Source organism: Tasmannia lanceolata, unplaced genomic scaffold (genome assembly GCF_043159265.1).
Source record: "Tasmannia lanceolata isolate RefF3 unplaced genomic scaffold, GAP_Taslan_0.1 ptg000008l, whole genome shotgun sequence".
NCBI lineage: Eukaryota > Viridiplantae > Streptophyta > Magnoliopsida > Canellales > Winteraceae > Tasmannia > Tasmannia lanceolata.
Genome location: NW_027518685.1, coordinates 27,878,212 through 27,979,851, shown reverse-complemented (window position 1 = coordinate 27,979,851; position 101,640 = coordinate 27,878,212). Strand labels below are relative to the sequence as shown.

The 101,640-nt window shown below is 39.2% G+C and overlaps 4 protein-coding genes and 1 long non-coding RNA gene across 9 annotated transcripts; 1 reads left to right on the top strand and 4 right to left on the bottom strand.

The window, feature by feature from the left end:
• Positions 1-10,614: 10,614 nt before the first annotated feature.
• Positions 10,615-13,350, bottom strand: LOC143883531 (geraniol 8-hydroxylase-like). The gene is made up of 2 exons (XM_077386871.1): positions 12,299-13,350; positions 10,615-11,519 (listed from the first exon to the last, which is right to left on the bottom strand). Exons 1-2 carry the CDS (start codon positions 13,283-13,285, stop codon positions 10,890-10,892), a joined length of 1,617 nt encoding a protein of 538 aa, XP_077242986.1. The 5' UTR covers positions 13,286-13,350; the 3' UTR covers positions 10,615-10,889.
• Positions 13,351-22,203: 8,853 nt separating this feature from the next.
• LOC143883530 (uncharacterized) lies at positions 22,204-25,241 on the bottom strand. The gene is made up of 3 exons (XR_013252417.1): positions 25,024-25,241; positions 22,539-23,434; positions 22,204-22,431 (listed from the first exon to the last, which is right to left on the bottom strand). It is a non-coding gene; the product is annotated as an uncharacterized LOC143883530 (long non-coding RNA).
• Positions 25,242-30,797: 5,556 nt separating this feature from the next.
• On the bottom strand, positions 30,798-43,196 carry LOC143885046 (flavonoid 3'-monooxygenase CYP75B137-like). Its single transcript, XM_077389004.1, has 2 exons — positions 42,163-43,196; positions 30,798-31,647 (listed from the first exon to the last, which is right to left on the bottom strand). Exons 1-2 carry the CDS (start codon positions 43,114-43,116, stop codon positions 31,018-31,020), a joined length of 1,584 nt encoding a protein of 527 aa, XP_077245119.1. The 5' UTR covers positions 43,117-43,196; the 3' UTR covers positions 30,798-31,017.
• Positions 43,197-48,869: 5,673 nt separating this feature from the next.
• On the top strand, positions 48,870-56,471 carry LOC143885045 (uncharacterized). 4 transcript variants are annotated; one of them, XM_077389000.1, is made up of 6 exons: positions 48,870-49,018; positions 49,629-49,656; positions 54,910-55,141; positions 55,402-55,660; positions 55,756-55,974; positions 56,197-56,471. In XM_077389000.1, the coding sequence occupies exons 3-6, from the start codon at positions 54,973-54,975 to the stop codon at positions 56,339-56,341; spliced, it is 792 nt and encodes a 263-aa protein (XP_077245115.1). In that variant the 5' UTR covers positions 48,870-49,018; positions 49,629-49,656; positions 54,910-54,972; the 3' UTR covers positions 56,342-56,471. The 4 variants fall into 4 exon arrangements, with proteins under 4 accessions (XP_077245115.1, XP_077245117.1, XP_077245118.1 ...); XM_077389001.1 differs by having other exon boundaries at positions 48,882-49,018; positions 49,617-49,656; XM_077389002.1 differs by lacking the exon at positions 49,629-49,656.
• Positions 56,472-57,979: 1,508 nt separating this feature from the next.
• On the bottom strand, positions 57,980-78,338 carry LOC143885044 (arginase 1, mitochondrial). Of its 2 annotated transcripts, XM_077388997.1 has the most exons (8): positions 78,071-78,338; positions 77,771-77,949; positions 76,670-76,829; positions 73,619-73,752; positions 68,888-69,097; positions 67,746-67,841; positions 59,416-59,526; positions 57,980-58,383 (listed from the first exon to the last, which is right to left on the bottom strand). In XM_077388997.1, exons 2-8 carry the CDS (start codon positions 77,909-77,911, stop codon positions 58,123-58,125), a joined length of 1,113 nt encoding a protein of 370 aa, XP_077245112.1. In that variant the 5' UTR covers positions 77,912-77,949; positions 78,071-78,338; the 3' UTR covers positions 57,980-58,122. The 2 variants fall into 2 exon arrangements, with proteins under 2 accessions (XP_077245112.1, XP_077245113.1); XM_077388998.1 differs by lacking the exon at positions 67,746-67,841 and having other exon boundaries at positions 78,071-78,332.
• Between the last annotated feature and the right edge of the window lie 23,302 nt (positions 78,339-101,640).

Below are 101,640 nucleotides of genomic sequence, written 5' to 3'. Positions count from 1 at the left end.
CCGCGATGGACGTTAGCAAATCCCTTGTGACCATTATTAGATTACAAATTTACCCTTGTTAAACCTAACTCGTCACCTACCCCCAAGAATGAAAGATGCATTGAAACTACATTCTTCGGTGTGATTTATAAATGCTTCTAGAATTAAGAGCATGTACCGAGAGAATGAAAGATGCTCGGCAACTGAATTCCTGGGTGTGAATTTTACAATGCTTCTAGAATTAAGAGCATATAATCATGAGAAACCGAACTTATGGAATGACTTTATGAAGTCTAGATATTTAAAGTAGTTGACTTTAAGAAGTCTATCTAGATATTTAGAGGACAAAAGTTTCTTTTCAACGAAAAATAAGGTCGGAGACTTTAAACATTTAAAAAATATGGTCAGCCGTAAGATGAATGGATGAAAAGTAATAAAAGGATAACCGAACAGGGTAAGATTGCTTTCTGCACAGATATGTGGATTGATAATGACCTCATTATTAACTATGCCTCCAACTAGAATGAGTTGGAGGCATGGTTTTAAATTTCGACCGAAATTCGAAATTTCAGCATTATTAACTATGCCTCCAACTAGAATGAGTTGGAGGCATGGTTTTAAATTTCGACCGAAATTCGAAATTTCAGCATTATTAACTATGCCTCCAACTAGAATGAGTTGGAGGCATGGTTTTAAATTTTGACCGAAATTCGAAATTTCAGCATTATTAACTATGCCTCCAACTAGACTGAGTAGAAATTTCAGAAATTTAAGTTCTAAATTTCGAGAAAAGGGTGTCTTTTTAAAAAAAAAAAAAATGTAACAAAATTTCGGAATTTCGGTCCGAAATTTCAGTACCAAATTTCGGATTTCTCCTAAATTCCGGATTTCGGTGGGGTCCGAAATACGTACTGAAACCGAAATTTAAAACCTTGGTTGAAGGTCCGAAATAGGTACCTAAAACTGTTTCCACTACATACAGTTACATAGGAGAAAAACAGAACACCAACCAGTATCTTATCTTCTAAACAACACTACTTACGTTACATCTGAGATACACAAAGACACCAATATGCTGCCATGGTTCCACTACTTGCAGTTATACTAGAGAAAAACAGAAAAACGTCAATATGCTGTAATGTTTCCACTCCATGGTAAGTTGGAAAAACTTTTCCCCTAATTTGTTGCAATAAGTTGGCAATGCTTGTCAACATTTAGAACGGTAAATACTCAAATAAATCATTTAGACTGGTTAGGAAACCGTTTGATATAAATATACACTTAATGGTGTTTCTTCTCATTTTCTAATATGGGACAAACCTTTTTACTTTGAGTTTCAAGACACTTACATGGAGCACAGACATGGTCTTGGGTTCAGGTCACATGGAAGTCGATTGCCATTTGCTAAAAGGCAAGAGGAAAAATTCTTTATTTTCAATCTTCCCTTTAAATTTTTAACACAAAATTTCTAACATTTCATAAACAAGGGGCTTTTTTGGCGGAAGTTCGCCTATGAGCAATGTGAAAGGAGATATGCATCAAGGATGAGACCTCTAGGATTGTGACCTCCTGTTAACGTAATCCACATTTTTTTTGTCAATATTGTTAGTTGAGCATTTAAGAATGTAAAGGTGCACCCAAAAAACTCTTCTCCATAAGAAAGAGTTAACCTTCATATTTAAAATGGATGACCATGTATAGAAACCTCCACATGAGATGATTAGGCTAACCTTATGGAGAACATTTCTAAACACTACCTATTCTAGGTTACAGCTAGCCGAAGAAATCAATGGTTTAATAGTTTTTGCATGGTGTCCATTCATACTTGGAGAGAGTTTTTTAAAAACAGGGTAATACGGCCCACATGGTTGGATGATCCAAATCATTCATTTATTTAGATTCAACGCCCACAGGGTTGGATGATCCAAATCATACATTTATTCGGATTCAACTTAAATATGTCGTGCCTGGAAAATCATCCCATAAAATGATCCTAAACCTCCGATCTGTTGAGGGATGAAACATTAAAAAAGCATCTTCAGGTATAGATCTGTCAGTCCTCTATTGTGCTTAAATTCTGCTTTTCCAATGCCATTGCCAAAATTTGGAGAGAAAGAAACTCTCGTATCTTTGAAGGTATAAGAAAGAGCCCACTCCAGATGTGTGTGTTACGTGCTTGTTTGGGTCCCACCTTGGCTGAAATAAAGTTGAGATATTTGCTATTGGGAAATGATATCAGTGCCAGAGTGTTTTTTTATAAATAAGCGCTCCACTTGTCTGTTGTGTAGTATTTAAAGAGATGTCAAAGGATATTACGGTTCTCAAAAAAGCTCTTAACTCTTTAAATACTACACGAGACAAGTGGAGCGCATGTTATCAGAACACTCTGGCGCAGATATCATTTCCCTTGTTATTTTGAGATTTGCTTTGTAGTTATTTAGTTAATTAGGAGTCTTAGAGATAATAAGGCTTATCTAGATTAGGGATTTTTAATAAATAACTTGTACGTGTAAATTTCCTCAAAGTATGTGTAAATTCAGGATCCCAAGCACAATTAAATGATGCTTAACAAGTGGCCTAAGGGCACTAGTTAGCAAAACCCAAAAAAAAATTCCCCTTGCCTTTCTCTGCTATTTTCTACCTAAATAATTTGGACCCTTCTGGCAGTTGATCTGGTCGAACATGGGTCTAGCTCAGTTCATTGGGACCAATCCTTCTTCTCGTGGGATAAGATAATCAAACATATGTGACCTTTACAATAATCACATGGCATCTATTCCGTTAGGTAAACTCATAAATAATTGCTAACTAACATTTTTTAAATTTTAGCCCCACGTATACGTGGGGAAAGGTGCATGACAGAAGGTATTTTATTTGATTACTGCCCAAAAGCATCAAATCTTTTGCCCAGTTTATATGCTCAAAGTCCACTGAGCACGCCCCATTTGACCAAGAAACCTTTGATAGGAATGCACAACATAAACACAACACAAACAAGGTTGGTGAGTAGGTGACCGTGATGCTAAAAGCCCCCACTTTACTGAGGCATCGATTAATGTAACAACAGTTTACCTACTCAATGTGTGGACGGAGCACACCATATTTGATCACAAAAGCAATGCTAAGAAAACACCACACATAAAAACACACGGCTACTTTACACTAACAAGGGCTTTACTAATATACTCATGACTTGTATTGATTATCTTTGTAGGTTTGGTTTCTCACTCATATTATATTATTATCTTTAATTTTATCGTAATCGCCAATCCTCGGTGCTCATGATCTCCTTGGTTAAAGAGTCAAATTCCCCGAACGGTTTCAATTATTATGTTAACTAGTGGACAACCCGTGTGATGCACACGGCAAAAAATAAATAATTCGCCAAATTTTGCCAATATAAGTAGGATATTGAGAGATAGAAACAATTTTGCTACAATCATGGGAAATAGTGGAGATTTTTTCTCCAAAAAATAGAAACATTTTTGCTAATATACGTTAATATTGAGTAATAGAAACAATGTTGCTAAAACCGTGGGATATGGTGAGATTTTTTCTACAATCCAAATATATCAACTTATAGAGAGAGTTTTACGTTTTGAGGAGGTGTGCCACGTGGCGCACTCACGTTGGCCAGGATTCCGTTTTACATATATATTATTATGTTAACATCATTGGTGGTTTACGTAAGAAACAATATGGTTACCTTAACGTTTCTATAGAGTACCCTTTTTTCTCTACCATATGGTTACCTTAACGTGCGGTCGACTCAAAACCCAAATACAAACCCTAAAATTTATAACTTAAACTAAAATTTGAACTAAAACCTAAAAATAGTTACCATTCCAAGAAATACTCTTTCCAACATGATGCAAAACTCATGGCCAAGACACTCTTTACTCTTTAGGGAAGGGTATTGCGATCGCTCACATACAATAAAGAGTAACAATTTATGGTTGTAGCCAAATCCAAATTAACTTCCATTTATGTGCTCATCAATCCCTATGGGCCAAGGCATCACCTTAGTGTTAATTGTACCATGGTGATAGAACCAACCCTGGACCCTCTACCATAAGAAAGTATTATGTATTTTCAAATAAATTCCTAATTTCCTACTAAACATGATGGCCAAACGTGAACTACAACAAACAGACAGATAGCGAGAAGCAGGTCCCAAACAAACGGATTGCGAGAAACGAAAAGCTAAATGTGAACTACAACAAACAGATCCCAAATGAATAAAGAATATGCAAGAAGCAGCTTGATAAACAACATATATCTATGCAACTGATTAGAGACACTTTATGATATTTTCATACACAAATCCAATTGATTAATTACAATAACTTTGTAATTTTTAATTTTCAGTTTTCTCTCTAAAAAATTCCTTATCTATGGTAGAATATGATTCTAAACAAAGTGTAACTTTCAGAACAAGTTCCTCCTTCAAAATCTGATTACATTTTCTTTGGCAGGAATTGCCAAACATCAGTGGAGAGGAAAAATATCATGAAAAAAAAACCACAATAAACAAATTGAACAACAATCAATGAAGAAGAAAGATTTCAATTCAACCCAAAAATTACTAAAAAAATATAATTATTTGAGAAAACCCCAAACAATAAAAATCCTAGAACCAAAAAAATAATAGAGTATTTACAATGCAACTATAATAGAAAATCCCTGACCACCTTTCTCATCTACCAACACAAAAAGTAAAATTACAGGAAACCAATCCAATGACAGTTAACTGATTGCAAGAAGAGGCCCGATCGAACGCATGCTAAATGAAAAAATGCTGAATAGCAGTAAAGCCCTAAAACTACTGAATTCAAAAGCAATAAAACTTTAAAAAGAAAAAAGAAAACTATATCTAAAACATAAGGGAGTAAGAACACCACAAATCTCAAATACACAGTCCAAGAAAGCTAAACGTGATCTATGACAAGCATGTTGAGGTTCCACGCAAAAGCAAAATTGTCCCACATCAGTAAAGTGGATTGGATGGGGATGGGTTATAAGGGAATGGGCACCCTCGCTCTAACAGCTAGCTTTTAGGAGTGAGTTCTACCGGTTAGATTCCCAACAAATGGTATCAGAGCCGGGGTGAGTTCTACCCGGTTAGATTCCCAACAAATGGTATCAGAACCAGGACGTGGTAACCCCGGTTTGCCTTCGAGGGCGGGAATGTCCCTCGGGGAAGATCTCGGAAACCTAGGTGTAGTATCTCGTGGTTCCCACGTTGCCGCCGCGTGGAGGGGCAAGATTGTCCACATTGCTTCCACGTGGAGGGGGAGATTGTTGGGGTTCCATGCAAAAGCAAAATTGTCCCACATCGGTAAAGTGGATTGGATGGGGATGGGTTATAAGGGAATGTGCACCCTCCCTCTAAGAACTAGCTTTTAGGGGTGAGTTCTACCCGGTTAGATTCCCAACAAAACAGATCCCAAACAAATAAAAAATATGCAAGAAGTTGGTCGATAAACAACATCTACGCAACTGATAGCGAGATCTCTGTATACTTAAAACAACTACAACCCCAAAACAACAAATTGAGAGGACTTTCAAAACACTAAAATCCCACCCAAAATAAAAAAATAACCACAAACCTCTCATAGTAAGTGCCTCTTTAAGAACTACCTCAACTTTCTGGAAAATGAATCCATATCAATTGCAACTCCCTCATGTTTATAAGGTTTAAGGCCTCTAGAATAATCTCATAAGTATATTTAAGGTTTTTGGTGGACATGAAAAAGAGGAAAAAAAAAAGATATTAAAGATTCAAGATAAATCTGAAAAATGGAGATTCAAAACTCTAATTTGACAAGACAAAAAAAAAAAAAAAAAAACAAGAATCAAAACCCTATGGCAATGTGAATAAAACTAGGGGTGGACATGGTTCGGGTCCAACCCGAGAAACCGAACCGAACTGGCCACTTTGGTTCGGTTCAGTTCGGTTCCAAATTTAAGTGGTTTGGTTTTTGTTCCATGTTTGGGAACCGTGGGAATTCTGTTCACTTCTGGGTTTGGGATCCTGGAACCGAGAACCGAACAGAACGGGATGATATCCCCCCCTCCCCCCCCCCCCCCCCCAGTTTAGAATGGTTCACTGCATGAGGATAAATTCACCCCCTTTAACGTTTTTCTTTGCCTTTTAAACTTAACCGTTTTTTTTTTGCCTTTTAAAACTTAACGAATAACGTTAACTCATTAAGGGGGCATTTTATCCGTCATCCAAAAATGGAAAAAAACAATAAAGAAAAGGTTGGGTAAACCCAGAACCGAACCGGTTCTTGTTCGGTTCGGTTCCAATTGTCAGTGGTTCGGTTCTGGTTCCCAATTCTGGGAATCGATAGGGATTGGTTCGATTCTGGGTATAGCTCATAAGCGAACCTATCCGAACCATGTCCACTCCTAATAAAAATCAAACCCTTTCTTCTTCGCCTTCTTTATTGAGGAGATGGGTGGGGAAACCCTTTCTCTTGAAGAAACCAAAACCCTAGAAAAAATAAATTGAAAATGGAATATCAAAACTCTTAAAAGATAAATCAAAACCCTAGAAACGAAATCACAAAACCCTACCTTGTGAAGAAGATGCCAAAGAGATACTCGCAGGACAAAGAGCTCCTAGAGCGATAGTCGCCGGAGGGGGGAAATAGAGGGGGGAGGGTGAAAACAGCATGTGTCACGCCCCCAGATCAAATTTCAGGTCTAGGTACATAACAAATCCACATATTCATCAAACCACGAATATGTAAGGCATTCTCACTGGAACCATGCAATAAACAGAGCTACTAAAATAATAACCAATTAATTAACTATCAAAGTAATCAATGCGGAAACTAAAATTTCTTATTCAAAGGACTACATCAATTAAACCAAATGAAATAACTAGATATTCTTTCCTACTAATATTATTGTTTCAATTAACTGAATAACTGTGAATAATAAACTCCTAAACTGGCGCCCTTGCTCACACCCAAAGCCCACGCGCAAGCATCCTACTGTTCTCCACCTGTAACGTAGAATGCGTGGAATGAGCTAACGCCCAGTAAAATAGATATGTCTACACTAATAACATAATATCAATCAATAGAAACAGAGTAACTGACAATATGTGTAAAAATTGTAACTGGCGTAGAAATCTAGCTAGCAAACAGTATAATTGGCATAAACATGCATTAACTATAACTGTGCCTGATGCCTAGTGTAATTAGACTATTACTTCTAGACTACGTAGTCAACGGAACCTACCAACTAACTCATAGGAAGCCGAATCCCAACGATCTCGTACGGGATTACACACTCAAAAATACTGTGTAGGGTGAAGCTCTCGAAAATACTACGAAGAGCCACAACTGCAGGTTGATCCGTGACCTTCCTTCGACCGCCTAAAAAAAGTCTCATACACTAGTGATTATGCAAAATACTTCGTCTCAAGGACATTAACTGTTGCATCCTTACTCGGACAACTCTATATCTTGATGCAAAACAGTGACTATAAAGTCTAACTGGCACATACGTGCATGTGGTAGATCCAAACTAGAAGTCATACCATACTATGAATATTGGCCCTTGTGTACACCAACACAGTCATTATTATTCAAGAACATGCATAACTTTGCATAATAAATCATATTCAATATGTAGAATAGCTGTGGTAGAACAAGTCTACTCACCTGTGGTATTGGTTTGAATCGTTTCCCACGAACAAGATCTTTAAATCACTGTGTAGTATCACCTACAATTCATATTAACCCTTGATTAACACTTTGGACTAAAATCTAGGTCTTACGGAACAAATCTATGTCCCCAAAACTTATTGGAAAAACCTCTCAAAATCGGCCCCTCTTAGTGTGTTCAAGCGTCCGAGACTCGCGATTTGGGTTTTCCCAATTCGCGCAAGAACACTATTCTTCTTCGGTTTTCTACCTGAAAACCCTTCTTTCTTCTTCCTTTAAGCATATTAAAATATCTTAACAAATTATCTCTTAATTTCCTTGATTGATTAGGGTATCAACGCGAAACGAAAACGAAGATCTTCGGGGAAATCAATTCCCACATCCACAATCTTTGGTTTGCTAGACTCGAGAAACACAAAAGTTGATTCGATAACTATAAGTACGTTATAATCTTTATTCCAAAGAGATCTGAATCTCTGTAGAGAGTAGAATAAGCCATAATTGCATTTTAATTATATTTACATACCTCTTTAGGAGATGGATTCCCAAGCTTTTCTCCGTTCTCTTCTCCCAAAACTCCACACGTTTCTCTTTAGGTTTAAAGTTTTAATATCTGTAACTTAAGTGTGTTTTTATAGATTCTTGGTTTTAAGAGTCCTAATTTAGTAGTCTTTTAGAAACCCTAATCTATTCCAACTAGGAAACTAATCATCCCCCTTTTATTTATTTTATTAAATAAACTAATTTTTTATTATAAACAGGACCAAAATACCCCTCCGAAAACGTGTAACATTTTGGGGTATTTCAGCATGCGCAGGAGGGAGAAAAAGAAAATAGAGAATTTTGCGCACGGAATCGATTCTGTTTTGGATTTTTATTAAGACATTCACCGACGATCAATTAAAACTGCGGGCGTACTTACATTTATCACGCTAAAAAGAAAGCCACAAATTGGTTGGGTCATGGAATTAACACATGTTTTCCGACGTTTTGATTACAAACGATGCTACGTTGAAACATGTACATACGTTTCATGACTGACTGTGATTAATCCTAGCAAAAGTAATGGCGGGACCGGTGTGAAATTTATATGCACCGGCGTTAATCAAATGAACGCCGGAAATTATTTTATTTAGAGTCGTTTTTTTTACCGTCGGTAAAAGAACACCGCTGAAGGTCAACTTTCTTGTAGTGAGTGATCAACCGCCTTAATTAACAATGGTTCAGTTAGTAGGTATAATGGTTCGAGTGTGGAAAATGCTGGTGGTATATTTAATAACGTTGTTGTTTCTGATTGAGGCGATCAATTAATCAGCGATGGTTCGATCAGTAGATATAACGAATGGAGTGGGAAAAACACTAACGGTATATTTAATAGAAATGTTGTTTCTAATCTACCGACTGACTATCTATCTTAATCAACTAGGATTAAGTGGAACGGACGATGCCGGTATACTTAATAACGTTGCCGTTATTAGTTTTAGGGTTTCCGTTGGTTGGCAACGATAGCGAGGAACGTTGCCGGTATAATTAATAACGTAGCCGTTCTTAATGGTAGGGTTTTCATTGGAGGGGCAGGACGTGAAGGGAATCGATAAGTATTAAATGCTAGCCGAAAGAGGTAGTAAGAAATAATCAAATAATCAAATGAGACTGCAGAGAAAATGATTGAGGGTGGGCTCTCATAGTGTCGAGAACGGCAAAAGGGTCTTTGTTCCTCCACTTTTTCAAGATTTATGCATATTTTGAACTGAAGTCTAAAGCTACCTGGTAATTTACAATATTTATCCGCATTCCGTACTTTTCTCTAGAAAAGAAAAAGAAAAAAAAAGAATCAAATTTCGAGCTATACAGTTCAAACCTCAAATAACATGCTTGGTTACCTTAGTGAACATTGAAGTCAGAAATCGTGGAAAAACTCACACCCCATTGGACATTCACTAGGACTGTTTGGTTACAGTTCTTCTCTCTGTTTGATTGATATAAATAATATTCATGGATTCGATCACCACAAAAGGTCTAGCATTGGATCTATGTCATACAGCACTTTTCTTTCTGAGCTAAAATAATCATCATTCACAAAGTTTTTCTCTTTTAATCATCATTGAATTTTACCAGCTGTAATGACACCATTAAAATTCAAAATAAGTAGGAAACCGTTAACAACTTGACAAATCCCTGTTTTAGATCCATGGATTTATTAAGAACTTTGACCACATTATGAAAATTGAATTTATCTGATTATCATTGATACTATCTAGAATCGTCCTATTATGAAATTTGAGACACACTAGAAGACTTTGCACGCATATGGGAATGAGCCCTATCTGCTTGTGGTCCCTGCCACGGCTTGACAATAGTTAAACTAAAAAACCGTACAAACACGACAAATACCAGCAGATACTCTGTGCATTTTCTACCATTCTTATTGATATATATTAGCACTCTTTGTTTCCGTTATAAGACAAAAATTTGCCTTTTAGATTTCTTAATTTTCAAACTTTGAGGGGCCGTTTGGATACTCAGATTTTAGGATCTAGGTTTTTAGTTTGAAAGCAGTGTAAAAGTGGCTTCTTGATCAAGCTGTTGTTTGATGTGCTACTGCTGACAGCGTTTCTTGGATTTAAAGTGAGAAATTCAGCTTTTAAAAATCTCTCCTGCATCCTAAGATTTCAAAAACCTGGAAATATCGGAGGATCTGCTACTCTCTTGCTGACGGAAAAAATGGCGAGAAGTAAAAAAACGACAGCTGGTCCGCTTCTTCTCTTGTCTCTTAGCTACAATTTCGAAGAAATCCCAGATTCTAAAATCCGCGTATCCAAAAGGCCCCTTAGTGTAATGAAATCAGTTATTCAATCAAACTATAGAAACCACTCAAGACTTCAAAGATTTACTTACCCAGACATTATCTTGCACGGATAAATTACAGGAGTAAAATTAAAATAGCCCCAAATGGTAATACATTGTAGCTTGATTTATTTTTCACAATAAATTGGTCGAGGGATGGTGACCGAAACCGGTTACAGACACTATTTGGTGCTCAAAAGCACACAAGAAAAGAAGAAACAGATAATGGGAATTGAAGCCAACCTTAGAGAAACCAACAGGGAAAGATACAACTTCACATAAGATAGCCAAATTAAGATTTGCTAAACACCGCAACCCATGTAACCCATATGGATAGCAACATTCACCTACGCAGTTTCACATATCAAATTGATCTCATTGTTAAGCATACAGATCTGGGTTGGATAATCTTGGCGAGGGAATGGCGACCAGTGGCACCGCTTGTTTGGTAACAATCCCAAACTTCTCTGCAAATTCGTAATTAGTCCCCTCCGGCCACCTCCACTCGAACGAATGAACAAGTGAAGCTACTACATAGGGGAGCATCCTCTCTGCCAAGGGGAGCCCTACACATATCCTTCTCCCCGATCCGAAGGGCACATACCGATAATCGGTGCCCCTAATTTCACATTTGTTGTATTCTTCAGTCAAGAACCTCTCTGGTTTGAACTCTAAGGGGTCGTCCCATGTCTTGGGGTCACGTTGTATGGCCCACGCGTTAACCATTACTTGGCACCCCTTAGGAACAGTATATCCACCCACCACGCATGTTTCACTTGGGCTTCGAGAGACTAAGAGAGGGAGTGCAGGGTGCAAGCGGTGGGTTTCCTTTAAAACTGCGTCCAAATACCGGAGTTTAGGCAAATCGGGCTCTTCTACTACATTATTAATCCCAACCACTTGTTCTAATTCTTCCTGGACTTTTTTCATGACATGAGGATGTCTCAACAACTCGCCCATGGCCCAGGCCACCATTGTAGACGTCGTGTCCGTTCCCGCCACCATCATGTCCTGTTAACAAAGTTCAATGTTGATATGAATTCAGTAAATTTATGTACCATTGTTTAGTAAATCTAATAACTGAAAAATTCTTGCGAATGTAATAATTTCACAAAGTTCAATATTACTTTGAAAGCTACTGAATAATGTAAATAATCTTACGAATTTTCCAAATTAAGCGCGAATTTGATGCACAATTAGAAAATTTCTTAAAAAGGGTGGCATTTATCATTTCCCTGAATAGATTTATGTGTTGTAGGTAGAAAATTACATACTTTTTTTCAAAAATTTCCGAAATATTTTAAGGCTACTGATACTGGCACTACAATGTTTTATTAATTGCAAAAACTCAGCTTGTCTTTTTTTAACTGAATTCTAAGAGCTTTTTGCAATTGTAATGACTTTAGAGAGCTGTTTAAATAATAAAAGACAAGAGAGTTTATGCATTTATCAAAACATGGCAATGCAAATATCAGTAGCCCATTATTATTTTTTGGTGGTAGAAGCTTTGACCTCATGGTTGACGAACTGTCTTTAACGATTAGGCTAGAAGCTGAACCCTAGCCTATTAATTTTTATTTCCAAATTTGTCGTATGTGATGGCCTGCATGATATAAAAGTGTATATTCCTAATCCCAAGTTGCCATTTTGGTGTGCGTGGTCTTTTGGTTTTCACTGAATTTAGTAACGGAATGATGCAAGCAATTGATATTATATGGGCCTTTTCCTTTTCAATAGTATATCAACTCCTTTTCAATCTTTTTCTAAAAGAAGAGAGAGAAAGATTATACCAGCAACAAGGCCTTGAGATCTGTTACGGTGAAAGGCGTTTTCCGGTCACCTTCACCTTCCTCAGTCAATTGCAAAAGCAAGTGTAGAAAATCCTTGTTGCTTTCTTCTTTCTTGTTTTTCTCCTCTCCTTCTGCACTATCCATTTTCCTCCGTTGGCCGATAACGGATTCGAAGACCTTATCCATCCAAACTGCTAACTTATTCATCTCGCGAACCACCCCTTGAAGGTCAAACCGGGCCACAACCGGAAAAAGATCCGAAATATTGGGTTTGGCACACAGAGCCATGGCCTCCTGAGTCCATTGTCGAAACTCGGCCGCGATAGTACGCCTCCCCTCCCCGTCGAGGGTCCCACCCCAGACCGTGCTCGTTAACACATTGAGCACGGTAAGAAAGGTCAGCTCTGAGAGGTCAATTGATGAATTGATATTGGAAGAAACATCTCTCACCATTTGTCGGACCTCCCGACGGCGGAGGTGGTAAACGGAGTCTAAGCTTTTGTTGCTCATCAACTCCCTGCTACAAACCCTTCGAAGAAGTCGCAAATGGGGTCCATTGGGGGCCCACCCGATGTCCTTACCATCGTAATTCATAGCTAGGGCAGCCACGGGCACGTCACGGTTAGCGAACGTGGGGTCCTGGTCTCTCATAACCTCTTTGGCGAACTCCGGGGAACTCACTACGATGCACAGCTTGCTTCCTAGTCTTAGCTTCATGATTGGGCCATAAGTCTTGGCCAATTTTCCGAAGTCATGGTGGAGGTCACTGGTGAGGAAGGGGAGGTACCCAACTAAGGGCAGCCCTCGTGGGCCGGGGGGTAGTGGGAACTTCCCCTTGCTTGATTTCTTGGCCGTCCATGTGTACCATAGGATCGCGAATAAGGCAAGGGAAACAATGAGTATTGTTTCTGTTTTCTGATTGATGGCCACTGATAACCATGAAGAGGCAGTTGATCTAAGATTGATAGCTAGGTCTAATGAAGCCATAATCTCTCCTAAAGCAAGGAGGAAAGCTACTGAGAAGTGTTGACTGTTGAGTGTAAGATGAGATGAGAGGTGCATGTTTATATAAGGAGGGATAGAAGGCCTGTGGGACTGAGCACATGAGAGGAAACTGCTGAAAAGAAGGAAGATTCAAAGATGGTGAGCGAGTTTAGTTTATTTGACCTTATTTGACCTGTACCACGCTGGCTGGCCTTAGTTTGCCTGCATATTCCTTGCCTCCCTATGAAGATATGGCAAGCTGATTAAAAACGGGCCCATTTGACGGAACTTGACGGTCGGCCACCATCTAAAAACTCTGTATAACGAACCTATCTTAGCGTATGTATCCTTTTGTTTGCATTAAAAAGGACAAGGAGTGAGCACAACACACAAAAAACAAAAGGCCCACGACCTACATTAAAATTGAATAAATCTGCCTTGTTTGACCACAATTATTTTTATTGGTAACATGGTCCTAACTCCTTTATCCATTGACTCTCATTGGGACTCTATTACGTAAAGCTGAGTCGTTGATATGTCTTTTTGAGATAAGGCAAGGATCATGTGAGTCGAGTACACTTGTATTGACCACACATATATTATATATATGCCCCTAGTGCGATCATGTGAGTCGAGCACACTCGTCTTGACCATACATATATGCCCCTTGTGAGATTCAAATTTTTGTTTTACCATTGATTGTAAAAGTGATTTTGTGATTTCATTTAGGCGAACGAGTCTTATAAAAAATTTAAAACAAGAAAGATTTTGCCTAAGCCACTTTTACTATCAATTATCAAAGGCAATATTTGGGCCGGCATGTAAAATCAAGACCATTTATCTTGTAGAGTATCATGAGAGGCAGCCCCAACAGGAACTTTTTCAGTACCAAATGGGCATCCCGTGCCCATTTGGTAATGCTACCTCGGGTCGGGCTAGGATTGGCCTCAACCCAAAATAATTCTGTCCAAGTTCCAACCAAGGGTTAGTGTATTGCAAGTAACACATGAAATAGGGGTATTTTATTAGAAAAATTTCCGGCCGGGCGTTTTTTGTCATTTTATGCACATTTTATAAGGCCAAAAAAATGATTCACACCAACTCCCACATAACTCCAAAATGTCTTGGCTGTGTCAAGGGGGTGGCGGTGTTTAAAAATTTAAAACTCCACATGGGTGGGGGAAATAAAGAAATGTCATTCAAACAAGGTTTATTTTAAGGAAATTGACATTGCTAGAATGCCTAATAACACAATGCACAGAACCTTGCAAAGAGACTTTGTAGGCTGTACCACGAAAATCGAAAATCATTAGAGATTTTGTGCATATGCCCTCTGAAGCCCTCATAATACTGTAGGGTGAATTGCCTGCCAAAGTATCTAATACGACTGAAAATTCTATTGTTTTCTTTTTTAATATCTATTTCACAATTCTTGATATGTTTTTTTCAAAATAATTTTCGTAAGTTCCACACTTGTTTCTACCATTAAAAAAGAATGTTCCACACATTTTACCTATATGTTTCACATGCATTTTCTTCAAGTGTTGCATACGTTTATCACTCGTTTCACATGATTTACGTAAGTTTCTCATATACTTCCCATGTGTTTCGGAAACATTTCCCCAACTTTTTTTTATCATGTTTCGGAAATGTTTTCAAAACGCAGGAAACACGTTTTAGGGGAAACGGGTTTCCCACCCGCCCAAGGAGTTTCCAGCAACTATGGTGTAGAGTTACATCCACAACAAGGGAAACCAAAATTGATGAATTTAGATAATTTGGAATCCATTGTTTCCCCATTTACTAGTTGTTGTTTCTAAGGACAATTAGAAGAATTCTGATAATCTAGGATCTTCTGTAGTCCCCTATCTTTTAGGATTTTTTTTTTAAAATTTTCTCATTTTTAAATGTTTCCTATTTACTAGATGTGTATTTTGGTCATTTTCTACGAGATATTACTATTTTGATTATTTTTTAAAAGGTAGGAATATTTTGATTATTTTTTATTTATTGTGGGTATTTTGGTTATTTTCTATGAAATAAGGGTATACTGGTCATTTCCTATGATATAATAGGGGTATTTTGGTAATTTCATATGAAAATATTGGTGTTCTTGGACTCTTTTTTTTTTTACCTTTTTTATGTTTTTAAATTTCTGTAACTTTTAATTTTTTATATTTTTACCTGGGTAAGGAAAATCCCTCATTTTGCAGGTTAAGTCATAAGTTTAGGATTCTTTCAGTACGACAATTGTTCAACAAATGCTGAATAAATACTTGTTCTAGAATAATTTTTGGCCCTTCATTTGCTTGGGCTCAGTTTAGGAGGTAGTCTTCTCTTCAGTAGTTACACTCGGGCAAGGCCAACTTCGGTCTTCTAAAGGTCTTACTCCCCTTTTAATAGTTTGTATTTTCATAATTGTACATTAGAACGTTTTTATGTCATGTGCTTTTGACAATCCCTTCCTTGTGTCCTTTTCAACAAAAAGAAAAATGCTAAAAACAGAGGAAGGGAGAATAGACATGTACATTGCAATATGTTGTAATCTTCAACGCTAAACGTACATGTATGTTACATTTTTCAATGCTTCTCATTCTCTGACTTCTTGAGTCATTTTTTTTTTTCATTCTCCGTACCAAAAAAATAAAATACAAAAGTGCCTCCAAGAAAATATCCTGGGTTTTGTAGGGTTTTGTGTGGTTTTTGGTTGCCACACATGCAAAATACTCTATTTGGTCACCGCATGTGGAGTTTCAAAGTACCAAGAGACTATTTGGCGTGTCTCCTTGTCTGCCTACGTAGCATACTAGCAACATACAAGCAAAAAACCACCAAAAGATTGTTTGTTTCTAATAGAATCTTGGGATTGATGTTTTTTCCTCTATTTCTCTCTTTTCTCTCTGTATATTGGTAATGACACCCCCTACCAACACAAGGTTGACAACCAAACACTACTCACCACAACTCTACGAGGAGGCTACCTAGCATGTCTCTTCCCAATTGACAGCTTAGGTTGATTTTAATTTATCATTAGTCAAGGAGGTAACAACCACCAACCACCATACAGGATTGAAAATTTATTCGTGGCCGGACGGGCATAGCCCTAACACCTTGACTATGATGATGCTAAAATGAGAGAAATTAAGTAAAAGGAGAAAGGCACGAGAGGAAGGGAAACCATATATATAATTTAGGGGAAAATACAGATATACCCCCTCAACTTTTGGACATTTTCAATGATAACCCTGACTTTTCAAAGTCATCAAAGACACCCGATGACTTTTCACCGTCTATGAAGTAGACCCCCTGACTTTTCACCCTATAGTTTAAAATTCACCAAAGACCCCCTCTGACAATTTCTTCATTCTCATCCACCCCGTCACATAACAAGCATTATTAAAAATTAAGGAGATGTCGTCGATGACTTCGAAAAGTCAGAGTTATCGTTGAAAATGTCATGGAGAAAAAAAGACCATATTGCCCTTTCTGACATCATCAGAGCCCAAGAGCTTCCTTGGATTTGTTGCACTAGACTACACCTAAACTATAGCACACTTCTATAAGAGAGAAGTTGCCGTTCATAGAGTGGGAAAAAATGTTGGTTCAACTACCATAATAAATATAGCACACTTCTATAAGAGAGAAGTTGCCGTTCATAGAGTGGGAAAAAACGTTGGTTCAACTACCATAATAAATGATTGTTCAATTGGTGGATATATGTAAAGGTTCGAGTGGGAAAAACGCTAGCAGTATATTGAATAACGTTGCCATTTCTTATTAGAGCGATCGACCAGCTTAATCAACGATGGTTCGATTAGTGTATATAACGGTTTGAGTGGTAAAAACACTGGCGGTGTATGTAATAACATTGTCATTCTGATTGGGGGCGATCGACCACCTCAATCAACAGTGGTTCGATCAATGGATGTAACAGTTCGAGTAGGAAAAACGTTGGCGGTATATTTAATAACGTCGACGTTTCTTATTAAGGCGATCAACCACCTCAACCAACGAGGTTCGATCAGTGGATATAACGGTTCCAGTGGGAAAAACATTGGCGGTATATTTAAGAATGTCGTCGTTTCTTATTAGGACGATCAATTAATCAACGATGATTCGATCAACGGATATAACGGTCTGAGTGGGAAAAACGCTAGCAATAAATTTAATAGCGTTGTTGTTTCTCATCCACCGACGGACTATCTATCTTAATCAACTCGGATCAAGTGGAAGAGACAGTGCCGATATACTTAATATATAACGTTGCCGTCCTTAGCTTAGGATTTTCGTTGGTTGGAAACGACTAGCCAAGAAACGTTGCCGGTATAACTAATAACGTAGCCGTTCTTAATAGTAGGATTTCCATTGGAGGGCCAGATTTTGAAAAGAATCGAGTGTGTATTAAATGCTAGCAGAAAGAGACGATAAGAAATAATAAAATATTCAAAATCCGACTGCACAGAGAATTATTGAAGTTTGGCAAATGAGGCAACATCATTCCTTTTTCCTAAAGTCCAAAGGTACCTAAAATCGTAGTTGTTTGCAATCGTTATCCGCATGCAGTGTTTTTCTCCCAAGGGCGGATAGACCGTCCACCCAGTACCGCTGCCCGCTTCTTACGAAAGCTGCGCCATCAAGCCTTGCAAGTGGGAAATTGATAAGAGTCAGAGGAAAGCTGTGCATGCCGTATTAACGCGCACAGGTTTGAGTCAACTAGTCAGAGAAGACAAAGGAAGTTCGAAATTTTGGAAACCCCCAACCCAACCACATTTGTCTCATTAAGTCAGGGAAGACAAGGATCGTGGAATAGCGGCACCCCTTTTGACTCAATTACTGGGGAAGACAAAGGGAGGTCCAAAACCGTGGAAAATCCACATTTGGCTCAACCAGTTGCGGGAGACTTGTCATATTCTCTATTTTTAAAGCTACGTCCAGCACTCACTAGGCCTACTAGGCTGGGGTAAAAGAGAGGACAGGTTGTTGGTTTGGAAAGATTTTAAATTCTAATCTTGTTATACACCAGTATCTGTATATTTAAATCGCTCATCTTAATTGTACATTTATTACCTCATTTTGCAACACCAGTAGGTTGGTACGTACTAGAATCACCTAACAAATAATATCACACTGTTGCACGACTGTGACTTACCTATTGGTTGATTTCTTCCGTTGGCTTCTGATTCCTTATATTGGTGCCATGAAGTGCCCATGTTGCCCTTAACTCTATGTGATTGGTGTCATGCAGAGCCCATCTTGCCCTTAATTCTCTTTGTGATTGGTGTAATGCAGCGCCCATCTTGCCTTTAATTCTCTTTGTGATTGATGTAACGCAGCGCGCCATCCTCTCTCTCTCTTGTAAATCTTAACATTACTTTAATGATCCCAATGGATCTTTGGCAATGAAATTAAAGAGAAACTAAAAACTAAGTTAGATGGGTTTGTAGTACCTTGTGCCATAGATTATTCTTGAAGGCGTGAAAACCAGCGATCCTCGTACCTTTTCCGAGCACTGAGATGGCCCAGAAACGCCCCTTTGATGCTTCTCCTTCTTAGCACACTAGTTGGTCTATGGAAAACCTTCCTTTGAGCGAATTCTCTACCTTACGAATTGCTCTCAAGTTTTTGTCGTGTGTAGAAGGAGGGACCAAGGGTCTATAAATAGGCAAAGTTCCCATAGAACTTCTATTCTTAGGTCCAATTCGTTTTGGCTCCTTACCCATGAATTAGAAAGAGTATATTGAGTTACTTTCTTCTTCAAACATTGCCAAATATAAAGGATTGCCAAAATATATTGAAAGGTTGCTTGAATGCAAAGCCACAAGCTATCTTTAGCAACTATGGAACATTCTACAATGCTCCACGATTCCATTACAAAGAAAAAGATTTCCTTAAGGAAACATTCTAAAGAGGTAAAATGTCTAACAGTCTCCACTTGGCTTGCATGGGCTTTTCACCTTTCATATTAGTAGCTTTATATTCTGTTCAATAAGTTATACTAACAACGGATCATGTATTCATTAGAAGTTTTAATTATCCAATGACCTCCCCATGGTCACAAAGCCAGCAAACTTATCAACATGAATATGGTCCACTTTATGTCATTTACGACATTCTGCTTTTTAAAACATCCATGTAATGTGCACTATACAAATAATGGAAAAGCAGATAACTTTATTTATCTGGATCAAAATATCAAAAGTGATCACAATACAATGTATATAACTTAATGCAGACTCCCACTAGACAACATATTCGTGCTTACTCACCAACCCCATGCGCGCTACATGGTCATTAAAGACCTTAAGTGGTAAGCCTTTTGTCATTGGATCTGCCAACATAAGTGCGGTATTTATGTCTGCAATAGACACTAATTGACCCCTAATCCTTTCCCTAACAACAAGATACTTCAATCTAATATGCTTCGAACCATCTGATAACTTGTTGTTCTTAGAAAAGAAAACCACAGCAGAACTATCACAATACATCTTCAAAGGCTTCTCAATGGTATCAACTACCTGAAGCCCATAGATAAAGTTCCGCAACCATAATGCATATGCCGAAGCTTCCCAACATGCTATAAACTCCGCTTCCATTGTAGATGAAGCTCTCATTTCTTGCTTTACGCTTCTCCAGGATATTGGTCCTCCTGAAAGCATAAAGATGTAACCTGATGTGGATCGCATGGTGTCCCGACAACCAACAAAGTCGGAGTCAAAATAGCCAATCACTTCAAGGCTATTTGTCTTTCTAAATGTGAGCATATAGTCCTTTGTTCTTTGTAGATAAAGCATAACCTTCTTAACAGCTTTCCAATGATCCATTCCTGGATCATTTTGGTACCTTCCAAGCATGCCCACCACGTAGGCCAAATCTGGACGGGTACAAACTTGAGCATACATGAAACTTCCTACTGCCGATGCATAAGGAATTCTCTTCATTTCTTCCCGTTCCAAATCATTCCTGGGACCCTGTGAACCAGTAAATATATCTCCCTTAACCACAGGAGCAATACCAACTGCGCATTTATCCATGTTAAACCTTTTCAGGACTTTCTCAGCATAGGCCTTCTGAGATAATCCCAGCAATCCTTGAGTCCTATCTCGGTAAATCTCTATTCCTATAACATAGGAAGCTTCACCGAGATCTTTCATGTCAAAATTCCTAGAAAGGAATTTCTTGGTTTCCATCAACATGCCCAAATTGCTACTGGCAAGTAAGATGTCATCAACATACAACACTAGAATGATGTACTTGCTCCCATTGATCTTGAGATATATACATTGGTCCACAACATTTTCCTTGAATCCGAATTTTGTGATAATTGTGTGAAACTTTAAGTACCACTGCCGAGAGGCTTGTTTCAAACCATAGATGGATCCGGTCAAGCTTGCACACTAAATGTTCGTTGCCTTCAACCTGAAAACCTTCAGGTTGTGTCATATAGACAATCTCATGCAAATCTCCATTTAGAAAAGCAATCTTGACATCCATCTGATGTAACTCTAAATCATAATGGGCTACTAAAGCCATGACTATCCTCAAAGAATCTTTCTTGGAAACAGGAGAGAAAGTCTCTTTGTAGTCTATTCCTTCCTTTTGAGTGTAACCTTTTGCAACCTGTCTTGCTTTATGTCTCTCAATGCCACCCTTGGAGTCACGTTTGGTCTTAAAGACCCATTTGCAGCCAATTGGCTTGACTCCATTCGGTAACTCAGTGAGTTTCCAAACTTGATTCTTCCATTTTGAGTAGCTCTTCCTTCATGGATTGAAGCCATTTAGCCGACTGATCACTTTCCATAGCTTGATGGAAAGAGATGGGATCATCATCCATCTCTCCTTCATATTCACACTCATTAAGATAGACCTCATAGTCATTTGGAATGGTCGATATCTTTTCTCTCTGCGACCTGCGCAAAGGCTGATCAGGTTGATCAATAGGAACTTCTACTGTGCCCTCATCCGTAGGGGGTGTTATGTCTGGAATGCCTTCAGGTTCAACTATGTCCTCATGAATGGGGATTGTAAATTTTAGCCTCGGCCAAGCATCCCCATATGTGCAAGTATCCTAAACTCGGTTTCCTACCAACCCATAGTTCATAAGGAGCTTTCGAAACTGCGTTTGTAGGAATCCGATGTAGTATGTGCACCGCCGTCTTTATGGCTTCTCCCCAAACAAACTCATGCAAGGAAGAATTACACAACATGCTTCTTACCATATCCATAAGAGTACGGTTTCGCCTCTCAGCCACGCCATTCTGCTCAGGTGTTCCTGGCATTGTGTATTGAGCAACGATACCATTCTCTTGTAGATACACAGCAAAAGCTCCTGGATTGCGGCCCGTTTCGGAGTATTTACCATAGTATTCTCCGCCTCTATCGGACCTCACAACTTTTATTTTTAAATCAAGTTGATTTTAAACTTCGATTTTTTAAATCTTAAACATATCCAGGGCTTCTGATTTTTCGTTGGTAAGATACATATAGCCATAGCGAGAAAAATCATCAATAAAGGTAATAAAGTATCTTTGTCCACCAACTGTCGGAGTTGGAAAAGGTCCACAGATATCAGTGTGAATGATTTCTAGTAGACTCGTACTCCTGGTGGCCCCTTTCTTACTAGTTTTAGTGTATTTTTCTTTTATGCAATCCGTACATACACCAAAATCGGAAAAGTCAAGTGGTTCAAGAACTCCTTCCTTCACAAGTCGTTTTATTCTATCTTTCGATATATGACCCAACCGTTTATGCCATAGAAGTGAGGAGTTGTTGTCCATTCGACTTCGTTTATTACCAACATTTCCAATTTTATCATTCATATGCAAAGAAAATAAATTTTGAGCATGAGAGGAATCTAATTTAATCTAATATAGATTCTCCATCAAAACACCAGATCCAACCATATGGGATTCACATAATAGAGTAAATTGTCCATTACTAAACTTAAATTCAAAACCATAGGAATCAAGTCTTGCAACAGAAATTAAATTCCTAGTAATACTCGGAACATAAAGAGTATCTACTGAATCTAAGCAGAAGCCCGTATCCAAAATGAGACGAAATGTCCCTACAGCTTCCGCATCAATCTCTATTCCGTTCCCTACTTTAATGGTCCGTTGTCCTTTGCTCAGTTTCTGACTTTGCACGTAACCCTGCATAGAATTTGTAATGTGAACAGATGCACCAGTATCAACCCACCAAGTATCTTTAGGTGCATCAATCAAATTGGATTCAAAATACATAAAAACTAAATTATTACCTTTCTTTTCAAGCCATGACTTGTACTTGGCACATTCAATCTTTATGTGTTATCTTTTCCTGCAAAAGTGGCATTTGATACCCAATTTGCCCTGAGGGGTAGTGCCATCTGCAGGTTTACCTTTCTTGCCTTTGTTTCCACCCTTCTTGTCCTTCTTCTCAAAATTGGTCTTTGTGGGGACCCAATGCGATATAGTGAGCACTATCTTGCCTTTCTACTTTCAACATTTCCTCTTCTTGGACACACATGGCAATTAACTCGCACATGGTCTACTTCTCTTTCTGTGCATTATAGTTAATTTTAGAAGATCCAAATTGTAGAGGAAGAGAAGTCATTATGAAGTGGACAAGGAAACATTCAGAAATTTCCATTTCCATCTTTTTAAGCTGAGAGGCCATGTCGCTCATTTTCATTATGTGTTCACGCACACCACTCTGTCCGTCATACCTAAGAGTCAGCATCCGCATCATAAGGGTGCTAGCAAGTACTTTGGAAGTCCCCTTGAATTGCTCCTCAATTGATGCTAAGTATTCCTTGGCGGTCAATTCCCTTTTGTCTTTAGTGTCAGGAATTGCACCCCTGACCACTAAATATTCTCCCACATAATTCTAGGAAAAAAAAAACCCAGCAACCAAACGGAGCATAATGGATGTACTTATGGTACTTTTCATTATCATAAGACTCATGCGATTTGATCGCTCCCACTTGGCACGAAGTGCCTTAGCCTCAGGTGTACTTGTAGTTGAGTCCTTAGGTGGTTCATCAATCAAAAAACGCACAATCAAATTCCATGCAACCGAGGGCAATATATAAGTGTTCCTTCCACTTTCCATAGTTTGTCCCAATTAAGTGTTCAATACAAGACAATTATCCAGCAACAGCTCCAGGTGAAATAACTATAATCATAACATCGTTATCAATTTGCTCACTAAATACAACACCTTGTTCCACAATTGAGTTTAATTAGCATTTAATCTATCGTTTTAGATTTTGTAGCATCAGTAGCAATTTCTTTAATGTGATACTTCAAGACACCCTCCGTGTCATCGTGGCCCTTCCATTGGGCCGAGCCACAACACACAGTGGGCTCTCAACATGAGACAAGCCAAAATTGAACAACTTAGCACTAGGGATTCCATCACCGTTGGGTAGAAAAGAATCCGAAGCCCGGTCATTCAATTCCAACTTTCTCACTTCGCCCAATCAAACGAGACAATGATTTTCCATTGGGCTAATCACTTCCATGTTCAAGTGGGCGCCATTCAATTGTAATCTTATTTTTAAACAATCCATATTATTATGAGAGAGATTACAATCAATACAGATCATTCTCACTTGGTTACATAAGAGAAGATACCATCCAAACCATAACAATTGAGTCCCATACTAGAAACTCACAAACCTGCAATCAAACCATATATTCACATAGGGAAGAATTAGAAGACCTTCCGTTGGGCCGATCATCTTCCTCATGTAATTATTTTCTAAAACTTTGGAAACCTTGTTGCAAGAATCCAAAGGTCCTTGTGAAGATTGCACAAACATTCTGAATTCAAACATAAAACATTCATATGTAAGAGCAGTTAAAGCCTTTTTGAAGGAATTAATAGCATACCTTCAAAGGTAAACTAGTCCGAATAATCGAATATGGGCAAAAACTGAATTCGGGTATGTAACACAAGAGGGAAGAACTCAAATGGGCTTAAAAGATATGAAGGAAAGGGGGCCCACATAGCACTTTAGGGCTCAGATTTCATTCAAACATAGTGATGGGTCTCTGATATTCTTATCATAAATAGAGGTATTCGGAACTGGTCCAAACCAGTCGGGAAACGGCCGGAAAATGGCTGAACCAGCTTGTGCAAAATCCGGCCGGTTCTGCCACTCCAGGATGTATTAACCCCCATTTGGTACTGCCATTCCAGGATAGAATCACCCCCCTTCTGCTTTGTGACGCCAAAAGCGAGAAAACAAAAGAAAAAGGAATCTTTTTCTGTTTCTTTTCTGACATAAAAGTTTGGAAATTAGGAACAGGGGGCGTCTTTTATGAGAAACTACGAATTCATTAGTAGTTTTAAAGCTTTTGAAATTAAATACCAAAAGGATTAAAACTACGGTTGGGGGTCATCTGCCTTATTTTAAACCTGCAACTTTCAAATTTAATAATGAAACTGCCACTGAAACTTTGAGATTGTATATCTCATGATCCAACTGTTAAAAACTTATGAAACTTTAAGGGTGGGGTCTGACCATCAAAGGCAACTCGCCGGTGTAATTGGATTGCCGGAAAATTAGCTGGTTACCGACGGCATTAAATTTTCCCGCGGCCAATAATACCCAAATAACGAATTTCCTGTTGATTTCAAAGCCTACAACCATGGCTCTGATACCAAATGTAAATCTTAACATTACTTTAATGATCCCAATAGATCTTTGGCAATGAAATCAAAGAGAAACTAAAAACTAAGTTAGATGTTTGTAGTACCTTGTGCCATAGATTATTCTTGAAGGCGTGAAAACCAGCGATCCTCGTACCTTTTCCGAGCACTGAGATGGCCCAGAAACGCCCCTTTGATGCTTCTCCTTCTTAGCACACTAGTTGGTCTATGGGAAACCTTCCTTTGAGCGAATTCTCTACCTTACGAATTGCTCTCAAGTTTTTGTCGTGTGTAGAGGGAGGGACCAAGATTCTATAGATAGGCAAAGTTCTATTCTTAGGCCCAATTCGTTTTGGCTCCTTACCCATGAATTAGAAAGAGTATATTGAGTTACTTTCTTCTTCAAACATTGCCAAATATAAAGGATTGCCAAAATATATTGAAAGGTTGCTTGAATGCAAAGCCATAAGCTATCTTTAGCAACTATGGAACATTCTACAATGCTCCACGATTCCATTCCAAAGAAAAAGATTTCCTTAAGGAAACATGCTAAAGAGGTAAAATGTGTAACATCTCTCTCATTAAATGTTCAGACCAGCAAAATGCGTCACTGACCCCATAAGAAGTCTGAAGTTAAGCGGGTTTGGGTGAGAGTAGTACTAAGATGGGTGACCCTTTGGAAGTCCTCGTGTTCTACGCGGGTCTCTTTTAAAAAGGGCTTCGGCCTGTAGTAAGTTGATTGAGCGCTTTGTATCTCAACCTTGAGGCCGCACGTTCAATCCCAACTTACCTACCAAAAAAAGATCGGGTGCGAACAAATCCCACTTAAGCATTTGTGGGCTTGGACAAAATATTAAGTGAGAGTAGGCAATCTCATTTGTTAAAATTATAGGATAAAATGCCCCTATTCTTTGTTATTTCATTTTTTCACGTAGTAATGTCAGATTTGGCAATCTAATCTTTGTTGTTAAAAGTAAAATGGACGTAATTGTCATCATTTTTTCTAAAATAATCAAATCGTAACTAAATAGTAGCCCATCCAAAGAAATCTATTTGAATTAATTATTCACCTTTTGAATGAATATTTTCAAGTACAATTTATTTGAAATGATTAGAAATATGAGTGGGGTCACCTGTTCGATAGGGGTGCAACTTGGGCCGGTCTCAACACGAACCCAACCCAATTTCGGATAGGGTTGTGTTGGCATTTCCTCAGGCTGGGTTGGGTTAGTGATAGGAAAAGCCAACCCAATTTAATTTTGGGTTCGTTTAAGGTTGAAGGCGTGGGCAACCTCACCCGCCTCAAACCAGACCCCACCCACATAATTTTATTGTGATTTTATCGTGGTTTCATAATCTTAGGGTTTTTTTTTTTTTTTTTTTTTTTTTTTTGTATTTCTTATGTTCTTACCTTGGACCAACCCCAAGCCAATTCTTTACAAGCCAACCCAATTTGATTATTTTAATTACATTTGGTATTAGAGCACTATGTTGCGTACGCCCTATGTCATTTGGTATCATACCATTCTATTACTACGCTCTATGTCATTTGCTATCAGAGCCCAGGGAACAGAGGATTCATTCTCCTTTGTAATCTTGGGTCAGAAAAATAATAGTCGTCGCCATGTCTCCATCACGAGCTATAGAGAAGGATCAAATTGCCAAGTTGTTGAAGATCATAAGTCAAATGCAAGAACAGCTATGTGCTCACAATGAAAAATTCCAAACCCAGATCAACACCCTTATCGAGCAAGTCAAGGTAGGAATTGATGAATTAGATCGGCACGTTGAGGAACTTAGTTTGAGCCAAGCACCATCTCCATCCGTTACTAAATATTCGAAGATGCCGAACGAAGACCTTGAGGATTCGTTTTAGGAAAACGACAAAATTGATGAAGATACTGACGACAAGTCAATTAGAAGCGAGGTCACGCCTGAAGATTTTACCACGAAGATGTACGAAGATCTGCCCTGCCTCAACGATTCTAAAGCCCCTGGTTCCGATTAAAGCGAAAGCTACTTTCTACCTTCGCCACCTAAGTTAGAAGACTACATCAAGGGTGTGCTTTTCAACCAAATCAAATTCCATCGCCCGAACACACATGCTCTCGTAATTGCCCAGTGGAATGAAGGGGTATGATGCATGTGTATCTCGCCCAATCACGAAGAACAATGGTCAAGAGCGTCATATAATTAATCAAACTGCCCGACTCTCAGATCACCAATCCGACGATCCAGATCGTCGATCAAGTCCATGCTATTGCGGAGGAATGTTTTTCGAAGACAGATCATCAAAGGACCAATGGATCACAACGGCCCACATTGATCTCTATGCTTCAAGACCTTTAAATTTAATAGGATCTTTTTAAAAAATTTGTTTTCTTAAGTTTGACAAATTTCTCTAGGATAGATTTTAGGAATTTAGAGACATTTTAGGAATTTGAGAGTTTTAGGAGATTTGCGTTGGAATGAGCTTTCTTTTGTTTTGTTTTCTAGTTTTAATAGGATTAGGAATTTCAGATAGAGTAGAAATCGTTCAAAGCAAACTCTATTAATAGAAACTACGCCTATTCTGCCGACCTTACCTTTTTTTTAACCTTCCTTCCATCTTATTTATAGCCCTTTGCCTACCCAAGAACACCGTACCTGTTGGCCAATTAACAGCCCTAGAAAACCCAAGAACATTATTTTTCTTGGGAAATGATTTCAGCGCTCCATTGTTTTGATAAACATGCGCTCCACTTGTTTGTCGTGTAGTATTTAAAGGTCTTTAAGAGCTTTTTGAAAACCGTAATATTCCTCTGACAGCCCTTTAAATACTACACGATAAAAATTGGAGCGCCTGTTTATCAAAACATTGGAGTGTAGAAATCATTTCCCTTTTTCTTTAACCGAGACCTCCCTTCTTATTCTTACTCGTACCAACCTTCTAGGGATACAAACCAGCCAATCAACCATCCCTTTTCCCTATTAGCCATCCATCTTCTTAAGCCCATACTAACAGTCCCAACAGCAACTGAACAGCCCACTTTCTATCTCAGCATTACATCTATCTTTATTCCTAATTTTCTGTCAACTTACCTCCTAACCCAAGCCACCACATCCTTGCTTCCTTACCTTTAGTTTCACCCTAACAGCTAGGGCTGCAAACGAGCCGAGCCGAGCCAAACATTGGGGTGTTCGTGCTCGCTCGCTAAGCTTGAGGCTCGGCTCGTGACGAGCTTGTTTTTTTTTGGGCCCGTGCTCGGCTTGACTCGTTTAGTAAACGAACGAGCCCGAGCCAAGCTTTTAATGAGCCGAGCCAAAAAATCAAATAAATACCATTAAGTAATATATATGTGAGGAAAATGATTGTGAGCTTGAAGCTCATATAGCTTATATGAGCTTGAGGGCCCAAACACATGTGGGCTCACATTGTTAGGCTGATCCAAAGCATTCATTTGAAAGGCCCTTACATAGATAGGGTGTGTACAAAAAATCAGCTCCATAGGATTATCCTAACCATCCAGAAGTGGAGAGCAAAATGGACAGACACCATTTGCCACAAATCTGCCCATTTTTGCCCTCCGCTTTTGGAGGGGTTAGAATGATCCAATGGAGCTGATTTTTGGTACACACCCTATCTATGATGGAGCATTGCAAATGAATGGTTTGGATCACCACAAAAAATGTAGGACCCATGTGTTTTGGCTCACAATCATTTTCCTATATATATATATATTTATATATATATATATATATATATATATATATATATATATATATGAGAAAACGGTTCCTACACATATGTGTAGATAAGTTATCTACACACTAGCTTAAAATACAGTGGGGGCCACATTATTTGGGTGATCCAAACCATTCATTTTTAAGGCCCTCACATAGATAGGGTGTCCACAAAAAATCAGATCCATAGGATCATCCTAACCATTCGAACTGTGGAGGCAAAAAATGGACTAATTTGTGAAGGTTTAAAGACATCCATTTTACCTCCACAAATCGTAGGGTTGGGATGATCCTATGGATCTGATTTTTTGTAGACACCCTATCTATGTGAGGGCCTTTAAAATGGATGGCTTGGATCACCCAAACAATGTGGGCCCCCACTGTATTTCAAGCTAGTGTGTAGAGAACTCTCTACACATATGTGTAGGAACCGTTTTCTATATATATATATATATGAGAAAACGGTTCCTACACACATGTGTAGATAAGTTATCTACACACTAGCTTAAAATACAGTAGGGGCCATATTATTTGGGTGATCCAAACCATTCAGTTTTAAGGCCCTTACATAGATAGGGTGTCCACAAAAAATCAGATCCGTAGGATCATCCTAACCATTCGAACTGTGGAGGCAAAAAATGGACTAATTTGTAAAGGTTTAAAGACATCCATTTTACCTCCACAAATCGTAGGGTTGGGATAATCCTATGGATCTGATTTTTTGTAGACACCCTATCTATGTGAGGGCCCTTAAAATTGATGGCTTGGATCACCCAAACAATGTGGGCCCCCACTGTATTTTAAGCTAGTGTGTAGAGATCTCTCTACACATATGTGTAGGAACCGTTCTCTCTCTCTCTCTCTCTCTCTCTCTCTCTCTCTCTCTCTCTCTCTCTCTCTCTCTCTATATATATATATATATATATATATATATAGAGAGAGAGAGAGAGAGGGAAGAAACTGTTGGTGAGCTTAAGCTCACCAAACTTATGGTGAGCTAGCTTGCCCAATCACATGGGGGCCCACTTTGTTAGGATGATCCAAAGCATTCATTTGAAAGTCCCTTACATAGATGGGGGTGTACCAAAAATCACCTCCATAGGATCATTCTAACCCCTCCATTTGTGGAGGACAAAAATGGACAGACACAAATCTGCCCCATTTTTGTCCTCCACAAATCGAGGGGTTAGGATGATCCTATGGAGCTGATTTTTGGTACACACCCTATCTATGATAAGGCCTTGAAAATGAATGATTTGGATCACTCCCCAAAATGTGGGACCCATGTGATTGGGCAAGCTAGCTCACCAACAGTTTCCTCATATATATATATATATATATATATATAATCCGAGCTTTAAAGCTCGGCTAGGCTTTATGAACCGAGCCTGAAAAGTTCACGAGCTTGTCCGAGCCGAACTATACAAAGCTCAAGTTCAGCTCGTTTATTTGACGAGCCTAATTTTTGGTCTCGGATTCGGCTCATTTAGTAAACAAACAAACCCGAGCCGAGCTTTTAAACATGTTCGTGATCCAGCTCGGTTCATTTGCAGCCCTACTAACAGCCCCCTAAAACCCTCCATTCTCAGCCCTACTAACAGCTTCTTGAACCCATCTTTTCCCTTAATAATAGCAGCCTGAAACTCCCTTCATAAGCCTGCCTTGAAACCATATCTTTCCCTCTCTGAGAGACATGCCCACTTCTTGAAATCCAATCTTAACCGAATCCCAACTCATTGATCATTTTAACACCTATAACTACCATGAACCCATCTTCACTCTTGTTAACGATCAAGAATCCTACACTTTCATAACCTATTAACCTTGAGTCCCGTCCCTTTTCAACGCCCTTTTCACATGCCTTTTCAAAATTTCCACAAACTTTCGTCGATAACGTAGCCTCCGCTATCCAACCCTGCTTCAGGAACCCAACCTAATCATGCCCTATTTGCACCCCTACTATCAATGACCCAATCCATTCATCCATTGGACCACAGTATATGGTTCTGCCAATGACCTAATAATCCTACAAAATTATGTTAAACCTGTAATTTCTTCCATTTAAATCGACAAAAGAGAAATTAAAAGACAAATATTGCCCATTCATTAGAAGAAAAAAATATAGAAATCATACTGTTAGATATTTTAACGACAGAGATTGTTGAAACATAGGCCCATCCAGTGGGTTTTATTATCAAATAGACTTTGGCCATTGAAATACAGTATGCCCAGTTAAAAATTACAATATAACAGCCCTTACTTGAATCTCTGTCTTTAAAGATTGCATACAAAGGCCACTTAAATACATGTCATAAGCTCTTAAGCCATGATAATAGGTAAAGAAGAACAGATCTATGACTATAGAAACAAGAGATCTGCTACTGCATGTAGAGCTGCGGGTTGGATAATCTTGGCATCGGGACTGCCACGAGCGGTGTTGCCTTCTTTAATACAATCCCAAACTTCTCCGAGAGGTCAAGCTTCGCCCCTTGTGGCAAACTCCAATTAAACGAGTGCAACAGCGAAGCCAGAGAGTACTTCACCATCCTCTCTGCCATGGGAGTCCCTGCACATATCCTCCTTCCTGACCCAAACGGAAAATAATTGAAATCATTACCACTATAATCCCATTTGCTTGCCGCACCTAAGAACCTCTCTGGATCGAATTCTGATGGGTTTTCCCAAATGGATGGGTCCCTGTGTATAGCCCATACATTTATGAAGACCCTGGCGCCCTCTGGGATGGTGTAGCCGCCCACTGTGCAGGAGAGACTCGGGCAGTGGGGAACCAAGAGTGGGAGAGCTGGGTGCAAACGGAGGATTTCTTTCACCACTGCGTCTAGATAATGCAATCCTGGGATATGGGTCTCTTCAACTATGTTATCCTTCCCCACCACTGCTTCTAATTCCTCTTGTGCTTTCCTCATTGTCTCCGGCTTTTGCATCATCTCAGCTATCGCGTATTCTACTGTGTTTGACGTCGTATCAGTACCACCCACAACCATATCCTGGTAACAAAGTTCACTTCATCACATTATAATACTCTAAGAGGAAATTAATTATTAGTTTAGAATGCTTTTAAGCTTTCCTTTCATCTAGATTCTTGAGATGATTTTTGAATATCGCATTGTTTCATGCCCTAAAATTGGGCTAATTAACTTGTGCAATCTAGCTAACATCACGGGAGTGGACAACCCAAGTATGCAAGCAAATTGCTCTGATACCAAATAATGTGCATGTAAGTGTAGCGGAAGTGACCTATGGATGATTATTCAATTATCACCAATTCTATATTCAAAAACAAGACTTTCAATGGGGTTGAGAATTAATTTTAATCCATGGAAGTAAAATTCTTGCATGATACAAGAAGAAATAAACAAATCCAAATTGTTTTACTAGAAAGCCAATTCAAAAGACAAACTTACTATTTTTTAGTAAGCACAAACTTACTATTTTAGTAAATAATGTATTGCTATTTTTAGTAACTACAAACTTACTGTTTTTCAGTAAATATGAATTTCGGTAAAAGAAATGAGAACACAAGCTCCCAAAATTTTTTCAACCTCAAACCCCATTTCTAAATTTTCATCTCATTCAAAAGGTAGTCAAAAGGTACACCTTCTAGGGTGGTTAGAAGCATATGTAGAAATTATATATATTCCTAATCCTAAACAAACTATAAGTCCAAATCTTAAATAAATTAGAATTCTTAATCTTGATCAAACTATAATTCCTAACTAAATTACGAATCATAAACAAACTAGGATTTCTAGTTGTTGTAGAATATCCAACCAAACAACTTGCATGCCCATATCATTATTACATCATGCTGATATCATTGCTCCATGACATATTGCATCGGTCTCCCTTTCTTAAAAAGAACTCAACCTCGAATTTAGATTTTATAAGCATTCTCGTTCGACACCTCAAGGATCTTGCAAGGACCATCATATTCTCCAGCTTGAAAAGATTCGACTTTGTCAAATATAATTATTGGTATAATGGACAGGAGTTTTTCAGCTTTGATCCTCACACAATATGCAAACAGCTAGCACTTCCTACGGACTGCGTATTTTAAATGCACAAGAAGCTTTGAGCAATTGTGTTGTCGGTTTGAAATGATGTGACCACAAGGCCCGCCTTCCATGTTATCCTTGTAACATGTCAGCTTAGGCGAAAAGAAACTTGCGTAGTTTGCTTCCTTAGGTCCGTAAACTTCTGCTCGCATATCCTTGAGTAAGTAGTAAAAAGTCGATAGATGCCTAAATGTTCTGATTTGTGACTTTGTTGTCGTAGCAGGGGTCTAAACACTACGATTGGTGAATTTGTTGTCGTCATCTAAAGTTTGACTATGTAGAACCATTCACCTCTTCCAGACATGTCGAACCATTCACCTTTGTTGTCGAGGGGATCTCACCACTCAGTTGTCTCTTCTTCTCTCAGCTGAAGAAGATCCGGTTGTATGGGAGGAGCAATCGGATTCATAATCAGTTGAGGCTGAGTATGCATCCTCGTTGTCTGCTGATGAGCTCATTAATCTGCTCTTACTGTCGGACCTGGGCAACTATCTGATATAGCTATAATTTCATGAGGACAGCAATCGTGAGCTCTTGGGCAAAAGAGTTTTCAACATCTTCTCATCCATTTGCACTCTAATTCTACTTAGGGGCCATTATCATGTCAAAACAAAAACCATTCATGTTGTGATCGGTTGCCAAAATTAGGAGTTGATAATCCAAGGTCTGAACCTTGTCTCCAATGCCAAATAATGTGAGACGAATCACTTTGATACCAAATAATGCACGTCCAAGTGTTGCAGAAGTGAACTTGGATGATTTTTTATTATCACCAATTCCAAAATTCAAAATCAAGAGACTCTCAAGGGGTTGATAGTCAATTTTAATCTATAAGAATAAAATTCTTTCATACCATTAAAAAAACAATAAAATTCTTTCATGAAACAAAAAAGAATATAAAGAAAATCTAAATTGCTTTACTAGAAAGTCAATAAAAAATTCGAACTTACTATGTTGAGTTAGCATGAACTTACTACTTTTAGTAAATATGGACTTACAATTTTAGTAAGTACTACACGGACTAAATATTTTTAGTAAATACAAACCTTAGTAAAAAGAAATGAGAAGACTCGTCCAAGTTCAACCTCTATTTACAAATTTTCATCTCATTCAAAAGGTAGTCAAAAAGTACAAGTATATATTAAAAAAATAATCTCCTGTTCCTCAACCAAGAGGCCAGGGGTTCGATCCCATCTTACCTATCCAAAAAAATACTCTCCTAATCCTAACCAAACTAAAAGCCCTAATCTTAAGCAAACTTAAATTTCTAATATTAATTAAACTAGAATTCCTAATCTTAATAAACTAGAATTTCTAAATCTTAAAGAAACTAGAATTCGTGGTTTTTGTAGAATATCTAACCTATGTCATCATTACATCATGTTGAGTCATCATCACCATGATATACTGCATCCCCAGGGACGTTGTCCAACTTGGCATCTTGGTTGAACTCTTCATTAAGATATAGATGCATATATAATACATGAGGAATGCTTAGTATGGCATGATCCAATAATAGTACACTGAGTCGCCCACATTACGGCTTAGTAGCTCCCATCTAAACCATCCATTTGGTAGGCCTTCATTAATTTTGGATATCTTATGGTTCAAAAACCACACCAATATCCTAATCCTTACATCAATAAGATAATTTTTTTTGTTGAACAGGACGGTCAACAAAAAATGTTTGATTAATTAGCTTGATTTTCTTGCTATTAGAAATCCAAAGATGGGCTATGAAATGGATGTTAGAACCGGTCAAACGTGGACTCACTATGCTGTAGTGGGGATGCCACCGAGGTCTAACCCTAATTATACTATTGGAAAAGTACCATCTTGCTAACTAAATTTGGCAAAACTACCTAGCTGCTAAGATTTTAAAGGGACTCCCAACACCCCATGTTTTGAGGGTAAGAAGATTGAAATATTCTTTCGTCTTCGTCTAGCCCGATTTTTTAGATTTTTTCAGTAAAGAACAAGAAGGAAAGAAGACGAAGAAGAAGAAAAAACTATGAAGACTAAAAAAGGGCGCTAAAATTCAAGCGAGACGAAGAAAGAGATGGAGACAAAAGAACCATAAAATATCAGGAAAGAAGTAGAAGGAGAAGATGATGATGATGATGATGTCGAAGATAAAGTGTTGGACTCAAAATTTTATAAAAAATAGGATAATACTAAAATCTCTTCCTAAAATAAGAAGAGAGAAAAAAGGGGGGTGGTTACGCTACGCATCACATTATTCCCTAGAGTAAAAAAAAGGATAAATATGAAGTTAAAGTGCTTCAATAAAATGGAAACAAAAAAAAGGAGCCTACGACTAAGGGAAGAGAAAATCCCTAAATTTTAAGGAATAAAGTAACCCTCGCAAAGGAAGAAGCAAGTCACCCACGTTTCAAAAAGAGATGTTATGTAACTCCCCACGAAAGGGGAAGTTGTGATCGTGGAATGCCGTGTAAGGGATGAGGTGGCACCCATAATGGCTTCAAAGTGGAGATCGTGAAATTAAAGATAAGGGGTGAGGTCGCAGTTGCCAAACACTCCAAGGAACCTCTATAAATAACAGGAAAAATCCTTTGGAAAGGGATCTGGATCCGATCGCATCTTTTAGAGGAAAGAAGTTACGCAAAGGAAGAGCAAAAAGAATGAAGCATAGAAAGAAAGGAAAGGTAAAGAATTCCCAAAAACTAAAAGTTCTCTTTCCATTTCAGTTCTTTTTCCATTTCTTTGCAGACTACTTGTAAAAAAGGAGAGAACTCCTTTTGAGTCTCTTCCAAGAGACTCAAAAGATGCCAGAAGATCTCTCTCTACCGGTTTACGGGAGAAAGATGAAAAGATAGAAGACCTTTCTCTACCGGTGTACGGGAGAAAGATGAAAAGAAGACATCTCTCTACCGATTTACGGGAGAAAGATGAAAAGCTAGAAGACCTTTCTCTATCGGTGTACGGGAGAAAGATGCCAGAAGACCTTTCTCTACCGGTTTATGAAAGAAAGATGAAAAGATAGAAGACCTTTCTCTATCGGTGTACAGGAGAAAGATGAAAAGAAGACCTTTCTCTACCGGTGTACGGGAGAAAAATGCCAGAAGACATTTCTCTTCCGGTGTATGGGAGAAAGATGAAAAGATAGAAGACCTTTCTCAACCGGTGTATGAGAGAAAGATAAAAAGATAGAAGACCTTACTCTACCGGTGTACGGGAGAAAGATGAAAAGATAGAAGACCCTTCTCTACCGGTGAACGGGAAAAAAGATGAAAAGAAGACATTTTCTCTTCCGGTGTACGAGAGAAAGATGCCAGAAGACCTTTCTCTTCCGGGATCCGGGAGAAAGATGAAAAGACTTTTTTCTCTGCCGGGATCCAGGAGAAAGATGAAATGACTCGAAGAACTCTCTTACAAAAAGAGTCTAAATAAAATCATACTCAAAGGTTTCTCTCTTCCGGGAGAAACTTTTACAAAAGAGTCTAAAACCAAAAATCATCAGAGAGTCAAATTCTCTCTCTAGAACCTTCTTTTTGGGATGATAATCAAAAGTTGTATTTAGATAGGGGACCTCTTGATAGATAATCAGAGGTGTTTTCTTATTCAAGAAATGTAATTAACGGCCAATAGAGCCGGAAGTGTACGATCCCTACCAATATTAATAAAACATCTTCCCACAAGAGGGAAATTTGATCCCAATTTATTTTATGTGTGTGATTCTCTTTTTCATGCATGTGAAATTTGTTGCGAACATAAAGAAGAAAGAAAATTGAAACAAAAAAATAACTCCCTAAATCAGGGAAAAGGAAGCGCAACAAAAAATAAAGAAAATTAAATCTTAAAAAATGAGAATAATCATGCATTTGCTTGAGAATAAATATGCATTGCCCTAAGAGTGAACATTCCGTATTTTGAGAGTATACATGCAATATCCTATCATACACCACTTGCTCCCACGGTACCGCATGTTTACTCTTACAATACTGTGTATTTATACTTAGTGTAGTGCATGTTTACACTAAATGCAGAGCATGTTCAATCTCGTTTTTTAAGGTTTATTTTTTATTTTTTCTTATTCTTCTAACTTAATTTTTAGGGTTTTTTGTCATTTCTTTTTCTTCTCCTTCTTTCTCGATTTTTAGGTTTTTTCCTTTGAGAAAGGAGAAGAAAATAATATTAAAAAAATACATAAAAGACTGTAAAATTGGGAAAGAAGGTGGAGAAGGGAAAATAAAAATAAATAAAAAGATTGGATTAAGAAGAAGGAGAAGAAATTCCTTCTTCTTCAAAGCTTAGTGTGTTAGAAAAAATAATACTTAGTGTGTTAGAATTTCTTCGAAAGCTTGGCAACTAGGTAGTTTTGTCAAACCGTCTTCACAAGTTTGGTACTTTATCTATATTATACAAGGATTTCCACACACTTGTTTCAATGAAAGCACTTCGCCATTGAGTTCCTTATTTTATTTTATTTTATTTTTATAGGTACGTTGGGGTTAGGCAGGACCCCTACAAGTGTATTAATATAAAAAAAAAAGATATTACAATCAACAGCACAAAGCACTACGCCTAACCCTTGAGACCAAATTTAAAAGAAAGGGGGGAAAGAAAGGATCTCAGGCGATCCAAACCTTCGAACTAACCCTAGAGACAATAACAAGGGTAAAGGGGGGAAAACAATGGATTCCCAATGATCCAATATATGTTGGGGATGTAGCTCAACACTCAATGGATGAGTGTTGAGTTACATAATGGGCTAGGTGGATGGTTGCATATTGGGGTATTTGGGAGCATCTTCGGTAGGGAATACGGGTATATTTCCTCTTTGGAACATCCTGTCATGGCTCCCCTTCGGAGCTGTTGTGGTCCACCAAAATTCGCCAGCTGAATCTTTCCTTCCATCAGTTTCTTCTAAGACCATTTCCAAATCTTGATAGAATTCTTCTAAGACCATTGGGTTACCGATGCAGGTGAAGCGGCGTAGAGTGAGCTCTAATACCACGTGATGCAATACAAGTCAGTACAAGGTGAACTTTGATACCACGTGATATAGTTAGCCCTAGCGGAAGCAAAGTAAAACCTCTTCTAAATTAAACCATTGGTGCAATGACTGATGGTTCTAGTGAACTGAATTGCATAGCCTTAGGGATTCTTTAAAAGAAAGAACTCAAATAGTGTAGCATGGATTGGATTATGTATAAATGCTGAGAGTTGTAAATCAAAGAGAACAACAACAAATCTACTTTGTTTCCTTTCACAATTAGTCCAGTAGGCTGCAATATCCAGACACAAGGACCTCAAAGTTGATCTAATAGCGACTAATGTTCAGTCTAGAAAACAACACCAATGAGTTCACTTAAGTGACTAAATTCCAGCATCAAATGAAAACAGGATCTAGATTTTATGTGCTCTATGATAATACAAATTAAGAATTCACAAACAGAGGGTTTGTCATCATAGAAACCAACAGGTGCCTTGTATGCATAGCATGTCAGTCAATAACGGTTAATTGCAACTCTGGAAACCTGTGAATATGTGGAATCAGGTCCTGAGGATACAATTCATTCAGATCAGATCCTACTTCAACAAGGGATGCTCAGAGAGATCAATTGATTCATGTGATAGAACTATCTGTCAACAACGGATGAAGTATGGTAGAATATGGGTTGATAGTATTCAGATATGGGTTAAAGCATCAAGTTCAGATCTAAACCTGTCGCAGATCTAAAGCTATTCAGATATGATGAAAAACTTCCAGATCTAGTTTGTTATACTTAGCGGATTGAATTGACCATACCGAGAACAACATGTTCAGATCTATGCACAAGTGTAACTGATAATCTCTGAAAACACACACGCAATTCTATAGAAATTTTCTCCTTTAGTTAACTCATTTAGTATAATAGTATAAAGTTCAGAACGTACCAGTCTTCAAGACTGAAAACAATTGGAAAAATGAAAGTGGCTGTAAGTAGAGGTAAACACATTAGAAGTGTAGCAGAATTCTGGTACTAAATGTGCTCAGATCACAGTTTTTTTTAATCTTAACATCAAGTCCATCAAAGATTACTCTCATATCTGAATTTTCATCTTGCATATAGTTCAGATTCAAAAACGATATGCATCCATTTCCAAGATATTCGACAGTCAATAAAAGTTAACACCTCATGACAGAATTCTGGCAATTTCAGTCATTAGTCCATAGCTACAGCAGCATATTCACTTCCATTTTGAAATCAACACACAAAGCTTTGAATCTAGACCCACAACAAGAAACTTAGAAGAAGAAATCTTCAGATCTTTGTTCAAAACTTTCTGAGAGTAAAAAATAAGTTCTGGATTTCTTGAACCAGAACATGAGATTTAACGGACTTTAGATGCCAAATTTCAAGCAGAACTCAACTATTTCTTGTTGGATCTAGCAGCTCTCTAACTAAGTAATATCCATAAGGGAATTTGAAAAGAAATTAAGATGCACAGTGAGCTCGAACAGAGAGAAAAGACAACAATTGAATGTGTGTGGCAACAGGTGACAGTCAATGAACTGCTGCTTCCAATGCATTCAAATCTTGCAAATTTCAAACCAGATCTGATTTTTGAACTCAAATCTAAAGGAGGGGGGTTAACCCGAGGTGAAAGCACTTACAAATCTGACAAAATTGAGTGGAAACTTCACCAAAAATCGTGGAGTATTCACTGATTGCAGCATAAAAACATTCAGCGACAGATCTTTCATTTTCCTTGATCTTACATGCATTTTTGGGGATTTTTTGCGAGTAGACGAAAAATGATCAAATCTTAGATACAATCTTGCATTATAATAAGGATAAGTAACTGAATGGTAGAGAACGGTATATTAATCTACTCCAACTCTCCTCTTCAAAAGTTTGTTAAAGAAGAATTTTTTGCACAAGGAAGAAATTTCCACCTACAAGAAAGGGCTCTCAGGCCTCCTATCCAAATTCAAAATCTAAAAAAAAAGGATAACCCATTATATGGTAAAATGACTACTAATGCAGCTAGAATCTGGCCGGGTGATCGAACGGTCCTGATTGCACTGGGAGTCTGGGACCCACCTTTCGCCTGGTTCTAACGGGGCGAGAGAGAGATAGAGCCTCAACCTAGAACGTGCGCTCACATAAATAAGGATAAGGACCACCCGGAGTTGGAACTCCAGGGGAACCCTTCAACACTCAAGTCAAAGGAGGGCACCAGAATGAGAGCTGAACACCAATGAGAGAGAGAGAGAGAGAGGGCCACGGCTGCTAAGAGGGGCGGGTGAATACGCGCGCACCTGGGGGGTGGTGTTTTGTGTGTGTTATGCTCTTATCATAATGGAATTGAGGGAGTAGGCCGCCAAGAGCCTTAGAGCCCAAAAGGCCCGGACGTGGAGTGGAGGGTTCAATTTTATAGGCGGAGTTATGTATTCCTGGGCGCAATATGACAGTGATGTGACGTTGTGATAATTGCTGGAATGGCCATCCAGGTTTTGCGAAGTACGGCGGATTAATGATTGCACGTCGGTGACGTAGCGAGATATGGGACATGTACTGCCTTTGATGGAGATAATCCTGGAGTTGGTAAGTGATAGGACTTTGTACTGTTCTGGAATGGGGCAGGAGAGGACAGTTCGTGAGCACGTGGCATCGTACAGCTATGAGGTGATTGGGTTCAGCCGAGGGCCACAAAAGTTTTGGCCGGGGCCGGCCTTTGACTTGTCGAGTAGGGGCAGAGAGAGCCCCTCGACCTACGACCTACGCTCACATAAAAAAGGATAAGGACCACTCGGAGTTGGAACTCCAGGGGAACCCTTCGACAAAAGTCAGAAGAGGGCACCAGAATGAGAGTTGAACACCACTGAGAGAGAGAGAGAGAGAGAGAGAGAGAGACACGGCCGCTAAGAGGGCCGGGTGGATACGCGAACCTGGGGGGTGGTGTTTTGTGTGTGTTATGCTCGTATCACAATGGTATTGAGGGAGTAGGCCGCCAAGAGCCTTAAAGGCCAAATGCCCCGAACGTGGAGTGGAGGGTTCAATTTTATAGGCAGAGTTACGTGTTCCTGGGCGCAATACAACAGTGATGTGACGTGATAATTGCTGGAATGGCCATCCAGGTTTGGTAGAGTACTGCGGATTAATGACGGCACGTCGGTGACGTAGTGAGATATGGGACATGTACTGTCATTTATGGTGATAATCCTAGAGTTGGTAAGTGATAAGACTTTGTACTGTTCTGGAATGGGGTAGGGGAGGACGGTTAGTGAGCACGTGGCATCGTACGGCTATAAGGTGATTGGGTTCAGACGAGGGCCAAAGAAGGTTTGGCTGTAGCCGGCCTTTGACTTGTCGAGTAGGGGCAGTCGGCCGCAGGCAAAGTTTTAAATTTCGGTTTCGGAATGCATTTCATTCCTCACCGAAACCGAAATTTTGGATGAAATCTAACGAAATCAAATAAAAAAATATTTTATCTCGTACAAAATTTCGAACGAGATTTCAGTCAAAATTTCAGTTGAAATTTCGGGAAAATATTAAATAAATAATAATATCAAGATTTTTTTTGAGATTCTCCTTAAATTTCGGACCAAAATTTCAGGGAAAACGAAATTTCGACCGAAATTTCAGTCAAAATTTTGTAACGTTTTGAGTTTACCCAATTTCGGTTTCAGGGTTGACTGAAACCCGAAATTTCATTTCAAAATTCAGATTTCGATCGAAATTTAAAACCTTGGCCGCAGGTAGGGATGTCAATGGATCCAGACAGTCAGGTCGACTATTTGAATCCGAAGTTATATGGACAGGACCTACACACACCACTAGGATCCTTCGGGTTCCGATCAGATCCAGACAACTAATAAAAACCCGCAGCCGGGACAGTCCTAAATCTGATATTATTATATTCTTTTACGAAAAAACCCTTCAATTTTTATAACATAAAATTATTATTTTAAGGGTATTTTAGAAAATATAAGCCATATCTATTTTTCGAGCGATTTCTATTTTCAGTGTTTTGCCATTCATCTGTCTCTAGTTTTGAGTCAGCCTTCGCTAATCTGATGAGTCATCGTCGCTGCTGCAACTTGCCCTCGCCCTCTTTTGAGAATTTTAACTGTGTACAACATAAGTAGGACCTACTAGTGCACTCCAATGGATGGTCCGATTTAAAATGGATTGTGACCGAGACATGGGAAGTAGGACCTTGAAGAACACTCCGATCCGACTGATAAGGGATTTGAATGGATCGTGACTCAGACATTGGTGCATCCGAACCGAAATGGATCCGATCAGACTGAAATTTTTATCATAATTTTTTTAATTAAACTTTTAATTTTAATTTTTTTTCCATTCCCAACCAGAAAATCAGATTAAAAACCAGAATAGGATGCCGATTCCGATTCCGATTCCTGATTCCAACAATCCAAATGTTGGCTATGCAGCCTGTTGTATATGTAAAATAAAAGAAAAGGACTATTACCATTAGCAAGGCCTTGAGGTGGGTCATGGTGAAAGGCATTTTGGAGTCTCCCTCTTCCTTGAGCTTCAACAAAATCTGCAAAAAATCCGTCCCCTCACTTTCCCCCTCTCCTTCCTCTCTATCCAATCTCACCCGTTGATCCACAATCGAATCAAAAATCCGATCAAACCTTAAAAACAACCCATCCATCTGCCTTTTCACCCCTTGTAAATCAAACCTTGCCAACCCCGGAAAAAAATCAGAAACATTAGGCTTCCCTAAAAGCTCCGTAATCTCCCCCACAACTTGCCTAAATTCAGCCCCAATACTACTCCTTCCCTCCCCTCTCAAACTCCCACCCCACAACATACTCGTTATCACATTCAAAACCGTCAAAAACATCTCCTCACCTACATTAACCGGTTTCCCGGTATTCCCATACAGCCGGCTCACCGTCCGGCGAATCTCCCGCCGGCGGAGTCCGTACACCGCGTTCAAACTCGTATTACTTAACATCTCCCGCACGCACACTCGCCGGAGCATGCGCCACTCCGGCCCGTGCGGGGTCCACACGATGTCTGACCCTCCGTACGCTATCACACGTGCGGCTACCGGCACGTCCCGGTTGGCGAAGATCGTGTCGTGGTCTTTGAGTACCTCTTTTGCCATAGATGGAGAGCTCACCACGATGCCGAGTTTGTTGCCGAGTTTTAGTTTGAGAATCGGGCCGTAGGTCCGAGTTAACTCGGAGAAGTACACGTGGAGGTCTGGATCGAGAGAGAGGAGGTTTCCGACTACTGGCAAGCCACGTGGTCCCGGCGGTAGCCGGAAATTTGAATTTGCTGCGTATTTTTTCAATTTCTTGATTAATAATGCGGACAAGACTGTTATGAGAACGGTAACGGTGACCGTGAGAATTGGCCTGCCCTCGCAGCACCATGACCATAGCTCGGAAATTGTGGATTTAATTACCATCTTGCCACTGGGCCTTGATAATGAGAATTGAGAAGAGTTGGCGAGCCACTCAGGGGTTTATGGTTGCCTTGAGAAAGTGCTGCGTTATTTATTAATCGGATTGTGTGTTGGACTTTTTCGATGTTGCCAGAATCGTTTTTCAATTGGGAATGTGATTATTTTACTTTTGGAAGCGATTAGGAATGTATCGCATAAACTTCTGATTATAGTAATTCGATTTGTGGCTTTTTTGTAAAAGACCACCTCAGGTTTGAGATATTTACCCCATATTTTTCTTGAGACAACCCTACTTATAAGCTGGACTGGGCTGTCCCAAGTAAAAAAGTTTGGTTAAAAGATCTAACGTGTTCTTTTGCACAAATCCTAATTATATTTAATTTGAAAATCATGTGCACCTAATAGTATATACAAATTACTAGTGGGACCATCCGTGCGATGCACGGGGTGCTGCACACGACGCCTCCATTTTATTAAGTAAAAAAATCCATTTTGTTCTCCACTGATCTGCTAACTACGATATGGGTTTTTTGTTATATTGAATTTAGAATAAATAAACCCTCTTAAATTAACATAAGAGATTCTAGAAAAAGAATTAATTAAAATGATCTAGAATGCCCGGGTAGTTAAAAAATGTCTAAAAATCAATATAAAAGTGGCTATAAAGAACTAAAAACCAATATATATATATATATATATATATATATATATATATATATATATGAGGAAATTTTTACTAGTCGGCCGACAAGAGAATCTTCTCTAGTCCGCCGACTAAAAAACACAGTGTGCCCACATTATTTGGATAATCCAAAACATTCATTTGATAGGTCCTGGCATAAATAGGGTGTGCCCAAAAAATCAGCTGCATAGGATCATCCTGACCCTTTGATTTGTGGAGGTTAAAAATGGACAGATTTGTGGAGTTTATACGCGTCCATTTTAACCGTCATAAATCGAAGGGTTTGATGATCCTATGGAGATGATTTGTTAGGCACATCCTATCTATGTCAGGGCCCATCAAATGAATGCTTTGGATCATCAAAATAACGTGGGCTCACTGTGTTTTTAACCTCCACTGTCCATTTTTAACCTCCACGAATCAAAGGGCTAGAATGATCCTATAAAGCAGATTTTTTGTGCACACCCTACCTATGCCAGGGCCCATCAAATGAATGATTTGGATCATCCAAACAACATGGGCCCACTGTGTTTTTGGTCGGCGGACTAGAGAAGATTCTCTAGTTGGCCGACTAGAAAAACTTTCTTTTTTATATATAGCGCGATGATAAATTCACACTCTCTGTAGGATAATTCACTCCCCTTTAAAAGCAAGGTATGTGGCATTTTTTAACCTTTTTTAATGTTAATTCACATTAGAGGGGTGTGAATTATCCTTCAGGAGGGTGCGAATTTATCAATTACCTATATATAAAAGAGGCTTTAAAGATTATTACATCCATGCTAGCGGAATTGGATCAATTGATTTGATGTGCCCCCCACTCTGCGAGCAAACAAAATAAACAAAAAGATTAAAAACCCAACACAATCGTTAGCAAAATGAGAGGAAGTGGAAGAATAGATCTTCGATGAGAGGAAGTGGAAGAATAGATTATTAGATGGGGGGACAGCCCACGTGTGTGTGAAAAGTGAAACCCCCATCCAGCAATATTATAATAGATTATTAGATGTATCCAAAGAAACTTTTAGGAAGAGATAGAAAACGAGATGCTTCCAGCTTCCGTGTCGTTTGATTAATTTTATATTGGAAGACACTTTCAAAATTGAATTCCATTCTGAAAATAAAGACAGAAGTGAAAATGACCCACGATTCGGTCATTTTCACAATGTTTTTGGCGTTCGGTGGGCGATTGATTTCCATCCTGATATCACTCCTCTTTTATGTAGATTCCAAGGCCGGCCATAGCAACGGAAAACGCTCCAGATTAGGTACCACTTGAGGCTTATATTCAATGATATGGATTCACGTGGGACTCACCTGGAAGGTCGTGGTGCAATAAATATGGGTATGAAAGCCGGCGGGGTATTGAAATCTCAACTGAAAATGGGGATATAGAAAGCCAAGGGTTGAGCTGAGATTTATAAGAAAAAAAACTTCAAACTCTTTTGAAGTAAGGACCTGTTTGGATTAAGTAAAAAATTATTTTTTCTTGGGAAAATTTTTCTTTCCATGATTTTGAGGAAAATGATATGATTATAGTTAATTTAAAGGGATGCTAACATGAAGCGAAGGTTCCTCTAAGTAAAAATTGAATGAGGTTAGCTCTGGTCATCTTTGTCATGTGTAAAAAAAAAAAAGATCTTTTAGAAATATTTTTCATTTCCAATCTTTTCCAGAAAATTCCTGAAATCCAAAGTGAATCCTTTTTCCTCATTTAAGAATCTCCCTACGCTACGTCAGCTACAATAAGATTAGGCGGGCCGGGATATAAAGATGAAATCCCACGTTGTGACACATGGGCAAAAGACATGGAAGTGAGATAGTATCCCCATCAGAATGCAGAAAAAGCTGTGGCATTCACCAAATGGTCTGTCCGTTCCATTTTGTTCTTTATTTTCCAAACGAAATCCCCTTTTGGAAGTGTTTTCCTAAGATTATTGTATATGAATGGACCATTTGTCGAACTAAACAAGGGAGTAAGACTTATTTCCCTGTTACCTAAGGGCTATTACATAAGGGCGTTTGCTTTTGGGATTGGAACTGCTATTTCAGCCTACTCAAGAAAAAAAAAAAAAAAAAACCATTGATTGCCCGTACATATAGGACATGTGATAAACTCACCACTTCCCAAACAATATTAGTATCTTCCTAAAGTTCAAAAATATAAGAAAAATGTTCGATCAACAAAATTAACCCACGACAAACAATTAAGTTTTACCTATTTGTGTTATTTTACTCGGGCAATGCCGAATTTAGGGGTAGGATTGAAAATATGTGGGTTGAATGCTTTTTAACAAAAGCAACCATTCAACCCACATAGTTAATTTAAAGAGATGCTAACATGAAGCGAAGGTTCCTCTAAGTAAAAATTGAATGAGGTTAGCTCTGGTCATCTTTGTCATGTGTTTAAAAAAAAAAAAAAGATCTTGTATAAATATTTTTCATTTCCAATCTTTTCCAGAAAATTCCTGAAATCCAAAGTGAATCCTTTTTCCTCATTTAAGAATCTCCTTACGCTACGTCAGCTACAATAAGATTAGGCGGGCTGCTAGCAAAACGGGATATAAAGATGAAATCCCACGTTGTGACACATGGGCAAAAGACATGGGAGTGAGATAGTATCCCCATCAGAATGCAGAAAAAGCTGTGACATTCACCAAATGGTCTGTCCGTTCCATTTTGTTCTTTATTTTCCAAACGAAATCCCCTTTTGGAAGTGTTTTCCTAAGATTATTGTATATGAATGGACCATTTGTCGAACTAAACAAGGGAGTAAGACTTATTTCCCTGTTACCTAAGGGCTATTACATAAGGGCGTTTGCTTTTGGGATTGGAACTGCTATTTCAGCCTACTCAAGAAAAAAAAAGCATTGATTGCCCATACATATAGGACATGTGATAAAGTCACCACTTCCCGAACAATATTAGTATCTTCCTAAAGTTCAAAAATATTAGAAAAATGTTCGATCAACAAAATTAACCCACGACAAACAATTAAGTTTTACCTATTTGTGTTATTTTACTCGGGCAATGCCAAATTTAAGGGTGCCAACTCCATACCCATAGCTAAAAGATGTGTGGTTGGTTGCACAAAAGCCAGGATGGCTTAGGGGTTTTGCTTAGCATTTGGGTGCCACATCAACAAAATCCCTTGTTTGGTTGCCAATATAGCATTGACATCCAATGAGAATCTTAGGGATGTCGCATGGCTAATAATTGTATGTCTGGTGATGTGTCACGCTTGCCCGTAACCTAAGATATCCAAGCCAAAATCCATAAAAAGGTAGAATTTTGCTTGATTCTCTCTCTCTCTAAATTGGTAATGATATCTCTACCACTACACGAAGTCGACAACCAAACACTACTTAGTCTCGTTTGGTTTCTTGTAATCCTTTTTCTTAAGACCATGTGAGTAGCCTTTTTCTCTCTATAGAGACTTGTATTTTGAATAATATGTAATTGATATTTGACTTCGTGAAACATTTCGTTCGTAAATAAAGGAGTAATTAAATGACAGCACTCCTCCATTTCTTTGAAGAATTAGTAAGTAAATAGTCCCATGCTTCTCGTGACAAAGCATTCCACACCAAATAACGAAACCGGAAACTAATGTGGATGTTTGCTTGTTTGGCATGGGGATAGATTTTAGGCGTAGCTATTCCAAAACCGCTGGCATTTGGATATATATATATATATATATATATATATATATATATATATATATATATATATATATATATATATATATATATATGAGGAAACTGTTGGTGAGCTTAAGCTCACCAAACTTATGGTGAGCTTAAGCTCACCAAACTTATGGTGAGCTAGCTTGCCCAATCACATGGGTCCCACATTTTGGGGAGTGATCCAAACCATTCATTTGCAAGGCCTTATCATAGATAGGGTGTGTACCAAAAATCAGCTCCATAAGATCATCCTAACCCCTCCATTTGTGGAGGACAAAAATGGACAGACTCGTGTCTGTCCATTTTTGTCCTCCACAAATGGAGGGGTTAGGATGATCCTATGGAGCTGATTTTTGGTACACCCCCCATCTATGTAAGGGACTTTCAAATGAATGGTTTGGATCATCCTAACAAAGTGGGCCCCCATGTGATTGGGCAAGCTAGCTCACCATAAGTTTGGTGAGCTTAAGCTCACCAACAGTTTCCTCTATATATATATATATATATATATATATATATATATATATATATATATATATATATGAGAAAAGTGTTGGCGCACCATTTTTTTGGTGCACTTAAGTTGTTATAACGCCTCCCATTGGTGCGCTTGAGCGAGACCCAAACATTTAAACGAATGGGAGGCGTTATAACAACTTAAGCGCACCAAAAAAATGGTGCGCCCAACAGTTCTCTCTCTCTATCTTTCTCTCTCTCTCTCTCTCTCTCTATATATATATATATATATATATATATATATATGAGGAAAAGGATTGTGAGCTTGAGCGTTGGATCCTTATGGTGCACTTGAGCTCTCAAACTAATGAGGCCCACATTGTTAGGATGATCCAAAGCATTCACTAGAAAGGGCCTTACATAGATAGGGTGTGTACAAAAAATCAGCTCCATAGGATCATCCTAACCCATCCATTTGTGGAGGTCAAAATGGACAGACCACAAATCTGCCCATTTTTGCCCTCCACTTTTGGAGGGGTTAGGATGATTCAATGGAGCTGATTTTTAGTACACACCCTATCTATGATAGGGCCTTGCAAATGAATGGTTTGGATCCTCACAGAAATTGTGGGACCCATGTGATTGGTGCACTCAAGCGCACCATTTGATGTTAGAGCTCAAGCGCACTAACATATTCCTCATATATATATATAATGGTGTTTGGTACATGTTGGGGAGTTAAATGGAACTTCAATGCAATATTGGCAACCAAACAAGGAATCAAATCAACATTCACAAACATTTGAATTTCCAACGAATGCACAAGCACAACCAAACATAAGTTTTTATGGAATGGGCCCACCACAACTGGCCAAACCCACGCATTAGGGTGGGGCACATATGCATAGCATATTAATTAGCATGCATAAATAAAAATAGAAACGGAAACACACTTTCCCAAAGCAGAGCATTCCTTTTTTGTTCTTCTTCAGCACCCACCGCGTCGAATCCTCAAAGACTGGAAGGAGGAAGCAAAACATTCCCTGAAGCTTTATTTTTTCTTCAGCAGCGTCTCAGCCAGGTAATCTTCTTGCTTTCCTAGCAATCAATTTCTAAAATATCTATGTTTTTTTTAATGTATTTTCTCGCTTTTTATTTCCTGTAATCAAAACCCCCTTTGTTTGATTTTGTATCTTCTCTCTTTGCCGCTTTTCTTCCATAAAAAGCAAGATCCTTTCCAAGGATTTGTTACCTGAAAAAACCCTCTTCTTCTTTTACATGGGTTACCTGAAAACCCAACAATATACAAACAATCAAAAATGTTTCTTGAAGTGAGAAAAGGAATACTGATTCTATAAAACTAAATTAGATTTCTTCAAGAAATGAATTTTTGAATATAAAACAGAGCAATTAGATTTCTAAAAGCATTCTCTGTATATATGTAAGTTGAATTGATGTATTCCTTCTTGAACATTTAAATTTTTGCTTTTTGTTGTGAAAGTTAATTGGTTGATTTGCTTTCAGAATCCTAGTTTGATGCACCCTTGTATCAATCATCAGTGTTGTGGTGATTCTTCCATATAATTACTGTTTCTGTTGGGTTTTGTAAAATAATTTGTCTTCCTTTTTTTGCTCTATCTTTAAATTTAATGTTCTTATTCTGATTTGGGGAATTTTAGTCAATTTGACAGGTTTTCTCTGCGCTTCTCGAGATTCTTGGTAAGTGAGATTGGAAAAAGATTTTATTGTGCCGTTGTCTATTTGTTATGCTTTGAATCTTTGTTTTCTTTTTTTTTGTGCTTATTCTCCTCTGTTTAATGAGAATTTAATGGCTATAAAGATAGTACGAAGAGATTTTGGCTATGATTTGTGGACATGGACACAAGTGTTGCGTGCCGACACGGATACGGAGTGTCGGACATGGTAAACCCCCAAAATTTAAAAACGGGGACGGCTAAAACATGAAGTATATATAATCATGACTTGTGGGCATGGATTCGTGTGTCGAGTTTCGACACGGATACGATCATACGAGGTGTCCGACATGACAACCCATAAAAATCTAAAAATAGGGTGACACACCCATACTCGTACATAGGGCGGCCCAGTGCATGAGGCTCCCACCATTGCAGGGTCTGGGGAGGGCTAGATGTACCCATACACGTACATACCTATAATTATTGACTACTATCATAATTTGTAACAATATAAATACATTTTATTGATTACTATCATAATTTACAACAATATAAATATGACATTCACTTAACAAGCAACTAAATCTTAGAATTAATCAACTATAATCTAAAACAAACATGACATAATTGAATAACCATGCATTCATCAATTCAATCTAGTTCCATTCAGAATTCAATATGCAGCGAGAAAGTTTGTTAATGCATTTGTTAATTACTAAGTTATTTATGAGTTTGTACTTTGTAAGTCTCTAAACTAGTTAGTGGGCCTGGTTGAAAGTTTTCTCTCTTGTATTCCTCTATTAAAAGTGCACCAAACATATGTAATGGGAGTTTTGTTGAAGAAGAAAAGTTTTTCTAATATTTTGGCAAGAATTCTACTTCTTGTTCTTCCTCCACAACCCTAAGGATTGCGTTCGTCGATCCAAACGGTATCAAAGTGGTATCAGAGCATCTAGATGTAACCTTGCGACAAATTTTTAGAATTCGTAACAGAGAATGAGAGATAGGGAAGGAGTGATAGGGCCAAGAAGAAGGAAAGGAGGAGGAGAAGAGAAAGAGAAGAAAAATGAAAGTACTTGAACAGTACCAGTGAGAGGTGGAGGAGGAGAGCATGATCTGAACACCACAGATCCAGCCGCCATCTCTCAGATCAGAGCACCCGTCCTTGTTACTCCGGCCACCACCTCTCAGATCCAAGCACCGCAAGCACCACCTCCCAAATCCGGCCATCTCCACCTCCGCTTCACCTCCGTCATCTTCACCATCTGCAGCACAACCCACCTCCATCATCTCCATCCGAGCACCACAACCACCACTATTCTCCTCCCAAATCCTTTCATCACCATCTCTGCAATTCGAAGGAACCAGAAACTTTCTCTTGGACCCTTACTCTCACTCTGTGTCTGCAATTTGAAGAAAGGGGAAGAGCTCGAGCCGTCACATTCCTCGACTTCTCTCTGTTCGAAAGCCAGAAAGAGGATGAGAGAGTTCGGCCAAAGGAATCTCTCTCTATCACTCACGGATTTATGAAGGGATCAGTGACCTCGAATTGGAGGAGCTCTCTGCTCTTTTGTGGGCTGCAGAAAAGTAGAAATGAGATCTCACTCTTCCTTTCTAATTTCAGAATAAGAATAAAAAGAAAGAAGGACTTGATCTCTCTAACCTCTACTCCTACAGGATTTTCGCCCTAGTCATTAACTTTTCAGGGAGGCAATCAGAGAGAATGAGAGATCGTCGTGGAGAATCAAAGGGCGGCTATCCTCGCCTTTTTCACGGAGGCAATCAGGGTGTTTCCCGTGAGAAAAGTTGGAGTCAGGTGAAGAACAAGCGTGATCGAAGAATCGAAAGAGCTTTGGAAAGAAGATCTGCTGGAGGTTTGAGCGATTGGAGATAGGGGTGGACATGGTTCGGTTCGGTTCGGTTTTGGGCTAAACCCAGAACCGAACCATATATAATCGGTTCCCTGAAATTGGAACCAGAACCGAACCATATATGTATGGAACCGAACCGAACCATATATGTATGGAACCGAACCGAACCAGAACCATATATAATCGGTTCGGTTCGGTTCGGTTCTGGGTTTACCCAACCTTCACCAATGGCCCTGTAACCCCTGTTTAGTGTTTAGTAGATGTCCATTCTGCTAAACATTTACATGTGTCATGCGACAAGGCGCAAACCATAGTAACAGTAATAGTAGTGGGCTAGTAACAGCCTGGGTGATATTTATTGTTTTTGGTCGTCATTTTACATTTGATTAAGGCATGAAAAAGCAGAAAATGAACGGTTTGGATATTCCTATGAAGTGGGCCGTACATTACTTTTTTGAAAATACTAGATTTTAGGGCCACACCCCACAGTCCCACACCCTATAAAATCTCGTGGAAATGATATTTCCATCCCCTGCATGAATTAAAACTTATAAGGGGGTGAATTAAAATGGGCGTGGGGTGATTTTATCAAATGAGGAGGTATGGAACTTAAGGACTTAAGGTGAGGGTCGGTTCTCGGTTCCGGAATCCCAAACCCAGAACCGAACCGAATTTGCACCGGTTCCCGGATTTCGGAACCGGAACCGAACCATATAGAAATGGAACCGAACCGAACCGAACCATATGTGCCGGTTCGGTTCGGTTCCTCGGTTCGAACCGGAACCATGTCCACCTATGATTGGAGATGTATTAAATGTAAATACAGGAACTTCCAATGAAGGGTTGTTTGCGGGTATTGCGAGAAGGTTTGGTCGGGATTAGATTTCAACTTTCCAAGGTATGTTCAAATGACTCTTTCGACTGGTGATGAAACGAATATAGAGGACGGGGTTGCCGTAACAGAGTCATCGGCTAGGTTGGATGTTTCAAAACACATATCAACTGGAACATCCATGGTCTCCACGGATTTACACTCCCCAGATGTACACTTCCCGAGAATTTCCTGAGGCAAATATTTATGACTGGCCGGTAGGTCTGTTGATCAATTAATTCGCCTTTGCTCTCTGATGTGATCCTGCCACTCTAGGTTTGGACAACTCTCTCATCTCTTTGTAGGTTTATTATGTCACTTCTAATTGTTTTCTATGGCAATGATCTTTGATAAATTATACCTTCTGGGAGAGAATAGATATTAAGATCTGGCAAGGTTGGATGGTCCAAGATAGTCATCTAGTGGGGTTTCTGAAATTGCTAAAGTTTGTTTGTCTTTCAAGGATGCTGGTTACTGTTATGCCTGATATTACTGTCTCTCCTCTTTTTCTTGAGTGTAAAGGTCTCAGGTTGAAACTGGCCTTTGGTAAACTGACAATAGAGAAGCAAAAGTGGATGGTGTGGTTCGATTAAATCAGACTCATCTAGATAATAGATAACTAGATGACAGGTTCCTTTTGACTACCATTACTCTAGCCATCATGGTGGTCCAGTTGTCTAAAATGGAATCTCTGGAAATGTTCAGTGAATGTACATGAATTGATCGCAGGCTGATCAACAGGGAGGCTGAAATTCTATTGGATTTAGGCCTCCTATTTATGTGTCCTTTATATAGGGCTTGTGGTGCAAGCTCAGGGGTTCACGTATAGTCTCCATGGTCTCCACGGATGGGTTCGCAGATGGTCTTCAAAGCGGTAGTGATCAGCAATAAGGCGTGTCCAGAGAGATAAATATGATGTCACTATGGATACTTGCAACCCGAGCAACAAGATAATCCAAAAGAGATGTGAATCTGCAGCGAAGTGGTGGAATTGGAGAGAAGATCTGCAAAGTACTATACCGGGGAGCAAGATACGCAGCACGGGCAGTAAGAAATCAAGAAAAGCCAAGGAAAAAAGATAGGAGGGAACTGTTTAGGATGAACAGCCCCTAAAACAGTTTTCAAGGAAAAAGAAAAGATAGCAAAAGGGAGTAGGACAGTGGAGAGAATTGGAGCAAAAACAGGTAGGAGTTAAAGGAAAGAGGAAAATAGGAGCTGCGGCAATAGTCGGGCCTTCTAATACTGCCAAGGAACTGGTTTTATGGGAAAAACATGAAGATTGGGATGGAAAAGAAAGGAGGGGGAGAAAGAAGAATGAAGCAAGAAAGGAAGAGGAGAAGAAAGTAAAGGGAGGAAAAGAAGCGAAGGAGAGAAAAAAAGGAATAGGAGATGAGGACGAGAGAAAGAAGGGGAACAAAGTGAAAGAGAGGAGATAGGGAAGAGAGGATGGGAGGAAGAAAACCCTAGGGTTTTCCTTTCACCTTGAGACTAGGGAGAATTCTCCCTCTTGCGCCAAACATCAATGTGTGGAGGGGGGTCTCGTCCAATGTTAGGGTTTCTCTCTCCCCGTTGTGCCTCTTATATAAGAGGTTTAAGTGATGCATTATGGGCCCTCTCTAAGCCAATGGGATATGACCTCACTTAATAACAAAAGGAAAACTACGAACTCGGGAGCAATAGGGTCCAACTATTGGATGCAACTTCTGAGTTGGTGTGTGAGGTGATGTGGGCCGTAGATGATGTGGACAACCCCACATCTAGGCTCTAAAATAGCAACATAATAAAATAGAATAGAAAGTCTTAGATACAAAAATAGAAACTTAATAAATAGAAAGGCTCTAAAATGACAGATAATCAAGGCCGGATCACATCAGCTTGCCTGGTTTTAAGACGAGCTGATTGCAGACACAACTAGATGGCAATATTAAGAGGGCTACTGATGTCGAAACTACCATGTTTTGATAATTGCACTACTCAAAGGATATTATTACAGTTCCCAAAAAGCTCTCAAAAGTCTAAAAAGACAAGCTGAGTTTTTTGAATTATTCATCCATGGTAGTGCCAATATCAATAGCCTTATAAGAGATATTATAATCTAGATGGCTCTTTATTTCCACGACCTGTCTAAATTCATGTACTATGAGCCAATTTGGTCCATAACCTGAACCAATTCACTTGGTGGAAATAGAACTATACTTGTCTTAAGAATCGTTTCTCGGTAGAAATTTTACAACCATTTTCTACGTGGATATTGGCAAGGATAAGCTACACAATATTCTTATTTATTTATTTAGATTAACAATCATCATGAGAGATTTTGCTGACAAGGTAGCCAAAGAATAGGAGACTAACTTGTGCTTTATTTGACTGAATTGGTGAAAGAGCTGCTGATTGGTTTTGAACTCTTTCTCTAATATAATTTTGATTCCAATATTTTCCTGAATGTTTATCATTTTTATTTTTTATTTTTTATTTTTATTTTTGAATGATATGTTTATCAATTTTATTATGTTTGCCTTATTACTATGTTCAGGACTCAGGAGTTTCACTTATTCAGTAACTTACCTATAAGACTCATTACATTTCTGGAGGATTAATGGATCTGGAGACAGAGAATCGCATTGCTGCGATACTGATGCAAGAGGCAACCAAAATGCGGCTACAAGCTGAAAAAGAAGGTGTTCATGTTTACCTTCAGCAGCCCAAAGTTAGAGGTCGCCCAAACTCGCGTTTCCTTACCGCAACTGTTCTTGGGGTGCAACAAGGTTAGTGTTATCATTATCCTTAACTTTTTCTTTCTTTCCCTGAATAGCAGAATATAATATTGGTTCTGATAATATGTACAGAAATACAGATACCCGATGGACCCAACAAGCTGATCAGGCCAACAAAACACAATAGACATGAGACAACTAGATGAATATTTACCAAAAACCAGAAAAACATAGGATTATATTCTCTTTTTTTCCCCTTCTAGTCACCTTGGTTTCTGCTTGGTTGATGTTGTAACATAAGTTCTTTTCAGCAAATCGAGCTGTAGAAGTTAATGAAATGTGGCGAGTTCGGAAGAAAGAGCTTGAGCTAGACGACAGGTTGATGGGTAGGTCAAGAGATAAGAGCCACAGGCACCATGGTAACGCCTCAGAAAGTAGTCCAAGGGGTGAGGAAGCTTCCAAAGATGCTGCTGGTTCATGCACATCAAGCAAGCGTGGAAATGAAGACTACTTCTCTGGTGAGGTTGGTGGTTTGAGGGATGACGAGGTCGAAGAATTTCTGCACTCGAGGTAATAAATGAGTGTCTTAGTGGCAGTGTTTGTGCATGACTGGATTTTCTCTTTCGGAAGTGCTTGAGCTAAAAAGAAAGTTGTACTTATTGCAGGGTAAAGAGAGGTAGAGGTGCCATAGGCTCAAGGATGGACGAGCCGGGCCCTTATCTTCTCCCTCCTTCGTTGTCAGATTCCAAGGGAAAGTTCTTAGTGAATTCTGATATGAGGGTGGTGGAAGAATGGGAACAGCATGTTATTGGGCCAGAAAAGGCTTCTTTCCTGAAATCTCATCAACCCGCAGAAGAAAGTATGCTTGCTCATGATAGGAACAAGGTCAAGAAAGTTGACGCAGAGAAATCAAAGAAGCATCATTCAAAGGATGGTCATAGATCAAAGGTGGACGAGTCTCGGGAGAAGAAAAAGAGAGAGAAGAAATCTAAGCATCGCCATAGCCGATGATAGTTATCCTCTGAATGTTCATTGGGAGCAGGATATAATCATTCAAATCAAGTCTCCAAATTTAGAATAACTTCATTTGTTCTGAATTGGAACAACTACAAACTGTGCCTTGATGACTTCTTTGAACTTCAAAGGTTGAAGAGTGAACCCATGTGCGAGTCAGCAGACTGGGTTAACCGGGTTTGCACAGAACCATCGAGCCTTGGGGGGGCTTTGGGGCTTTCGTTAACTTGTTTCTAGCTGGTTTTGCACTGTACTAATTGTGTAATCTGGTTTCTTAGTGAATTGCCTGGTACTTTTTTTTTTTCTGGGTATTTTGCCTGGTTCTTGATAAAATGAAAGGAGAAAGTATCACTAATGATTTTTAGCCTTTTACCTTAGTTTAATCAGAATCTTAAGTTAAAGAGGGAACTGTCAATATCAATAGAAAGGCATGCGGATGTCCTCGGACTTATTCAAATCGTAGAGATAAGGGAAACACAAATTCAAAAGTTAGATACAAGAGAAAAAGAGTTGTATTGCAAATCCCTCTCCATTTTTTGTAGCTTCTGTTAACCCGTTACCTGTTAACAATCATTTCAACGAATTTGCTGGAAGAAAAATTACCAGTTGCATTTACATATTTACAATCATTTCAACAAGTTTTTATATGGTGTGAGCCTTCATAGTTTAGCATTTTTCAAGAAGTACTGTACTGCCCATGCCATTGGATAATCCAAACCGTCCATTTGATGGGCCACAACATAAGTAGGTTGTGTCCCAAAACTCATTTTCATAATATGATCCCAACCCTCCGATCTATAGAGGCCTCCATAATATGCGGTTCCTCAGTAGATCAGAGGGCTAGGATCATATTATGGAAATGATTTTTTGGGCACAACCTACTTACGCTGTGGCCCACAAAATGGACGGTTTAGATCATCCTATGGTGTGGGCTGTACAGTATTTTTTTAAAATACTGAATTATATGGGCTTACACCGTACAAAAACTAGTAGACATACATAGAATCTTAGGACACATCAATGGACAGTCCGATTCAAAATGAATCATGACTTTTGACAGTGAAAGGAGTCAGCCAGGTCCTCGTCCAAATAGGGCCAGATGATAATGCAAGCACAATTTCCCCCAAATGATTTTTAACAACTCATTCAACTCCATAAGGCCCTTTTGTATTGCAAGGAAAACATATATTAAAGGTCATAAATTAAAGTTTATGATATGATTAGAGTTAAATTAGAGGGATATGGCCATATATTAAAGATCCCTACACCCTATAAATAAAAATTGAATAGGGTTGGTTCAAGTTATCCTTTTTCATACATAAAAGTAGTAAAATTTAGAAATATTTTTCCTTTCCAAACTTTTCCAGAAAATTCCTTCTAAAGTACATTAATCAAAAGAGAATTCAACCATCTGTAAGCAATAAACTCAAAATGCAGCCTCAGAGGGAAGATAAGAGAAAGACCCACAATTCAGATTCCAGAAAGTTATCTCTGATATTGCTGCATTTTCAATTTCAACTTCTTCATTATGATCAAACACAGTTTTAACCCGGAATTTATCTAGGGACCCAGGCGGGCGCAAATTTTAAATTGTTGATCAAACACAGTTCTATGTTCTCATGCTACCTTCAAATCTGCCACCAGCATGAGTTAAACAGTAGCTCATAGTGTAATATATTTAGGGAATTGATATCAGCACAACCATGTTTTAATAATTGCACAAACTCAGCTTGTCTTTTCTTTTTTAATTGGCTTGTGAGAGCTTTATGGGAACTGCAATAACCTTTGGCAGCTCTTTAAGTAATAAAAGACAAGGGTTAGTGCACATATCAACTCCAATGACATCTCTAAATTTGAGAAACTACACCAACCACATGAAGCAAAAGATGGGGAATAGTTAATTAAAAAAAGCTGTTTTATGCAGATGCCTCAAATGAATACATAAGATTGTTTTTAAAAAAAACTTGGCAGATATGGGATCAAGATTTTTCTGAGCAAAAGCCTATGTGGAGGTCTCTTCATTTTGATATCATTGCTGTGAGTTCTCTTACCAGCTTTGCTGCAACCATGGCAGTCATTCCATCAACAGTGTCGCGCTGTGGGTTGAACTCAACAACATCAGCACCAACAACATCAGCTTGGAGGTTATGGAGAATGTTGAGGACGTCGCGGAATGAAAGGCCTCCTGGCTCGATATGGGACACCCCCGGAGCAAAGGCTGGATCAAGACAGTCCACATCTAATGATATGTACACACCCTTTACGCCATCCCCTAGTTTCTGTGTTCAAGTATAAAACAGAACTAAATATGAGGGGGCCATCATTGCACAATGAATAAGCAAAAACTTGTGTATGCGTATCTATTTTTTTATCTTAGGAACACAAACACAAACCCAAACTCAGTTGGCATCAGTTGTGAGTCCTCAAAAGTGATTTTTGACTCAGCCATGGAAACATTCAGAAAATATAATGGTACAATAGAACATAAAACAAGATGAGTCTGATCATTTTACCCTCTTCTTAGGGTTTTAGTGGAGTCTCAAGTTTCACACAGAGAATTAATAGGTGGATTTGGATTTTGGACACTGGAGGGTCATTTTTTGTTATGCACTTTCGGCACTTAATCAAAGTTGGTGGGTCCAATTTTTCTCTAGCTTATGTTTGGCATGGTCCGGTGCTGCCTCGGCTCACCATAAAAATATGCTGTGCTTAATTTTGTGTCTTCTAAGCATCCATGCCCATACTACTATATTGAAACAATTGCTTGTCAGTAATCATGTGTCTGAATTTGGATGTGCATGTGATGTGTGTGCGCGCGCGCACTGGTGTGTGCAGTTAAGCTTACTGTTCTACGCTCAAGGGCAGTTAAGCTTATCTACGCTCGAGTGCAAAAACAGGGTGGGCCCACATTTTTGGGGGGATCCAAAGCATTCATTTGATGGGCCCTATCATAGATAGGGTGTCCACAAAAATCAGCTCCATTGGATCATCCTAACCCTTCCATTTGTGGAGGGAAAAAATGGGCAGATTTGTGGGCAAACAGTATCTGTCCATTTTTCACTCCACAAATGGACACCCTAGGATGATCGAAATGGAGCTGATTTTTGGTACACACCCTATCTATGATAGAGATCATCAAATGAATGCTTTGGATCCTCCCAAAAATGTGGGTCCACCCCTGTTTTCTGCACTCGAGCGCCGATAAGCTATCTGAATCGAGCGCAGAAACAGTTTTCCGTGTGTGTGTGTGTGTGGAGAGAGAGAGAGAGAGAGAGAGAGAGAGAGAGAGAGAGAGAGAGAGAGAGAGAGACCAGATTCTCCAAAACTTGACGATCTCTTGAGAATGTGCGCATTTCATACTGCTCCACACCAAATCTCTTCCCTTGTTCACGCCCTTCACTTGTTATTGACCTGATACCAACCTAAAATTCCAGAAAACAAATTACATAATTACAATGAGGTAATGCAGTGACACCCTCTTCTACTATCAGTGATAGAGATCATTATCATTTTAAACCAAGGCAACAATGTATATATGATGACAATTCAGAAAATAAATCACTCAGTGACAGAGATCATTACCATTTTGATTGAAGTTAACAATGCATATCTGATGACAATTCAGAAAAAAAAATTGCTCATTGCTACCATAAACAAATGTTTCCAACTACTTCGTTAGTCCGGGAAAACAAACCCTCAAGAGTCTTGTCAGCATATCATGACTTGAGGATTTAAAGCATTAACTGAGGTTTTAAACATACATTGCTATTTCTAAATATAAACACAAAGACTGTTCCCACAAAACTCATCTAAGTTAAAGACAACATACTTCACAGCTTCAAGCTGCAATAACTAGGTGGTAGTAAAATAGGAAGCCATATGCCATAGTATTTAATACAGATTACATTTGAGACCATTTGGTGGATTAATCCACCAACTGTATTTCATCTTGCATGAAGAGTATAGCAACACCACCTAAGAATTCTAGGAAAAATGGTTCAACTATATAGTATCTGGGATCTAAGTGAAACAAATCAAGACAAATATTTCATTTAACGAAGGATTGAGAGGACTTAAACTTCTTAAATGATTTTTTATTTTTATTTTTTTTACTTTTCAAAAAAAAAAGCAAATATTTAATTAAAGAACTTCAAGTCCTCTCAATCCTTCGTTAGATTCTCATTAAAGACCTCGTAAGATAAAACAAGCAAGTTGGTTTTTTCTTATCAGTAATGATAAAAGAGAAAAGGAAAAGAGATGAACTATCATTGCCTGGCCATGCCTCAAATAAATAATTGCCGGTTCCTCTGCAGATTAAGGAGAATTTCTTTTTTTTTTTGAATGGTAATATGATAATACGATATATTAAAGAAGACTGAGGGAGTCCCCCTTACAGAACTATAAGAGAAATAAAAACAACAAAAATTAGGAGATGAAATTAAGGAGGGAGAAAATCATAAAGAGTGAGAACTTGATTTGACACTCCATCTCTTGCTAACTTGTCAGCCACCTCATTAGCCGATCTTCTCACGTGCTGAAAGGTTAGCGACAATTCTTTGATGAGGTCCTTAATCTCATCAAAATACTGAAGAAAACGCCACGGGGGTTCCCGAGAGCCCCTGAGCCATCTTATAACATTCAACGAGTCCCCCTCCACCACACATCTACCTGAGCGCCCCTTAACAAACTTAAAAAGCCTTGATGCACTGCCCTGACCTCTGCCTCATTCGAATCAGCCCTACCGATGGGCCCCGAAAAAGCCTGGAGGACCACACCGTTACTATCTCTTAAAACACCCCCAATCCCAGCTGGTCCAGGGTTCCCCATACTGGAGCCATCGAAGTTGAATTTGACGATTCCGGCAGAAGGGGGGCTCCATTTGGGGGTTAAAACAGGCCTGATTTCCTGACTCTCACAGACCACTCTCCACCCTTCCCACAGGTCGAAAGCCGACACAAATCTGAATAACGGGAGTGCCCTTGCCCAAGATATAATCAGAGTAATGACCTGAATAAATAGTAAATGATGAGATTTAGCTTTCCCTACAAAAACTCGGGAGTTCCTTTCTTTCCAGATGACCCATAAGAATGCCATGAGTGTCAGCCACCACAAACTCTTGCCTTTTCTGCTCCATGGTATACATTTCCATCCGTCAATCAAATCTTGCAAGCAGGAGGGGAACACCCAATTGATGCCGAATCTTACTAGAATCCTCCCCCAGACCTCCCTAGCTACTCGACAATGAATGAAAAGATGATCCACCGTCTTCCCAGATTCAAGGCACATAGAACAGTGATCTATAATCAGCATATGCCTCTTTCGCAAGAAATCCACTGTTTGGATCCTATTTCTTATGGCGGACCATCCGAAGAAGCAAACTCGAGGGGGCGGCGCAGATTTCCACACCTTTGCTGCCAAAGCACTGCCCTCAACAGACACCATACTGTTGTAAAATGACTTTACCGAGAATCTGCCTGAAGAAGAGTTTACCCACAACCTTCTGTCATCTCCTGAGCCACTGACATAAGTCTCAGCAAGAATCTGTAATAAGTTGTTCACCGATGGCAGCTCGCGGTCAAAAAAGTTCCGACGAAAAAGAGGCTGCCATATGACTTTACCATCATAGCACTCGAAACAGTCTTGGACAGAAACAAACTTATCTGCTGCTACTAAAAACAGATCCGGGAAAAGAATTTGAAGCGGAGCAGACGAACACCACCACATTGACCAAAAAGAAATCCGTGCACCGGAGTACACCCGAAATCGAATTCCACGTTGAAAGGGCGGGGATAGGCGGAGGATATCCCGCCATATCGTCACCCCAGGATTAAGAAAATTATTTAGGGAAGTCCACTCACCTGGTGCAACACCATATTTATCGGAGATTACTCTGGTCCATAATCTTGCGTTGTCTTCGCCGAACCTCCATAACCATTTACCCATCAACGCTTGGTTTAACTGCCTTATCCTTCGAATGCCTAGACCACCTCCTTGAATTGGCATGCAAACCTCTTTCCAGCTGACTAGTGCCATGACCCGATGTTGATCTGAACCACCCCACAGAAATCTTCGCTGAAGCTGTTCTATACGTTTCACAACAGACTCCGGGCATTTGAACAAAGATAGTTGATATATTGGAATATTAGCCAAGGCCGCTTTAATCAAGGTTAACCGACCACCTTTAGATAACAAATTCCGCTTCCATGTATCAAGCCTTTTCTCTATTCTTGCCACAATGGGATCCCATGCACTTTTACGAGGGCGTCCTACTCCCAGGGGCAATCCCAGATAGGACGCCGGCAAGGACTCTAGAGAGCAACCCATAATATTGGCTAAGGTAGAAGCTTCTTCCTCGCTTAGATTCAGAGCATAGATTCGGGATTTAGAGAAATTGGAGCGAAGACCTGTGACCAGTTCATAGCACCTTAAAATGGCCTTCAGATTAAGAATCTCTGAGGCCAAGGAAGAGCTAAATAGGAGGGTATCGTCCGCAAATTGCAAATGGGAAACCTGCAACCCAGAAGCACGGCAGGAGACCCCTGAAATCAGCCCCTCCGCTTGACCTTTCTTCAACAGCACACTAAGAGCTTCCGCTATAATAACAAAGAGAAAAGGCGAGAGAGGGTCCCCTTGACGCAAGCCTCGAGACGATTTAAAGAAACCCTGTGCAGAGCCATTAATCAAAATTGAAAAGTATGCTGAAGATAAGCATCTCCTGATCCACCCTCGCCATTTCTCCCCAAAACCCATTCTGTGAAGGAAAAAGTCCAAACATTGCCAATCGACTCTATCGTATGCTTTTTCCATATCCAGCTTACAGATAATACCTGGCTCCCCTGACTTCGCCATCCAATCTACCATTTCGTTTGCCACCATCGAACAATCTATAATTTGTCTTTGAGCAACAAAAGCACTTTGGTTCTCTGAAATAATAGAAGGGAGTACCCTTTTGAGACGGTCCGCCAATACTTTAGCCAAAACCTTATATAAGCATCCTACCAAGCTAATGGGTCGAAAGTCAGAAGTTTGCACGGCTCCTTTCACTTTGGGAATGAGAGCCAGGAATGTTGCGCCAGTTCCACGATCCAACTCCAACCCCTCATAAAAAGCTTGAAAGAAGCCCATTAAATCGCCCTTAACATACTCCCAACAATCCTGAAAGAAAGCAAGGCAAAAACCGTCCGGCCCCGGAGCTTTGTCTCGATTCAGCGAAAATACCCCTCTCTCCACCTCTTCGACCATAAAGGGAGCTTCCAAGCCTGAGATGCTGGAATCATCAAGAGTGTTAAACACCACCTCATCCAATCTAGGCCGGATAATATCTTCCACTGAATATAACTTTCGGTAATACGCAATAATTTCCGACGTAATCGCCAATTTGCTCCCAGATAGGGATCCTTGCACTTCCAAGACCTCGATCCTGTTGTTCCGACGCCGTGCACTAGCCATATTATGAAAGTAAGCATTATTTTTATCTCCATGCTTTAGCCAAGTAACGCGGGACTTCTGCCTCCAAGAAATTTCCTCCTGAAGTAGGATCCCTTTATGTTCCTCCTTAAGTTTGCCCAGCTCAATTAAATCAACCTCTGAAGCTAACCTTTCCTCATCAGCCAAAGATAATACCCGAATCCACGCTTGAATCCATATTTGACGCTCCCGAAGTGCCTCTTGACGGTTGGAATTCCATTCTTTGAGCTTTTTTTTCACAAACCTGAGTTTTGCCCCTATTATCCAATCAGCTGCACCTTCCACTTTATGGGATTCCCACCATCCACCCATCTGCTCAATCATATTTGGAATATGTAGCCAGCCTATCTGAAATCTAAAAGGCGATGGACCCCATGACTCTAGTCTTGGATCCAACAGAAGCGGGCAATGATCAGAGACAGAGTGTACAAGTGCCTTTTGACACACCTCCGGGAAAAGGGACAGCCACCCACCACAAAGAGAATTTAGCCCCCAAGAGCGGAATATCAACAAGTTCATTTGTAGCTATGAATTCTGAAAAAGCAAGCATATTTGGGGCGATTCTGGTACACCCACTTCTTTCTTCGACTCGTCTGATTTCGTTAAAGTCTCCCCCTAAACACCACGGATTGGCCCATTTGTTCCTAATCAAGATAAGTTCTTCCCACAACTGATGTTTCAACGAGTTAAGATTAGGACCATAGATGCCGGAAAAAGTGATTACTTCCTTTGTATCCACTTTCAGAAGAACGATTGAGACTGAAAAGTGTCCAACCCAAGAATCTTGAATCTCCCATTTCGATTGATCCCACATGACTAATATACCTCCAGCTGCTCCCTCAGCTGCCATAGAAAGCCACTCCCAATTGGTATTGCCACCAAGATTGTTCATTAGAACCCTGTTCGCCACCCCCATTTTTGTTTCTTGTAGACAGACTAGATTCGGCTTATACCGCTTCACTAGATCTTTAACCTGTGCCTTTTTTTCCAAAGACCCCAAACCGTTAATATTCCATGATAGGATCAGCATTTACGACCTGACATTCCCATTGCGCTTCCCCTAGTACACTTCCTGCTGTGAAGTCTCGACATACGATCACCTTTCTTGGAGGCAGAAGAATTGTCATAATTCACGTCCGTTTTCAGCTTGGATAACTCCCGCAACAGTTTTTTAACTCCTTCCACACTCGAAGGATCAGAAGAGAATCTGAGATCCATTTCCCGAAGCTCCGCAACCCTGAACATAGACCGTAGATGCTCCTCAGGACCGGAATAGGTTAACCCCAAAACTTTACTAGTAGAAAGGATATGGTTGACGAAAATGTCAAGAATTTCGGATTTGGGTGAAACCCAAGAGATAGGGCTTATATCCTCTTCCACCCTTAAGACTACCGCTAAACAATCATTCACAGGTCCTTCAGTTGAGCCCGAGCCGCCTCCAGTATCCTCCTCCTCCACCAGAACCTTTCTTTTTTCAGAGGGAAATATAGCAGACATCGGTTGGGCCAGATTTAGATTAATAGGGCTTTGCGTGGAAGAAACCACCCTACCTTTGCTAAGGCATGGATCTGTGACTAAGGACGGCCTCTGATTTAGCTCGTCGCAAATGGGAAATTCTCTGTATGACGAAAGGGCGAAACTGAGGGAATCCAATCCTTCCCCTAATTGGGGGAGGACCGCTAGACTGTCTTCACGAAGGATCTCAACAGAGGATACACCATCAAAAGCCTCATATAAGTTAACCGCTAGCCGAGAATATGCTGCCTCACTCCTCTCCTCAAAAAGCAGAGGACAGCCTTGCTCCAAAGGCGGTACCTCCACTAAATCTAAAGAATAACTTAAACAAGAAGGAGATGGGCCTTTGTCACTTCCCTCCAAGCCCACGGCAAGGGTCTCGACTCTATTAAAAGAGTTAAAAGGCGAGAGCCCAACTTGAAAGACTTCTGCTAGGCCCACCACCGATTGGTGTGCTGTAGAGGCCCGAGTCTTTATCCTAAAAGGATCCAACGGTTGGGGGGAAACAATTTGAATTAAGGGTGAGATAATAATCTGGGAATTTGAACCAAGAACACCTGTTCTCTGCCGCCTGCATGCGATATCTCCATCTAACACGTCGCCCTGACATGGAAAAATAGCGAGACTTGGTGACTTCTCCCCTCCCGTAGGCTGAAACCTACTACTCCCATCTTGTGCCACGTGTATGGATTGATGACTATAAGTCGGCGCGTTCAGACTACTCATTATTACTGATCTGCTAACCTGCGCCTTCGTCTTCTCCGTCCACTTGCTGCCGGAGATACATAAATTTCCCGACCGAGATTTTGAAAGACCATCTGAGGGTAGAACACTGCTGTCAATCAACTTCGGATTTTTGAAGGCCTTCACCCAATATACTATTTCATCCACGTAAACCGGAAGTGAAAAAGCATCTGGGGAAGTAGATGCAGTCATAAGGAAAATTGAAGCTTCCTCATACCCTTCTCCTTCATCGCATGATCTATCTGTGGCCAGCACCCTACCGATACGACACCCTATTTTCCGGAAATTAACCCCCGTCCATGCATGTGAAGGAAGCCCTACAATTTTCCACCAGGCAGTCGTAAAGTTGCCGGAAAATTTGTCCTGCCAGGCGCGTATCTCTGCAAAGGGATTATCAGTGGCATTAACCCATCGGAGTCTGAAATCAATGAAGGAGGCATCCGGAGACGATATTATAGCCACCTCCCCTTTGGATAGCTGAAATATCTCAAACTCGGTGGTGGTTCCCGAGACGCCCTTCAACCACTGTTGGAGCTTCGAGGAGTCTTGCAGTGACCCGGTGCGAAGTTTACCCCAAAAAGCTCTTTGAGTGTCAAACCGTGATCCCAACTCAATAGATTCAGCCCAGATTTCCTCCGGACACGGAGAGGAATGTGACTGCACCTTCGGACTCTCTTCAGTTACTACCTGATGCTGCTGAACCCCTTCGAGCTCTGTCTGATGTTTCTGATAACTCCCCACCCCCCGCTGGTTCATAAACGTCATTGAGGGCTGCTTTTTCTCATCTCTTGATAAGCTAGGCTGGAAATTACGAACACCAACTGGGAGGTTAATGTCGAAACCCGACCACACCTTCCGGCATCTGTAACACTCCGGTCTTCTGCGGAAGTTCACGAATCGGCATTTGGAACACCGCCAATCCCCCAGATTTCTAGCTTTTCGGGTATCTAATACTCGTTGTAACCTCTCTTCCCGGCGACTCTTCTTAAGAAGCCATCTACCACCTGAAGATCCTCCTCCAACATAATTCCTAGCACTAAGGACCGATTGAAGGGGACACCCAATCTCCTCCACGCGACTAGAGCGCATATTCTTTGTGTACTCCTCCATCTAACGCCCCAAGAACACAATGTGCAGACCCCTTGATCCTTCACCTGCCGGATATGAGCCCGAAATAGATGAGGAAATCGAAATGGACGACGAGAGTGAGACCGAAACTGAGACAGAATATGATGAACCCGAAGTTTACACTGTGGAATGCTCAACCTCTGAAACTGACAGTACAGACACCGAAGAAGACGAAGAAGAAGATGAAGGAAGAGAAGCAGAAGATGAAGAAAGAGGGGAAGAAGGAGACCTAGAAACCGAAACTATTAACAACAACGAGGAGGAGACACCGGAAAACATAGAAGGAGAAACGAACCCTACCAGGACGGCCCACACTTTAATGAACCACCCGGGACGAAGCCCACCTCCCACAGATCCCTATTTTGAAGCTTTTCTGCAATCCTTAACAGCCCCCTCGCAGCCCCCAAGTAGCAGAGATGACCCTATTCCAGAGCCCATGTTCTTCCTTCCATGACCTTCTCTATACTAGCACCCATGGAGATGTTGTAAACCGAAAATAGTCTCCACTTCTTTCTTGTTTTACTTTTTGATTAAGGAGAATTTCTAGTCCCATCATACCATGCTTAGCCCTATCCCCTTGTAAGAGCATATTTTATCGTATTGGTAACATTTGTACTGGTTTCCCTAATGAACAAGACAAATTTTCCCCATTATAAATTCATAATTATAACATCTCTAGCAACTAATTAATGGTAGGCTTACTTATGTAGGTAATGAGTGGAAATAGTTAACCATGGCCCTTGGGCATATCTACTCATGTTTATGAGATGGTTCTATAATATGTTACCTTGACACAGGTGGGAGTATCAGATATTGTAAGGATCAGATACGAGGATTCTCCAAGTTCCAAAATCATAGGATATAGATATGATAACGATATTTTCTGCAAGTGTGGGACATGCATAACAACCCGATAAGAAAATTTTAAAATAGATTAAATCAAGTGTGGTATGAATTTTGAAAAGCACACATGTCTCTCTCGTACAACAAACCAACACATTCTTTCTTAGAGACCTCTCTCTGTATCTTAGGATTCTCATTTACTTAATGATGAGACATGTAAAAAGGATAAAGAATAGGTTTCTCATTTCCTTATGATAAAGAATATAAAATAACAAGGAAGATTTGTGCTCAAAGGCAATCTTTCTTTTGTGATTTTGTGTATTTATGAAAGGCCAGGCACCTAACCCATAGTGTCAAAACAGAGCAAAAAATAAGGATACAGGTCAGCTGTATCTGACATGTATCCCACACCCTTATTCTTATCCCATCCTGTTAAGTCGTGTACTCCACCCACTCTGAAGGATCCTGGTTTCATAGGTTCTATATGGTCAACTCACGTGAGCTGATTCTTAAGGGGCCCTTTTATATAAATGGTTTCCTTAAGGGGACCTTTTACCATGTTTTCATTAGAAAAGCTATGGTTGATGATACAAAAACCTTATTGTCTAACACATAATAAGACTAGAACACAACCTGTGCATTGGCAACTGTAATAGTTGGTTGCCCTTATTACAGTCACTGATTACTATTGCCACAAAAATGTGAGACTAATGCCATTCAAAAAAAAATAAAAATAGAACCACAGTAATGGTTGCCGCCAATTAATATGTTCCAGCAGCGCATCTTTCATATTAGCAATAACTTTTTATGAAGAATGATAAAATGAAGGTCGCTCTTGTGAAAATGAGCTCCAAGGGCGCCCCCATTGGTCCATATCCACAATGTGCATTTATGAGGGCACAGAAAACTATGAAAATGGCACAGCAAAATATAAAACTAATCGAACTTTAAATGCACTTTGTTGATATGGATCAATGGGGGCACCCTTGTAGCCTGTTTTTGCAAGGGTGCCCTTCATTTTATAATTCCTCACTTTTTATAGTCCAAATTGTGATATAGAGAAGAAAATTAATGAAACAACATTACTTGGAGAAGCCGCCTAGCATAACCACCCTCCATTATTCGTGCAAAAGAAGAGGCATGTGAATATTTGTTTCCTTCAAAGGCATGATAAATATCTGGATGAGCATCCAAATGAAGAATATCCACAGGTCCCCCCAGCTTCTCTGACACTGCCCTTACAACAGGAAAGGATATAGAATGATCACCACCTAAAACCAATGGACGAAGTGGATCCTGCAAGTAGCAGAAATATATTAATAATTTACAATACATTGTAGAAAAAAATCTAGAAAGACTAAAGAACATGTCTATATATCCGTAGTAAATAAATGAATAATGTTATCTCAAAATAATGCGAGACATATTTGTCAGAATGAATGCATTTTGAACTACCATTTAGTTTTTAAACACATAAGGAGTACCAAGAAATGATTAATACATGAATGCACATTTATCACAACATGAAAACCTAAATGACGTTATTTTTTCACTTTCTTTGGATATACTAAATAAATGTAAAGATGCATGTATTATGGGCACGGTTTAAAAACTGAGTCAATCATTAACTTGCCTTAGTTGACTCGGCTATGGCCCTACCTAGTCAATCAAAAACATTTTTGAGTTTTGACCCACCTAAGTCAATAAAAACCTTGTCGTGTCAATCATTAACTCGCTCAATTCAGCTCGATTTAATCTTAGGCGAGTTCTTATTGGGTACGAGTTTTTGATCATTGACTATTTGTTATCCATCATCTCTTCCAAAAGTCCTCTTTACAAATGGTTTGAGGCAGCTAAGTAAGCCACTTCAAACTGGGTACAGCAACTTACATGAGATCAAAAAATATGGCGCCAAGCCAAACAAAAGAGGCAACATAGCATAAGTACCCTGAATAACCTTGTGGGCTATGAGCACAGTATCCCATTGAATCTTAATCGAAATTCTTTTGGACAGTTGGTTTGGCATCGAAAATCTCACTCCTTTCTAATTTCTATCATACAAAATTTCTGTCTTCATAAGTCATGTCACTGAAACCTTTCAGCAAATTCATAATCCAAATAACAAATAACAGGTAAATGTATTATGCTGTTTCCCAACATTTCTACCTTCCTAAATAAGCAGTGAAATTTCTGCTTCCTCCATATTTTTTTTTGAAAAGTAACAATTTCCATTTCAAAGCCAAATAGCAGAGTACAGGGTGGGACGAGATGTCCCAAAACACATGTCCAAAGATAGTTGTCCCGACAACATCCTCAAAAGATCAAAAGTAGTTACAATAGTAGATTGTAGGTTGACACCTCCTTTGCTAATCCATCTGCCACAGAGATCTTCTTCTATGCACGAATTGAGGGCGAATAACGGGAGCTAAGTCTCAAACCTCCTCGAGCACATGAGAAAGTCTTCAAGGACCACCGCTTATGTTCGTAGCCCAAGCTATCACGTTGGAGGAATCACCTTCAACAATCAGAGGCCCAAGATTATGCGCAGCATACCATTTCAGCCCAAAAAGTAGGCCCCTTGCCTCAGCTTCATTAGCATCACACACTCCGGCGGGACCCGAATATGACATAACCATCTGGACACGTGTCATGGATCAAACCCCAGAAACCGGCCCTACCAGGATTTCCAAAAGAGCTACCATCAAAGTTTAGTTTGAACTTTGAACCATCCTTCAGGTGGTGGAATCCACTGCGGGGTAATAATGTGACGAGCCTTTCTTTCCGAGACCACCGAACTTCAGTGTCTAAGGATGGCCCCACTGGACTAAGGAACCTTTCTTTCAGAGACCACCGAAATGGGCGCCATATGCGGGATGATGTTCCACGACCTTCAATCAACTTCATGAAAAAAGACTTGACCGAGAAGCCCCCTTGAGGATCAGGGTTCCACAAACAACGATCAGACTCATAAGCCAATAGATAACACAAGGCTAAAGTATGAAGAAGAGTCGTAAAATTAGAAACCTCTTCCTCTTTAAGATCCCTTCTTATTGTTATGTCCCATACCATGTTCCTGACCGAGGACCCCATCCCTCACCAGGTAGTCAACAATGCGAGCTTCCTGATTCAGTGCAAGGCGGAATAAATCTGGATAGGCCTAACACAAGCATGTCTCACCAAGCCATAGATCCATCCAAAAACACACATTACAAACCCCCCCCCCCCCCCACCCCCCGCGCGGACCATTCTTATGCCACCATCAATCTTGCTTCATGATTTTCGAAAGGTATTTGACTGTCTCTTCGGATCTTTGATTTCCAATCTTTCATCCATTATACTGACCGTAACATTATCTTTCACCAAGTTAATCATCTTTGGATTGAAACTGACTCCTTCGTTGCCGTGAAGATCATTGAAGGTAATATTGCCTGCCCATGGAAGAAAAAACCCCTCCTCTTCAAGTTCAAGATTCTTCTTTCTCAGTTCATGAGTTGGGGATCACTCACATCTGGAGAGAAGCAAACTCGGTTGCCAACTTCCTCTCCAAGCCAAGTTGCCCCATCAGGGCAGAAGATATTGATATTGAGTCCATTCCCAATAACCTTGCTCTTCAAATCTCCTCTTGCTCTTCTGAAATGTACTATAAACGCATGTAATATGTTTTTCTCTTTATCTTTAATGAATCTGGTAGGGGTCCGCCTAACCCCAGCTTACTTGCCAAAAAAAAAACATTATCTTTCACTGTAATTTCTTTCTGTAGGCATTTCCCAGTACATTTCCAACTTTTAAGTCTTACCATGAACTCTTAGGAAAATAAATAAACTAACTTCTCAACAGTAAAAAAATAAAAAAAACATGAAAGATTGACAGATAGATACGGACAAGATGGAAATCTCATGAATACAAGGATTCTGGCTGGGTATTATCACAAAATATACAGAATACATGGAAAGTCCCATTTTCAAAAAATATAAGGAAAATCTTAATGTTTAAAATAAACCAATCCATTGCACAAATATCATAAGCTTTTGAGCATCCTGGAGATATTTTTTTTCATTGTGATTACGATGCATAATACCTCTCACACTCAACCCATCTGGGTTACTGGTCTTTTTTATGGGTTTGGTTGCACCTGCATTGTGTACAGTGCCAGGCTATTTGTTAGGCATTTATATTGGTCAATATTCTTATGACCACCTCCAAAAAAAAGGGGATGGTGATCCCTAACACACGTGTTCTCGGTAAGAAAGAGGAAGTAATGCCATCTGATAAGTGGTAAATTAGGACCATCTTCTTGGAGGCTTACTAAAAAGATTAAACATATTTTTTTATTTGAGTTGCATCCAGATGTTTGCTTGTCAAATGTTACTAGATCCATTACTTTTTTTAACCTGGAATTTATCTAGGAACCCGGGCCGGTACCTTACATATTATTGATGAATGAAAAAATACATAACAGGCGACATAGCAACTTACCTCAAACCCAACAAAGGGTGGCCCAGTGCACGAGGCTCCCGCCATTGCGGGGTCTGGGGAGGGCTAGATGTACGCAGCCTTACCTCTGTTTTGCAGAGAGGCTGTTTCCGTGACTCGAACCCCTGACCATCAGGTCACAATGGAGCAACCTTACTGTTGCAGCAAGGCTCACCCTCTACCACAAACCCAACAAATAGAAGAAAAAAAATCCTACGCAAATCGAATGCTAGGAATACCTAGAAAGTCATACCTCATAGCACCCCTAACCAATCTATGGAGGTCTCTCCATTGATTGAACATGCTATTACCTTTATTGTCACAAGCAAAATTCGCAAGGGAGTCGGTGACCTGGTTAGCCTCTCTATATTGGTGAGATATCCTTGGCTTAATATCCAAAAGAAGATCTTGAAGTTCCTGCCAGTAATATATAATATAATATAATATAATAGATCCATTACTTGTATAATGTTATTCGATCCATTACTACATCCATTGCATTTCGAATGCTACTCAATCAAATCACATATGAAGTAGTTTCTTCTTTACTGAAAATATTTACATTAATAGGGCCTCCATGCTTTGGAAAAGATTTATTGCAAAACTGGTCCATTCTACTAATAGATATAAAATCACTTCATTGATTACTTGCTTCAAAATAATAAAGATTTCTATTAGTAAGGCTTCAGCCTTCCAGGTTAGAATGTTGTGTGGAGTTTTCGGTATTAGTAAGGCATGGTGGCCATGTGAACAAGTGTAAATTGTAAGAAAAGGTTATTTGAAGATAGTGGTCAAAAGACCCACTGCAAACATAAATGTTATGAAAATGAATAAACCGACTTGGAGACACATGTAAACACTAAAAAGATATAGTAAATAGTAGAAGTGATTGAATAATACTTAACACAGAGTTATAGATAGAACTATTAACTAAAATCTGAATAGTGACTAGTGAGTACAATTTTCAATTTCTGATACAAAATCCAATCAGATCTTATTATGATTGTGTAATTCCGAAGAAATTACTAGAGAATTTAAAATTAAGCCTCAAATAAAAAACTGGCTTATGTCTTCCATTACTATCTTTACAAACTCGCTTATAATATTCATCAATTGGAATTTGGAAGTCCAGCATTAAGATATATATATATATATATATATATATATATATATATATATGTATGTATGTGTCTGTGTGTGTGTGTGTGGAGCAATGTTAATAGTCATAAAATGTCCAAGTCAATGCAAGTTCATTAAGGTGATGTTATGCAGAAATTTACAAATAAATTTTTTTGAATATTACTAGAGCATTTAAAATTGACCCACAAATAAAAACTGGCTTACTTCTTCCATCACTATCTTTACAGACTCGCTTATAATATTCATCAATCTATCATCATCTACCCCACAATCTCGAATTTCTTGTACAGGGACATCACCAACATCAGTTAGCACACGTGGATCATTTAATTCTTTACCTGCATAAACCCAAACATCATAACATGGAGACAGTATAAATATCTGAGATACAGAAAAGAAAAGTATCCAACCATGATATAGAGACACCATACTTCAATGTATGATAATAAAAAACTGTGGTATTAAAAAAAAGATCCATCTCAGACCCAAGATAATAATTTTTTAAAGTTATATGCATATTTTTATAAATGGATTGTTCACCATTCTTGAATGGTTTTGCAAGAAATATCACTTTTCATCAAAGCGAATACAGTACAACCAAATTTGTCAGATGCAGAACCAAAAGGGAAGAGGCCACACAGCACATTCAAAAGTTGCAGGGGGGAAAACTTTAACAGTAAATAACGAAAAGAAAAAACACTATAATCAATCCAATGATTTCTCTAGGCACATTAACTAGATGAAGGTCTCACACCTCCATGGCTGCAAGTTTGCTTACTGAAAGGGTTTCCCAAATTCTACATTAATTTTTTGAACCCCAAAAGAAAAGTTTTTACATACTCATAACAGCCTCACACCTCCCCCTATGACGACTCCTATTCAGCTAAGATAACTTCAATCCAATCGGGTAGCAGTCCTAATGAAAATAAAGCATAACTAGTAGGCGTAGCAGTCTTAATGAAAAGAAAAAATAAGGCTGATAACTTCTGAAGAAATAGATAACTTCAATCAAAATTAGCACTCCTATTGTGAGCCCCAAGTGGATTGGGCGCCATTTCTCCTTGGATGGATCGTGGGCTGTATTGCATAAACAGTCGAGCCACCCCTCTTATTTTTTATGACCTTCAACTTGGAGAAGTCATCATGACCTAGTGAAGGATCCATGTGAGTCCTACCTCATCATCGTATCTCCAAACAAGAGTTTGGCCCTGAATATTCTGCCATCTCTTGTATTTTCTGATGAAGGGTTGAATCTGATCCCTATAACTGTCTTAACTAACTCTGCACCTTCAAACAGCCTCTTCTGGCTTTTAAAAATGGCACACTCATGCTAATAGCATAACAGTTCAATAGGACTTCTACAAATGGTCAATTTAAGAGATCAAAATCTAACAAATATACGTCACAAAAGATTCTATAAATTCTCTTCTGAAGTTAAAATATAAGTCATGTAATGGAGATGCCTATTCTACTAAAATTAATTTTTCTTTATTAGTTTGATTATCTCAATATAAATTAGAGGACAATCAATATTTCAGACATATGGTTCATTCAAGAATGAAGCATCACAAGGAGAGGTAAGCAAATGCAGAAATGAGGTACAGGGGTAGAGAAATAAGCAATGTTGCAAGGCAAGAAAATAAAAGAACAATGTACAGAACCTAGTAATTATCATCCATCATTACTAGGGAGAATAATTTTGCAAGGAAATAGATAATGAAATATCTAAATCACTGAAAATTGAGACTTTACTTATCACTAAAAAAAACACCACTAGCAGCAGAAGTGTCTCGTATTAAGAGTTGAATAACCATGGAGAGTCCTCTTAGTCCACATAATGTGTTGAAGTTGTAGTTGGTAGTTGAAACCTGATAGGTTGCTCTACTAACAGATGTATTACACGTGTATGAGTTTTTTTTTTCCTTCATGATTTTGAGTGTTTGTGGGTTTGCATGATGGAGTTGTATGTTGCCATTGATATTGAATAATGAGGAGATTTCACACTCCATGGACTAGGTCATAGACCGACCCATGTAAATTTTGCCTGCGTTCTCTCTATTTCACTTTTTTTCTATGGTTTGTGTTTCTCTGTATCTTATATTTCCTAAAATTCGGTATTAGAGCTTCAGTTATACAATCAGTGTAGAGAAACTGTTATTTTCCTTTGTGTTGTCTAAGATGGCCAAGAATACAACCAAGTTTGATATTCCAAAGTTCGATGGAAATTTTTTGCATTGTGAATGTTGATGATGTATGCAATGTTGATTGTTCTAATTACTATGATTATGGTGATGGTTGTTTTATTACCTTGGTGTTATATGCTGATGATATGATTGTTGCAGGTAATAGCAAGATGCATATTTCCACAATACTATCCTCTTCATTCTCGTTCACCTTTCCTCTCTTGATAAACTTCAAAGAAGTTTAATACTATCAAGATTACCTTTGAGTGTTTGAGTTTTATCAAACAATATATGATTTTAATTTGAATTTGCAAATTCCAACATAAGCTTGAGATTAATCCTAACAACATCCACTACCCAAATTGATCTCAGATCTTCCATAACACCCTTAAAACCCAGATCTGTCCAGATTTGTTGCCAATTGTTTAGACAATCCACTCCAGCGCATGCAGCAGTCCTGAGACCATATTACATCCTACCTGAACATATTTCCTTGGAGCACTTGATCCAGTTTTGAGCATAGACCTTACATAGACTGTTTTTCTACCAGCGTAATCAGTGTCTCCCTTCCATAGATCAGTCCTGCGTCAAATTGTTATCAGAGCCCATTAGATTTGAGTATGTTGTTGTGCCCAAATCATTGCCAATGAACTGTTTTCCCAAAGGTTCAGAACATGCGGTTTTCTCTCAAAATTCCCTCCCATAGTTGGTAGTGCGTCACCTTGACATCTTCACAATGAACCTAGATGAGTGAAGGGGAAAATGTCCTATTAATGAACCGAACCTATAAATTGTTGATATCTACACGGTTATAAAATCCAAATGCCTGCATATATTTTGTTTTATCATTACATAACAGGAAAGAGGATGAGAAATCAATCTTTAACCGAGAATCAAGATATTGGATAAAAAGTTAAAGCTGTATATAGAAGAGTTATTCACCACTTAGGAATACAGCTAATCCCACCAGGTTACAACAAAGCAGTAAAAGCAATAATGCTATTATAAACTAACAAAATCAAACTTAGAATAAACAAGCCTTTTGGAGTGGACAATAAATACTGCACTGTACCTACTTCAGTGGTAGCATTTGTACTACCACACCAGATGGCCTCCCTAATGCGAGGAGGAGCAAATGCAGGCCCCTGAAGGAAGGATGAATTATGTCCAAGAGGAACTCCCAGAAGTGATGATGATGCTTTAGCACCACCTAACGCCCGCACAAGCTCTCCCTAAGATAGACCAAAATCCCACTTTAAATAATATCATACACGGAAAATTTAGCCTGTTATATGATAAATGACAACAATGAGAATTGTTGAAGTGCACATGAATGACAGAGTGCCAAAACCAAAGCAGAGCATAGTGGTTCCAATAATGTTTGATACTAAAAAGATTTTCTCCTTCATTCAATCAGTGATCAACATTCTCAATAAATAAGTAAAAAAATTAAATGGAGAACCCACAGAACTTACTATCAGTAGCTAGCTTGCAATCAGCAAGTAACAACCTAATAACTTCTGAATAGCTATAAAGAATGTCAAAATCACGAGATTCTGATAAAACCAAATTTGAGTGTTGGCACCCGCTGGGTGTTCCCTTAAGGCCCTGTTTGGATTTCAGGAATTTTTTTTGGAAAAGTTTGGAAAGAAAAAATATTTCTAAAATTTCCTAATTTATTTACACATGAAAAATGATATAGCTTGAACCGATCCTTTTCAATTTTACTTAGAGGGAGCTACAATTTAAGATGTTATCCCTCTTAAGTAACCATAATCATATTCTTTCCTCTAAATTGTAGAAGGAAATAATTATGTCGAGAAAAACTTTTCCATCAGAAATATTTTTCTTGCAATCCAAAGTCCAAACAGGGTCTAAGTGACACATGAAAAAAGAAATCTTGCCAAGCTCGTATTTAGCAGAAACATTGCAGCCCATAAGAATTACTTAGAAATAAAGCTTCAAGCAAATGAAAAATATATGCTTGATTTGAAACAAGTTCCCTTGTGATCAAACACCATTTGTACCAATAATAAAATGAAGATTGATTTTATTTCACCAATACAAGCAAGAACAGAGGCTGATAAGCTTGTCAGAGGATGTTAACAACATAAGATACAAAAAAGAGAGAGAAAGAGAGATTACCCATTAAAAGAAAAGAAAAGAAATTTACCTTGAGCTTTGCCCTCTCACGAATAAGAGTAAGGGAAGCATCAATCACCCTATTTTGGCCATTTTCTATCAAAGCTGCTGGGACATTTGCAGCGTTCAGTTTCTGCAAATAGTGTATTCCCTTCCTCCCCATATTATACATCTCTCTCTCTCTCTCTCTCTCTCTCTCTCTCTCTCTCTCTGTGTAAAACCCATTAAGTAAATGTTAGATGTAAGTCTAATATTGCACGTTAAACAACATCATATATGCATCATGTTAAGGGGGAGAGAGAGAGAGAGAGAGAGAGGAACGTCTCCATACCTGGAAAAAGTTGTGGTTGTGATGATATGAAAAAGCAGTGCCAAAAATAGTAGTGGGTTTGGTTATTTAAGAAGGGATGAAGAAGTGGTGATGATGGTGGATTTCTATTGTTGTTGTTGTGGGTGCTTGCACTGTCGATAAAGAGAGAAAAAGCTTAATCGTGTTGTCAGTTTCTGATTTGTTTTGTCATCGTCCCAAACTGAAGAAAAAGCAAGAAAGTAACGGTGGAGAGGACGAACAGCCAAACAAGAGCAGTCCCAATAATAGCAGTGCGATTATTCCCACTTTTCCATTCCTTTTTGGTTATTATTATAGGGTTGGAGAGCTGAGAGGAAGACGTGTTAGTGTCAGGGATGCCACTGACAGCCTCCATGCTCATTGATCTATCAAGATGTAATTTTGGATTATGACAAAAGTAGCCCCATTGGTTTTGTAAATTGACATACATACTCTCGATTTAGGGATATTGTGTGGAGCGAGTGACGCGAGTGCGAGTGCGAGTCCCATGCAGTGCGCTTTTCGAGAAAGACATCTTCGGCTCGTTTCACAAGAGATACATATCCGTGAGCAGCCTACTTCTTCCTTCGGTATCCGTGCCCGCGTGTAAATATTAGGATTGGTGGGGACGCGTATTCGGTGATGATCTGAACCGTTCGTTCATCTTTTTGGAGGCGGAGAGATTCTAACACGAAAGTAACCCTCCATGGAGAATCTTGACCTTTTACTTGTTGAGCCGTCCCATGATGAACCTTGTCCTAAAATATCTTCTCATCCGATCATCCTAACCCCCCGCAATATATTTGGCCTAGGTCAGTGGTTATTTAAAAAAATTGAAATATGAAGTGTACAGTTAAGCTAGGGACAATGGAGGAAGGCATTTTGCCGGCCTGCTGTTTTATGAGAGGGGCAGCCACCTCATGCATGGATAATAGTACTAGGGCTGCAACAGGGTCGGATTTTTCAAAATCCTAGCCCAACTCTGGATCCCATTATCCCGGCCCTGACCTTGGGTCAGGACCAAAAAATCTTAAGCCATTACCCGCCCTACAGGGCTTAGCGCGGCTCTGACCCGCCCTGATTGACCCTAGTGCAAATACCTGTTAAGAGTGCAAAAAATAAAGCAACCACATATCATATAGAACAAAATGATCAATAAACAGATAAATGGAACGAAATAAGACAATGTGAATTCAACAACACGACGGACAGCAGAGACAATTAATAATAATAATCTAAAGAAACATCAATTCAAGATAATAGAAAACATTAGCAAAAGAAACATGCACAGATGATTCAATTCTATAATAAAAAACTTATGGTCCAACCGGGTCGGGCTAACCCAAGGTATTAACCTTGAACCCGGCCCGACCCTAAGTCAGGGCAAAAAATGAACCCTGACCTGCCCCAGGGTTGGAAAATCCAACCCATACCCTGTTTGGGCTCAGGGCGGGTCAGGGCTGACAAGGCCAAACTTGCAACCCTAGATAAGACAGTGTCCGTTCAAAAGTGAGACCCACAAAATGCATTTTGGCATGATTCCTAGCAAATCCCTTTCTTTAATTACTGTTAAAAGGTGAGATCCACAAAATGCTTACTGGCATGGTTCCCAGCAAATCCCTTTCTTTAATAACTGTTAAAATAAGAGATTTGCTAGGCAATTTCACGGAAAACAGCCATTTCCCAGCCGACTTTTGCACTAGAGAATTTAAGCAAATTTTGTCTTATTCAATTAATTTATGAGAAAAGTATAGCTACACGTAGGGTAGCTAACTTAGCTACTTTGACGGCTTAAAATACAGTGGGCCTACATTGTTTAGGTGATCCAAACCATTCATCTGATAAGCCCTCACATTGTTGGTGTGCCCAAAAATCAGCTCTATTGGATCATCTCAACCCTTCAAACTGTGGAGGCAAAAATGGATAGATTTATGAAGGTTTTTACCCGTTCATTTTTGCCTCCACAAATTCTGTTGGGTTGAGGATCCTATGGAGCTGATTTTTTGGGCTATATGAGCGCCTATCAAATGAAAACAATATGGTCCCGTTGTATTTTAAGCCGACTAAGCAGCTAAGTTAGCTACCCAGCTACACTTTTCTCTTAATTTATTAGTGGTTAGTAATACACAGGCGCTTATGATCGCCGCTAAATCCATTGGGCCACCAATCTCCACCTCCACGCCCTCCCTGTTTTTCCTTGCTGTGAAAGAGAGAGGGGAGGGGGGATTTCTCAGAAGGGCCCTGATCTGGTGGTTAGGGTTCCTAGCTCTGTTTCTTTTAGGGTTTGAGAAACGAAGAGGGATGTAGACATCTGTGAAAGAGAGGTGAAGTCTCATTGTTGAGGGGGTTTTGAAGAGGAGAAGAAAGAAGAGGGGATAGGAGGGATTCTCGGAGCTCTCTCACTCGATCCATGGTCTCTCTTCCTCGTCGGTAATTTCAAACAACATCTCTCACTCTCTGTCTTTTTCTCTTTTTCCCTTCTTTGCAATTTCTCTGTTTGTCGAATGGAAATTAGTGCTATGAGTTTTTGTGTGAGTCCAAAACTGTCCGAGAAACCATATTTGTTTTAGGGTTTGCCGTTTATCTCATACCACCTATTGTTTCGTATAGGGTTTTTTTTTGTTTTTTGTTTTCAATGGTGGTCTTCAGGGAGTTGGTAGTAAGTTGTAGATCAGTTTTATGGGCAGTTGTAATTTTTATTAGGGTTTGCACTTTCTCTAATTTCAATGGCCTTTGGTTATTTACTCTATATGATGTTTAAAATATTCATTCTCATGGTATTTATTTATTTATTTTTTGATATTATTGGGAAAGTTGCCTTATTTCCCACGGCAGTGGGAAATAAGGTTTTCTAAACTACCCCTAGTTTATATAGCCGTGGGAAATAAGGTTTTCTAAACTACCCCTAGTTTAAATAGGAAGTGTTTTATAGGTTTTCTAAAACAAATATGGTATAAAAGAGGAACGTGAGTCTCTTTGGGAAGTGGCTGATAACGGGAGAGAGATGGGGAGAGAGAGAGAAAGGGAGAGACAAGAGAGAATGAGAGAGAGAGAGAGAGAATTGGGCTTCTTCTTTTAGGTTCTTCTCTTTGGTGTTCTCTCGGGTTTCTCCTGGGCTTTTATTCTCGGGTTACTCTCTTGTACAGTCTTAGGTGAGAGAAGCAAGGAAAGGGTTTTGGGTTTAATCCATTGTAATCCTTGTTTATTGTTTTCTCATAGTAGAAGATCGTGTTTCTTGCTCGTGGAAGTAGGCTTGGCCGAACCACGTAAATCTTGGTGTTCATCTTGTGGAGTGTGTTTATGTTACTTTTCCATTTAATTTGTGCATGATCGGATTGATTTGCCCGGTGGATTTTCTCAAGAAGTGGTATCGGAGGTCAGGTGGAGTGATCGTCGAGGCTGGTGGAGTGATCGTGGGTGTTGTAGTTGGATCGCAACTAGAGTGATCTTTGGGAGTAGAAAGATTGTCCAAGAAAGATTTTTGTTCGAGGTGCTACACCGAGAAGTACGGATAATTTGAGATGACGGTAAAATTGAGTTATACCCAATTCAACATTGACAAGTTTAATGGAAAGGCCAATTTCACTCTATGACAGATGGGGTGAAGGACATAGTAGTTCAATAAGGATTGGCTAAGGCGTTGAAGGGATAGCAAGTCAGAGAAGATGACAGATGCCGAGTGAGAAGACATAGAGTCGAAAGGCGGTCAGCACGATTCCGCTATGTCTGGTAGATAACGTTATGGAAGAAGATGAAGCGCCTAAATTATGGGAGAAGTTGGAAAAGCTTTACATGTCAGAAAGGTTGGATAACCGCTTGTATATGAAGCAACAGTTGTATGGGCTAAAGATGCAGTAAGGCAGAAATCTTCTGGAACACATTACGGTGTTCAACAGGCTTAACCATTGATAGATGGATGATTAAACGGAACGACAAGGCTGTCACCGAGGTGTTGGTTTGCCGTTACAATAATAGTTTCCAGAGTTTCTGCCTTGAGAACAAGGTTGTTTTCAATGGGGAATGAGTGTTACGTTCCCGATTTTTCTAGGTATCCCGAATAACCATCCTGTTGCTGAAAGTTAGCTATCATATTTATCTTTAAGTTATCTCTTAATTATCTTTTATTTATGCTTTATTCTAATTGGTTGTAGAGTCCTAGTTGTGTTGGAAGTTGAGATCATTGTAGACATTTATATGGTGTTATATATGTTGAAAAGGTAGAAATCTTCAGCCTGTTTTCGTGCTCCTGTTCGAGGGATTGGTTCTCACAAATGAACCACCGTTTCTTTTCTTATTTTTTACTTGCAGGTACCTATCAAACTCATCTCTATCTGCAACGGAATCATTCGACTACTTGATTCGCGTTTAACCCCTTTTCTTTCAGGGACTTCAAGGTCATCTATTGAAGATGAAGGGAGATTATCACCGATATCTTGAGGAGTTCAAGACCGTTGCTGAGAGGAAGGAGGCTGTCGAGAGCCCTCTTACTACCTAAAAATCTGCATAGGTTTCTGACTAAGGGCTAAAGGGTCTGTGTTAGGTTTTTCTTTTTCTTCAGCTATTAAATTATAATTTGTATTTTAATGTTGTTTAGTGATTGTAGGACATTGCGATTGCGGAGCTAGCCCCGACGCACCCGATCCGGCTAGGTCTGGCTCTCAACTTCTCCGTCATTTAATGTGAAATCTTGAATTCTCTAGATAGATCTTACACTCTTTCCATAGAGGATGGACTGTTGCAGGAGCACCCCTTAGAAAGACATTGGCCCTACTTGGCTCCTTAGGGTAGTAGTCCTTTTCATCTATTGATAGTTGCACAAGTGATTTTACTTAGTCATTTTCCAAGCATTTGTGTCCTTACATGTCATTTACAATTGGTAAATGTTTGTTTTTAGTTTTTCTTAAACTAGGGGTAGTTTAGGAAAAAGTTTCATTTGTAATTGGCTATAACAACCAAGTCACATCTCATTTTTCGGATTAGACCTTGATATTGTGGGCTTTTGAAATTGAGGAAAGAAAATTGGATCTGGAAATTCCCAGCCTAGGGAAAGAGGAGATATAATTCCAGGGATTCACAGTGAGGCAGGGAGGATCGGCGTTCATCTCTCACTACTCACCTGAGAATTTGCTGAACCTTGTTTCGCACAAGGTATTCTTCGTCTCTGCAGAAATTTGGTGAAGTCGTTTTCCCCATAATTGTAATAGAGTACAAAATTTCTTCTCTATCTTGGTTGTTTCATCTGTGATAGTCTCAATTCGATTGAATTTTCTGTAAAATCTGTTTGTCCTTGCATTCTTCGTGAAATAATTGAATAAAGAGCACTACAGTTTCGTTTTGTATCTCAAAGGAAGTGTATGAGCATCTAAACAAGGCTAATACTATAGATCTGTACTAAACTTGTTGAATTACAATCCGATTCAGAGAAGGTAGTTCAAATGCGGCATAACTCCTTGTGTTTTGTTTGACTGGTGTATATTCTTCTCAGACATGGAATAAAAGAATTTCACATTACTGTTATCTTTCTCTTTGCATGGAATTCTTGTTATACATGTGGTAGTCGAAGGCTGTATAGATCAGGTTGATTAATTGATAGCGCTGTTCAATTCATAGATGAAGCTGAAGCACCTTTTCCACAAGAGTTTCTGAGCATCTGTTCAGATCCAATTGCAATTTGATTGATTCCTCCAAGAACAACTCAAATTAGGTGTTTCACCGATTTTCATGCTTCTTTTGGCCGAGTGTTTTCTTTTCATTAATTATATTTTGTAATAAATTGTCTGGCACTTGATGTTCTGGGACAAAAAGTTCAGCCTAACATCTATTTGATCAAATACCTCAATCAAGTTGTTTCATCTCATCTTGTTTGATAAGAATTTTAGATGAGACTTGATTGAAACAAACTTCACTGTAGAATCTAAGGATCCCAAAAGATAGGCTGTGCTTGGAAAAGAAGATTCCAAGTGGTTGACAATTTTGTGGATGAAAATCCACATCTCCTATAATGCTCCGTTTGGTTGCTCGGGGTGGCTCAGAAAGTAGTGGAATATGAAGTCAACAGAAGTCAAGCGGGAGGAGACAAGCATTTTGATTTGTCTAGAATTACCTCGGAAAATAGTGAATCAGTGTTTGGTTGTACGGCATATCCTCGGGAAATAGGAGAATAAGTAGGGGTGTCATTACCAATATAGGGATAGAGGAAAGAGAGAGGGAAGAGAGAGAAAGAGAGAGCATCATTCCCTAGAAAATTCAACCAAGATTCTTTAGTTTTGGAAGGATTTACTTTGAGGGGTCAAGGAATCCACATCATCACACAAGTAATTATTACATGGGAGACATCCAAGGGAGTCCAATGCTATTTTGGCAACCAAACATGGAATGGCATGCCAAATCCAAACCAAATTCCGACGGCCCCCGAGCATTTGTGCAACCAAACGAAGCATAAAAGCTGTGTACAACTCCCAACTATTTGGAATATCATGTCAAGAGTTAGAAATTCCGCCTTGTTCATGTTTGTATAAATGCCGGATCCAAGGGCTTATCCTCATTTTTTGGTTTAAAACAAAGGGCTGCTTCAATTTGCTCTACATCAATTTGGTATCAGACCTGGTAGTGTAGACTGTAGAGGCTTTGTTCTTCTACAATCCTGGTGAAAATTCACAGCTTCCTGGTTCTTGCCTTTTGATGAGCCGTTGAAGATAATGGTGGAGATGTGCCCAGCAACATTCTTGATCTCATAGGAACCTTATGAATGCTAGAAAGGATGAATTCCCTGGCAATTGAAGCTTCAGTTTATCTTGTGTGAATTGCCTGAGAATCAGCTATCAGAGCTAGGAAGTCCTTATCCAAATCCATCTCTAAAAGACATATCTAATGGTATCTGACTTTTGGGGCGGTACCAATAGCTAGAGGTGCTTCCCTTCAAGAGTTTCCAATTGTTTGAAACCCCATTAATTAGTAAGTTTGAGTTGAGTCAGATGTGTTACACAAGAAAGAGGGAGATAACAGCCACTGGTTCTTATTCATTTGAGTTGTTACAAGTGCCTAATAGTAATCTCTTAGCTAGATTTTGAGTTAATTCTTAGTTTTGAAGAGGTAGTAAGCTTAGCACTGAGTAGAGTTCACAAACTGCCGAGCCTTGTTATTGAGATTCATTTGTTTCCCATTGGATAGCTTCCTTCAAAGACTTCTCCTCTGCTCATGGCAGAGACAACTGAGTTGCTGCTATTAGGGACATCTTAGGTCCATTGACTGCAAACCTCACTTCTAGCTTGTGCCCAAGTGCCACCCACAGACTAAAATCCCACCTGCTACCTGCCAACAGAGGTAGCCTCACATTTTCATCATCTGAATGGATGCTCCATCGTGACCAGTTCTGGCATGTATTTTTGATATGCATACTATTTGGTGAAAGTTGGAAGAACCACTTCAATAAAGATCCAAGCATTTCCAAGAGGTCTTGCATATCTCCTCCACCCGAATTTTAGTTGCTTGAGCACTGTTCAGAGTTTTCTAAACTGGCTCTTACTGGGTTAGTGCATTGTTGGTGGATCTCCTTATCCAGTTCTTGTCTTTGTTGTGATTGATAGCTTCGAATTTGGAAAGGGCTAGAATTGCCATTGGTGCTGTATTTTCTTGGACTAAATCTGAACATCCACTGGTCAAAATCTCACTTGGTACTTCAGAAGTTTAGCTCACTAGAATTTTCACACTTGCTGATCTGGAAGTGGCAAAGGACCCATTGTTTTGAGGAACTGTTGCTTCCTTTCTTGTTTGGGACTTCACCAAGGTTGTGCTCAAAAGGGACAACAGGTGCTGCAAAGAGGTGTGCAAAAGGGGCTGGTTGTCATTGGTCTTTTTGCAGCTAGAAAGTGCAGAAATTTTGTATTTGAAACAAGCAAATTTGTTTTTGGAGCTGCATTGAAAACCGGATCTGAATTGGAACTGTGGATCTGAGTTTCTTTTGTGGCTGCTAGTATTTGATCGGTTATTGGTTGTTAGATCCACCCATTGCTTCCACCACATACACACTTCATTTTCATATTGATTGGCTGACTTTTCATTTTTGCATTTTGTGTGGCATGGCTAAGATGAATTACAATCAGCTGCTAGACCAATTGTTAGAGTATAGGAAGGGACAAGATTGATTATTGAAGTGTGCAAAGAGGCAAGATGCATTGTTTGAGGAAGCTTGTGGCCGTAGCCGAAAACGGGATAAAATTGAAGCTTAAGGATACCAATCTCCTTCAATGAATAAGAAAACTTTTCAAGAAAGGGAGAAAGTTGGCAAGCGGTTGGAAGAAAAGCCAAGAGATCATCCCAAGGAAGCAGGATTCTTCCCTGGGAGCCTTCGATTCCTGCTTTCGATTCTCGCTATCGATTCCCGCTCTGGCAACCTTGAGCAGGATTCTTCCCTGGGAGCCTTCAATTCCCGCTTTCGATGCCCGTTTCGATTCCCGCTCTGGCAACCTCATCATCCTAATTTGAAATCAAGGCCAAGAGTGAATCGGCCTTCTTCTCCACCATCGCGGTCAACCAAGGTGAATTCCAAACCTTCTCCTAAGGTTGTCTTTACTTTCCCTTGCTTGGCACACTATGAGGACAGCCAAGACTACCAATATCTAGTACATATTCATGAAAAGAAGTTCGAAGTTGATGAAATTGTTGAGGAAAGCACATATGACAGTCCCACACTAGTAGAATGTCGAGAAGAGGCCGACATTGTTATTGTTTTGGAGCCGGTTGAGCTTGGCATCAAACTTGATGACCCTAGTGACAATAAAGTGGACTCCACTCATGAACAAGGGACAATTGACCAACAGGACAGCAAGCGTTGTTCTAAGACCGAGCAAATATTGCACATGCAAGAAGAGTTTGAAGAGACTCTTATTCTAGGGGAAGCTGAAAGTAATTTAGATGAAGGGTTTGACATCTTAGTGCATGGGGCATACCAAGGAGTCAAAGACATTGATACTTTGGAGGAGGATGAAAACAATGTTGGGCTTGATGATCTTAATGACTTGGAGATGGATCCTAGTCATGACAAAGGCGAAATAGTGGAACAAGACTGTTTTGGGCAGCAAGAACTCTTGGGACATGAAGATGGAAATGAACCTAAAGAGGAAGTTGACACTTTTGATGATTGTGCAAATGAATTTAGTAACTACGTCAGCGTGGCAGAAGTTCTATCATTGGAGGTTTACCATAAAGATGAGAGTGACAGCGAAGAGTTGGAAATGTTTGCAGGCATGGCATTGTTGATGGACAAGAAGCCTCTACACTTTATATTTCCCAAATTAGTGAGCTTGAAGACTTTGAGGATGCTTATGCTTATGCTTATGATTATGTAAATGAAATTGAAAGAGGATACGTTCAAGTAGAGGAGATCAGTCATGAAATGTGCGTAATGGGGATCAAGGCAGCTACAATTCCAAGCCTTATGGTGTTTCACAAGGAAGAAGAGACACTTCATAGTGAGTTCTATGAGGTGTACCCGGCAAAGTTGTTTCATGGGCAGGTTTATGAACATTCGCTTCTCTTAGGTGCAACATTCCATTACCACTGTTGCAAAGTTGTCAAAAGCAAAGGAGCTTGAAGACGGATATCTACAACGGAAGAAGCGCCAAGAATAAGGAATGGATCATCTTTATTTTTTATCTGGGTGGAGATATTTTCTTGGCAAGGCCGATGGGAACTCGAGGACGAGTTCTTCGAAGAAGGGGAGTTTCATGTAGGAGCACCCCTTAGAAAGACATTGCCCCTACTTGGCTCCTTAGGGTAGTAGTCCTTTTCATCTATTGATAGTTGCACAAGTGATCTTACTTAGTCATTTTCCAAGCATTTGTGTTCTTACATGTCATTTACAATTGGTAAATGTTTGTTTTTAGTCTTTCTTAAACTAGGGCTAGTTTAGGAAAAAGTTTCATTTGTAATTGGCTATAACAACCAACTCACATCTCATTTTTCAGATTAGACCTTGATATTGTGGACTTCTCAAATTCGGGAAAGAAAATTGGATCTGGAAATTCCTAGCCTAGGGAAAGAGGAGATATAATTCCAGGAATTCACAGTGAGGTAGGGAGGATCGGCATTCATCTCTCACTACTCACCTGAGAATTTGCTGAACCTTGTTGCGCACAAGGTATTCTTCGTCTCTGCAGAAATTTGGTGAACTCCTTTTCCCCACAATTAGAGTACCGAATTTCTTCTCTATCTTGGTTGTTGCATCTGTGATAGTCTCAATTCGATTGAATTTTTTGTAAAATCTGTTTGTCCTTGCCTTCTTCGTGAAATAATTGAATAAAGAGCAGTGCAGTTTCGTTTTGTATCTCAAAGGAAGTGTATGAGCATCTAAACATGGCTAATACTATAGATATGAACTAAACTGGTTGAATTACAATCCGATTCAAAGAAGGTAGTTCAAATTCGGCAGAACTCCTTGTGTTTTGTTCGATCGGTGTATATTCCTCTCAGACATAGAATAAAAGAATTTCACATTACTGTTATCTTTCTCTTTGCATGGAATTCTTGTTATACATGTGGTAGCCGAAGGCTGTATAGATCAGGTTGATTAATTGATAGCGCTGTTCAATTCATAGATGAAGCTGAAGCACCATTTTCACAAGAGTTTCTGAGCACTTGTTCAGATCCAATTGCAGTTTGATCGATACCTCCAATAGCAACTCAAATTAGGTGTTTCACTGATTTTCATGCTTCTTTTGGCCGAGTGTTTTCTTTTCATTAATTCTATTTTGTAATAAATTGTCCGGCACTTGATGTTCTGGGACAAAAAGTTCAGCCTACCGTCTATTTGATCAAATGCCTCAATCAAGGTAAATTTCAAAAAAAAAAAATACCTCAATCAAGTTGTTTCATCTCGTCTTGTTTGATAAGAATTTTAGATGAGACTTGATTGAAACAAACTTCACTCTAGAATCTAAGGATCCCAAAAGATAGGCTGCGCTTGGAAAACAAGACTCCAAGTGGTTGATAATTTTGTGGATGAAAATCCGCATCTCCTATAAAAGCTGTGTACAACTCCCAACTATGTCAAGAGTTTCCGCCTTGTTCATGTTTGTATAAATGCCGGATCCAAGGGCTTATACTCATTTTTTGGTTTAAAACTAAGGGCTGCGTCAAATTGCTCTACATCATGGACGAACGAAGTGGGTTTCGCAGTTTCGAGGAGGTTGACAAATCCAGCGATGTTGGAACTTTTCTTTGGAGTGGAGAGAAGCAGTGTTTAGTTCATCGTCCACGGTGAAGAAGCAGTGTTTCGGGAGGAACTAGTGAATGCCTAGGCCGGATGTTTTTGTTGGGGGGAGAGGAAACCATCTCCGCCAAGTCGGGAGGAACTAGTGAATGCCTAGGCCGGATGTTTTTGTTGGGCGGAGGGGAAACCATCTCCGCCAAGTCCCTCACCGACACTTCTAATTTTTCCAATCTTCCATTTTTAGTTTGGTTTGGGTATTTTTGTCATACCAAGATCGAATTTGGTTTGATATTAAGTGATGGGTACCTGAAAGCAGAAAATACGAAAAGAAATGGAAATGGTGGTTCATTTGGGAGAACCAGTCCCTCGTACACGGGCACAAAAATAGGCTGAAAACGTCTAACTTTCAATCATTGATAACAACATACAAAAATATCTACAGTGATCTCAACTTCTAGCACAACTAGGACTCTACAACCAATCAGAATTAAGCATAAATAAAAGATAACTAAAAGATAAATATGAAAGCTAACTTCCAGCAGCAAGTTGGTTATTCGAGATCCCTACAAAAATAGGGAACGCAACAGAGCTCGGATTCGATCTTAGCCCAATCCTCTTGGATTGTGAAGGAGACATGGTTTTCGTTGACTCATCTCTCCTCCTGCTCGATCGAAGAGATGATATGTCACGAGCTCGGTGGGCTTCGATCATGTTCCGGGCAACGGAGAGGAGATTCCTCTCCTCCACAATCAGCTCCTTGGCCTCCACCACTGCCGAGACCTTCTCCATGAACTCAACTATCTCCTCGAAGTGCTCAGCCTACTTTGCGAACTTTGCCATGTACATGTTCTCTTCACGGAAGGATGGAACTGTGGCTGCCATTGATTCTTCTTCTGGTTTTGTTTTGGGCCGCTGAGTTGATCCAAATAGAGAGAAATGGAGAGGGAGGGAAATGGGGAAAGAAGAGAAGGGTTTTGATTTAATTTGGATGCTTAAGGCTCAGTTTTTTATGTTCTTTATTTTTTGTTTTTGTTTTTGTTTAGAGAGTGTGACTACCTAAAGACTTGATTTGAATAGGAACAATGTGAAAGGGTATGTTGAGTGCACGAGCGTGCCAATGAGTAACACTAATTTTCCAAAATTTAATTCGAGGGGTGTTGGTGCCGAAATCCGCTCTGGTGGACGGTGCTTTGGTAGTGCTTCGATATGTGCTCTTCCTATGATCAAAGAACATGCGTTAGGGATCCCTGAGTTTGGACTTCGGAACACGCTCTGGTGGGCGGTGCTTTGGTAGAGCTTCGATCTATGCCGATCCTACGCTCAATGAACACGCGTTAGGGATTCCTGAGTTTGGACTCCGGAAGACCACTCCGACACTAAAGTCAGAAATCGGCACATAAGCGAGAAATCGAAGCAATAGGAAAGCGGAATAACAATGCTCGTGAGTTATGGAAGATTGAAGATGCGTATCTTTGAGCGTGGGGGTCTATTTATAGGAGAGGAGTCCAAGGCAGCTTAGGATATTTGCCTTTGCAGGATTCTTTCCTTATTGATCAACTTCCATATGGAGTTAGTTTCCATGTTTATCTTGATAGGCACCGAGTTTCCTCATGGGAACTGATTTCTATATTAGATCACCAAACTTCCAGGAGAGTTGATGTGCTAGGTTCGGTCTTTCCCATAGGACACTTTCCATTTTATTTGGGGTTGCTATCCGTGGAGATGGAGAGTCTCTCTTGCCCTTGTTACCTAAGAGGCAAGTTTGGTTTCCTTATTGGGCTAGGTTTTATTTGGGGTTGCTATCCGTGGAGATGGAGAGTCTCTCTTGCCCTTGTTACCTAAGAGACAAGTTTGGTTTCCTTATTGGGCTAGGTACCACGTGTCTGGCATTTAATGGTTGGACGGGTTTTACCCCTAATAAGGGGTATTCATTATGTCCACTGGGAATGGATTTTAGGTGACTGAAAAGAAGAGGGGAACATCATTCCTTCATTGGGCTCTTAATGACTTTTGAAGGGCGGCCCAGTGCACGAGGCTCCTGCCATTGCGGGGTCTAGCGAGGGCTAGATGTACGCAGCCTTACCCCTGCTTTGTAGAGAGGCTGTTTCCGGGACTCGAACCCATGACCACAAGGTCACAATGGAGCAACGTTACCATTGCGCCAAGGCTTGCCCTCTTCTTAATGCCTTTTGAAACAAAGGATTTTTAAATTAACTAGAAAAATGTAGGCATAAATGCAGAGGCATGCAAGAATGCAAGTGACTGAATCGAAGTAGAAAGAGATTCAATCAAATCACAACAGGACATCACAAACAGGCACCAATGCAGAGATATAAAAAGGAAATTAAGATGAAATGCTCACTAATGTTGATGAATCCATTCCTTCTAGACTTCGAGTTCTAGGATAAAATTACAACTGAGGAAAAATAAAATAAAGTGTAGAAAAGTAAATATAAATATAAAGATAAATTATGACATGTTTAGTATTGGTTCTAAGACCTCTTAGACCCAACCACCTCTTTATATAAATTTCTATGTCCTCATGACCTTTGGGAGGAAACTTGTCACTTGTTCATTTCCTAATGCCTTTGGAAACAAAGGAATTTTAAATTAATTGCCAAAATGCTGGCATGAATGCGTAGGCATGCAAGAATGCAAGCGATGGAATCGAAGTAGAAAGAGATTCGGTCGAATTGAGGCAGAACATCATAAACAGGCACCTGTGCAGAGATATAGAACAGAAGTTCAGATGAAATGCTCACCAGTGTTGATGACTTTTCCTTCTAGACTTCGACCTCTTAGGTAAAATTACAACTAAGGAAAAGTAAAAGACAGTGCGGAAAAGATTATGACATATTTGTATTGGTTCTAAGACCTAGAATTGGTAATTCTTTGATGGTTATTATAGCAAGGATAAAATTATATACGTGCAAAAGATTAGCCCTTTTCTCATTTATTCTTTTGAGTATTTGAGTTTTACTCGTAGAATTTACGAGTAAAAAGGAATGCGTGATTAATGTGAGTGATGGATACATGTACGGGTATGTAGGGCCTTCACCGTACCCCTTGTTTCCACAATAAAGGGTCTCAACTCTCAACTATCTCACCTAGACTATACTTCTACTCTTCTAGTCTCCCTTCAACATTAGCAAGTCATTCGTTGTGTTGTCTGTTGTACCAAGTCATGTTCTCCTTCAACCTGACTAGACTCAAGGAGAAGTCCAGGTTGTGATCCACGTTCCCCTTTCACCATCCTCAATAGTTGCTTCTTGCGTATAGGTAGTCTTGGCTATGATACCAACTGTTATGTCCATTCATTCTCGTGACTAGATACTTGTGGCACTAGTTATGGTTGTCCCACAAAAAGCAGATTGGTTGACTATGAAGCACATGCAAGAAAGAGGAAAGTAAAACTCCTTATTGCCGAACCTAGTACATGGCTACATGCTACAACTCTTAACGGGATCCACCTTATCCCCTGGATGGCTAAGAAAAGTCATAAGTTAATAGGGAGAGGCATCTTTCCACCTTATCCGGGATTGTCCTCTAAAGACCACACTGAAACATATTCCATACTGTTGTGGAACACCCCTCAATAGTAATCTGTGATTTCAATGGCAAACCAAAACGAGGCAAACAAACACAAGCAAAGGCACAGAGAGTTACGTGGTTCGGCAAAGCCTACATCCACGGCAGAGGCAACGAGAAAAAAAATCCACTATAAGATCAGATCAGCCTCTCTCACCAAACCCTCAAGAAACCCTAGCACATCATTTCCCTCCTTCTTGAGCTCTGAACCTTCTTCAAAGACAAGAATACAAAAGTAAGCCCTAAAACCCCTTTATATAAACCGGTCCAAAACTTACTTTTATCGGGTCGACCTTACTTATAAAACGGGCCAGGCAGGCCACATCCAGGTCGCACACACTATTTCGGACCCCAATTGGGTTGAATCGAAGACACCCAACTCAACACATACCCGTATTGGCACCAAATTCCATATTAATATCAACATTGCAGCCTTTACCTATGATACAACCTATGGGGTCATAGGCCATGCGAACGACGCCAGATGAAATGTCTGTGATACTAGGCATATGTTCAAGGCCTAGTAAGCTATTCAAGTTAAGTTTAATACTGCGGATGAAGTAATCAAAATGCGAATTCAAGCAAACCCTCGATGTGTCCTAAGCAATGCCTGGCTAAATGATCACTTGTTATCTAGGAGGTATTCCCATCGAAAAGGGCAAATTTTCAAAGGCAATTAAATAGCCTCTGCACTGCTATCTATCATGTCCGGATCAAAGTGAACACCGGGATTTTTGAAAAAAAAATGCAAGAAAAACATTTCTGATTGAAAATTTCTGTTAGGACAAGTTTTTCTCTCTACTCCATTCCAAAGAAAAAAAAAAGAAAAAGAAAAAAAGGTTTTTCGCTCTACTATTTAGAGGTAAATGATATGATTATGGTTAATTTAGAGGGATATTATCATAAGTTTAAGGTCATTATAAGTAAAATTTGAGTAGGGTTGGTTCAAAACTTCAAATCATCTTTTTTTTTGTGTGTAAAACAGTAAGAAAATTTAGAAATATTTTTCCTTTTCAAACTTTTCCAGAAAATTCCTGCAATCCAAACCGGGCCTTAAACTCTTACGGATGTCACTTGCTGAATCAACTTTCTCAAGGTCAGACTGCTTTGATATTTACAATTTTCTTTCATCTGACTGAGTTTCTCCTTATCATTATCTTCCATGATGACTGTTTTAGAAAGGAATATCCTAGGCTGTAATTACCCTTTCTTCTTTTTTACTATTGAATAAATTCTGGTAGCCGTCTGCCTAGGGTGTCAATGGACCTAGACAGCTCAATAGATCTAACGGATCTACGGGATTTGGGCACAACAACTGGATCCTAACAGTGTCCATTGGATCCATATCTTATGGGTCGAATTGTTTAGGATTGTGATAAGGCGCACCCACAAAATCTGAGTCCGAGATCTGAGAAAAGGGTGCCAATGTACAAAAATACCCTTCACATTTTCGTTCATTTATGTCTATTCATGAGGGGTATTTTCAGAACATTTAAAAACCCAATTTATTTACGATACTCATCTCTCTCTAGAGTCTAGAGTTTCTTGTAAGTATAACCTGGGAAACTTTTTTTTAACCCGGAATTTATCTAGGAACCCAGGGCGGCACCTTAAATTTTATTAATAAGAAATAAAAGTTACAAGAGGACATAGAACGTTGCCTCTAACCCAATACAAGAGATAAACCCATTTTCCCTCCCCAAAAAAGGGGAAAAAAAACACATTATTTCTTACGAAAATGATGGGTACCCAAAAGTAGACAAGAAGAAGGTGAAATAATGGTTCGTTTGGGAAACCAGTCTCTCGTACAATAGCACGAGATTGAGTTGAATTCTTCTCTACCTTTTCCATTAAGAGATAAGAAAATATGAACGTCTACAATGATCTCAAGTTTCAACACACTATGACTCTACAACCAATCAGAATAAAGGATAAATAAAAGATAACTGAAAGATAAATATAAAAGATAACTAAAACTAACTAGCCAACGTAATCGTTGGTTATTGACATCCCTAATCTAACGTAGCTACCAGCAATATCCGATTAAAGAAATCCCAAAAATCAAGGGATTCAACATTCCCTTCCCCTTGAAAATTGCCTTGTCCTCAAGGCAAATGCTCTTATTCATCTTCTTCTTCCTTTTCACTGTCAAGAATTTGAATCAATTGAAATTGAGGAAACTTGCACTTGTGACCAGGAACAAATCGCTCGTCACAGTTGTAGCACAACCCTTTAGAAAGTCTCTCCTTCATCTCACCCATTGTAAGCCTTCGAGGACCTGGTGGATCTAATGTTGAGTCCTCATGCTCAATCATTGTACCCTTTAGAAGTATTTGACCATGCTGGATTTTTTCTTCCATCATCCGCGCCAACCCAACAGCCTCATTCAATGTCTTCGGACGGAAGACTTGAACTTCTCCTGCCAACTCATCCTTGAGGCGTCCCACAAAAGTTCTGACCAAGGCTTTCACAGTCCATCCTTCAACCATGTTAGACAGCCTCTCGAATTGTTTTTAATATTCCCGTACCGAAGCTGTTTGCTGAAGTTTGTTGAGTGCCGAATCAAAGTCTTGGAAGCCCGTAGGGCCAAATCTAACACACAAAGCTAACTTCAAGTCCTTCTACTCCATATTTTTGTGAACTTTCTCGTACCATTGAAACCATTGTAGCGCTTCACTCTCCAGATGGAACGATGAAAGAGGTACCTTTATATCTTCTGCAGTATGATGGAAGCGAAAAAATTGTTCTACGCGATATACCCATCCCGTCGGTTCTTCTGATCCATCGTATCTATGGAAATCCAACCGAGTGTACCTCGCTTGGATAGATCCTCCCTTTGTTCCAGACCTTGATGCATCGTTTCCTCCTAATTCCACATTGGAATAGGTAACCTTACCATGGGAAGCCTCATCCTCGATGGATTTCTGCTTTTGACTTTGCATAAATTTGTGAAACATCTCTGCCAGAGTATTAACGGTTTCTTCCAACTTCTCCACTCTCTCTTTCATGGCTGAATTGTTCTTGAGTTGACTCCTTTTTGTCATGCCAAGATCAACCAGCTCTAATACCAAAATGATAGGTACCCAAAAGTAGACAAGAAGAAGGTGAAATAATGGTTCATTTGGGAAACCAATCCCTCGTACAATAGCACGAAATTAAATTGAATTCTTCTCTACCTTTTCCATTAAGAGATAAGAAAATATAAACGTCTACAATGATCTCAAGTTTCAACACACTAGGACTCTACAACCAATCAGAATAAAGGATAAATAAAAGAAAATTAAAATATAATCGTTGGTTATTGACATCCCTAATCTAATGTAGCTACCATCAATATCCGATTAAAGAAATCTCAAAAATCAAGGGATTCAACAGAAAATAAGGAATAAATAATTGGTTACATCTAACAGCTCCTCTAGAGTTCTTTGATAGACTGGCCCAATCCCAGAATAATAAGTTCATGCTGGCGTCACAGGCATAATTCTCTAAACTGTCTGCAACAAGATTACCTTCCCTGCAAATATGACTGATAACAAAATCCATAGCAGATAATGTATCCATTATTTCTTCTAATGTATAATGAATGTGCCACTGGGATCTGTTTTTACCTTTAATAATATTCACAAGGACCAGTCTATCAGATTCGATCCAGATTTTTTTAATGCCTAGGGCCGCACTGTAACGAAGGCAATCTCTCATGGCTCTAACTTCAGCTATCATGTTAGTATTCTCACTATAGAAATGAGAGAAAGCAAATCCTACCTTGCTTTTATTATCTCTGATAACACCTCCTCCTCTAGAGATACCGGGATTGCCTCTCGCCACTCCATCAACATTTAGCTTCAGAATGTTACCAGTAGGTCTTCTCCAGTAGATCAAAGAAGATTTTTTTTCAGAATGGGATCCTTTATCTTATTGTTGATTTGCTCCAGACATAATCTTTCCACAAAATTGCACTTGGAGGTAGTTTCAGACTTTCAGCATTGCCACTTTGTTCCTTTAGCCATGTTATGATTTTGTATTTTATCTGATTAGTTTGGGTCATTTGGTTTTCCATCCTTCTTTTCCATCTTTCCAGCCAGATTTCCCAAATAATGATGGATGGCACAATTTTAAGGATATTATTAAAAGTTGAGTTGCCTCTCTTTGCTTTTTCATACCATGATTGCATCCTGTTTTTAATGGATTGACTGGGGATCAAGATGACATTAAAGATGCTAGGAAAAAAAATTCCAAATATCACTAGCCAGATCACTTTCTATGCAGAGATGCTTCATATTTTCTTAATTTCCTCATACACAACAATTACATTTGGAAGCAATCTGGATATTTTTATCCCTGACACGGTCATCAGCAGGCACATCTTTATTAAGCAGTTTCCATGTAACAAACGCTAATCTAAGTAGGAATATTGTTACATAAAATTTTGAACCAGCTGTGGGCAAAGTGATTATTTCTTAACAAGTTCCATGCCAATTTAATAGAGAACTTCCCATCATTGTTAGGGCACCATATAGGATTGTCGTCATTTTACTTATTTGAAGTTTAGAGTTAGTAAAGGCTTCTTTTAAACTTTGGCTCAAACTGTATTTTGGCCCAGTTCCAATGACCATATTCATCTCATATTCCATTAAGTTTAAGGCCTTTGTAAATTCCATGTGTATCCATGACTTCCTCAATTAAGAGTCTCTTGCCATACCATTTATCATACAGAAAGAGATACATAATTTTCCAACTATGAATCTGCTATTTTCTATCCAATTTTCTCGCTGTTCCAGCTTTTCAAACAACTACTTCTCATATTGAGGTAATTGATATGTTGGTTCTTTCCATATTTAGAGATCATCAACTTACCCCATTGAGAGTTCTCTTCTTGCATGTGATAAAGAGATTTTAGTCTTAAGGCTTGGCTAACATCATGGAGGGAGCGAATACTCAGCCCCCCTTCCTCTTTCTTCTTGCATATATTGTTCCAAGCAATCCAATGGTGATTATTCCCTTACCAAAAGTTGGAAAAGATGGTTTCTATTCTTTTTATGACAGACTTTGGAGGTTTATAGATATAATATGGATAGGGATACTAGCTAGTACATGCTTTATAAGAGTTAGCTTACCACCACTAGGTGGAAATTTGCTTTTCCAGCCTTCCACTTTCTTTTGATTTCTTTCAATGATATTATTGAAGTAAATAATTTTCAGTCTACCCTTGTAGATTGAAGCCCCTAAGTTGGTGAAAGGTAGATCCTTTAAGTTGAAGCCTGTAATGCTCTTAATGATATTTTTCCTAGAGCTCGGCATTTTATTTGACACTATGGAACATCTTTTATTTTTATTTACATTTTTACCCGAAACTCTAATACTGGCTAATGATTTTCATAATATAGTCAATGGAAGTTTTAGCTCCATTAGTGTGAATCATCGCATCCTCCACTAAGAGGATATGGGTAATAGGGATAATAGCTCTTCCAGCATGATAATAGTTCACTTTTCCAGACTCAAAGTTTTTTATATGCTTCTGCTAAGAACTTCCTTAGCTATGATGAATAAATAGGGAGAGATAGGGTCTCCTTGTCTCAGGCCTCTAGAAGAAATGAAATAATCCTTAGGCTCACCATTAATTAGAATCGAAAAACAACATCCCTGGATCATATTTTTAATTAAGTATATAAAGATTGATTTAAAACCAAACTTTTTCAGGACATCAAAATAAAGTTCCAATTCATTCTGTCATAAGCCTTCTGTAGGGAATTAACAGGGTAGAACTCACCCCTAAAAGCTAGCGGTTAGAGGGAGGGTGCCCATTCCCTTATAACCAATCCCCATCTCACTTTAGTGATGTGGGTCTATTTTGCTTTTGTGTGGAACCCCAACAATCTCCCCCTCAACGCGGAAGCAACGTGGACTATCTCGCTCATCCACACGGCGGCTACGTGGGAACCACGAGATACTACACCGGGATTTCCAAGATCTTACCCGAGGGACATTCCCGCCCTCAGAGGCAAACCGGAGTTACCACGCCCCTAGCTCTGATACAATTTGTAGGGAATTCACAGGGTAGAACTCACCTCTAAAAGCTAGCCATTAGCTTTTGCGTGGAACCCCAACACCTTCTCCATATCTAGTTTAAGGATAACATTCCCTCTAACTTTGTGGTCTATATTTTGGGTGAGTTCCTGAGCAATATGGATATTATCTAAAATGCTTCCATCGTGGACAAAAGCTACTTGCTCTAGAGATATAATTTTGGGAAGAATCGGGGGGAAGACACATAGTTATGATTTTAGCAATGATTTTGTAGCGAAAATTACAGAGACTTATAGGTCTAAAATCATAAATTCGCTCCGGTTTTTTTTTTTTTGGGCATTGAAGCAGTGAAATTAGATTTATTGGAATTTGATAGGTTTTCACCTCGAAATGGAAGGCGCGGAATGTACAAAAATGACTCATATTTTTGTTTGTCCATGACTCATGAGGGGTATTTTCATAATATTTAGAAAGCCTACTTAAAATGACATAAAACAAAAATTACAGCGGCAATTCCCCTCTCTCAAGGTTGTCCCATATTTCCTCTCCTAACCCTAAGCCCTAAATTACAGCGGGAGAGATTTTATAGGACCATCCTATACATTAGAGACTTAGAATTGTCCCATAGGGTGGGTTTCGGTCCATGCCCAACTGCATAGTAAGGCCTAGGAAATAAATAGTTTGGATATTTGAGCAAGTGGCCTCCATTCAGACTAATTTTTCTTGTGCATCCATCATATAAGAAACCCACTATTAAAACATGAGTGTCGATACAGTGTGTGCATACACTATAATATAATAGGATCGTCCAAGTTCATTCATCTCTTTGGAGTGCGTTGAGATTGGTCTACTATATAAGTGTATATGAATTATAGTTTATACACCAAATCATCAACCCACAATATATTAATATTAGTTTATACATCTAATCACGTCCTTGGGTCAATTATATAAGTATACTTGATGTATCGTTCATACACCGTGAATCACCAACCCACAACCTTAATATTAGTTTATACACCTAACCACGAGATTGTTTGACTATATAAGTATACATGAAGTATGGTTTATACACCGAATCATCGACCCACGACATATTAATATTAGTTTATACACCTAATCACGAATTTTTACAATGTTTACATGAAAGCTTTCGTTCTACTTCATTATTTTCTTTTTTCTCTTTTTTCGGTTAATAAAATGGACGGAAGCAATGACATAACCCTTGCGTCACGTCACACTCAGGTCCTTACTTGTATTGATTAGTTAAAGGAAATGAAAATGAAAATGTGGGGTTAATTTAGACATTATCATCCTATGATTAGAACCCTTGTAGTGGTTAGGTGTAATCAAAACATCATAAAAGTTAAATAGAATATAACATAAGATCTGAGGCACTATATATAAGATAAGAGGACCCCAACTAAATATATTAATAATAGTATTAAGGAGCGCCGACGCTTGGGCTACAACATATTCTCTCGGGCTATATGACAAGATGACAAAGAAGTCCTTGCGTAAAATTCTAATCATCGTGCTCCCCCCACGTTTTGTTTCAATGTCTCAGAGTTTCAAGCTCAGAATAAAGAACCTAACCATTTGTTTGTTTCTCTACGAGATGTTTTTGACATATTCGCCCCCTTATATTACTCGGTATAGCCCCCTTTGGTGTATTTATGACTACTCTTTTACACTAGAGGCCTAGAGGGAGCTGTCCCAAGTAAAATATGTGGGGCCCACGTTATTGGGTGATTTAAGCCATTCATTTGTTGGGTACCTATATGGATAGGTCATGCCCACATGATCTAACCTTGGAATTTGTGAAGTTTAAAAAATGGATGGCATGGTATAGAAACCTCAACAGTTCGGAGAGTTGGGATTATATTATGGTGAAGATTTTTGAGGCATGGCATATCTACGTAGGGTCCCAAGAAATGAATGGTTTTGATCACCCAATAATGTGGGCCCTACTATATAATTTTTTTCTCTCTTTCTTAATCCCTCTGGTCCATTTGGTTGCACCAAAAATAAGGAAAATTCAAGTAAACGGCCATATTTTCCTTTTCCTCGTCTGGTTTATTTGCCATTTACTATTCACATTCACATGACAGTCCCCTACTGTAAAATTTCCAAATACAAGCCCTTTTTTTACTGTTTGACTAGCCTATCAAATAAAGAGAGAAAGAAAAGTAAGGCCCTGTTTGGATTGCAAGAATTTTTTGGAAAACTTTGGAAAAGTAGAAATATTTCTAAAATTTCCTAATTTTTAACAAAGGAAAAGAGATAACATGAACCGACTCTATCCGATGGGTGACAAAAGACGGATTTTCGAGAAATCACATGCCGAAATTGCCCTTCGTGAAAACCTAAGCGTTAACTTCCCTTCCTATTATTAAGGCTATTGATATTCCCACTACAACGTCTTCATAACAAGACAGACTCACCTTTTCTTTTATTATTTAACCAACTGTCATAACATAAGCCATTACAATTCCCAAAAGGCTCTCATCATCGAATTAAGAAGGAAAAGACAAGGTGATTTCGTCTCCTTATCAAAACATGATAGTGCAAATATCAGTAGCCAATATTAATCACAAGCATAACATTTTTCAAATTGAAAAGCATAGCCCCTCGTTCCAACTGCACTAAATTTGCTGGTCATCTTTCTGTGGGAGGCCTTATGACCCATCTTTCCCATCATTTCCATTCCTTTTAATCTGAATGTTCAAGCGCCGTAAAAAATGGATGTAAA

Coding starts and splice junctions, on each gene's coding strand:
- LOC143885046 (XM_077389004.1), bottom strand. CDS start 43,116: ATGGTAATTAAATCCACAATTTCCGAGCTATGGTCATGGTGCTGCGAG. Junction 31,648..42,162: donor ACCTCAAGGCCTTGCTAATG/GTAATAGTCCTT, acceptor CTTTGTTACCAG/GATATGGTTGTGGGTGGTAC.
- LOC143883531 (XM_077386871.1), bottom strand. CDS start 13,285: ATGGCTTCATTAGACCTAGCTATCAATCTTAGATCAACTGCCTCTTCA. Junction 11,520..12,298: donor ATCTCAAGGCCTTGTTGCTG/GTATAATCTTTC, acceptor CTTTGTTAACAG/GACATGATGGTGGCGGGAAC.
- LOC143885044 (XM_077388997.1), bottom strand. CDS start 77,911: ATGTATAATATGGGGAGGAAGGGAATACACTATTTGCAGAAACTGAAC. Junction 76,830..77,770: donor GTGAGAGGGCAAAGCTCAAG/GTAAATTTCTTT, acceptor GGTCTATCTTAG/GGAGAGCTTGTGCGGGCGTT. Junction 59,527..67,745: donor ATACTCCCACCTGTGTCAAG/GTAACATATTAT, acceptor CTGGAATTTTAG/GTTGGTATCAGGTCAATAAC.
- LOC143885045 (XM_077389002.1), top strand. CDS start 54,973: ATGGATCTGGAGACAGAGAATCGCATTGCTGCGATACTGATGCAAGAG. Junction 55,142..55,401: donor TGTTCTTGGGGTGCAACAAG/GTTAGTGTTATC, acceptor AGTTCTTTTCAG/CAAATCGAGCTGTAGAAGTT. Junction 55,975..56,196: donor CTTGCTCATGATAGGAACAA/GGTCAAGAAAGT, acceptor GAATTGGAACAA/CTACAAACTGTGCCTTGATG.